This window comes from Panulirus ornatus, chromosome 32 (genome assembly GCF_036320965.1).
Source record: "Panulirus ornatus isolate Po-2019 chromosome 32, ASM3632096v1, whole genome shotgun sequence".
Classification (NCBI taxonomy): Eukaryota; Metazoa; Arthropoda; class Malacostraca; order Decapoda; family Palinuridae; genus Panulirus; species Panulirus ornatus.
In genome coordinates, this window is record NC_092255.1 from 26,016,509 (window position 1) to 26,134,192 (window position 117,684).

Below are 117,684 nucleotides of genomic sequence, written 5' to 3' on the forward strand. Positions count from 1 at the left end.
TGCGTAATTATATATATATGTATATGTCTGTGTATGTATACGTATGTATAAGTTTAAATGTATAGGTATGTATATGTACGTGTGTGGGCGTTTATGTATATACATATGTATGTGGGTGGGTTTGGCCATTCTTCAGCCTGTTTCCTTGCGCTACCTCGCTAACGCGGGAGACAGCGACAAATTATAATGAATAAATATATATATATATATATATATATATATATATATATATATATATATATATATATATTTATATTAAGGAGAATAAAAAGATGTTCTGGAAGGAGGTAAATAAAGTGCGTAAGACAAGGGAGGAAATGGGAACTTCAGTGAAGGGCGCAAATGGGCAGGTGATAACAAGTAGTGGTGATGTGAGAAGGAGATGGAGTGACTATTTTGAAGGTTTGTTGAATGTGTTTGATGATAGAGTGGCAGATATAGGGTGTTTTGGTCGAGGTGGTGTGCAAAGTGAGAGGGTTAGGGAAAATGATTTGGTAAACAGAGAAGAGGTAGTAAAAGCTTTGCGGAAGATGAAAGCCGGCAAGGCAGCAGGTTTGGATGGTATTGCAGTGGAATTTATTAAAAAAGGGGGTGACTGTATTATTGACTGGTTGGTGAGGTTATTTAGTGTGTGTATGACTCATGGTGAGGTGCCTGAGGATTGGCGGAATGCGTGCATAGTGCCATTGTACAAAGGCAAAGGGGATAAGAGTGAGTGCTCAAATTACAGAGGTATAAGTTTGTTGAGTATTCCTGGTAAATTATATGGGAGGGTATTGATTGAGAGGGTGAAGGCATGTACAGAGCATCAGATTGGGGAAGAGCAGTGTGGTTTCAGAAGTGGTAGAGAATGTGTGGATCAGGTGTTTGCTTTGAAGAATGTATGTGAGAAATACTTAGAAAAGCAAATGGATTTGTGTGTAGCATTTATCGATCTGGAGAAGGAATATGATTGAGTTGATAGAGATGCTCTGTGGAAGGTATTAAGAATATATGGTGTGGGAGGCAAGTTGTTAGAAGCAGTGAAAAGTTTTTATCGAGGATGTAAGGCATGTGTACGTGTAGGAAGAGAGGAAAGTGATTGGTTCTCAGTGAATGTAGGTTTGCGGCAGGGGTGTGTGATGTCTCCATGGTTGTTTAATTTGTTTATGGATGGGGTTGTTAGGGAGGTGAATGCAAGAGTTTTGGAAAGAGGGGCAAGTATGAAGTCTGTTGGGCATGAGAGAGCTTGGGAAGTGAGTCAGTTGTTGTTCGCTGATGATACAGCGCTGGTGGCTGATTCATGTGAGAAACTGCAGAAGCTGGTGACTGAGTTTGGTAAAGTGTGTGAAAGAAGAAAGTTAAGAGTAAATGTGAATAAGAGCAAGGTAATTAGGTACAGTAGGGTTGAGGGTCAAGTCAATTGGGAGGTAAGTTTGAATGGAGAAAAACTGGAGGAAGTAAAGTGTTTTAGATATCTGGGAGTGGATCTGGCAGCGGATGGAACCATGGAAGCGGAAGTGGATCATAGGGTGGGGGAGGGGGCGAAAATCCTAGGAGCCTTGAAGAATGTGTGGAAGTCGAGAACATTATCTCGGAAAGCAAAAATGGGTATGTTTGAAGGAATAGTGGTTCCAACAATGTTGTATGGTTGCGAGGCGTTGGCTATGGATAGAGTTGTGCGCAGGAGGATGGATGTACTGGAAATGAGATGTTTGAGGACAATGTGTGGTGCGAGGTGGTTTGATCGAGCAAGTAACGTAAGGGTAAGAGAGATGTGTGGAAATAAAAAGAGCGTGGTTGAGAGAGCAGAAGAGGGTGTTTTGAAATGGTTTGGGCACATGGAGAGAATGAGTGAGGAAAGATTGACCAAGAGGATGTATGTGTTGGAGGTGGAGGGAACGAGGAGAAGTGGGAGACCAAATTGGAGGTGGAAAGATGGAGTGAAAAAGATTTTGTGTGATCGGGGCCTGAACATGCAGGAGGGTGAAAGGAGGGCAAGGAATAGAGTGAACTGGATCGATGTGGTATACCGGGGTTGACGTGCTGTCAGTGGATTGAATCAGGGCATGTGAAGCGTCTGGGGTAAACCATGGAAAGCTGTGAAGATATGTATATTTGCGTGTGTGGACGTGTATGTATATACATGTGTATGGGGGTGGGTTGGGCCATTTCTTTCGTCTGTTTCCTTGCGCTACCTCGCAAACGCGGGAGACAGCGGCAAAAAAAAAAAAAAAAAAAATTATATATATATATATATATATATATATATATATATATATATATATATATATATATATATATATATATATATATATAATTATTTACTTTTTATACTTTGTCGGTCTTCCGCGTCAGCGAGGTAGCGCATGGAAACAGACGAAAGAATGGCCCAACCCACCCACATACACATGTATATACATACACGTCCACACATGCACATATACATACCTATACATTTCAACGTATACATATATACACATAGACATATACATACATACACATGTACAAAATTCATACTTGCTGCCTTCATTCATTCCCCTTACGTCATTTGCTCTCACCTTTTTCATTCTGCATTCAAGTCTCCTTTCAAAGCTCACTTACTCTCACCACTCTCTTCCCCCAACATTCTCTCTTCTTTTCTAAAAACCGTACAAACCTTCACCTTCGCCTCCACTAGATAATGATCAGACGTCCCTCCAGTTGCCCCTCTCTGCACATTAACATCCAAAAGTCTCTCTTTCACGTGCATATCAATCAACACATAATCCAATAACACTCTCTGGCCATCTCTCCTATTTACATATGTATACTTATGTATACCTCTCTTTTTAAACCAAATATTCCCAATCACAAGTCCTTTTTAGCACACAAATCTACAAGCTCTTCACCATTCACATTTACAACACTGAACACCCCATATACACCAATTATATCCTCAACTGCCACATTACTCATCTTTGCATTCAAATCACCCATCATTATAACCCAGACTCGAGCATCAAAGATGCTAACACACTCACTCAGCTGCTCCCAAAACACTTGCCTCTCATGATCTTTCTTCTCATGACTGGGTGCACAGGCACCAAAAATCACCCCTCTCTCTCCATCCACATTCAGTTTTACCCATATGAGTTTACTTTCTTATACTACCACATACTCCCACAACTCCTGCTTCAGGAGTAGTGCTACTCCTTCCTTTGCTCTTGTCCTTTCACCAACCCCTGACTTTACTCCCAAGACATTCCCAAACCATTCTTCACCTTTACCCTTGAGCTTCGTTTCACTCAGAGCCAAAACATCCAGGTTCCTTTCCTCAAATTTACTACACATCTCTCCCTTTTTCTCATCTTGGTTACATCCACACACATTTAGACACCCCAATCTGAGCCTTCGAGGAGGATGAGCACTCCCTGCATGACTCCTTTCCTCTGTTTCCCCTTTCAGAAAGTTAAAATACAAGGAGGGGAGGGTTTCTTACCCCCTGCTCCCATCCCCTTTAGTCGAAGATCTATAAATGTTTTATACATTTCTGTCCCTTCAGTTTTTCTCAAAGATATCTTCAGGGCAAACTACCACTCCTCCCCTGTCATACGTTCTGTACATACTGCCATCCTCTCAATCCCCACTCTCCGATACACCTAACCAGGAATGCTAAAGACAGAATTCTGCAATTCGAGCACTATCCATGCATTCTTCTAGTCCTCAAGCATCTCATCTTGAATCATACAAGTGACGATTATGTTGACTAATCAATGTACAATGCTCACCCATATTTCTGAGAAACTCTACAGCAATCCCATCTACATCTGTAACTTTGCCAAATCTTATTAGTACTAAAGTACCAGTGAATAAAATTCATGTACTGCACAGATCTATGACACTAAGATAACATGGAATGGTCTGTGGGTTAGGCTGTGTATGGAATCTTTGGGTTAGTACATTATACAAATCACAATGCGGCTGTCACCAATGAGGCCTTTCTTGGTCTGTTTTTGGCAACAGCTTGCTAGCATGAAAAGGTGAGAAAAAAAAAGGGTGGAAGCAATAATTCCACTGTAATAATGAGCTCTAAACACAATTCACTTTATTTTTCATTTATAATTATACTTGATCGCTGTTCCCATGCCAGCGAGGTAGCACCAGGAAACAGACAAAGGATGGCCCATCCACTCATATATAGGTATATATACATAAACACCCATACACGCACATATACACATCTATTCACCTATTCATTATACTTTGTTGCTGTCTCCCGCATTAACGAGGTAGTGCAAGGAAACAGATGAAAGAATGGCCCAACCCACCCACATACAAATGTATATACATACACGTCCACACACGCACATATACCTATACATTTCAACGTATACATATATATACATACAAAGACATATACATATATACACATGTACATAATTCATACTTGCCCTTATTCATTCCCGTCACCACCCCACCACACATGAAATGACAACCCCCTCCCCTCGTACGCACTCGAGGTAGCGCTAGGAAAAGACAACAAAGGCCACATTTGTTCACACTCGGTCTCTAGCTGTCATGTATAATGCACCGAAACCACAGCTCCCTTTCCACATCCAGACCCCACAAAACTTTCCATGATTTACCCCAGATGCTTCACATGCCCTGGTTCAATCCACTGACAGCATATTGATCCCAGTATGCCACATCATTCCAATTCACTGTATTCCTTGCAAGCCTTTCACCCTCCTGCATGTTCAGGCCCCAATTGCTCAAAATCTTTTCCACTCCATCCTTCCACCTCCAATTTCGTCTCCCACTTCTCCTCGTTCCCTCCACTTCTGACACATATATCCTCTTTGTCAATCTTTCCTTATGATACTCTCTCAACCCAACTCTCATTTGCCCTCTCTTTCACCTCTTGCACCTTTCTTTTGACCTCCTGCCTCTTTCTTTTATACATCTTCCACTCATTTGTATTATTTTCCCGCAAAAATTGTACAAATGCCTCTCTCTTCTCTTTCACTAATTATCTTACTTCTTCACCCCACCACTCACTACTTTTTAATCTGCCCACCTCCTACGCCTTCTCATGCCACAAGCATCTTTTGCACAATCCATCACTGCTTCCCTAAATACATCCCATTCCTCCCCCACTCCCCTTATATCCTTTGCTCTCACCTTTTTCCATTCTGCACTCAGTCTCTCCTGGTACTTCCTCACACAAGTCTCCTTCCCAAGCTCACTTACTCTCACCACTCTCTTCACCCTAACATTCTCTCTTCTTTTCTGAAAACTTCTACAAATCTTCACCTTCGCCTCCACAAGATAATGACCAGACATCCCTCCAGTTGCACCTATCAGCACATTAACATCCACGTCTCTTTCGCGCCTATCAATTAACAGGTAATCCAATAACGTTCTCTGGTCATCTCTCCTACTTACATATGTATACTTATGTACATCTCTCTTTTTAAACCAGGTATTCCCAATCACCAGTCCTTTTTCAGCACATAAATCTACAAGTTCTTCACCATTTCCATTCACAACACTGGAAACCCCATGTACACCAATTATTCCCTCAACTGCCACATTACTCACCTTTGCATTTAAATCACCTATCACTACAACCTGGTCTTGTGCATCAAAACTGCTAACACACCCACTCAACTGTTCCCAAAACACTTGCCTCTTGATGATCTTTCTTCTCATGCCCAGGTGCACAAGCACCAATAACCACCCATCTCTCTCCATCAACTTTCAGTTTTACCCATATCAATCTAGAGTTTACTTTCTTACAATCTATCACATACTCCCACCACTCCTGTTTCAGGAGTAGTGCTACTCCTTCCCTTGCTCTTGTCCTCTCACCAGCCCCTGACTTTACTCCCAAAACTTTCCCAAACCACTCTTCTCCTTTACCCTTGAGCTTCATTTCACTCTGAGCCAAAACATCCAGGTTCCTTTCCTCAAACATACTACCTATCTCCTTTTTTCGCATCTTGGTTACATCCACACACATTTAGACATCCCAATCTGAGCCTTCGAGGAGGATGAGCACTCCCCGCATGACTCCTTCTTCTGTTTCCTCTTTTATAAAGTTAAAATACAAGGAAGGGAGGGTTTCTTACCACCCGCTCCCATCCCCTTTAGTCGCCTTCTCAACACGTGGGGAAGGCGTGGGAAGTATTCTCTCTCCCCTATCCCCAGGGATAGAGAGATATACATGTTGATATACATATCACCATATACATACACATAAACAAACATGTACATATTCATACTTGCTTTGCCTTCATCCATTCCTGTCATTACCCTGACATACAGTTAATAGCATCAATACTCCCAGCTTCAGCAAGGGAGTGCTTGGAAAACAGACTAAAAAGGCCACATTCGTTCACACTCAGTCTCTAGCTGTCATGTGTAATGCACCAAAACCACAGTTCCCTAACCACATCCAGGCCCCTCTGACCTTTCCATGGTTTATCCCAGATACTTCACATGCCCTGGTTCAGTCCACTGACAGCACATCGACCCCGGTATACCACATCATTCTATTCACTCTATTCCTTGCACGCCTCTCAGCCTCCTGTATGTTCAGGCCCTGATCGCCCCAAACCTTTCTCACTTCATCCTCCCACCTCCAATTTGGTCTCCTGCTTCTCCTGGTGCCCTTCACCTCTGACACATATATCCTCTTGTCAATCTTTCCTGTTTCACTTTATGTCTGTACATAAGTAAATTATCAACCTGGAAAGTAAGAACTGAATAAAGAAAAAATATCATTTATTATGAATCAGTTGCATTCATACAGCAAGGGTACTTACAAAATAATAAATGAAGTTAATTCCACTAGTACTGTGGACATTTCACTTAGAAACTTTATGGTACTCTGGATGACCAGAAATATTTTCCTGAACGCCTATCAAAGTAAGAAACGGGAAATTTTGGCTAATGCTAAAGTGCACAATGAAGTCCTCACTTACCCTATCATTGCAAAGTGACAAGAGTCTTTACTAAGAGGATGCATCACAGGATAATTTTGGCTATAAAATTTACATTTTCCAAAGACTATGTGGTAGCAGAAGCTTATGAAAAGTATACAGTGAAAAACTATTTGTACGTGCAGAAAAATGACAAAAATGAAGATACTGTACATTAAAATCATATGATGTACATGAATGTGAAAATGCACCTATGTTATACCCAATGAAATTTATCATACACATTCCCAACATACACCTATATATAGACATATATACATATCTTTTAACAAAATATTGAGGAAACATACTTCTGGTCATACAGAAAAATATTCATCACAGATTTTTCATGCAGATTATGTTTAAAAATGTCATACGATAACATTTCTGCAAACGATTTTCACTCTCATCACACATATTAAATAAATACAGCCTACAATGTGCCTGGAATTTCAAAATACCTACGACATCACTGAGTCAATCACTTCCACCAAAGGACTTCATTTAAAGTCTATGCAACACGTGATGTGCATACAAAGCACTGATTTGCTCAACTTTTTTTCCATTATACCTCATCATTTGAGAGGAATATCACTGTCACCATTTAGCAGTCAACATATCTTATAAATTTCCCTCATTCACTACCATACATAATGTAGTAATTTATGCACATGGATATACAAAGTTTTAACAAAGAAAAAGGTTTGTACAGGAGGTTCAACTGCTTACACCATAGCCACAAAAGGATCATTATAAGCTTACGATGTTTGTCACACTCTTTCCTGAGAAATATTTTGGAGTTCCCTATCTGTTAATAGAAATTTAAACCATACACAAATCTGCCACACCAGTATCAACACTGGCTTATATATACATGGCTTAAAGGATCGGATCACTATGGATATGTTAATATATCACTGCTAATATAGCAGACTGTTCATATCCTCATGATTTCTACTTCCTATGTCTAACAGCAACAATGATTAAATAATACAGTAAGATTTCCTTTGCTCATTTTTCAATTCCCCATTTCAAACTAAGCTGAAATGGGTTAAGAAAACAAATGCCTTTTGTCCAATACACCATTCTCATTATGCTGACATATTTGTTCTCAAAGACAATGCTAACATCATGACTGCATTAATTAACAACCCTAATACTGTGCTGAAAAGGAAAAAAAAAACATGGAATGAAACTACCCTGTTAGATCATACTCTCAAAGAACACATTTTAAAGCTACCTAACTAGTAACAGTGCTCATAATATGCTAAAGTAAAATCATTTATGTCAATATTCTGAAATTCTAAGTATATCAATTTCTGAAAACAATGTCTCAAGAAGACCTAAGTACATGCATGGCTTGTCAGACATTGTATCATTTAGTAAACTAAAAGAACGGTTAATAAAAGTTGCAACCAGCATAGTTTTTGAGGGTGTAACTTCAATCCACAAATATTCTGATGAAAGGAATTCTTACTATACCAATTACAACATTCAATTGTACTTCCCTTTTCATAAATTAAAGTAAATATTCATAGATAAATCTTATTCTGTGATATACAATATTTTTACTTCAAGGTCTTTAGCACATTAAATACATCTTCACTGTCTACTTCTTTTCTAATACAACTCATTGCATCATACACATGAGGAATAATCTTTTGTTATCAATCTCAACTTACAAATATATAAACCCCTCCACAACTCTCACTTTTCAGCATACTATTCATTCCTTTAGACTCTACTTTAGGGCCTACCTAATAGTGCTGCGTGGTTTGCCCTGTGCGGATTTATCACGACGCTTCTTGGAAAAAACATCATCATTATCATCTAAGTAACGTTTGGGGGGAGCAATCGTTCTACCTGAGGATGTGACTCGCTCACTGAACCTAAATCCTGCTGGGGTAGCAGATCCTGTTTGTGTTGGGGAGGAAGACCCAGGTGGAAGAGGAGGAAGAGGAGGAGGAGGTAGAGGATGGGGGTTAACATATTCACTACCACCTCGCCGTCCTGGAGAACTGGGGTGGCTACCACGATCGTGTGTGGCAGTTGTTACTGGTCTGGTTAGTGGTGGTGAGGACACTGCCTTAATTGATTGTCTACCAGATGTTCCCACTAAAGTTTCATAGTTAGTATCTTCATCAATGAAAATGTTCTGCTGTGATGCAGATGAATTTCCAACTGATACTTTGCTGGACCTAGAGGTGTTTGTCGCAGAACCAGTTGGATTCATTATAAGTAAGACTTCAGCTGTGTCTCTGTCAATAATGGCTGTCTGCCTTGGTGATTCCACAGTCTTTACTGGATTCAGACTGTGTTCTTCATTTAAATTGCAAACACTCGAACTAAATGGAATTTTCATTGGTCCAGCTAACTTCCTTGTTTGAGTGGCACCAAATGAATGTGCATGAGATTTTGTGACTGATGTTGATGAAACTGATGAATTAGGACTGTTAAGATTCTGAACTGAGTTAGCTGTTAAAGATGCTGAAAACTTGGAAGGGGGTGAAACCATTCTAACCGTACTAGATGCCTGGGAATAAAGGTTCTTTGGCTTCTCACCCATTGCTGATGAAGAAGCATGCATAGTTTGTGTGTTTGGTAACCCTTGCATTAAATGATGACCTTTAATTATACTACTATCTACAGTTCCATTCAAAAGTTTTGTCTTACTTTCTGGTATCTTCACTTTTTCTTTCACTACGCTATTGTCATAAACAACCTGCATTCCATTAACATCCGAGCTTAAACTAGTCTTTCCTCCATATGAACCAGTTGTTACCTGCTTTACAAAAGAATTATTACCATTAAACTGAACTCCTGTCCTACTACTGTTTGTCTGTGTTCCTTCATTTGAACTATCATCACTATAAACAGACTGGAGTAGACTTAGTCCTGAATTATTATGAGCACTTACCTCATTCACTGTTCGTGTTTCCTTAATTTGTAAAGCATTATTTTCTTTCATAGGAACTTTTTTTTTATCACCTCTTACAGGAAAAATTGAATCATCACTTTCAAAAACAGCTTGTCTTTTCATATTACCCACTTGACTTTGTGTTTCTTGTGCAATATTAGTAGTACCAAACTTCTGAGAAAAAGTTCTGTCGTGGGTGGAGGATGCACTTGATAAATGCTTAGGGTTCAAGTGACCTTCTGGCAATGATGAAATTGCCTCACTCTTTGCAATACTAAAATTAACAGATTTTGCAGCAACACACTTATTTAGAATGGTTTTGGATGGCGAGGTTCTAGTACAGGCAGTAAGAGATTTAGTGACAATACTACCCTCCTTAGGATGATGAATCTTCATGTCTGACTGACTAGACTTTCCTTCTAAAAGTGAATTTGGAGGGAGATTGACCAACTTATTCAGTCTTTGTTCTTTTGAAAACCCTTCTACCTCTGAAGCTCTTCCCTCAGCACCAACCACACTTTCAGTCTTATTTTCCAAACCTAAGACTGGATTTTCAGAAGAGTTTTCAGCTAACTTTTTTGTTGAGCTATCGTCTGTAGAGGAATTATCCTGAGATTCTTGAGTAGCCCCAACAGTAGGTATGCATGCACCACCTTTGTCTTTCTTGTCATCAGATGAGAAATAAATATCTGGTAGAGTTATGGAGCTATGATTGGGGTTGTGCTGTTCCATTAGGTTTCCAATCAATTTAGCAATGGCTTCACGTTTTCCCCTCACTACATCTTGTGGAAACCACTCAGCAAGGGTGCGAATTGGGAATGTGTAGTCCTTTAGTGGATGCTGCAACAAATACACAGTCACTATGTCATACCTTAATAATGTAATATTAGTCTGAAAAATCTATACAGCCATACTCTAATCAACTTAAAAAAAAATAACTAATCTAAGACTTAATTCCATTTTATTCTAGTTCATGGCAAAATAGCTAGTAAAAGCTACAAAAGCACAAATAAGTTTATACAAAAAATCTCTAATGATATAAATATAAAATGGTGAATATAACTAAAAAACCCACAGTAACTGAACAAGATGTTAAAATAAAACAATAAAAAAGGAAAATCAGAAACATATGCCATCATATCAACAATACACTCCTAAAAAAATGATTAATCTTTGTGCTTCCTTTCAATTTTCTTAAGTGCTTCTTTAATGTTTCCTACATTAGCAGGGTAACAATGGGTGCAAATTAATGGGCCTTACAAGAAAACCTCACTTGGTTCTCTGTTGGGAAGTAAAAACACAGGAGAGGAGGATTTCCTACCTTCTGCTCCACATCTCCCATTATCTCATATTTTCACCTTCATGGCATTAAATACAACACATTTTTTTTCTTATATACTCTCCTTTTGAGCTACTTTTATCAGAAATTCAGGAAGACAGTGAAAAAGCTGAAATTGAAAGTAGAGTCACGAAAAAAGAAAAAACCAGGACGCATTGAAAGCTCTTGTCAATGGAAAAAGATCTTGAGTGTAGTGTATGCATGAATTTGGTACAAAGGAGTGCTCATCCAAACACTGTTGTATGGATGTGAAGGCAGAGTGTATACAAGTCAGAGAGGCTATCAGAATTAATGTATTTTCTTTCTATCTATTAATCTAAGTCAGAGAGGTTATCACATCTAACGCATTTTCTTTCTATCTATTCATCTAAGTCTTTGATGCCTGTTCCCTTTACAAACTCCCTCAAGGGAGTGGCCATGGCAAGAGCGTCCACAACTGGTACACTCCTCTTCTGCTCCACAGCCTTTAGTGCTTTATCCTTAACAGGCCACTGGCGGAGGGCAACTTTAGTGCAGTGATTTACTTCTGTACCTTCAATTTGCTGCCTTATGTATATTGTCATATATCATTCTCTTCCTTCTAGGCTATACAATTGCAGCTCTTTCAGCTTCTCATGGTAGTCCACACGTTCCATCCTCTCAATTCTACTTGTGAAGCGCTGCTGAATACTCTCATATCAAATATATATATTTTCATTTATTTATTTATTTTGCTTTGTCACTGTCTCCAACGTTAGCAAGGTAGCACAAGGAAATGGATGAAAGAATGGCCCAACCCACCCACATACACATGTATATACATACACATCCACACACGCACATATACATACCTATACATTTCAACGTATACATATATATATATATATATATATATATATATATATATATATATATTTTATCCCTGGGGATAGGGGATTAAGAATACTTCCCACGTATTCCCTGCGTGTCGTAGAAGGCGACTAAAAGGGGAGGGAGCGGGGGGCTGGAAATCCTCCCCTCTCGTTTTTTTTTTTTTTCAATTTTCCAAAAGAAGGAACAGAGAATTGGGCCAGGTGAGGGTATTCCCTCAAAGGCCCAGTCCTCTGTTCTTAACGCTACCTCGCTAATGCGGGAAATGGCGAATAGTTTGAAAGAAAGAAAGAAAATATATATATATATATATATATATATATATATATATATATATATATATATATATATATATATATATATATATATATATGAGTATGTTTGAAGGAATAGTGGTTCCAACAATGTTGTATGGTTGCGAGGTGTGGGCTATGGATAGAGTTGTGCGCAGGAGGATGGATGTGCTGGAAATGAGATGTTTGAGGACAATGTGTGGTGTGAGGTGGTTTGATCGAGTAAGTAACGTAAGGGTAGGAGAGATGTGTGGAAATAAAAAGAGCGTGGTTGAGAGAGCAGAAGAGGGTGTTTTGAAATGGTTCGGGCACATGGAGAGAATGAGTGAGGAAAGATTGACCAAGAGAATATATGTGTCGGAGGTGGAGGGAACAAGGAGAAGAGGGAGACCAAATTGGAGGTGGAAAGATGGAGTGAAAAAGATTTTGTGTGATCGGGGCCTGAACATGCAGGAGGGTGAAAGGAGGGCAAGGAATAGAGTGAATTGGAGCGATGCGGTATACCGGGGTTGATGTGCTGTCAGTGGATTGAATCAAGGCATGTGAAGCGTCTGGGGTAAACCATGGAAAGCTGTGTAGGTATGTATATTTGCGTGTGTGGACATATGTATATGCATGTGTATGGGGGTGGGTTGGGCCATTTCTTTCGTCTGTTTCCTTGCGCTACCTCGCAAACGCGGGAGACAGCGGCAAAAAAAAAAAATATATATATATATATATTATCCCTAGGGATAAGGGAGAAAGAATACTTCTCACGTATTCCCTGCATGTCGTAGAAGGCGACTAAAGGGGGGTGGGGGCCTAGTTATCCTCCCCTCTCTTTTTTTTTTTTTTAATTTTCCAAAGGAGGGAGCAGAGACGGGGGCTGGGTGAGGATGTTTCCTCAGAGGCCCAGTCCTCTGTTCTTAACGCTACCTCGCTGAGGCGGGAAATGGCAAATATTATGAAAGAAAAAAAAAAAAAAAAAATATATATATATATATATATATATATATATATATATATATATATATATATATATATATATATACATAGACATATACATATATACATCTGTACATAATTCATACTTGTTACCTTTATTCATTCCCGTCGCCACCCCGCCACACATGCAATGACAACCGCCTCCCCCCGCATGCACGTGAGGTAGCACTAGGAAAAGACAACAAAGGCCACATTCGTTTACACTCTGCCTCTAGCTGTCATGTATAATGCACCAAAACCACAGCTCCCTTTCTACATCCAGGCCCCACAAAACTTTCCTTGGCTTACCCCAGATGCTTCACATCCCCTGGAAGTGAAGTGTTTTAGATATCTGAGAATGGATTTGGCAGCAGATGGAACCATGGAAGCGGAAGTGAATCATAGGGTGGGGGAAGGGGCGAAGTTCTGGGAGCATTGAAGAACGTGTGGAAGTCGAGAACATGATCTCGGAAAGCAAAAATGGGTATGTTTGACGGAATAGTGGTTCCAACAATGTTATGTGGATGCAAGGCGTGGGCTATAGATATAGTTGTGCAGAGGGGGGGTGGATGTGCTGGAAATGAGATGTTTGAGGACAATATGTTGTGCAGAGGAGGGTGAATGTGCTGGAAATGAGATGTTTGAGGACAATATGTGGTGTGAGGTGGTTTGATCGAGTAAGTAATAATAGGGTAAGAGAGATGTGTGGTAATAAAAAGAGTGTGGTTGAGAGAGCAGAAGAGGGTGTTTTGAAATGGTTTGGTCACATGGAGAGACTGAGTGGGGAAAGATTGACCAAGAGGATATATGTGTCAGAGGTGGAGGGAACGAGGAGAAGTGGGAGACCTAATTGGAGGTGGAAAGATGGAGTGAAAAAGATTTTGAGTGATCGGGGCCTGAACATGCAGGAGGGTGAAAGGCATGCAAGGAATAGAGTGAATTGGAACGATGTGGTATACCGGGGTCGACGTGCTGTCAATGGATTGAACCAGGGCATGTGAAGCGTCTGGGGTAAACCATGGAAAAAGTGTGGGGCCTGGATGTGGAAAGGGAGCTGTGGTTTCGGTGCATTATCACATGACAGCTAGAGACTGAGTGTGAACGAATGAGGCTTTTGGTGTCTTTCCTAGCGCTACCTCGCACACATGAGGGGGGAGGGGGTTGTTATTGCATATGTGGCGAGGTGGCGATGGGAACAAATAAAGGCAGACAGTATGAATTATGTACATGTGTATATATGTATATGTCTGTGTGTGTATATATATGTGTACATTGAGATGTATAGGTATGTATATTTGCGTGTGTGGACGTGTATGTATATACATGTGTATGTGGGCGGGGTGGGCCATTCTTTCGTCTGTTTCCTTGCGCCACCTCGCTAACGCGGGAGACAGCGACAAAGCAAAATAAATAAAAATAAAAATAAAATATATACAGCACTCCATTGTTCAGTTTTGCCTCTTTTATATCATATTCATTTCACATACACTTGATCGCCGTTTTCCAGTCCTTTTTTCATACATATTCGCTATGTCCCGCATTAGCAAGGTAGCAGCAAAAACTGAGGAGTGAGCCTTAGAAAGAAAATCCTCACTCGGCGCCATTCTCTGTGCCCTCTTTTGGAAAACTAAAACAGGAGGGGAAGATTTCCAAACCCACCGCTTCCATCCTCTTTTAGTCGCCTTCTTCAACATGCAGGGAATAAGTGGAGAGCTTTATTTCTCCCCTCAACCTAGGGATATACCTGATCCACTTCAATGAACTGGGAAAGCAGTGATGAAGGCAGACCGACAGACAGACAGACAGGTTTCAAGACATATAATAAAAGAAAGTTCATGCACTCAGTGCAGAATTACTAAAGCACAAAGGAAACTCATTTTACAGTATGTCTTTTTTCATGTATTTTTGTGGAGAGCTACTTCAATAAAAGACATCATATCATGAATACAAACACAAAAATCGAAAAAAGTGTTTCACTTTACATGTATAAACAAAATAACAAAAAATGTCCTTACCTCAAAGAAACTTTCTGCAAACTGTAAGGTGTAAATGCCACAGTCAGAATAATTCATTTGTTGTGGGACTCTTGGGCATGCACCTTTCATAGTGTCACGGTTAAAAACTTTCTCTGCCCCTTTTCTCAACCTATGCTCCACTGTAAGGTAGTCTCTCAGTGTTGCCACAATCCGAGCACGATTTGCTCCAGTAAGAGAGTCAAAGATCACAATACATGGCCTGAAAATAAAATAGATGGAATTATGTAATGACAAAATTATTGCCCCAACAAAGCCTGAATCACAAAACTGTTCACAACATCCTTAATTACACATAAATGTGAACTTTCATTCTTTAGCACACCCTTATTTCAATACTACTTTAATTCTATCACTTCCCTGAAATGTCAATTTCATATTTACTTGAATTTACAGAAACTCTTCATATTACTTCTAGCTTGAGCACGAAGAAAAGTACGGTAACTATGACTAAATATCTGCCCATGTGCAAACTAAATCCCTTTGTCTCCTCAAACCAATGATTCAACCACTTTCTGCCTTCATTATACTTGATCTTTTGTTAACTCCTTGATTTAGCCACTCTAGTTTCCGTGCTATTTTCCTAAATTCTACAACTCTCACATCTTCAATGTTTCAAAAAAAAATTCTTCCTCTGCAGCAACATTAAAGCTATGCAGTTCTGGCATACCAAAATGTAATCAGCATCATTCACAAGGTCTCATGGTTTTATTTCATACCATCAATTTGGCTTGTACTGTAATGACGGCTACATTTTATTCCATTCCAATCCTATAGAGTCTTTTACTTTCCTTTTTACTTCATTTTTTCTCTTTCACTTTCCTTTTGAATTCTTTTTTTCTCTTTCTTCAACATATGTGTCTGCTATTTTCCACATGATTGAGGCAGCATTAGAACAGTTGAATGAACCTTAGAGGTAAAAAAATCCTCACTTGGTTCCTTCTTCTATTTCTTCTTTGGGATAATAATACAGGAGTTGAGGATTTCCTGTCTCCCCACTCCTACTATCTGTATGGCTATTTGTATATCAATGCACAAACTTCCTTGTTTTTCTCTAAAACACATCCATCAATCTTAATCAGTAAAATCATTTGGTATAGGCACCTTCTATACCTTAATCCATTATGGGATGGCTGCGAGAATTTGACAAAGAAATATGGAGTAACACAGTAACTGACTGCAAAAATATCCTACCTATATACAGCTGAATGGAGAAAACTGTTCATTGCTGTGGTCAGATCTGCTTATAGGTTACACGAGTAAGTAAAATAGGAGAAGAGCAAAGAATCTTAAGACATCACAAGCAAAAGAAAATGCAGTAAAATGAAGAAAAAGAAAGGCTAAGCAACTCACTGTTTGATAGGCGCTAATGATGCAGTTTCAGTCTTGGCAGTCTGAGCTTCTCCAGTGTCAGGCTCATCAACCTTAGTTTTCTTATTAGGAGGGCTTTCTTCCTCTTCATCTTCATCCTCATCCAATTCATCTTCATCTCCTTCAGCTTCATCTCGATCACTCCATTCACCATCATCAATAATTGGGATCTGATATAATGTTCATCAGATAATATATATGCTCTTTCACAAAATTAATATATCAGAAATGTTATTTCATGCATTAAATTACATTCATAATCTTATTACATATATCAAACATTCACTTGAAATATTCTAAGCAATGCTTTTGGGTTTCTATACAATTATGTAACAAGTTATACGTACAATAAACACAATGCCTTAGGTACATTCTGCAAGGGATATCCTGTGACAATTCTATACAATTATGTAACAAGGTATACCATAAACACAATGCCTTAGGTAGATTCTGCAAGGGACATCCTTGTGACAATCCCTTTTTTCCCCAGCAATAGGGGTTTCCTCCCACAGCAAGGAAGCATCAAAATAAATGAGCTTTGAGGAAATATTTTCTATTGGCTCCTCCCTCTGAAATAGTATGGGAGAATTTCTAGTCTTCTCCTCCTGCCCCTCATTAAAATCATTTACAGCATGCTGGAAATGCATGGGAACTGAAGAAAAAATTTTATTTCTGATTTACCGTGCAAATTCTTCTTTTCTTTTAATAATGAAATTTTCATTTTTTCAAGTCATAATGCATTTCATAATGCTATAATAGAAAATGTATTTTCCCACAAGCACTAACACTCTACATCCGTATTTATATCCTACCTACCAGCTGTGTGTGCCCAAAAATAAAAATCAAGTGTATGTATAGAATGGATAATGTTTTATTCTGGAAAAGAATGCCTGCCAAGAAATTCATTAGCAAAAAGGGAAAAACACTGCTTCCGGGTTTAATGCCACCAAAAAAGGCTTGACATTTCTCCTTGGAAGGAGTGGCAAGGAGATTTTAACACCCAAGCAACGACTTGCCAATAACACCCATGGATAGTTATGACTTTCTGGCACAAAAGAACCTGCTCCATAATCTTGTCTCTTCACACAAGCATTGATTAATTCTTTGCATATGAAAACAACTACATTCAAAAAAATTGGTTGTTCTTTCACGTAAGATAAGAAAAAAAGCAAATAAAGAACAAAGTAGAAATAAATATGATAATGTGAAGTGGTGATATCCAGTTTTCAACGCAATGAACTTGTGTTTTTGCCAACAAAAGACGGAGTAAGCACAGCAGGTATTATGAGTGACAAAGAGATATTGTGTGTTTGTGGATAAAATGCCAGCAAAAAATGTGTGGATGTGGAAGAAAGAAATGGCAGCTACCAGGGACAGAGAACAACTTGACAACCACTGAAGTGCTGGCTCACTATGCAACCATAACTAACCCTCCTGTTACCCAGGAAGCTAGAACCGGTGATATACGACCCCCAATCAGTGGCTGCCTACCAACTAACACCTACCATTTAATATAAATACATTTTGTGAAAGGAAACTTTACAGTAACTTTTTTTTTTTTTTTTTTTTTTTTTTTTTTATATACTTTGTCGCTGTCTCCCGCGTTTGCGAGGTAGCGCGAGGAAACAGACGAAAGAAATGGCCCAACCCCCATACACACGTACAAACACACGTCCACACACGCAAATATACATACCTACACAGCTTTCCATGGTTTACCCCAGACACTTCACATGCCTTGATTCAATCCACTGACAGCACGTCAACCCCTGTATACCACATCGCTCCAATTCACTCTATTCCTTGCCCTCCTTTCACCCTCCTGCATGTTCAGGCCCCGATCACACAAAATCTTTTTCACTCCATCTTTCCACCTCCAATTTGGTCTCCCTCTTCTCCTCGTTCCCTCCACCTCCGACACATATATCCTCTTGGTCAATCTTTCCTCACTCATTCTCTCCATGTGCCCAAACCATTTCAAAACACCCTCTTCTGCTCTCTCAACCACGCTCTTTTTATTTCCACACATCTCTCTTACCCTTACGTTACTTACTCGATCAAACCACCTCACACCACACATTGTCCTCAAACATCTCATTTCCAGCACATCCATCCTCCTGCGCACAACTCTATCCATAGCCCACGCCTCGCAACCATACAACATTGTTGGAACCACTATTCCTTCAAACATACCCATTTTTGCTTTCCGAGATAATGTTCTCGACTTCCACACATTTTTCAAGGCTCCCAAAATTTTCGCCCCCTCCCCCACCCTATGATCCACTTCCGCTTCCATGGTTCCATCCGCTGACAGATCCACTCCCAGATATCTAAAACACTTCACTTCCTCCAGTTTTTCTCCATTCAAACTCACCTCCCAATTGACTTGACCCTCAACCCTACTGTACCTAATAACCTTGCTCTTATTCACATTTACTCTTAACTTTCTTCTTCCACACACTTTACCAAACTCAGTCACCAGCTTCTGCAGTTTCTCACATGAATCAGCCACCAGCGCTGTATCATCAGCGAACAACAACTGACTCACTTCCCAAGCTCTCTCATCCCCAACAGACTTCATACTTGCCCCTCTTTCCAGGACTCTTGCATTTACCTCCCTAACAACCCCATCTATAAACAAATTAAACAACCATGGAGACATCACACACCCCTGCCGCAAACCTACATTCACTGAGAACCAATCACTTTCCTCTCTTCCTACACGTACACATGCCTTACATCCTCGATAAAAACTTTTCACTGCTTCTAACAACTTGCCTCCCACACCATATATTCTTAATACCTTCCACAGAGCATCTCTATCAACTCTATCATATGCCTTCTCCAGATCCATAAATGCTACATACAAATCCATTTGCTTTTCTAAGTATTTCTCACATACATTCTTCAAAGCAAACACCTGATCCACACATCCTCTACCACTTCTGAAACCGCACTGCTCTTCCCCAATCTGATGCTCTGTACATGCCTTCACCCTCTCAATCAATACCCTCCCATATAGTTTACCAGGAATACTCAACAAACTTATACCTCTGTAATTTGAGCACTCACTCTTATCCCCTTTGCCTTTGTACAATGGCACTATGCACGCATTCCGCCAATCCTCAGGCACCTCACCATGAGTCATACATACATTAAATAACCTTACCAACCAGTCAACAATACAGTCACCCCCTTTTTTAATAAATTCCACTGCAATACCATCCAAACCTGCTGCCTTGCCGGCTTTCATCTTCCGCAAAGCTTTTACTACCTCTTCTCTGTTTACCAAATCATTTTCCCTAACCCTCTCACTTTGCACACCACCACGACCAAAACACCCTATATCTGCCACTCTGTCATCAGACACATTCAACAAACCTTCAAAATACTCATTCCATCTCCTTCTCACATCACCACTACTTGTTATCACCTCCCCATTTACGCCCTTCACTGAAGTTCCCATTTGCTCCCTTGTCTTACGCACCCTATTTACCTCCTTCCAGAACATCTTTTTATTCTCCCTAAAATTTACTGATAGTCTCTCACCCCAACTCTCATTTGCCCTTTTTTTCACCTCTTGCACCTTTCTCTTGACCTCCTGTCTCTTTCTTTTATACTTCTCCCACTCAATTGCATTTTTTCCCTGCAAAAATCGTCCAAATGCCTCTCTCTTCTCTTTCACTAATACTCTTACTTCTTCATCCCACCACTCACTACCCTTTCTAAACAGCCCACCTCCCACTCTTCTCATGCCACAAGCATCTTTTGCGCAATCCATCACTGATTCCCTAAATACATCCCATTCCTCCCCCACTCCCCTTACTTCCATTGTTCTCACCTTTTTCCATTCTGTACACAGTCTCTCCTGGTACTTCCCCACACAGGTCTCCTTCCCAAGCTCACTTACTCTCACCACCTTCTTCACCCCAACATTCACTCCTCTTTTCTGAAAACCCTTACTAATCTTCACCTTAGCCTCCACAAGATAATGATCAGACATCCCTCCAGTTGCACCTCTCAGCACATTAACATCCAAAAGTCTCTCTTTCGCACGCCTGTCAATTAACACGTAATCCAATAACGCTCTCTGGCCATCTCTCCTGCTTACATAAGTATACTTATGTATATCTCGCTTTTTAAACCAGGTATTCCCAATCATCAGTCCTTTTTCAGCACATAAATCTACAAGCTCTTCACCATTTCCATTTACAACACTGAACACCCCATGCATACCAATTATTCCCTCAACTGCCACATTACTCACCTTTGCATTCAAATCACCCATCACTATAACCCGGTCTCGTGCATCAAAACCGCTAACACACTCATTCAGCTGCTCCCAAAACACTTGCCTCTCATGATCTTTCTTCTCATGCCCAGGTGCATATGCACCAATAATCACCCACCTCTCTCCATCAACTTTCAATTTTACCCATATTAATCGAGAATTTACTTTCTTACATTCTATCACATACTCCCACAACTCCTGTTTCAGGAGTATTGCTACTCCTTCCCTTGCTCTTGTCCTCTCACTAACCCCTGACTTCACTCCCCAGACATTTCCAAACCACTCTTCCCCTTTACCCTTGAGCTTCGTTTCACTCAGAGCCAAAACATCCAGGTTCCTTTCCTCAAACATACTACCTATCTCTCCTTTTTTCACATCTTGGTTACATCCACACACATTTAGGCACCCCACTCTGAGCCTTCGAGGAGGATGATCACTCCCCGCGTGACTCCTTCACTCCCCGCGTGACTCCTTTAGTTACACTTAAAAGGAAAAGGAAAAAATCATTAAAAAGCAGTCTAAATGCACAAGATCAGATTTCTTATCTTCAATGCCTCACCTCAATCCTGTTTTTTGGTCTAGTGGATCTACGTCTCTTAGGTTTGTCTGGAACAGGACGTGGCACAGGTTGACCATCAGACATTCGTACAGGACCATCCAAGCCAGGAAAGCATATAATTGCAAGAAACCAATGGGCACTGAAACGAAAAATATCAAAATATCATAACTTATCCCAAGAGCATAATAACATACAATGGGATACAGAGAAAAACTATCAAAGTAAAAAGAACCAAATAATTTCTACTAAAGGGCTAGGGTTGCCTGATGTTTTGGTAAATTTGAAGTCTGTATGTCAGACAGAGGCTTATCATTAAAACTTATCTTAATCCCCTTAATATACCACTAGGTCATCCTTTCCACTGTACACAGAAAAGACTATAAAACACCCTTCTTCTCTTATGGTTTGGGGCTGTTTCAACAACTTTGGTGTTGGTGGTTTGGTAATCTTACTCAAGAATATGAAAGGAATCAGTTAGTGTACTCAAATGTAACTACTATCTACCTCGTTCATTTAAGAGTGCAAAAATAATTAGGGGGATGAGGTTCCTTGCCACACTGCTTGTTCTGTTCTATTACATTCTATTACACAAGTGGCTGAATGATAGAGGTGAAATATTTCAATGGCTGAAAAGAAACAGCCCCGACATAAACCCAAGGGCCAAGAAACAGCCCTAACAAACCAAATTGAAAACCCTGTGGTCCATCGTGAAGCAATGATTAAGTGATGTGGACATGTCCCTATAACAAAGGTTGCTGTGGCAATTAAGCAGCTATGGGATAGTTTTCCCCAACCTATTCAAGAATTTTGCTGGCAACATTCCCTGCAAGCTACAGGATTGCTTCAATAGGATGGAGAATGAAACAAAATACTAATCGTGATAGTAAGAGTTAATCACACTTTTTAGACAACTTAACTATAATCTTTTTACGCAGTTCACGACTTAACTATTGGCACAGAATGTAGAAAACTAACAAGAACAAAGGCCCAAATATTACCTACAGAAAAGAGAGAGAGCAGCAACACTGTGGTATATGCAAAGGGAAGGTTGAAAAGAGGTGATGACAGAAGATTTAATGAGATGGGAGAAAATCATAAAACAATGAAAAAATAAATTCTGAGGTATTTTCATCCACTACTTTCAGTGTAGACTACTAAATGTTCCAGCATATACTTTCACTATAGTAACAGTACATGTTTCAGCACAATGTGCTAAAAAGTGAAAAAGTAAGGCCTGAATATGAAGTACACTGCCAGTGAGCATGTTCCATCATATATTTTACTTACACAAATATACTGATAATCAACCATTTGTATGTTTTACCTTATACCATAAATCTTTCCAGCTAAAATCAATGTCATTCACTGATAATTTTTCAGGAAAGCAAAACCATAGAATTTTGCAAAATTATTAGATGCAATGTTGTCAGTCAGACAGGTGTTGGTAACAGTGCCTCCACTTTTATGAGAAAACTTTCTTCTGCTTCATACTGGCCAACTTTCAATGCTGAAAGGGTTGGTGCCAATAAAACCACTCTCTACAAGAACTGAAGACAGACCATTCTGGTAAAATTAGTTACTGTTAGGATAGCGTTGCCTGACATTTTGATGTACTTAAATATAGTCCTTATGTCACACAAATGCTTATTAATAAAACCTGAATGTTAAAAAGAAAAAAAAAAAAAAAAAAAAAAAAAAAACGAGCAACAACATAAAAGTAAGCATCAACTTGCTTTGCTGATTATTTTCTATTACATAGCCTTTGGTGAACTAAACAGAAGGTAACTATAATCAGTTATACAACTTTTCAACTTCTATGATTTTCTCAACTGAAACAGCTTTATCCTTGGGTGAAAATGTGAAGATAAAGGTATATTTACTGACTGAACAACTTAAAAAGTTTCTCAAATTCTCACATCTTAAATTTCTTCAGTATAAAACCATTAAAAACAGGCAGTTTTCCTCTAGTGAAAAAAAAAATTCAAAAACTTAGTTTCCTTTCTCAAAAAATGTGAACAAAACAACGAGAGCTTTAATTGGCAAATAAAACAAATGTGTTCACTTATATTGCCTCATCTAAGAGGAAATGTAGAAAAAGTAAGGATTCAATAATTTGTTGCATGTAATGACAAAGCATTTTACTTTATTCTCAAATCTGAAACGTAGGAAAGTTAGCTGCATAGAAGACCCGTGCTCTAATGGCTGACTCAAGTTAGAAACTTCAGAAACTAGAGTCTAAGTTAGGGAGAGAGCATAAGAGGAAGATGAGAGTTCATGTGAATAAAAGTATGGTAATGGGGTTTAACAGAGGGGGTGGGGGGTTGTGGTAGAGAGGTTAAGAGTTTGAACAGAAGCCTACAGGAAATGGAGATGAAGTGCTTTAATATCTGGGAGTGGACACAGCAGTACAATGAACTTGGGGAATTGAAGTGAATCACAGGGTGAAAGAAGGATAAAGGTCCACAGTGCAATAATCAAATAAAGGCCATCAAGGGTGAAACAAAAAAGAATAGAATAAAAAATGTAGATTAAGGTAAAAGGTTACAGGAGGAAAAACACAAAATGAAGATGAAAATTCCTCTACTTGACTGTTACAGAAAAAGATAAGGTATCACAATAATCACTTGTGTTCAAATCTCTCTTTGATAAATTTCCATTAGGTTCTTGTTACCCATTTGTATATAATATCTAAATCTCTTTGTGGTTTTCTTGGATTTCTTTTTCCAGTTTTATTTATTCTCGAGTTATCTCCAATATGTCTGATTAAACTCTCTCTTACTTCCTCATTTGTGTCTTATATACATACAACAGCAAATCTTTACAAATATTCCCATTTGCAACTACTCTGAACCTGCTGTTGATCGGAAACTCTCAGAACTGTTTTCTCCATTTCTCTTTAAAGTCTATCTTCCCCTTTCTTTACTAATACTCCATACTTTAACAAATGTTTACGAGAAAAGTACCTATTTTTTCCCATCCAGCAGTGTTTCACATGTCACTTTTGTTTTCATCTTCATTTACCAGGTACAAGTCCATGCAGTCCTTCATTCATGAATCTTTATTTTGCTTTGTCGCTGTCTCCCGCATTAGTGATGTAGCGCAAGAAAACAGACGAAAGAATGGCCCAACCCACCCACACACACATGTATATACATACACGTCCACACACGCAAATATACATACCTATACATCTCAACGTATACATATATATACACACACAGACATATACATATATACACATGTACATAATTCGAACTGCCTGCCTTTATTCATTCCCATCGCCACCCCGCCACACATGAAATAACAACCGCCTCCCCCCCCATGTGTGCAAGGTAGCGCTAGGAAGACAACAAAGGCCCCATTTGTTCACACTCAGTCTCTAGCTGTAATGTAATAATGCACCGAAACCACAGCTCCCTTTCCACATCCAGGCCCCACAGAACTTTCCATGGTTTACCCCAGACGCTTCACAAGCCCTGGTTCAATCCATTGACAGCACGTCGACCCCGGTATACCACATCATTCCAATTCACTCTATTCCTTGCACGCCTTTCACTCTCCTGCATGTTAAGGCCCCGACCAATCAAAATCTTTTTCACTCAATCTTTCCACCTCCAATTAGGTCTCCCACTTCTCCTCGTTCCCTCCACCTCAGAAACATATATCCTCTTGGTCAATCTTTCCTCACTCATTCTCTCCATGTGACCAAACCATTTCAAAACACCCTCTTCTGCTCTCTCAACCACACTCTTTCAATTGCCATACATCTCTCTTACCCTATTATTACTTACTCGATCAAACCACCTCACACCACATATTGTCCTCAAACATCTCATTTCCAGCACATCCACCCTCCTCTGCACAACTCCGTCCATAGCCCACGCCTTGCAACCATACAACATTGTTGGAAACACTATTCCTTCAAACATACCCATTTTTGCTTTCCGAGATAATGTTCTTGACTTCCACACATTCTTCAAGGCTCCCAGAATTTTCGCCCCCTCCCCAACCAAATGATTCACTTCCGCTTCCATGCTTCCATCCGCTGCCAGATTCACTTCCGCTTCCATGGTTCCATCCGTTGCCAGATCCACTCCCAGATATCTAAAACACTTCACTTCCTCCAGTTTTTCTCCATTTAAACTTACCTCCCAATTGACTTGACCCTCAACCCTACTGTACCTAATAACCTTACTCTTATTCACATTTATTTTCAACTTTCTTCTTTCACACACTTTCCCAAACTCAGTCACCAGTGCTGTGTCATCAGCAAACAACAACAAGCTCTCTCATCCACAACAGACTGCATACTTGCCCCTCTTTCCAAAACTCTTGAATTCGCCTCCCTAACAACCCAATCCATAAACAAATTAAACAACCATGGAGACATCATACACCCCTGCCGCAAACCTACATTCACTGAGAACCAATCACTTTCCTCTCTTCCTACACGTACACATGCCTTACATCCTCGATAAAAACTTTTCATTGCTTCTAACAACTTGCCTCCCACACCATATATTCTTAGTACCTTCCACAGAGCATCTCTATCAACTCTATCATATGCCTTCTCCAGATCCATAAATGCTACATACAAATCCATTTGCTTCTCTAAGGATTTCTCACATACATTCTTCAAAGCAAACACCTGATCCACACATCCTCTACCACTTTTGAAACCACACTGCTCTTCCCCAATCTGATGCTCTGTACATGCCTTCACCCTCTCAATCAATACCCTCCCATATAATTTACCAGGAATACTCAACAAACTTATACCTCTGTAACTGAGCACTCACCTTTGTCCCCTTTGCCTCTGTACAATGGCACTATGCAAGCATTCCGCCAATCCTCAGGCACCTCGCCATGAATCATACATACATTAAATAACCTTACCAACCAGTCAACAATACAGTCACCCTCTTTTTTTATAAATTCCACTGTAATGCCATCCAAACCCGCTGCCTTGCCAGCTTTCATATTCCGCAAAGCTTTTACTACCTCTTCTGTTTACCAAATCATCCTCCCTAACCCTCTCACTTTGCACACCACCTCAACCAAAACAACCTATATCTGCCACTCTATCATCAAACACATTCAACAAACCTTCAAAATACTCACTCCATCTCCTCACATCACCACTACTTGTTATCACCTCCCCATTAGCCCCCTTCACTGAAGTTCCCATTTGTTCCCTTGTCTTACGTGCTTTATTTACCACCTTCCAAAACATCTTTTTATCCTCCCTAAAATTTAATGATACTCTCTCACCCCAACTCTCATTTGCCCTCTTTTTCACCTCTTACACCTTTCTTTTGACCTCCTGCTTCTTTCTTTTTTTTCATCTCCCACTCATTTGCATTATTTCCCTGCAAAAATTGTCCAAATTCCTCTCTCTTCTCTTTCACTAATAATCTTACTTCTTCATTCCACCACTCACTACCCTTTCTAATCTGCCCACCTCCCACGCTTCTCATGCCACAAGCATCTTTTGCGCAAGCCATCACTGCTTCGCTAAATACATCCCATTCATCCCCGACTCACCTTGAATGAATCTGTACTGAGATATTCCATTGTGTGTTAATCATTATCACTCTCAAATACATTTAATTATGAGCTATGTTGGGCCAACTGGTCTGTACCGTTTCAATGGTCATATGGTTCTTCCTTTGGGAGCTGGTGTTGTGCATGCCATTTCATGTACATCCTCTTTGCTAAACTGGTTTATTCTTTTTGTCTCAGGAGCACTGTTAGAAATTTGGCAATTGGATTGGATTGGATTGGACTGGATTGGGCATCCCGCACCCCCCTCAACTCATGCAGGGAAAGAATGACCTAGAGTTAAAAAAACAAAAAAAAAAGTACTCCAATGATAAAGTCGTGCTAAAGGTGACTATGTTTGCAATGTAACCGCAAGCAGATAAAGTCCACTAATGCCAATAGAGATGTATGGAAGTGGCAGAGGATGACAGAGCGCTGAAAATGAAGTGCTGATCTGGTTTGGACATATGAAAAGGATGAGTAAAGCAAGGCTCTTTAAGAAGTATATGTTAGTAGAAAGAGCAATGGGGAAGGGGAGACCTAGGAGGAGGAATGCCAAAGAAAAATAAGCTTTGAATTGAGGCCCTAACATGGGACAAAGAAAACTGGAGTACTGCAGTACACAAAGGCTGACATGCTGTCAATGGGCTGAACTAGGGCATATGTAGTGGTCAGAGAAAGCTGTGGTACAGTTTATGAGACCTGGATGTTGATGGATCTGGTTTCGATGTATAATGCATAACATCCTGAAAATGAATGTAAATGCATGTCTGTTCCTTCTCTAAACCTGCTAACACGGAAACAGTAAACAAGTATGACAAATATAAAACAAAAAAGCATATTCCAATCAGTGAACTTTTCTTTCTAAATTTACAATACAGAATACAGTAACCGTCAAAATAACACACCAAACCCTTCAAATTATGGAATGACTCATATTCCCATAATCACTCCAGTCACTGAGATTTTGGTATAATTGATCATGAGAAATACATCTATATTTCACCTCCAATTTCTAACTCATTCAATCTGCCATCAAATTTATGGGTGAATCTGGTACAAAACAGTGCCTCAAGTGACTCACCCACTTCCACTGAATAAGACAGTATGCCTCGTATTTTTCACTTTTCAAACAAATTTAAGAGAGATTGTTTCTATTCACATTTCTACATTAGATGTAAAGTGCTTTTCAAAAAGGAAAAAAAAAAAAAATGCAAATGACAGTTCACACATCTTCCTCTGCTTATAACCCTCCAACAATTACAAAAGACAAACCACTAAATAAATTATGAGCTTACTGTTCATTGATGGGAATTATGATGAAGTCCTTGGAAAAAATATCCACATTTTTTGTCCAGGATTTGACTCGTGCATGTCTCTTCTCTGCAGCAGTAAGCTTGGGGTCATCCTCAGGTGCATTAAGTCTTCGTTTCTTTGGCTTTGATGTGAGACGCTTGTAGAAGAAAGTGGAAAACACGTGCGTGTGCATCCGATGTATCTCTGATAACTTGCTCTGCAGTAACCACCTATATAAGAATAAATAAATTGTTAAAAGTTCTGACTTACAATAACAAGATAAAGTATTTCTCTTTTAATGGATGGAAAGAGAGAGTGAGTGGGATGGCCATTGGATGTGTTACCCTTCCATTGCCGCCTTTTCCCAAAGCTTTATCTACTCCAAACACTTGGATATCTAAAAGCATTTACTCCATTACTTCACCATCTTGTATATCCTCACTTTTGATTCTAAGATCCAGCAGAAGATTATGATGTAAGGATAAAAGTGACATCTGCATGTGGAAATGTCCTCGTATTTTTGGACTGTTTTCATGCAAATTCGCATCTCGCGTTAGCAAGGTAGCATGAAGAACAAGGAACTGAGCCTTAGAGGGAATATCCTCACTTGGCCCCCTTCTCTGCTCCTTTTGGAAAATCAAAAATGGGAAGGGAGGATTTCCAGCCCCCGCTCCCTCTCCTTTTAGTTGCCTTCTGCGACATGCATGGAATATTTGGGAAGTATTCTTTATCCCCTATCCCCAAGGATGAGTTCGGACATATCTATGACTTTTTTCATTATGCTTGATCACCATTTCCCGCATTAACAAGGTAGCGCAAGGAAACAGACGAAGAATGGCCAAATCACTCATATACACGTATATATACATAAACGCCCATATACATATCAACATATACATACACATGTACATATTCATACTTACTTGCATTCATCCATCCTGTTGCTACTTCACCCCACAGGAAACAGCATCACTGCCCCCCACTTCAGTGAGGCACCACCAGGAAAACAGACAAAAAAAGCAACATTTGTTCACACTTAGTCTCTAGGTGTCATGTGCAATGCACCAAAATCCACAGCTCCCTATTCACATCCAGACCCCACAAACCTTTCCATGGTTTACCCCAGACGCTTCACATGCCCTGGTTCAGTCCACTGACAGCACTTCGATCCTGGACATATATACATACATATACATATACATATACATATACATATCATATACATACATATACATATACATATACATATCCCTGGGGATAGGGGAGAAAGAATACTTCCCACGTATTCCCTGCGTGTCGTAGAAGGCGACTAAAAGGGAAGGGAGCGGGTGGCTGGAAATCCTCCCCTCTCGTTTTTTTTTTAATTTTCCAAAAGAAGGAACAGAGAAGGGGGCCAGGTGAGGATATTCCCTCTAAGGCCCAGTCCTCTGATGATAACGCTACCTCGCTAATGCGGGAAATGGCGAATAGTACGAAAGAAAAAGAAATACATAACATATATACATACACATAACACATATATATACATATACATACATACAGTGATTGGTTCTCAATGAATGTAGGTTTGCGGCAGGGGTGTGTGATGTCTCCATGGTTGTTTAATTTGTTTATGGGTGGGGTTGTTAGGTAGGTGAATGCACGAGTTTTGGAAAGAGGGGCAAGTATGAAGTCTGTTGGGGATGAGAGAGCTTGGGAAGTGAGTCAGTTGTTGTTCGCTGATGATACAGCGCTGGTGGCTGATTCATGTGAGAAACTGCAGAAGCTGGTGACCGAGTTTGGTAAAGTGTGTGAAAGAAGAAAGTTAAGAGTAAATGTGAATAAGAGCAAGGTTACTAGGTACAGGAGGGTTGAGGGTCAAGTCAACTGGGAGGTAAGTTTAAATGGAGAAAAACTGGAGGAAGTAAAGTGTTTTAGATATCTGGGAGTGGATCTGGCAGCGGATGGAACCATGGAAGCGGAAGTGGATCATAGGGTGGGGGAGGGGGCGAAAATTCTGGGAGCCTTGAAGAATGTGTGGAAGTCGAGAACATTATCTCGGAAAGCAAAAATGGGTATGTTTGAAGGAATAATGGTTCCAACAATGTTGTATGGTTGCGAGGCGTGGGCTATGGATAGAGTTGTGCGCAGGAGGATGAATGTGCTGGAAATGAGATGTTTGAGGACAATGTGTGGTGTGAGGTGGTTTGATCGAGTAAGTAACGTAAGGGTAAGAGAGATGTGTGGAAATAAAAAGAGCGTGGTTGAGAGAGCAGAAGAGGGTGTTTTGAAATGGTTTGGGCACATGGAGAGAATGAGTGAGGAAAGATTGACCAAGAGGATATATGTGTCGGAGGTGGCGGGAACGAGGAGAAGTGGGAGACCAAATTGGAGGTGGAAAGATGGAGTGAAAAAGATTTTGTGTGATCGGGGCCTGAACATGCAGGAGGGTGAAAGGAGGGCAAGGAATAGCGTGAATTGGATCAATGTGGTATACCGGGGTTGACGTGCTGTCAATGGATTGAATCAGGGCATGTGAAGCGTCTGGGGTAAACCATGGAAAGCTGTGTAGGTATGTATATTTGCGTGTGTGGACGTATGTATATACATGTGTATGGGGGTGGGTTGGGCCATTTCTTTCGTCTGTTTCCTTGCGCTACCTCGCAAACGCGGGAGAAAAAAAAAAAAAAAAACATACATACACATGTACATATTCATACTTGCTTGCCTTCATCCATTTCTGGTGCTACCTCGCCCCACAGAAAACAGCAATCGCTACCCCCTCCTTCAGCAAGGTAGCACGAAGAAAAATAGACAAAAAAGGAAACATTTGTTCACACTCAGTTCCTTATTGTCATGTGTAACGCACTGAAACCACAACTCCATATCCTTATCCAGGCCCCACAAAACTTTCCATGATTTAACCCAGATGTTTCACATGCCCTGGTTCAGTCCATTGACAGCATGCCAACCCCAGTATACCACATCGTTCCAATTCACTCTATTCCTTGCATGTCTCTCACCCTCCTGTATGTTCAGGCCCTGATCACTCAAAATCTTTTTCACTCCATCCTTCCACCTCCAATTTGGTCTCACGCTTCTTCTTCCCTCCACCTCTGACACATACATCCTCTTTGTCAATCTTTCGTCACTCATTCTTTCCATATGTCCAAACCATTTCAACACACACTCTTCTGCTCTCTCAACCACACTTTTTGTTTCCGAAAATCTCTCTTACCCTTTCATTACTTACTCGATCAAACCACCTCACACAACATATTGTCCTCAAACATTTCATTTCCAACACATCCTACCTCCTCTGCACAACCCTATCTATAACCCATGTCTCACAACCATATTGCATTGTTGGAACTACTATTCCTTCAAACATACCCATTTTTGCTCTCCAAAAATAACATTCTCTCCTTCCACACATTCTTCATCGCTCCCTGAACCTTCACCCCGTCCCCCACCCAATGACTCACTTCCTCTTCTAAGGTTCCATTTGCTGCAAAGTCCACTCCCAGATATCTAAAACACTTCACTTCCTCCAATTCTCCAATTTTTCTACATTCAAACTTATATCCCAATTAACTTGTCCCTCAACCCTACTCAACCTAATAACCTTGCTCTTATTCACATTTACTCTCAACTTTCTGCTTTCACACACTTTACCAAACTCATTCACAAACTTCTGCAGTTTCTCACTAGAATCAGCCACTAGAGCTGTATCATCGGCAAACAACAACTGACTCACTTCCAACAGGCTGCATATATGCCCCTCTCTCCAAACTGTTGTATTTACCTCCCTAACCATCCCATCCATAAACAAATTAAACAACAGGGGGTAGGGAAGAAAGAATACTTCCCACATATTCCCCGCATGTCATAGAAGGTGACTTATGCGAGCAGATGTGGGGGCTAGAAACCCTCCCCTTCTTGTATTTAAATTTCTAAAAGAGGAAGAGGAAGAAGAAGAAAGAAGAGTTGAGCAAAGAGTGCTCATCCTCCTCGAAGGCTCAGACCGGGGTGTCCCAATGTGTGTGGATGTAACCAAGATGAGAAGAAAGGAGAGATAGGTAGTATGTCTGAGGAAAGAAATCTAGATGTTCTGGCAATGGTGTAGAAGAATGGTTTGGAAATGTCTTGGAAGTAAAGTCGGGTTGGTGAGAGGAAAAGAGTTAAGGAAGGAGTAGCACTACTCCTGAACCAGAAGCTGAGGGCATGTGCGATAGAGTGTAAGAGAATGAATTCTTGATTGATATGGGTAAAAGTGAAAGTGGACTGACAGATGGGTGATTGATTATTGGTGCTTATGCCCCTGCTCATGAGAAGAAAGTGTTTTGGGAGTAGCTGAGCGTGTGTGCCAGCAGTTTTGGTGCATGAGACTGGGTATTAGTGATGAGTGATTTAAATGCCAAGGTGAGTAATGTGGCAGTTGAGGGTATAATTGGTGTATGTGGGGTATTCAGTGTTGTGAATGGAAATGGTAACGGGCTTTCGGATTTGTGCGCTGAAAAAAGACTTATGATTAGGAGAGATACACACAAGTATACATATGTGTGGGAGGTAAGTTGCAAGAAGCAATAAAAAGTTTTTATCAAAGATGTATGGCATGTGTATGAGTAGGAAGAGAGGAAAGTGATTGGTTCCCAGTGAACGTTGGTTTGCAGCAGGGGTACCTGATGTCTCCATGCTTATTTAATTTGTTTATGGATGGGATTGTTAGGGAGGTGAATGCAAGAGTTTTGGAAAGAGGGGCAAGTATGCTGTTTGCTGTGGATGAGAGGGTTTGGGAAGCAAGTCAGTTGTTGTTCGCTGATGATACAGCCTTGTAAATGTGAATAAGAGCATGTTATTAGGTTCAGTAGGGTTGAGGGACAAGTTAACTGGGAGGTAAGTTTGAATGGAGAAAAACTGGAGGAAGTGAAGTGTTTTAGATATCTGGGAGTGGATTTGGCAATGAATGGAAACATGGAAGTGGAAGTGAGTCACAGGGTAAGGTAGGGGGCCAAGGTTCTGAAAGCGTTGAAGAATGTGTGGAAGGTGAGAACGCTATCTCGGAGCAAAAATGGGTATGTATAAAGGAATAGTGGTTCCAACAATGTAATATGGTTCCACGGCATGGGATATAAATAGGGTTGTATACAGGAGGGTGGATGTGTTGGAAATGAGATGTTTGAGGACAATATGTGGTGTGAGGTGGGTTGATCGAGTAAGTAATAAAAGGGAAAGAGAGATGTGTGGTAATAAAAAGAGTGTGGTAAAGAGAGAAGGGGAGGGTGTATTGAAATGGTTTGGTCACATGGAGAGAATGAGTCAGAAAAGATTGACAAAAAGGATATATGTGTCAGAGGTGGAGGGAACAAGGAGAAGTGGGAGACCAAATTGGAGGTGGAAAGATGGAGTGAAAAAGATTTTGAGCAATCAGGGGCCTGAACATACAGGAGGGTGAAAGGAGAACAGGGAATAGAGTGAATTGGAAAGATGAGGTACACCAGGGTCAACGTGCTGTCAATGGATTGAACCAGGGCATGTGAGACAGCTGGGGTAAACCATGGAAAGTTTTGTGGGGCCTGGATGTGGAAAAGGGAGCTAAGGTTTCGGTGCATTACATATGACAGCAAGATACTGAGTGAGAATGAATGTGGCCTTTGTTGTCTTTTGCTAGCACTAACCTCATGCATGCGGGGGGAGGGGGTTATCACTTCATGTGTGGCAAGGTGGCGACAGGAATGGATGAAGGCAGCAAGTATGAATATGTATATGTATGTATACATTGAAATGTATAGCTATGCATATGTGCATGTGTAGGCGTTTATGTATATACAAGTGTATGTGGGTGTGCTGAGCCATTCTTTTGTCTGTTTCCTTGTGCTACCTCACTAATGCGGGAGACAGCGACTAAGTGTAATAAATAAATATAAATAAGTATGCGAGTAAGAAAGAGGTCAAAGGGCATTATTACATTACGTGTTACTTGATAGGCATGCAAAAGAGAGACCTTTGGATATTACTGAGCTGAGATGGGCAGCTGGGAGGATGTCTGATCACAATCTTGTGGAGTGAAGGTGAAGATTAGAAGAGATTTTCAGAAAAGAAGAATGTCAGGGAGAAGAGAGTGGTGAGAGTAAGAGAGTTTGGAAAGGAGACTTGTGGGAGGAAGTAACAGGTGAGATTGAGAGTACAATGGCAAAAGGTGAGAGCAAATGATGTGAGTGGAGTAGGTGAGGAATGGGATGTATTTAGGGAAGCAGTGACTGCATGTGCAAGAGACGCATGTGGCATGAGAAAGGTGAGAGGTGGGCAGATAAGAAAGGGTAGTGAGTGGGGGGATGAAGTAAACTTGTTATGTCCTAACGAATACTCTGATTCTAGCTTCATGTCGTACATATGATGTAAAGAAATGATCAATGAAATCTCTATGTCTGAATGAAAGACATCATTCATCATTATGTTCCATATAGACTGAATTAATAACATTCTTATGGATCTTACACTACAGACCATCAATGAAAAAATTACTCAACACTTGCTTACACTGGCATGGGGGAAAACTGGTATCTATCATTCCAAATACTCAAATGTTTATGGAGGCTACAATCAAAGTCAGTACTAACTTGAGGTAAAAGTCAATAATGACATCATTGAGAAACTGCTCCTCCTCCAGGCAGCAATAATCATCTGTTGTTATCGATATTCCTCCCTTCTGTGGTGGTGGTGGGTATATTAATAACCTGTAAAGATATATATAAGATGACTTATTATCCCTTAAAAAGTATTACAAACCAACATTTAAATCATCCGAGGCTTAAATAGGGATAATCTTACCTATGACTTTATAACATACAATACTGAATTAAATTAATATCACTACACATGGAAGAACCACCTACAGTTTTCTATAGAAACATAAACGGACAAGGATAATAACTTCCAGATTACGTTAAACTATTAACCCACAGCACATTTCATGAAGCAAAGATGCTGATTGGGATAGAAAATTAGTTTTCCTGTTCTACTCTTTTTAAATTCTATTCCCTCTTAAATGGGAGTTCACTAGTTACGAAGACGCTATTACCATGGCCACCCCCTTGAGAAAGTTCCAGTTGGGAATAGGCTTCAGATATAAAATAGATGGGGTGAATCAAGTTTATATAGCTTCTCTCCTCATCCACACACTTCAATTTATGCCATAAGTATAAAAAAGAACATAGGTCTCTACATTACCAATGTACTTCTTAATTGAATTTCTACACTTAGCTATAAAAAAAAGACTATGATGAGAAATATGTGTGAACCTGGTAACATAGGTCAGACTGATGAAGGTGACCAGTGAGGAGGATGCTAAAAACTGATGCATCCAGAAATCAACTTATATTCCTGGCACAGAATATACATATTAGAGAGGGAGAGAATTGGTATACTAGAAGAGACAATAATGAATAAAGTCCAAACTTGCATATGAAATACAAATGCCATTTTATGACTATGCTGATCTTACCATCAAGAAATAAGCAAAAGATCATCAAAGGTCTGAACCAGTACTATGAGGATCAACCGGAGGAAGCAAAACGGTGGATGAACGCAAGGAATGGTGTCTGCAAAGAAAGAGACCTTTGCCATGGCCATCCCCTTGATGAAAGTGAATGGGCATCAGAGATATAGAAAAGAAAAGAACAGAATATACAAAAAGATACAGAAGAAAGAGAGCAAGCATAACATCAGAAAGACAGATCTAAATATAACTTAAGAGCAACAAAAATAACACTTACGTTTTTGATTCACTCATAGAGGGTGCTGCTGCTGGTTTTTTTACTAAGCTCTGCACCTGTTGAAAAAACAAACATCAATTACTCATCATTCAATTATATCTTTTTTTATACAATTCTTTTTTAATTACAAAATGCAATGGTCATTTTGGTAACAAGTCAGCATTGGTCTTTTTTATTTCTACTATTGCCTGCATTTGCAAAGAAGCACCAGTAACACAAAGAAATCCAACTTTTGCTCACATCAATTCTCTCGCTTTTCATGCACAATGCACTGAAACCACAGTTTCTTATTCATAACCTGGCTCCACAGACCTTTCCTGGGATTCCCTCTGATGCTTCACATGTCCTGGTTCAGTCCACTGACAGCAAATTGCCCAATTCACCTTATTCCTTGCACTCCTTTCACTATCCTGCATGTTCAGGCCCTGAAGACTCAAAAATCTTTTGCACTCCATCCTTTCATCACAAATTTGGTCACCTCTTCTTTTTCCCTCCATTTCTGACACATATATCTTCTTTATCAACCTTTCCTCACTCAATCTCTCTGTCCAAACCATTTCAGCACACGCTTCAGCTCTCTCACCCACAATCTTCTTATTACCACACCTCTCTCACCCTTTCACTATCTACTCCAACAAACCACCTAACACCATGTTTCATCCTTAAACATTTCATTCCCAATACATCCACCCTCCTCTGCACATCCTCATTTACAGCCCATGCCTTGCATCTATACAACCTGGACTACTATACCTTCACACATACCCATTTTCGTGCTCCCACATAATAACCTCTCCACACATTCCTCAATGCTCCCAGAGCCTTCATACCCTTACCCACTCTGAATCATCTATGTTTCCATGGTTCCATTCACTGCCATGTCCACTTCCACGTATCTAAAACATCATACTTCCTACAAATTTTCTCCATTCAAACTCAGATCCCAACTAACCTGTTCCTCTGTCCTGCTAAACCTAATAACCTAATTTCTAATCTCATTTGCCCTCAACTTCCACCTTTCACACACTATCCCAAACTCAGTCCCCAACGTCTGTTCTTAACGCAGGTAATGGCCAATAGTATGAAAGAAAGATCTGCCACCAATGCTGTTTCATCAGCAAACAACTGATTTATTTCCCAGACCTCCTCATCCCTTACAGAGTGCATACTTGCCCCTCTCTCCAAGACCCTTACATTTACTTCCCTCAACATCTCATCCATACAGAAATTAAACAGCTAATTAACATCACACATCAGCCTTCACCTGGAACCACTCATCCTCCTCTCTTCCTACTAATATACATGCCTTACCCTCTTAATTTTTTAAATCCTCTCACTCCCTCTTGTGGCTTTCCTATGCCATAAATATATATACCATACCTTCCATAAGGCAACACTATCACCCATCTAGTAAGCTTTCTCCAGATCCATAAATGCCACATACAAATCCTTCTACTTCTCTCTCTATTTCTCACACACATTCTTTAAAGCCCCCAGTCTGATGTTCTGTACATGGCTTCACCCTCTAAATCATCACTCTCCCATATAACTTACCAAGCACACTCAATAAGCTTATACCTCTGTAGTTTGAACAGTCACCTTTAACCCCCTTACCTTTACACATTAGCACTATAAATGCATTCAAATCATACTTTGCAATCGATTTATTTTCAATATTCAATTTTAACTTGCACCGCCGCTAGAGCTGTGTTGGGGTAACGTAAATTTGGGGGTTAGGTAAGGTCGATTCATTTCATTGTTTTAAACCAACACCTTCGCAAGACTTATTATGGCGACAGGTATAAGTTCTCCCATGTTTTGGAAAGTTTAATAGAGAGAGAAGAACAAGAGAACAAATGGAGACATTGGTAAAAGGGGCAAATGAGGAACTGGTAGCAGGTAGAAATGAGGTACTAGAAAACAAGTGGGAACAACAGTGAAAGGGGCAAACAAGGACGTGGTAACAGGCAGAAACAAGGTGAATGGAAAATGAAGTACTTCTATCAAATGTTGAAAGTGTTTGAAGATAGGATGTGCAGGCACATGTGGGGTGTTTAGGATGGGGACATGTCGGAAGTGAGAAAGCCATGGCAAGTTATTAGCTGCTATATTCTTTGTCAATGACAACTGTGAACATGATGCTTTAAATATTATCATCATTATAGGTATTACCATCAGCACAAGCACAGGTCATATTCATAGCCACTCTCCACATCTCTAAAGGGAGAAGTTGGTTGTCAGGAGGGAGGCATGTCAACCCGGGTTCTGAGTACATGAATGAAGTGACCGAATCCTAACAAGACATTATACCAGGTCTCATGTATTTTTCTTTCCAATAATAAATCATTCATCTGGTTCAACTATGAAACGTTACACTCTGTACTCTTAACTTGGGAACTGAAGTGAGTCTTAGGGTAGGTGATGGGGGCAAAGGTCCTGAGCACATTCAGGAGTAAGAGGAAAGAGGTCACCGTCTTTAAGGGTGAACATGGTTACACATGATGGTATAGCATTCCCATCAGAGCTGTTTGGATGTGTGGAGTAGAACTTTGACTAAAATGTAAAGATGTGTGTAGATGTGTTGGAATGAAATGTTTCAAGACAATGCATGGTGTGATGAGGGTTGATCAAATAAGAAATGGTAAGGTAAGAGTGAGGTGCGGTAATAAAAGAGTACATATGAGAGAGAGCTGCAGAGGATGTCTTGAAGTGGCTTAGACATATGGGAAGGATTAGCGAGATGATGATTAACGGGGTATACACGTCAAAAGTGGAGGAAACAAAGTAAATAGGGAACTATGGAGAAGTTGAAAGGATGGAGCAAAAATTTTCTGAGGGTTCTGGGCCTGAATATGCTGGAAGGTGTAAGGCAATCACAGGGTGAACTGGAGCAATGCAGTATAGAAGGGATGATGCACTGTCAATGGGTTGAACCAGGGAATTTGAAAAGAAGGGGAAATCATAGAAAAGTCTGAAGGGCCTGGTTGAGGATAAAGATCAAACTTTTGATGTATTATAATAAATCAATACTAGAGGGCATGCGAGTGAATAAAGCCATTTCTTTATCTGTTCCTGACACTATTTCACTAACACAGGAAAAGGCAAACAGAAAAAAAAAAAAAAATCATGCTTATTAGCCATTTCCTGTGTTAGTGAGGCAGAAGCAGGAACTGACTTTGAAACACCACTTAACTGACAACATCCAATCTATAGCTGTCATGTATAAAACACTGAAACCAGTCCACAATTCAAAAGCCAAACCTCACAAACCTTTTCTTGGTCTCCTTGGTTCAGCCCACTGACAGCAGGTCACCCCTATACACCATGGTGTACCAAATCACTTTGTTGCAAGCATGCCTATCACCCTCTTATATGTTCAGGCCCTGATAACTCAAAGCATCTATCACTCCATCCTTTCTCACTGCCCTCAGTCAGCCCCTCCTCAATTCTCTCTACTTGACACATATACCCCCTTTGTCAGTCTCTCCTCAGCCTCTCTATACATCCAAGCATTTCAGTACACTCTGCTCAGCTTTCTCATGCATAGTTTACAATTCTTTTTCACAATGTCATTGAAATGCTTGAGGTCAATATATGCCACAAGGAGGGTTGATCAAATAAGAAATAACGAGGTAAGAGTGTGGTGTGAAAGTAAGAAAATTCTAGGTGAAAGAAATGAAGCTGATGTGCTGAAATGGTTTGGAAATAAGAAGAGGGTTAGTGAGGGGAGACTGATCTACAGGATAAATGTGTCAGAAGTGGAAAGAAGTGGATGGGAAGGGAGAATCAAGGACAAGACAGAAGGATGAAGTGAATGGTACTTTAAGTTATCAGGGTATGAACATGCAGAAGGGTGAGAAGCATGCATAGGATAGAACAAACTAGAGATATGTTGTATGGATGAGGGAGATGTTCTAAATGGGCTGAACTGGGGCAAAGGAAATGTGTCAGGGAACACCATAAAAAGGGAAATAGGGCTCTGCTGTGGGGAAAGGCCTCCAAGGTTTAAGTACATTATATATGATAACCAAAAGTGGATTTATGCAAATGAGATTGTTCTTATCTGTTCCTGGTGCTACCTAACTGATGGATGACACAGCAAATAAGCATGAAAAATCATACACTCATAAAAATAAAAGTATCTTATCTTAAAAACAGTGACCTGAACACAAAGAAAGTGACCTGAACACAATCTTCATGTTTTCAAAAGAGATGAAAGACAAAAACTGTAAACTGTTCTTTGAAAGGTGTAGGAATATAGAAGAACCTGAGGACATGACATGAAATAAAGTAAGAATTTTGTTAGAAAGATTTGAAGAAATACTTTTGCAGTATAAGAAGATTGGCAAGTGGAATAAATTGACTGAGAGCAAGTTTAATGCATACAGCGATTTAAGAAATTGTATAATAAAAAATACTCAAGAAATAGAGCCCCTTGCTTTAAAAACTACCTCCCCATACAATCCAAATCATTAATTACACATTCACTTTGTAAAAAAAAAACTACAAGTAAAAGTAGAAGGCATGTCGACAGCATGTAATCCTATAAAACTCAGTTTCTAAAGGCTGGAACTGGATGGGGTAATGCTGTCCTCACTGTAGCAGTCTCTAATCAGCCAAGGGCTGGCCCAAAATGAACACTGTTTCCTCATAAAAAATACTGAGGGATGGAAGTCCTAATCCAAATTTTCCCAAGTATATCCTACAGGATTTCTCTCAAGTTTGTGAGACATACTACAGAGGAAGAAAAGATTCTTAGAAGCCTAAAAAAGGCACATAAAATATCTTCATCTTTTCAAAAAATCTTTCATAAAATATCAAAAATATCTAACAATACAAACTCATCTCATGACAGACCTCTACTGGTGAGGATCGCACAAGAATTTCATTGGCTTCTTTCAGATCCAGTTCTTCCATTAGACTCCAGTTATCACTTAATGATACTGAGTTGCTGGTTGCAGGAGTACTATGGGATGCACCAATACTTGCTTGCAGAGAAGTGTGACTTAATATTTCTTTAACCAAGTTCTTGTTTTCTTCAGTCATTCTATCTGGAAGGATAGTGATACGCTTCTGGGATTCATCTGCAAAAATAAAAGTCATGGATAAGCGTCTTTCCTTTCCCCTTACAGCTCCAATTATGATTCCATTCTCACCCTATCTATATGGAAACAAACTGAAAAGTGAACTTCTGATGTGTAAAAATACGATATATCCAGCATACTTTTACTTTTGTAACCCACTCTCCATAGATCCCCATTCTCATCATAGCTGCTCACCACAAAGCTGCCTGTATATACGCATATGAAAGAAAGTTAACAAATGAGAAACCAAGAGTACAATAAAGCAGTCACATGTGCAACTACCATATATACAAAAATACACATCAAAATACACAGCCTTCTCCTTTTCTCATTTTTTTATACCTTCTTGTTGTTTCCCTTGTTTGTGAGATGGTGACTGGGACACGCAACGAAAAGGCCTCATTTGCTCGCATACATTCTCTATGTCATGCATAACGGCTGCTTTGTATGCCCTGGTTCAGTCCACCGACAGCACACTGCCCCCTGCATACAATTTCACCCTCTCACATGTTCAGCCTCCTATCATGCAAAATCTTTTTCACTTCAGCCTTCTCTCTCTAATTTGGTTTCCCCTATCTCCTTGTTCCCTCCTTTTCTGAGACCTTTTTCTTTTTCATACTATTCACCATTTCCCGCGTTAGCGAGGTAGCGTTAAGAACAAAGAACTGGGCCTTTGAGGGAATATCTTCACCTGGTCCCCTTCTCTGTTCCTTCTCTTGGAAGATTAAAAAAAAAAAAAGGAGAGGGGAGGATTTCCAGCCACTTGCTCCCTCCCTTTTTAGTTGCTTTCTACGACACACAGGGAATAAGTGGGAAGTAGTCTTTCTCCCCTATCCCCAGGGATAAGGGAGAAAACATTTCAGGACACCCTCTTCAGCTCCGTAAACCATACTCTTCTTACCATCAAACCTCTCTCTTACCTTAGCATAAATTTTTCAAGCAACCCTCCTCACATCACAAACTGTCTTCAAAGATTTAATGTCCAACAAATCTGTACACTGTGATTTATAGCCCATGCTTCATATACATAAAACATTGGCTTGACTAACAGACCTTCAAACATACCCATGTTGTAACCTCTCTTTCTAAACATTCCTCAATGCTCATAAAAACTACATCCCCTCACTCACCCGATGACTCACCTCAGCTTTCATGCTTCCTTATGCTGCCATGTCCACTCCTAGGTATCTAAACTCAACTCTCCATTCAAACTTAACACCCCAAATGACTGGTCATTTTGCACTACTAAACCTAATAACCTTACTTTCACTTACATTTACACTCAACTTACTTCTTTCAAACACTCTCCCAAACCTTATTTCTTTTAGACACTCCCCCAAATTCTACTTCTTTCAAACACTCTCCCAAATTCTACTTCTTTCAAACACTCTCCCAAACTCAGTCAACAATTTCTGCAATATCTTATTCGAATCTGCCACCAGCACCATGTCATCAACAAACAATATCAAATATATCTCCCAGGCCCCACAACAAACAGACTGCATACCTACAGTAATTCAAAGTCTATCTTCACTAAAGTTTAACATTCAGGTGTACCTATTTGTGCACTGTATCGAAGTCTCTCTGCATCTCTTTTTGGTCATTATCTGATCCTATCACTTTGCTCACCAAAGTGTCATCAGCGTAACAGCTGAGTTTACTTCTTTTTTACTCCTTTATCAATGTCTGACATCATTATCATTAAAAGAAATGAAAGAGAGAGATATGATCAGGAGGAACAACAGAAACATACTTATGAACTATTCTTACATATCTGGAACTTACCATAACTACAGGGGTCAAAATAGAAGCCACTTTTGTCATTCATCCTAAGCAGTCTTCTTATATTAGCAGCTGTGGAAGGTTTTACATAAATAAAGAAAACAGGCAGTGACCTTCCCAAATGAACAAGAACCTTCACAATACTCTTGATTGGGACATCAATTGTCACCGCATCACTGGCATCTGTAAGTATAAATTCTTAATTTGGCTACAAATGAAACAGTTATTTACTTCCGTGTATGCTTTAATAGGCACTACAATCTAGTACATATGAGATGTGTGGATTTCATAGATAAAAACACTAAATTATATCCAATACAAAACTTCATACCAAGCTTACTTTCAGGCAAACGAGGAATACCCCAACTAAGACCATTTGTTAAAACTAGCACTTTTCTTTAAGAATAAAATTTTGGAGACCACTCAGATGATGCTGCATTTGAACACCTCGATATATACACTATAGGGTTAAATCAACTTAGCTCAAATAAAAGTCACATTAAGCCCTACTTATCACTTAAAAATGGAAACAATTATCATGTGTATTGAAAAGCTACCTTCTGTGATGGGAGGAATCTTTATCCTGAGACCCTGAGGAACGATAAGCACTCTGTCCTTGGGCATAACTTTATAAGAACCCACTCTTACACTTCGACACTGAATAGACGTGTATGGCCCTTTCAAGGTCCCATCAAGTAAACTCTGAAGATCAGGTAGGCCCCCACCTGTAGCATAAAGGAGAGTTACATTCTATTAATAGCAAGTCTTAATATAATGACTTCTGGGACTTACAGGTTTAAGAAGACACATCAAAAGACAGATGGAACTGAAAAACAGCAAATTTAGCAGCTAATGCAATATCTATAAAAACCTCACTCTATAAAAACCAGATACAGAAAAGCCTGTGGCACCTGTTGTAGGAATGGAAGCTAAGGTTTCTGTGCATTAAACATCATAGCTAGAGAAAGACTGAGAAAATGAAGCCAGTTCTTCATATTCTTGGTGCTACCTCACTTATGTGGAGAATGGCAAACAAGATTTAAACACACAAATTCATAAACATATATATATATAAATGTGTGCAGGGAGCAGCTGAATGAGTGTGTTAGTGGTTTTGATGCACGAGACCGGGTTATAGTGATGGGTGATTTGAATGCAAAGGTGAGTAATGTGGCAGTTGAGGGAATAATTGGTATATATATATATATATATATATATATATATATATATATATATATATATATATATATATATATGGGTATGTTTGAAGGAATAGTGGTTCCAACAATGTTGTATGGTTGCGAGGCATGGGCTATGGATAGAGTTGTGTGCAGGAGGATGGATGTGCTGGAAATGAGATGTTTGAGGACAATGTGTGGTGTGAGGTGGTTTGATCGAGTGAGTAACGTAAGGGTAAGAGAGATGTGTGGAAATAAAAAGAGCGTGGTTAAGAGAGCCGAAGAGGGTGTTTTGAAGTGGTTTGGGCACATGGAGAGGATGAGTGAGGAAAGATTGACCAAGAGGATATATGTGTCGGAGGTGGAGGGAACAAGGAGTAGAGGGAGACCAAATTGGAGGTGGAAAGATGGAGTGAAAAAGATTTTGTGTGATCGGGGCCTGAACATGCAGGAGGGTGAAAGGAGGGCAAGGAATAGAGTGAATTGGAGCGATGTGGTATACCGGGGCTGACGTGCTGTCAGTGGATTGAATCAAGGCATGTGAAGCGTCTGGGGTAAACCATGGAAAGCTGTGTAGGTATGTATATTTGCGTGTGTGGACGTATGTATATACATGTGTATGGGGGGGGGGCCATTTCTTTCGTCTGTTTCCTTGCGCTACCTCGCAAACGCGGGAGACAGCGACAAAGTATAAAAAAAAAAAAAAAAATATATATATATATATATATATATATATATATTCTTTTTTCTTTCTTTTAAACTATTCGCCATTTCCCGCGTTAGCGAGGTAGCATTAAGAACAGAGGACTGGGCCTTTGAGGGAATACCCTCACCTGGCCCAATTCTCTGTTCCTTCTTTTGGGAAAAAAAAAAAAAAAAAAGGCATTTGGACGATTTTTGCAGGGAAAAAATGAAATTGAGTGGGAGATGTATAAAAGAAAGAGACAGGAGGTCAAGAGAAAGGTGCAAGAGGTGAAAAAAAGGGCAAATGAGAGTTGGGGTGAGAGAGTATCATTAAATTTTAGAGAGAATAAAAAGATGTTCTGGAAGGAGGTAAATAAAGGGCGTAAGACAAGGGAGCAAATGGGAACTTCAGTGAAGGGCGCAAATGGGGAGGTGATAACAAGTAGTGGTGATGTGAGGAGATGGAGTGAGTATTTTGAAGGTTTGTTGAATGTGTTTGATGATAGAGTGGCAGATATAGGGTGTTTTGGTCGAGGTGGTGTGCAAAGTGAGAGGGTTAGGGAAAATTATTTGGTAAACAGAGAAGAGGTAGTGAAAGCTTTGCGGAAGATGAAAGCCGGCAAGGCAGCAGGTTTGGATGGTATTGCAGTGGAATTTATTAAAAAAGGGGGTGACTGTATTGTGGACTGGTTGGTAAGGTTATTTAATGTATGTATGACTCATGGTGAGGTGCCTGAGGATTGGCGGAATGCGTGCATAGTGCCATTGTACAAAGGCAAAGGGGATAAGAGTGAGTGCTCAAATTATAGAGGTATAAGTTTGTTGAGTATTCCTGGTAAATTATATGGGAGGGCATTGATTGAGAGGGTGAAGGCATGTACAGAGCATCAGATCGGGGAAGAGCAGTGTGGTTTCAGAAGTGGTAGAGGATGTGTGGATCAGGTGTTTGCTTTGAAGAATGTATGTGAGAAATACTTAGAAAAGCAAATGGATTTGTATGTAGCATTTATGGATCTGGAGAAGGCATATGATAGAGTTGACAGAGATGCTCTGTGGAAGGTATTAAGAATATATGGTGTGGGAGGAAAGTTGTTAGAAGCAGTGAAAAGTTTTTATCGAGGATGTAAGGCATGTGTACGTGTAGGAAAAGAGGAAAGTGATTGGTTCTCAGTGAATGTAGGTTTGCGGCAGGGGTGTGTGATGTCTCCATGGTTGTTTAATTTGTTTATGGATGGGGTTGTTAGGGAGGTAAAAGCAAGAGTTTTGGAAAGAGGGGCAAGTATGAAGTCTGTTGGGGATGAGAGAGCTTGGGAAGTGAGTCAGTTGTTGTTCGCTGATGATACAGCGCTGGTGGCTGATTCATGTGAGAAACTGCAGAAGCTGGTGACTGAGTTTGGTAAAGTGTGTGGAAGAAGAAAGTTAAGAGTAAATGTGAATAAGAGCAAGGTTATTAGGTACAGTAGGGTTGAGGGTCAAGTCAATTGGGAGGTGAGTTTGAATGGAGAAAAACTGGAGGAAGTGAAGTGTTTTAGATATCTGGGAGTGGATCTGGCAGCGGATGGAACCATGGAAGCGGAAGTGGATCATAGGGTGGGGGAGGGGGCGAAAATCCTGGGGGCCTTGAAGAATGTGTGGAAGCCGAGAACATTATCTCGGAAAGCAAAAATGGGTATGTTTGAAGGAATAGTGGTTCCAACAATGTTGTATGGTTGCGAGGCGTGGGCTATGGATAGAGTTGTGCGCAGGAGGATGGATGTGCTGGAAATGAGATGTTTGAGGACAATGTGTGGTGTGAGGTGGTTTGATCGAGTGAGTAACGTAAGGGTAAGAGAGATGTGTGGAAATAAAAAGAGCGTGGTTGAGAGAGCAGAAGAGGGTGTTTTGAAGTGGTTTGGGCACATGGAGAGAATGAGTGAGGAAAGATTGACCAAGAGGATATATGTGTCGGAGGTGGAGGGAACGAGGAGAAGAGGGAGACCAAATTGGAGGTGGAAAGATGGAGTGAAAAAGATTTTGTGTGATCGGGGCCTGAACATGCAGGAGGGTGAAAGGAGGGCAAGGAATAGAGTGAATTGGAGCGATGTGGTATACCGGGGTTGACGTGCTGTCAGTGGATTGAATCAAGGCATGTGAAGTGACTGGGGTAAACCATGGAAAGCTGTGTAGGTATGTATATTTGCGTGTGTGGACGTATGTATATACATGTGTATGGGGGGGGGGGGGGGTTGGGGCCATTTCTTTCGTCTGTTTCCTTGCGCTACCTCGCAAACGCGGGAGACAGCGACAAAGTATAATAATAAAAAAAAAAAAAAAACATATACATATTCATATTTGGTAGCCTTCATCCATTCCCAGCACCAACCCGCCTCACAGGAAACAATATCATCACCCCCTGCATCAGCGAGGTTGTGCCAGGAAACACGAAGAAAGAACACATTCGCTCACATCCATACATGAGCAGCCATGATTCCCACGTTAGTTATGTACTGCTATAAAAGAGAAAAAGAAAGGCAAATCAGCTCATATACACACATATGTACATATACACACACATGTACATATACATATGAAAGCCGGAAAGGCGTCAGATTTGGATGGTACTGCAGAAGAATTTATTAAAATAAAGGGGTGACTGTGTTGTTGACTGGTTGGTGATAATATTCAATGTATGTATGGTTAATGGTGAAGTGCCTGAGGATTGGCAGAATGCATGCATAGTGCCATTGTACAAAGGCAAAGGGGATAAAGGTTAGAGTTCAAACTAAAGAGGTATAATTTTATATAGTATTCCAAGGAAATTATAGGGCAGGGTATTGACTGAGAGGGTGAAGGCATGTATAGAGCATCAGATTGGGGAAGAGCAGTGTGGTTTAAGAAGTGGTAGAGGATGTGTGGATCAGGTGCACGCTTTGAAGAATGTGTGTGAGAAATACTTAGAAAAACAAATGGATTTGTATGTAGCATTTATGGATATGGAGAAGGCATATGATAGAGATGCTCCGTGGAGGGTATTAAGAGTAAATGGTGTGGAAGGTAAGTTGCTAAAAACAGTGTACGGGTAGGAAGAGAGGCAAGTGATTGGTTCCCAGTGAATGTTGGTTTGTGGCAGGGGTGTGTGATGTCTCCATGCTTGTTTAATTTGTTTATGGATGGGGTTGTTAGGGAGGTGAATGCAAGAGTTCTGGAGAGAGGGGCAAGTATGCAGTCTGTTGTGGATGAGAGGGTTTGGGAAGTGAGTCTGTTGTTGTTCGCTGATGATACAGTGCTGGTGGTGGATGCAGGTGAGAAACTGCAGAAGTTGGTGACTGAGTTTGGTAAAGTGTGTGAAAGAAGAAAGCTGAGAGTAAATGTGGATAAGAGCAAGGTTATCAGGTTCAGTAGGGTTGAGGGACAAGTCAACTGGGAGGTAAGTTTGAATGGAGAAAAACCGGAGGAGGTGAAGTGTTTTAGATGTCTGGGAGTGGATTTAGAAGCAGATGGAACCATGGAAGGTTCTGTGAGGGTTGAAGAATGTTTGGAAGGCCAAGAACATTATCTCGGAGCAAAAATGGATATGTTTGAAAGAATAGCGGTTCCAACAATGTTATATGATTGTGAGGCATGAGCTATAGATAGGGTTGTGCAGAGGAGGTGGGATGTGTTGGAAATGAGACGTTTGAAGACAATATGAGGTGTGAGGTGGTTTGATCAAATAAGTAATGAAAGGGTAAGAAAGGTGTCTGGTAATAAAAAAAGAGAGTGGTTGAGAGAGCAGAAGAGGGTGTACTGAAATGGTTTGGTCACATGGAGAGAATGAAGAAGTGGGAGACGAAATTGGAGGTGGAAGGATGGAGCGAAAAGATTTTGAGCAATCAGGGCCTGAACATACAGGAGGGTGAAAGGTGTGCAAGGAATAGAGTGAATTGGAACGATGTGGTATACCGAGGTCGACGTGCTGTCAATGGATTGAACCAGGGCATGTGGAGCATCTGGGGTAAACCTGGATGTGGAGAGGGAGCTGTGGTTTTGGTGCACTACACTTGACAACTAGAGACTGAGTGTGAACAAATGTGGCCTTTGTTGTCTTTTCCTGGCACTATATCACACGCAAGCAGGGGGAAGGGGGTGCCATTTTATGTGTGGCACGGTGGCGAAGAGAATGGTTGAAGGCAGCAAGTATGAATATGTACATGTGTATATGTATATGTCTGTGTATGTATATGTATATGCGCGTGTGTGGGCGTTTATGTATATACATGCGTATGTGGGTGGGTTGGGCCATTCTTTTGTCTGTTTCCTTGAGCAACCTCGCTAATGTGAAGGACATCGACAAAGTATAATAAATATACATACATACTTATACACACGGATATACATAAACATATATACACATTCATACTTACTCACCATCGTCCATTCCCAATGCATGATAGAAAAGAAAAAATTAAGTACATGTTCTTTTATTCCTCCCCACACCTGTTAACTGTCCCGTGTCAGTGATACAGAGAAGGAAAGGCCATGTCTGCTCATATCCATTCTCGAGCTGTCATGTGTAATGCACCAGAAACACAGGTCCCTATCCACATCCAGGCCCCACAGAACTTTCCATGGTTTACCCCGGATATTTAACATGCCCTAGCTCAGTCCATTGAGAGCGCGTTGACCCCAGTTATCCACATTGCTCTAATTCACTCTATCCCTTGCACGCCTTTCATCCTACTATATGTTCAGGCCCTGATTGCTCAAACTCTTATTACACTCCATCCTTCCAACTCTAATTTGGTCTCCCTGTTCTTATTCCCTCCACTTCTGACACATCTATCTTTTTTTACTTTAAGTTGAAGGCTCCTGTTCAGACAAAAGTCCACATCAAGGCCAGGCCTAAATCAAAATAAAGAGAGCATTATACAATGGAAGAAGAAAAGACAAAGGAAAGCATTTATGAATTTGTGAGAAAGTGAAAAACCTGTCTTTTTAAATGTGCTACATCATAGTTATTGTTCCCCACTCATGCCCTGAATTTTTTCTTTTCATACCTCTCCCACCTACTATGGCTGGAAAAACTCACCTTACAAGTAATGAGTAGCTTCAGTTGCACTTTAAAATGAAATACGCCACTTAAGGAAATTTCTAATATTACTAGTGTGAGTTTGAGATCATTACAAAAATGGGTGAAACATGTATCATGTAGGTAGTGGTTAGTAAGCAGCCAATGACCAGGCAGGCACATTACCAGTACTACCTGTTGGAGTATCAGGAGGTTAGTGACATCTGCTTAGTGAGCCAGCACTTTAGTGGTTGTCAAGATGCACTCTTCTGACCCAGGTAGCTGTCTTTTCTTTCTGCCTTACCAAAATGTGGACTACTGGCATTCTGTCCATAAACATATATGTTCTACTTATTAGATGTAACAAAGATGTAACACTTGACAACACTTAACTCACATAGTTCATTCTTCATAACTTTAGATTTTCCTGCAGTGAGCACCATATGCTATCCCTGTCTTTTGGCAAAATGGTAGGAGCAGTAGAGAGAAGTAAGAAGGAACATTTAGGCAGGATTATTAGGTGGAAACATTAGACGGAAGTAGTGGGTATGAGCATTAGATAGTAGTAGTTATCAAGAACATTACGTAGGAGCCTCCGCAAACAATGCGTTAGACTTGCCCTCTGCTAGTGGCCTGTTAAGGGTGAGGCACTAAAGGCTAAGAAGCGGCACTGGAGTTCTTTAGTTATGGAGATTGTTGCCGTGGCCACCCCTTTGAGAGCGTTCTAATTGGAACAGGCATCAGAGATATAGATAGATAGATTGATAGAAATGAGAGGATAGAGAGTTCCAGAGCTTCGACATAGGAAAAAAAAGCAGGTATCTAAATGACCCACCCTTGAGTTGCTGATGGCCACACAATAATCATGTGATACAGCAGCTGGCTGAGTATTGTGTGGCCTAGCTCCCAGGAGCAAAAACTAAAGGAATACCTCACTCATTCTCTCCATATGTCCAAACCATTTCAGCACACCCACTTCTGCTCCCTCAAGCACATTCTTTTTATCAACACACATCTCTCTTAGCCATTCATTACTCACTCGAAAACACCTCACACCACATATTCTCCTCAAACATTTCATTTCCAACATATCCACCCTCCTCAGCACAGCCTTTTCTATATCCCATGCATCACATCCATATCATATTGTTCGGACTACTAATCCTTCATACATACCCATTTTTGCCCTCCCAGATAATGTTCTTTCTTTTCACACACTCTTCAGCACTCCCAGAACATGTTTTTACATATATTGAGGTTATTCACACAGTAATTTATTTTTTTGGAAAAATATGAATAAATAATTTAATCCCTGAAAAATATCAACAATCATATCCATTTTTTTTTTCACTTTTTAACAACAGTCAGCAATGGCATTTGGCTTCTCACCCAGTTGAATATAAAGAACGCAATTTGGACATCCTGTGGATGACTGAGATGCAAGAAATGCTAGTATCCTCTTTGGACAGCTAGTGGTAAAAAATATAAACTGATTTTTAAACATAGGCGGAAAGCTTAAATTCATCACTCAATGATGGGAGCACAGCTACAAAGTTTGTCATACAACAAAGAAAACAGTTTAAAGTTTAAGAAATCTATGTGTTTATCTCCAAGAAAACAATCACTTTCACAGAAAGCCACTATACAAGATACACAAGTTTACCAACCAAGCAAAAGCCTATGCCAATCAAGGTAAACAGTAATATCAAAACCTATGGTGAACATATGGTCCTTGCTATTGTTTACTTTTGAGCCACTTGACAAGCAATTTAGTGGTCATCATTTTACTTATCTTAACCTCTAGTTAACCAAACTGAACTCTGTAAATGAAACTTTTAAGCAATTCACCAGGTTAATGGCCACTGGGGAAACAAAACAAAACAAAAAAAAAAAGCACCCACCAGTAACTGCACCACCACTATCTGTCTCCTCACTATCATCATAGTTCTCCATATCCGCAGTTATGATAGGTTCCTTGTGACTGATGGGTTCTCGTGGGGCTAATGGCTGACCCCCAGCATGGGAAGAACCAGATGAACCTTCTGCAAGTACTGTTCCAGCAATAGCACCAGACTTTTTGTTATCTTCCTCATCATCAGAAGAAAGGGTCAGGATCACTGAAGCATAAAATGGAAATATAGCAATAATGAGAAGCGCCTGAAAGTTCTGAAATGCAGATAATAAAAAAGGCAATATCCTACTTGGAAAGCACTCTGAAAAAAAATCATTAGAAAAGTACTAATGTGAAAGTGTTTCAAAATGGTGAGATTATGTGAACAAATGGCACATGACATGTTGGTCAAGAAGATAATTGTAAAACAGTTAAAGGTACAAGAAAGAAATGATCGTAGAAGAAAAAGGGGCACAGGGACATAATCTTATTAGGATAGAGGTTATTTCACGTAAGGATGCCTAACAACTGAACTGCAATGAAATGCAAGAGAACATTTTGTATACTATGGTGGCATAAATGGATATATTGGTCTAAGTTGAATCAACTGGTGTGCAAAGTGAAAGAATAAGAAGCACTCATGTAAGTGTGGAAGTTCTTGTTTCCTTATCCACCACATGGAATTGGTAACAGATTCATTGATGATAACATGGAGAAAAAAAACTTACTTGCATAAGAGATCAATAAATGGAATCTATGTGGGTGGTGTGTATATATGTATATATATACACCAGCCACACATGAAATGCCAACCCCCTCCCTGACAAATGCACACGAGGTAGCACTAGGAAAAGACAAAAAAGGCCACATTCTTTTACACTCAGTCTCTAGCTCTCATGTATAATGCATCGAAACCACAGCTCCTTTTCCACATCCAAGCCCCACAAAACTTTCCATGATTTACCCCAGACGCTTCACATCCCCTGGTTCAATCCACTGACAGCACGTCGACCCCAGTATACCACATCGTTCCAATTCACTCTATTCCTTGCACACGTATCACCCTCCTATATGTTCAAGCCCCGATTGCTCCAATTCTTTTTCACTCCATCCTTCCACCCCCAATTTGGCCTCCCACTTCTCCTCGTTCCCTCCACCTCTGACACATATATCCTCTTTGCCAATCTTTCCGCACTCATTCTCTCCATGAGACCAAACCATTTCAATACACCCTCTTCTGCTCTCTCAACCAAAATCTTTTCATTACCACACATCTCTCTTACCCTTTCATTACTTAATCAAACCACCTCACACCACTTATTGTCCTCAAACATCTCATTTCCAACATATCCCCCCTCCTCCGCACAACCCTATATATATCCCATGCCTTGCATCCTTTATAACATTGTTGGAACCATTATTCCTTCAAACATACCCATTTCTCAATGCTCCCACAACTTTCGCCCCCTCCCCAACCCTGTGATTCACTTCTGCTTCCATGGTTCCATCCGCTGCTAAATCCACTCCCAGATATCTAAAACACTTCACTTCATACAGTTTTTCTCCATTCAAACTTTCCTCCCAGTTGACTTGTCCTTCAACCCTACTGTACCTAATAACCTGCTCTTATTAACATTTACTCTCAGCTTTCTTCTTTCACACACTTTGCCAAACTTAGTCACCAGCTTCTGCAGTTTCTCACCTGAGTCACCGATCAACAACCAACTCACTTCCTAAGCCCTCTCATCCACAACGGACTGCATACTTGCCCCTCTTTCCAAAACTCTTGCAGTCACCTCCCTAACAACCCAACCATAAACAAATTAAACAACCATGGAGCCATCATGCACCCCTGCCGCAAACTGACATTCACTGGGAACTAGTCACTTTCCTCTCTTCCTACTCGTACACATGCCTTACATCCTCGTTAAATACTTTTCAATGCTTCTAGCAACTTGCCTCCCACACCATATACTCTTAATACCTTCCACAGAGCATCTCTAACAACTCTATCATATGCTTTCTCCAGATCCATAAATGCTACATACAAATCCATTTGTTTTTCTAAGGTTTTCTCACATACATTCTTCAAACACCTTCAAAATACTCACTCCATCTCCTTCTCACTTCACCACTACTTGTTATTACCTCCCCATTTGCCCCTTTCACTGATGTTTCTATTTGTTCTCTTGTCTTACGCACTTTATTTACCTCCTTCCAAAACATCTTATTATTCTCCCTAAAATTTAATGATACTCTCTCACCTCAACTCTCATCTCCCCTCTTTTTCACCTCTTGCACCTTTCTCTTGGCCTCTTGCCTCTTTCTTTTATACATCTCCCAGTCATTTGCACTATTTCCCTGCAACAATCATCCAAATGCCTCTCTCGTCTCTTTCACTGACAATCTTGCAAAAATCATCCATATGCCTCTCTCTTCTCTTTCATTGACAATCTTAAATCTTCATCCCACCACTCACTACCCTTTCTAATCTGCCCACCTCCCATGCAGCTCATGTCACAGGAATCTTTTGCACAAGCCACACTGCTTCCCTAAATACATACCATTCCTCCCCCATTCCCCTTACATCATTTGCCATTCTGCACTCAATCTCTCCTGGTACTTCCTCACACAAGTCTCCATTCCAAGCTCACTTACTCTCACCACTCTCTTCACCCCAACATTCTCTCTTCTTTTCTGAAAACCTCTCCATATCTTCACCTTTGCCTCCACAAGATAATGATCAGACATCCCTCCAGTTGCCCCTCTCAGCATATTAACATCCAGAAGTCTCTCTTTCATGTGCCTGTCAATAATGCTCACTGGCCATCTATCCTACTTACATACGTATACTTATGTATACCTCTCTTTTTAAACCAGGTATTCCCAATCACCAGTCCTTTTTCAGCACATAAATCTACAAGCTCTTCACCATTTCCATTTACAACACTGGACACCCCATGTACACCTGTTATGCCACATTGCTCACCTTTGCATTCAAATCACCCATCACTATAACCTGGTCTCATGCATCAAAGCTGCTAACACACTCACTCAGCTGCTCCCAAAACACCTGCCTCTCATGATCTTTCTTCTCATGACCAGGTGCATAGGCACCAAAAATCACCCATCTCTCTCCATCCACTTTTGTTTTACCCATATCAATCTAGAGTTTACTTTCTTACACTCTATCACATATTCCCACAACTCATGCTTCAGGAGTAGTGCTACTCCTTCCTTTGCTTTTGTTTTCTCACCAACCCCTGACTTTACTCCCAAGACATTCCCAAACCACTCTTCTCCTTTACCCTTGAGCTTCATTTAACTCAGTGCCAAAACATCCACGTTCCTTTCCTCAAACATACTGCCTATCTCTCTTTTTTCCTCATCTTGGTTACATCCAAACACATTTAGACACCCTAATCGGAGCCTTTGAGGAAGATGAGCACTCACTGCATGACTCCTCCTTCTGTTTCCCCTTTTAGAAAGTTAAAATACAATATTTCTCTTTCCCCTTTTAGAAAGTTAAAATACAATATATATGGCTCACTCAAGTTGAATTTGCTGATACTTTCCTCTCACACAGACTAAAGTTGCTATATTTCACTATCATCAAAATTCATAGCTTGTTTTTTTCTTACCTAGTTCGCACGTCTTTTTTTCATAATTTCAAACCTTTTTTCATCTAGAACACCTGGTATACATTAAGAATGTGAAAAAAAAACTAAAAGGCTGCTTACATTTTATTCCCCAAACGTAATAAGGAAAGCTGGGAAGGAAAACAAAAACAATCATGTATGACTTACCAGGTTCCTCATAATTCTTCCCTCTCCCTCGTCCTCTTCCTTTAGACTTCTGGACACTTTGAGCAGATTTTTTGTCAACTCCTTTTCTGGCCCCACCTCCTGCCTTGCCATAAAACTCCTATTCAGAAACCATAATAGAATTACTTAAAAAAAAAAATCCTTTATCACACCACTAAGTAAACAACAATACATTCATTTTAAGACTAAAGTGATGAGCTAAGAGGAACAGTGCAAATAACTTTAGAACCATTGCGTGTTATGAGGAGCAGCAAATATATCTTATATATGATGAGATGAGATATAAAGGCCCTATGGTACCGAAAGATTTGGAGAATGACAGGGTACCATGTATAAAACAGTCAAGAATAGTGCTGTCGGCAAATTATACTGGCTAATATCAAAATTCTATTTTTTATACATGGACTAAGAAATTCTAAGAACATCACTTGCAGCATTTATTACAGCTAAAGTAGAATATACATCTCAAGTTTTGTCAACCTAATTAAGAAACAAGTTTTGTTGCTTTATACATGACAGATAGAGATCTGATGTGCACAAATGATGCTACTCTCTGTCCTGTACAGTCTAATCTGCCTAAGTATATGTAGGTGTTACTGAAGTCAACCTACGAGGTTACACTGCAAATGTAATGTCACCTTCAGCATGGATGTATCAGTATCAATGAACAAAATGGAATAAAATCTCACAGAGAAGCTTGTCATTCCAAAGGAGTCCATAATTCCCCTGCTACTGCTCATAGCACATCTTTGATGTGACATAAGGCCATAAAGGGTACTGGGCTCATAAATTTCTATTTCATTACCCATCTTTACTATATGGAGAAAAAGTTTACACATATGGGTCCCTATCTCTTTAACACTCTCTACAATCATATTTCTTAAATTTATGTATGCTGTATGCATTAATCAATTAATCATGTCAGTCATTCTATTCCATTTATTCTCCATTAATACTATAAAACTACTTCTTTATCTCTCTTTTAGGAAATCTCTCTCTTCTTAAGGAGGATTCCTAAGATTTTACAAATTGACTTAGATTTACTTAAAAACTATGCCCCATCATAAAACTTTTATTCGATTTTGACATGCTCTGGTTCAATCCACTAACAGCACGTCCATCTCGGTATACCATATCGTTCCAATTCACTCTATTCCTTGCACGCCTTTCACCCTCCTGTATGTTCAGGCCCCAATCGCTCAAAATCTTTTACACTCCATCCTTCCACCTCCAATTTGGTCTCCCACTTCTTCTTTCCTCCACCTCTGACACATTATCCTCCTTGTCAATCTTTTCTCACTCATTCTCTCCATGTGACCAATTCATTTCAACACACCCTCTTCTGCTCTCTCAATCACACTCTTTTTATTACCACACACATCTCTCACCCTTTCATTACTTACTCGATCAAACCATCTCACACCACATATTTTCCTCAAACATTTCACTTTCAACACATCCACCCTCCTCCGCACAACCCTATCTATAGCTCATGCCTCACAACCATATAACATTGGTGGAACCACCATTCCTTCAAACATACCCATTTTTGCTCTTCGGGATAATGTTCTCGCCTTCCACACATTCTTCAAAGCTCCCAGGACCTTTGCCCCCTTCCACACCCTGTGACTCACTTCCACTTCCATGGTTCCATCCGCTCTCTGATTTCTAAAACACTCACTTCCTCCAGTTTTTCTCCATTCAAACTTATCTCCCAATTAACTAGTCCCTTAACCCTACTGAACCTAATAACCTTGCTCTTATTCACATTTACTCTCAACTTTCCTCTTCCACACACTTTACCAAACTCAGTCACCAGCTTCTGCAGTTTCTCACCTGAATCAGCCACCAGTGCTGTATCATCAGTGAACAACTGACTCACTTCCCAAACCCTCTCATCCACAACAGACTGCATAATTGCCCCTCTCTCCAAAGCTCTTGCATTCACCAACCTAACAACCCCATTCATAAACAAATTAAAAAGCCATGGAGACATCACGCACCCCTGCCGCAAACCGACTTTCACTGGGAACCAACCACTTTCCTCTCTTCCTACTTGTACACATGCCTTACATCCTTGATAAAAACTTTTCATTTCTGTTTCCCCTTTTAGAAAGTTAAAATATAAGGAGGGGAAGCTTTCTAGCCCCCTAACTCCTGTCCCCTTTAAACGCCTTCTACGACACGCAGGGAATGCGTGGGAAGTATTCTTTCTCCCCTATTCCCAGGGATAGTGATCAATACGCAATCTTCTATGATCATCCATGCATATATGAGATGACTGACTAATGCCATATAAAGAAGACATATTTCTATGAACAATCAAGGCTAACTTTGACTTATACATGCACCTACTAAGAAAAATTCTCACTCAAAAGTACAGGTAAATTTAGCTAATCACCTGTTTTGACATCTGAGGCCCAAGTGCAATTCCCCTACTAGAAACTGCCACTGAATCACTGGTGGATGTCTTGGAAGCAGTGGAGGAAGGTGCTGAGAAAATTGCACGGACTTGGTTGGGCATCTTATGATTACACCTCTGGCAGCGATTTAAGTCCTCACTCAAAATACCACAGTTTGAGCACAGAGCTATACGCCCAGGAACATACCTAGGCTTATCAGTCTGCAAAATAATATGTTAGTAAAAACTAAGAGGCATATCTGAAGTTGGCTCTGGAAAAATACATAAATTGGCTTCATTTCATCAGATCAAAATAATAATAATAATAATAACAATAATAATAATAATAATAGATATCTGGGAGTGGATTTGGCAGCGGATGGAACCATGAAAGTGGAAGTGAATCATAAGGTGGGGGAGGGGGTGAAAATTCTGGGAGCCTTGAAGAATGTGTGGACGTTGAGAACATTATCTCGGAAAGCAAAAATGGGTATGTTTGAAGGAATAGTGGTTCCAACAATGTTGTATGGTTGCAAGGCGTGGGCTATGGATAGACTTGTGCGCAGGAGGGTGGATGTGCTGGAAATGAGATGCTTGAGGACAATATGTGGTGTAAGGTGGTTTGATCCAGTAAGTAATAATAGGGCAAGAGAGATGTGTGGTAATAAAAAGAGTGTGGTTGAAAGAGCAGAAGAGGGTGTTTTGAAAAGGTATGATCACATGGAGAGAATGAGTGAGGAAAGATTGACCAAGAAGATATATGCGTCAGAGGTGGAGGGAACGAGGAGAAGTGGGAGACCAAATTGGAGGTGGAAAGATGGAGTGAAAAAGATTTTGAGTGATCGGGGCCTGAACATGCAGGAGGGTGAAAGGCGTGCAAGGAATAGAGTGAATTGGAACGATGTGTTATACCGGGGTCGACGTGCTGTCAATGGATTGAACCAGGGCATGTGAAGCGTCTGGGGTAAACCATGGAAAGTTCTGTGGGGCCTGGATGTGGAAAGGGAGCTGTGGTTTTGGTGCATTATTACATAACAGCTAGAGACTGAGTGTGAACGAATGGGGCCTTTGTTGTCTTTTCCTAGCGCTACCTCGCACACATGAGGGGGGAGGGGGATGGTATTCCATGTGTGGCGAGGTGGCGATGGGAGTGAATAGGGGCAGACAGTGTGAATTGTGTGCATGGGTATATATGTATGTGTCTGTGTATGTATGTATATGTGTACATTGAGATGTATAGGTATGTATATTTGCGTGTGTGGACGTGTGTGTGTGTGTATACATTGTGTATGAGGGTGGGTTGGGCCATTTCTTTCGTCTGTTTCCTTGCGCTACCTCACAAACGCGGGAGACAGCAACAAAGCAAAATAAATAATAAATAAATCTGTGTGTGTGTATATATATGTATACGTTGAGATGTATAGGTATGTATATTTGCGTGTGTGGACGTGTATGTACATACATGTGTATGTGGGTGGGCTGGGCCATTCTTTCATCTGTTTCCTTGTGCTACCTCGCTAATGTGGGAGACAGTGACAAAGTAAAATAAATAAATAAATAAATAATAATATATTTTTTTTTTTTTTTATTTCCAAAAGAAGGAACAGAGAAGGGGGCCAGGTGAGGATATTCCCTCAAAGGCCCAGTCCTCTATTCTTACTTCTCACGCATTCCCTGCATGTCGTAGAAGAAGACTAAAAGGGGAGGGAGCAGGGGGTTGGAAATCCTCCGCTCTCATTTTCAATATTCCAAAAGAAGGAACAGAGAAGGGGGCCAAGTAAGGATATTTCCTCTAAGGCTCAGTCCTCTGTTCTTAATGTTACCTCGCTAATGCAGGAAATAGCAAATATGTATGAAAGAAAATATACATGTGTGACACCTGTTCCTTTGTGGAACTCCCTGAAAAAGGTGGCCATGGCAATAGCCTCCACAGCTAGTGAACTTCAGTGCCGCTTCTTAAGCTTTAGCGTCTCACCCTTAACAGGCCACTGGCTGAGGGCAAGTCTACAGCAGTGTTTGCAAAGGCTCCTACCTAACTACTTCCACCTAATGTTTCTTCTAATGCTCCTACATAAATGTTCCCAACACTACTTCTATCTACTGCCCCCATCATTTTGCATAAAGGCAGGGCTAGCACATAGCACTCACCACAGAAAAATCTAGAGTTATAAGAAAGAGATAAGCGAGTTAAGAGTCGCCAAATGTTAAGTGTGATGAGAGATTCTATATTTGTGGAAAGAATATCAATAATCCAAGTGTGGGTGAGGGAGAAAGAAAAGACTGCTACCTGGGTCAGAGGAGTGCAACTTGACAGCTATATTTCTCACTCATACATTTCATGCAGTCTAGAGGTGCAGAGACACTGGAGAGACATCACTTATTCATATGCTCTACTTCAATCTGTTGACAGCATGTTACCCCACTATATACCATATTGTTCCAATTCCTCTGCAAAGGTTTCATCCTCCTAAAAGTTCAGTGTTATATTTGCCAGGGGTTGTGGGATCTGTGAAATGAGGTTACTTAAGTGTAAGGCATGGGTTAGCTTTTTGTTTCTACTTAGGAGTTGGTGGTTAGTTACAAAGTGGTTTGGGTGGGATGGGTCTAGTGCTGTTGTACAGGATTTGGAATTCGGTGGTGAGCATGTCGAGGTTGGTGTGTACCGGATTGATCTTTGTTTCGTTGTGGGAGTCATTTACGGAAGCAGTCCTAACATGTGCAAGAGAACAGTGTGGCATGCAGAAGATGAAAGGTGTGCAGGTAAGAGAGGATGAAAAAATCTGATCTAAAACACTCTCTTTAAATCCTCACCTTCTTCCTTAGCCTCAAGGTGTTCACGAATCCTTTTAACCTGATTAACCACTATCCCACTAAACATCATGCCTATTATACTCAGTGGAAATATTGCTCTTTATTCTTACACTTACCTCTATTACCCCTCCCTCAATACAGCAGAATGATTACCGACTTTGTTCCATCCTTAGGCACCTGAGCACCTTTCCATGCTTACAGACTTCCCAGGGCCAATCCACACAGTTTTATCTAACTCTTCACCATCTCACTCATCAATGTTCATCTTACTTCCTCCTTTGTAAGGGTAATTTCAAATATCTGTACCTAAATTCAGCAAATTCCTTTTATTATATAAGAGCCTGTTTCTCCCCCCCCAAAAAAATTAATTGCTTGCACAATAGGGGATATACAATCAGACACGTAAGTGTGGATACTTTTGTTTACCTTACATCAGTAACTAAAAAACTTTAAAACACAACTTTAAATTCGAGCTCACCGGATCCTTTTCTGTTTGTTCATTAGGCACTGTTGAGTGAACAGTTTGTTCCTGAAGTGGAGGAGAAGTGGAAGAAGAGTTTATGGATTCAGAACCAGTGGATGAAACACCTTTGGAATGAGGTGATACAGTAGGTGAGACTGATGATGGAGGACTCTGTAAATCTGTTCCAGGCACACCTCGCAATACTACTCCATCTTCACGTTTCATGTTGAAAATTGGGTTGCTGACAGCTGTTGAAACACTTAGATGTGGTGTCCTGCAAGAGTAAAAATTTTATAGCGACACTTGGTGAGCTGTCTTGCATGAGTAAAAAATTTTTAGTCACACACAGACACTTCCCTAACCTGCTACCAGAGTCCCACAAAGAGAACAGTTAAGGAGAAAACTATCTAAAGGCAATTACTGGAACAGCTTTCATGTATAAGCAAATATCTAGAAAGCTGCTCATTTCCGACATATGGCCAAAATTAGAATTATCCTTCTCATGTTTGGTCACCACACCTCAAGAAGCACAAAAAGCTCATAGAAAAGGTAGAGAGAAGGATAACAATGATGATATCAGATATAAGAGCTAAGAAGCAAGAAGAGACTAAAGACTTTACATTTGCCCAACATGGGAGAGAGAAAAAATTAAGGGTGATCTAATTACACCCTTTCATATCTTAAAATGGACTCATACTTTAAAACAGATTCATGATATAGACAGTGAACTGTTCTTCAAGACACTTAGGGGAAGAACTACCAGACGGGATAATATGAAATTTGGTAAGACATTAAAAAGGAAGGACTTTATACTATGAGTGGTGGCTGAATGGAATAAGATAACTAAGGAAATGTTCCATAGAGAAAGCATAATTAAATCTATCAAGTTGCATGATAGCAGAGAATTTTCAAGAGATGGGACCCTATGAGCATATATCTCACTCCAGATACAAGGGATAAAATAAGTAATTACAATTACATTATTACCCTGAACATGCTGAATGAAAAGTTCAAAAGAGTTTTCACACTGGAAGACACTATATCCTCAAAAACTGAAATGGAATGGGGTGGTCTCAGAAAGCATCAGGCTTAATAGGATTACATACTAAATGACAGTAATGACAAAAAGAGGCTTGGATGAGAACATGCTCAGAGCGGCAGCTGAAGGTCCGATTATTACTTGGTGGAGGCAAGAGTGAAGATCTGTTGAAGCTTACCAATAAGAGGAAATGAAGTAGGTGAAAAGGGGGTGGTAAAAGTAAGTGAGCTTGGAAAACTGGCTTGTGTGAAGAGATACTCTCTCGAGTAAGTCCCGAAAGACAAAATGTGAGAGTAAATGAAGCTAAGAGAGTGGATGAGGAATGAGATGATTTAGAATGTACATTGTTGGCCTGTGCAAGAAACGTTTGTCATGTGCAGAAAGCACAAGGAGGGGAGGTGAAAGAGGGTAATAAGTGATGGTTAGACAAAGTTGCTGGTGAAAGAGAAAAGGAAGATAGTTAAAGAGAAAGGATGCAAATGATTAAATGTAAAAAAGAAAGCAGCAGGAAGTAGAATGGAAAGTTCAGGAGGTGAAAGAGAGAGCAAGTAAATGTTAGGATGAGCAAATACATGTTAGGGTGATTAAATACCAATAAATCTTGGGGAGAATATGTTCAAGAAGGAGTTTAATAGTATAAGGAAAATCGAGAGAACAAATGGGAAGTATGCAAAGTGAAAAAATTATGACAAGTGGTGTGGTGAAACAAGAAGAGGTGGTGAAAGACTGGTGTAAGATGAAATGTTGCAAGCGGAGCAGACGGTATTTTAGTCAATTTTCTTAAAGAAAGGCGGTGACCGTGTTGTTGACAGGTTAATTAGGATTTTCAGTGTGTGCACAGATCATGATGAGGTGCCTGAGGACTGGCTGAATGCACAATGCATCTATACAAGCTAGGCGGACAGAGACGAGTGTTCAAATTAACCACTCCCCAGAAAAACATGAGTAAATCACTCATGTCTAGCCTGGTCATCACCCATAATTATAATACTACAAGCAGTCTCAATATATCCCAAGACCCTTCACTCCCGAAATGCAGCTACTGAATAGCAGACAAAGAGCACTTACTTTTCAATTACCTCTACTCTCTGCACACAGACCCACACACAATATAATAACAATGAACAACAGTCATGAGCAGTGGACATAGAGAGCATCTTGAGTGTTGCAGGAGCCTTATACAGGCTGAACAGACTCATGCAACAGAAAGCAAAATATGCAAGAAAAGCGGTGATTGAAAGGGCAACGGCATGCAATGAGTATTAGCCCGAAGATAAACATCATGGTTTCAGGGGTGCTAAAGAATGTACAGATCAGGTTTTTGCTTTCAAGAATGTGTGTGTGAGAAATACTTTGAGACACAGATGGATTTCTATATGGATTTATGATTCAGGAAGCAGTTAACAGAGATGTTTTGTAGACAGTGCTACATATCCATATGTACATATGTTGAGGAAGAAAAGTTGTTAGAAGGCACAAAGGTATACGATGTCACCATGGTTGTTAAATCTGTTTATGAATGGGGCGGTGAAGGAAGTGAATCCAAGGGTCATGGAAAGAAGAGCAGGTACACATTCTGTTGGGGTGGAGAGTTCAAAAGGATGAGTCAGTTGTTTTTTGCTGATGATATGGTGCTAGTAGCAAATTCATCAAGTGAGAAATAACAGACATGCGTTAGATGATGAGGAAGTTGTGAGTAAATGTGAATAAAAGCAGTTATTCTGTTTAGCATTGAAAAGAGACAGGTAGTTTAAGCTTAAATGGTGAGAACTTGAGGTAGTGGAGTGTTTTTGGTGGAAAGAGAGGTCACTCTCTATAAGGGTAAACTTGGGTATGTCTGATAGTATGGAAATCTCCTCAGTGCTATATCGAAGCAATGTGTGGGATTTAGACAGGTATATAAAAGACCAGGTGAATGAGTTCGAAATGAGATTCAGTTTGAGAACAACATGTGGTGTAAGGAGGGAACATTGAAGAGGAAATACTCATGTAAGAAAGAGGAGTGACAGTAAGAGGAATATGTATGAGAGAGCTGTTAAAGAAGTCTTGAAATGGTTTCAACAAATGGAGAAGATGAGTGAGGAATGAATGAATAAAAGTGTACATACATCAGAAGTGGTCAGAAAAGGAAAACACCATGGGGGTGGAGGGATAAGGAGAAAGATGCTTTCAGGGATAAGGGCCTGAACATGCAGGAGGGTGTGAGACATACTAGGGACACAACAAACAGCAGAGTTGTGATTTACAAGGGACAACATGCTATCAACTGGGTGGATCAGGGCATATAATGCAGTCAGAGGAACCAAGGAAAGGTCTGATAGACCTCGTTGTGGATAAGAGGCTCCAGTTTCAGGCCATTACACATAATGGCTAATGAGTTCCTGGTGCAACCTTGCTGATGTAGGAAACAGCAAACATGTAAAATATAATGTATTAAAAAAGGCTTTCTCTTTTCTAAAATTTGTTTTAAATATGTTCTAAGGCTGAAAATTTCTCTGTAAAAACATATCTCCAATCATATAATTGGAGTCTATGGGAAAATAATTTTCACCTACCAGAGTTTTGCTTAAAAATCAACTTTTCTAGAACATAGTTACTTAGTGGGGGATGGGTGCACTTCCCACATATCTCCTGCCTGATGCAGAAGACTCAAAAGAGCAAGAAAGGAAGGGGGCTGGAGATGCTCCCTTCTTCCTATATGCTACTTTCTGAAAGTAGGACCACAGGAGAGAGATAAAAGGGAAGTTTTCTTCAAATGCAAATTCATCTGCTCCAGGCACAGCATCACTAAGGCAAGGCACAGCAAAAAGTGCAAGAAAAAATATAAGGAGGAAAGGAATTATTCTTTCTTAATGTTGCAGTTCCTGATGCAACCTTGACAAAGCAGGAAAAGCAATCTCATACAAAAATAACCTTTCTGAAGTCCATAAAAAGACACTTATAATTAAAGTGATGTGAATTTTCTTGATGCTGCAAGACTGTCACTTTTGTAATACCAAAAAGAAAGTAGAACAACCGTTTGTTAACTTTCAAGTGCACACGTGGGAATTTTTTTTTTTCTTTTTTTTGCTTCGTCACTGTCTCCCGCGTTTGCGAGGTAGCACAAGGAAACAGACGAAAGAAATGGCCCGACCCACCCCATACACATGTATATACATACGTCCACACATGCAAAATATACATACCTACACAGCTTTCCATGGTTTACCCCAGACGTTTCATATGCCCTGATTCAATCCACTGACAGCACATCAACCCTGGTATACCATATCGATCCAATTCACTCTATTCCTTGCCCTCCTTTCACCCTCCTGCATGTTCAGGCCCCGATCACACAAAATCTTTTTCACTCCATCTTTCCACCTCCAATTTGGTCTCCCACTTCTCCTCATTCCCTCCATCTCCGACACATATATCCTCTTGGCCAATCTTTCCTCACTCATTCTCTCCATGTGCCCAAACCATTTCAAAACACCCTCTTCTGCTCTCTCAACCACGCTCTTTTTATTTCCACACATCTCTCTTACCCTTACGTTACTTACTCGATCAAACCACCTCACACCACACATTGTCCTCAAACATCTGATTTCCAGCACATCCATCCTCCTATGCACAACTCTATCCATAGCCCACGCCTCGCAACCATACAACATTGTTGGAACCACTATTCCTTCAAACATACCCATTTTTGCTTTCCGAGATAATGTTCTCGACTTCCACACATTCTTCAAGGCTCCCAGAATTTTCGCCCCCTCCCCCACCCTATGATCCACTTACGCTTCCATGGTTCCATCCGCTGCCAGATCCACTCCCACATATCTAAAACACTTTACTTCCTCCAGTTTTTCTCCATTTAAACTTACCTCCCAATTGACTTGACCCTCAACCCTACTGTACCTAATAACCTTGCTCTTATTCACATTTACTCTTAACTTTCTTCTTTCACACACTTTACCAAACTCAGTCACCAGCTTCTGCGGTTTCTAACATAAATCAGCCCCCAGCGCTGTATCATCAGCGAACAACAACTGACTCACTTCCCAAGCTCTCTCATCCCCAACAGACTTCATACTTGCCCCTCTTTCCAAAACTCTTGCATTCACCTCCCTAACAACCTCATCCATAAACAAATTAAACAACCATGGAGACATCACACACCCCTGCCGCAAACCTACATTCACTGAGAACAAATCACTTTCCTCTCTTCCTACACGTACACATGCCTTACATCCTCGATAAAAACTTTTCACTGCTTCTAACAACTTTCCTCCCACACCATATATTCTTAATACCTTCCACAGAGCATCTCTATCAACTCTATCATATGCCTTCTCCAGATCCATAAATGCTACATACAAATCCATTTGCTTTTCTAAGTATTTCTCACATACCTTCTTCAAAGCAAACACCTGATCCACACATCCTCTACCACTTCTGAAACCACACTGCTCTTCCCCAATCTGATGCTCTGTACATGCCTTCACCCTCTCAATCAATACCCTCCCATATAATTTCCCAGGAATACTCAACAAACTTACACCTCTGTAATTTGAGCACTCACTCTTATCCCCTTTGCCTTTGTACAATGGCACTATGCACGCATTCCGCCAATCCTCAGGCACCTCACCATGAGTCATACATACATTAAATAACCTTACCAACCAGTCAATAATACAGTCACCCCCTTTTTTAATAAATTCCACTGCAATACCATCCAAACCTGCTGCCTTGCCGGCTTTCATCTTCTGCAAAGCTTTTACTACCTCTTCTCTGTTTACCAAATCATTTTCCCTAACCCTCTCACTTTGCACACCACCTCGACCAAAACACCCTATATCTGCCACTCTATCATCAAACACATTCAACAAACCTTCAAAATACTCACTCCATTTCCTTCTCACATCACCACTACTTTTTATCACCTCCCCATTTGCACCCTTCACTGAAGTTGCCATTTGCTCCCTTGTCTTACGCACTTTATTTACCTCCTTCCAGAACATCTTTTTATTCTCCTTAAAATTTAATGATACTCTCTCACCCCAACTCTCATTTGCCCTCTTTTTCACCTCTTGCACCTTTCTCTTCACCTCCTGTCTCTTTCTTTTATACATCTCCCACTCAATTGCATTTTTTCCGTGCAAAAATTGTCCAAATGCCTCTCTCTTCTCTTTCACTAATAATCTTACTTCTTCATCCCACCACTCACTACCTTTTCTAATCAACCCACCTCCCACTCTTCTCATGCCACAAGCATCTTTTGCGCAATCCATCACTGATTCCCTAAATACATCCCAATCCTCCCCCACTCCCCTTACTTCCATTGTTCTCACCTTTTTCCATTCTGTACTCAGTCTCTCCTGGTACTTCCTCAAACAAGTCTCCTTCCCAAGCTCACTTACTCTCACCAACCTCTTCACCCCCACATTCACTCTTCTTTTCTGAAAACCCATACAAATCTTCACCTTAGCCTCCACAAGATAATGATCAGACATCCCTCTAGTTGCACCTCTCAGCACATTAACATCCAAAAAAACATATAAAAACATACAAATAGCAACAATCTATAGCTCTAATGGCTGTTCCCTGCTGGAACTCCCTCAAGGGTGTAGCCACAGCAATAGTCTCCCTATAACTATAGAACTCCAGAGCTGCTTCTTAGCCTTTAGTGCTTCACCCATAATAGGCCACTGGCAAAGGCAAAGTCTCATGCAATGTTTGCAGGGGCTCCTCCCTAACACTCCTACCAACTAATTCTACCTAATGCTCCTGCCTAATGTTCCTACCAACTACTTCTAACTAATGTTTCTTCCTAATGCTACGACCATTTTGCCAAAAGGCACGGATAGCACATAGTGCTCACCACATGAAAATAAAGTAAAGAATGAGCCGAGTTAAGTGTTGTCAAGTGTAATGCATGAGAAAGAGAAATTATATGTTTGAGGACAAAATGTCAGTAGTCCTGGTGTGGGTAAGGAAGAAAGAGAAAACAGCTACCTTGGTCAAAAGGGTGTAACTTGACAACCTCTGAAGTGCTGGCTCACGAAGCAGCCATCGCTAACCCTCATGATAACAGAAAGTACCGATACTATACCTCCAAGGTAGTTGGCTGCTTATCAACAACTACCAACAAATAGTATTACACTACAAAAGCTTGACTTACACTGAGGTAGTGATAGTTGACATTGTTGTGCTAGAAGCCTGCTGGGCCACAGTTGTATCAACAGTCTCATCCAATGGCACCACTGCTAATACCTTCTTTCCATCAGGATGCTGCACATAGTAGTACTGCTGCTTCAAAGTATTGTTTACTGAAACAGGTCTAAAAAAAAAAAATCTTGCATTATATATATGCATATATCTAATATTTATTCATATATCTATCATACTTTGTCGCTGTCTCCTGCATTAGCGAGGTAGCGCAGGGAAACAGATGAAAGAATGGCCCAACCCACCCACATACACATGTATATACATAAATGCCAACACATGTACAAATACATACCTATACAAACATACATACCCCTAGGGATTGGGGAGAAAGAATACTTCCCATGCATTCCCACGCGTCGTAGAAGGTGGCTAAAGGGAACGGGAGCGGGGGGCTAGAAACGCTCCCTTCCTTGTATCTTAATTTTCTAAAAGGGGAAACAGATTTGTCAATGGTATGAAACAAGGCATGTGAAGCGTCTGGGGTAAACCATGGACAGTTTCATGGGCCCTGGATGTGGAAAGGGAGCTGTGGTTTCAGGGCATTACACAACAGCTAGTGACTGAGTGTGAAAGAATGTGGCCTTTGTTGTCTTTTCCTAGCACTACCTCACACGAACGCGGGGGAGGGGGGTGCCATTTCATGTGTGGCGGGGTGGTGGCAGGAATGGATGAAGGCAGCATGTATGAATATGTACATGTGTATATATGTATATGTTTGTGTATGTACATGTATGTATATGTGCGTGTATGGGGCTTTATGTATATACATGTTTATGTGGGTAGGATAGGCCATTCTTACTTCTGTTTCCTTGTGCTACCTCCCTAATGCGGGAGACAGCGACAAAGTATATAAAATACAATATATAAATAAATTTTAGTAAATTTTAGGGAGAATAAAAAGATGTTCTGGAAGGAGGTAAATAGGGTGCGTAAGACAAGGGAGCAAATGGGAACTTCAGTGAAGGGCGTAAATGGGGAGGTGATAACAAGTAGTGGTGATGTGAGAAGGAGATGGAATGAGTATTTTGAAGGTTTGTTGAATGTGTCTGATGACAGAGTGGCAGATATAGGGTGTTTTGGTCGAGGTGGTGTGCAAAGTGAGAGGGTTAGGGAAAATGATTTGGTAAACAGAGAAGAGGTACTAAAAGCTTTGCGGAAGATGAAAGCCGGCAAGGCAGCAGGTTTGGATGGTATTGCAGTGGAATTTATAAAAAAAGGGGGTGACTGTATTGTTGACTGGTTGGTAAGGTTATTTAATGTATGTATGACTCATGGTGAGGTGCCTGAGGATTGGCGGAATGCGTGCATAGTGCCATTGTACAAAGGCAAAGGGGATAAGAGTGAGTGCTCAAATTACAGAGGTATAAGTTTGTTGAGTATTCCTGGTAAATTATATGGGAGGGTATTGATTGAGAGGGTGAAGGCATGTACAGAGCATCAGATTGGGGAAGAGCAGTGTGGTTTCAGAAGTGGTAGAGGATGTGTGGATCAGGTGTTTGCTTTGAAGAATGTATGTGAGAAATACTTAGAAAAGCAAATGGATTTGTATGTAGCATTTATGGATCTGGAGAAGGCATATGATAGAGTTGATAGAGATGCTCTGTGGAAGGTATTAAGAATATATGGTGTGGGAGGCAAGTTGTTAGAAGCAGTGAAAAGTTTTTATCGAGGATGTAAGGCATGTGTACGTGTAGGAAGAGAGGAAAGTGATTGGTTCTCAGTGAATGTAGGTTTGCGGCAGGGGTGTGTGATGTCTCCATGGTTGTTTAATTTGTTTATGGATGGGGTTGTTAGGGAGGTAAATGCAAGAGTCTTGGAAAGAGGGGCAAGTATGAAGTCTGTTGGGGATGAGAGAGCTTGGGAAGTGAGTCAGTTGTTGTTCGCTGATGATACAGCGCTGGTGGCGGATTCATGTGAGAAACTGCAGAAGCTGGTGACGGAGTTTGGTAAAGTGTGTGGAAGAAGAAAGTTAAGAGTAAATGTGAATAAGAGCAAGGTTATTAGGTACAGTAGGGTTGAGGGTCAAGTCAATTGGGAGGTGAGTTTGAATGGAGAAAAACTGGAGGAAGTGAAGTGTTTTAGATATCTGGGAGTGGATCTGTCAGCGGATGGAACCATGGAAGCGGAAGTGGATCATAGGGTGGGGGAGGGGGCAAAAATTTTGGGAGCCTTGAAAAATGTGTGGAAGTCGAGAACATTATCCCGGAAAGCAAAAATGGGTATGTTTGAAGGAATAGTGGTTCCAACAATGTTGTATGGTTGCGAGGCGTGGGCTATGGATAGAGTTGTGCGCAGGAGGATGGATGTGCTGGAAATGAGATGTTTGAGGACAATGTGTGGTGTGAGGTGGTTTGATCGAGTAAGTAACGTAAGGGTAAGAGAGATGTGTGGAAATAAAAAGAGCGTGGTTGAGAGAGCAGAAGAGGGTGTTTTGAAGTGGTTTGGGCACATGGAGAGAATGAGTGAGGAAAGATTGACCAAGAGGATATATGTGTCGGAGGTGGAGGGAACGAGGAGAAGAGGGAGACCAAATTGGAGGTGGAAAGATGGAGTGAAAAGGATTTTGTGTGATCGGGGCCTGAACATGCAGGAGGGTGAAAGGAGGGCAAGGAATAGAGTGAATTGGAGCGATGTGGTATACAGGGGTTGACGTGCTGTCAGTGGATTGAATCAAGGCATGTGAAGCGTCCGGGGTAAACCATGGAAAGCTGTGTAGGTATGTATATTTGCGTGTGTGGACGTATGTATGTACATGTGTATGGGGGGGGGTTGGGCCATTTCTTTCGTCTGTTTCCTTGCGCTACCTCGCAAACGCGGGAGACAGCGACGAGGTATAAAAAAAAAAAAAAAAATAAATAAACGTACATACACAGACATATACATATATACACATGTACATATTCATGCTTGCTGCCTTCATCCATCTCAAGTCGCCATCCCACCACAAATGAAACGGCAACTCCCTCCCCCTGTGCACGTGCGAGGCAGTGCTAGGATAAGACAACAAAGGCTACATCCGTTCATACTCAGTCTATAGCTGTCATGTGTAATGCACCGAAACCACAGTTCCCTTTCAACATCCAGGCCCCATAAAACTTTCCATGGTTTACCCCAGACCCTTAACATCCCCTGGTTCAATCCACTGACAGCACGTCGACCTCCATATACCACATTGTTCCAATTCACTCTATTCCTTGCATGCCTTTCACCCTCCTGCATGTTCAGGCCCCGATTGCTCAAAACCTTTTTCACTCCATCCTTCCACCCCTAATTTGGTCTCCCACTTCTCCTCATTCCCTCCACCTCTGAAACATATATCCTCTTAGTCAATCTTTCTTCACTCATTATCTCCATGTGACCAAACCATTTCAACACACCCTCTTCTGATCTCTCAACCACACTGTTTTTATTACCACACATCTCTCTTACCTTTTCATTACTTACTCGATCAAACCACCTCACACCACATATTGTCCTCAAACATCACATTTCCAACACATCCACCCTCCTCCGTACAACCCTATCTATAGCCCATGCCTCACAACTATATAACATTGTTGGAACCACTATTCCTTCAAACATACCCATTTTTGCTCTCCAAGATAATGTTCTCACCTTCCATACATTCTTCAATGCTCCCACAACTTTCACCCCCTCCCCCACCCTGTAACTCATTTCCGCTTCCATTGTTCCATCCGTTGCTAAATTCACTCCCAGGTATCTAAAATGCTTCATACAGTTTTTTCCATTCAAACATACCTCCCAATTGACTTGTCCCTCAACCCTAACAACCCTAACAACCCTAACAACCTTGCTCATTCACATTTACTCTCAGCTTTCTCCTTTCACACACTTTACCAAACTCAGTCACCAGCTTCTGCAGTTTCTCACCCGAATCAGCCACCAGCGTTGTATCATCAGCAAAAACAAGTGACTCGCTTCCCATGCCCTCTCATCCACAATAGACTGCATACTTGCCCCTCTCCAAAACTCTTGCATTCACCTCCCTAACAATCCCATCCATAAACAAATTAAATTAGACAACCATTGAGACATCACACACCCCTGCCGCAAACCAACATTCACTGGGAACCAATCACTTTCTTCTCTTCCTACTCTTACACATGCCTTACATCCTCAATAAAAACTTATCACTGCTTCTAACAACTTACCTCCCACACCATATATGCTTAACAGCTTCCACTGATCATCTCTATCAACTCTATCATATGCCTTCTCCATATCCATAAATGCTACATAGAAATCCATCTGTTTCTCTAAGTACTTCTCACATACATTCTTCAAAGCAAACCCCTGATTCACACATCCTCTACCACTTCTGAAACCACACTGCTCTTCCCCAACCTATTAATATATACTATTATACTTAACCTTTCCACATCCAGGCCCCACAGTCCTTTCCATGGTTTACCCTAGACACTTCACATGCCCTAGTTCAATCCATTGACAGCATGTCGACCCTGGTATACTACATCGTTCCAATTCACTCTATTCCTTGCACACCTTTCACCCTCCTGTAAGTTCAGGCTCACTCAAAATCTTATTCACTCCATCCTTCCACCTCCAATTTGGTCTCCCGCTTCTCCTTCTTCCCTCCACCTCTGACACATATATTCTTTGTCAATCTTTCCTCACTCATTCTCTCCATGAGTCCAAACCATTTCAACACACCCTCTTCTGCTCTCTCAACCACACTCTTTTTGTTACCACACATCTCTCTTACCCTTTCATTACTTGCTCGATCAAACCACCTCACACCACATACTGTCCTCAAACATTTCATTTCCAACAGATCCACCCTCCTCCGCACAACCCTATCTATAGCCGATGCCTCGCAACCATATGACACTGTTGGAACCACTATTCCTTCAAACATACCCATTCTTGCTCTCCAAGATAATACTCTTGCCACATATTTTTCAATGCTCCCAGAACCTTCGCCCCCTCCTACATCCTGTGACTTGCTTCCGCTTCTATGGTTCCATCTACCGCTAAGTCCACTCCCAGATATTTAAAACACTTCACTTCCTCCAGTTTTTCTCCATTCAAACTTACCTCCCAATTAACTTGTCCCTCAACCCTACTGAACCTAATAACCTTGCTCTTATTCACATTTACTCTCGACTTTCTCCTTTAACACACTTTTCCAAACTCAGTATACCCTCAATTTAACGGGCCCCAATATAACCGATCTTGGATTTAACGGACAAATAATATTACAGAATATCAATTAATAATAATCTAAAAAATAAGAAAATAAAGAACAAAAAATCTCATGTGCATTTCATATCCCACTTGTTTTTGGTAGCATGGGGTAGACAGAGGACCTTAGCCCCCCTCTTTCTCCCTGTGATTCAATTCACCTCCCTGGATTATATTCACTGCATGTCCACTTCCAAGTACCTTTATGAAGCCTCCCCCCACCGAACAGGTCCTCCTCATTCAAACTCATGCTCAAACTTTCCTCTCCCATCCCCTTACTTCAAACCATTACCTACTCTTATTCAGAATCCATACCATATCATGATATCCATGAGTACAAGATCACAGATTTTGTACAGGATCATGAACAACAAAGACAGTTATAACATGAACTTACATTCTGACTTCTTCACCTGGAGGTGTTGCCAACTGGGTCTTTGTAACCAATTTCTGTGCCTGCTGCTGCTGCTGATTTTTCAGCTCGTGCGACATCCTCTGGCGATACTGGGTTAAGGATAACTTCTTGCTTGGTGGTGTACTCTGCTGAATGGAAAAGTATAATAAGCATTAAATTATTTTGCTGCTACAAAAATTATATGTTTGAAGGGGCTTTATCATTCTCTCAATCCAACCATTTCATACTAGATTTTCAAATTCTGTGACTACATCCTATACTTTCTCATTGCATCACCAGCTGAGAGAGAGAGAGAGAGAGAGAGAGAGAGAGAGAGAGACTCTAACAAGATCATACAATGGATTTCAATTCATTTGAGTGTGAGACCCAAAATAAGAGACACATTTTTTCTTTATACATGACTGCCATTTCCTGCATAAGTGAGGTAACACCTGGAAAAGACAAAGAAAGGTCGCATCCGGTAACTTCTGTTCTCTAGCTGTCATGTATATTGTACCAGAAGCATTGCTCCCTATCCACAACCAAGCCCTACAAACATTTCCATGATTTACCACAAACTCTTCACATGGCCAGGTTCAGTTTATTGACAGATGGCTCAATATATCCCATCATTCCAATTTACCACTTTCATGCATTTCACCCTCATGCATGTTCAGGTTCTGATCACTCAAAATCTTTTTTATTTCGTCTTTTCATCTCCAATTTGGTGCCCCCTTCTCCTTGTTCCCTCCACTTATGACACATATATTCTATTTGCCAACCTTACCATGCCCATTTTTTCCATCTGTTCTCCTGGTTTCCTCCAATTCTGACACACGTATCCTGTTTGTCAACCTTTCTACCCATCATGATCCAGATAATAATTCCTTTTCTTTAACTCCTTCTAAAGTTATGCAACTTCCTGGTCTTACTTTTCATTGATGACCAATAATACCTCTAATCATTTGTACTCTAAACAGAAAAAAGTGTTGCTGTAATTTTCTGAGATAGATCTTCTGAAAACACTGCAGCCAACATAAACAATAAAGGAAAATAACTGAAATATGTAGCAATTCTAAAAAAAAAAAAAAGTACATGAAAACCAAACAAATGGGAAGTTTACAGGGTTTAGAAATGCTTAGTTATCTTGAACTAAATATTCTAATGACAACCGAGAGCAAAAAAGGGAAAACTGTCAGGTTTAATGGGTATTTACTCTGGCTGCCTCACACATTAAAAAAAATAAAAAAATAAATATAACAATCATACCTGTACAGAAGTCTGCTTTAGCTGCTGTTCTTGTTCTAGCTGTTGTGGCTGTACAGAAACTCCTGAGGTTGGGGCACCTGATGTACCTGACATTATGGGTTGACTTACTTGGACTCCTGCCACCTGGAAGTTTAAATTTAGCAAATATATCTATTGTTCTAACCACAACATATGCATTAGTCATGCAAGTAGGCTCAATCCACCTGCAGAGGACTTGACTGACAATTATTCTTAAGTCTATCATGAAATTTAGTCACATAATAAGTTATAAACTACCTTAGCCACTGTGATGTAAGTATGCTGGTACAAGACATACCTCTGTAGTAAAATCAATTCAGGATAAAAAAGTTCAGGCTAGTTCAGGATCAACCAAATTAGTTGCTATGAGATATAAAGCAATAGTCAATCAGCATTCTACTCAAGAATATTGGGTACACTCCCACTATACCACCTATTAAGGTTGGCATTGGGAACCCCAGCCAATGCTAGATATCAATACCTACAAAATGTGCTGTTCCATACTTAATCCCTCTAATAAATATGTAGACACATCAAGAACAGTGAATGCAAGAGAAATAAAATTTCTTACTTTGCACATAATGTAATAAAAAATGAGGCCAAGACCATATATTAGCATACAAAATAAAATATATATCATTGTATACACTGGGGTTGGGGTAAAGAATTTTATCTCCAAATTCCCTGCTGGCATTCTGTCCACAAACATACAAACTCTCCTTGTGACACACAACACTTGACAAACACTTAACTCACAGAAATAATTCTTCCCAACTCTGAAATTTTTCTGCAGAGTGCTATATACTAGCCTTGCCTTTTAGCAAAATGGTAGGAGCAACAAATAGCAGTATCAGGTGGGAAAATTAGATAGGAGCATTAGGTAGAAACTTTAGGCAGAAGTACTAGGTAGGAACATTTAGCTTAAAGTATTAGGTACAAGTAGTAGGCTGTAACATTAGGCAGATACATTATGTAATAGTAGTTGGTGGGAAAATTATGTAATAGCCTCTGAAAACTGTGCTAGAGTTGCCTCCTGCTAGTGACACACTTAGGATGAGTCATAAAAGGCTCAGACATGGCAATGGAGTTCACCAGTTATGGAAACTCATGCTACAGCCATCCACTAAAGGAGTTCCCAAAGGGAACAGGTGCCAGATATATGGATAGATACAAAGACATTCTATAAGTGTCACAGAAGGTGACTAAAGGAGGTGGGAGCAAGGGGCTGGAGCCCTCCTCTTGTACTTAAATTTTTCAATGTCTAAAAGATGGAAGAGATGAAGGAGCTCAGTGGGGAGTGCTCATCTTCCTGTAAATCAAGCTGGGGAGTCTAAATGTGTGTGGATGTAACCAAGATGAGAAGAAACATGAGATAGTAGTTTGTTTTAGGAGGGAAAACTGAATGTTCTAGCCCTGAATGAAACAAAGCTAGAGAGCAAAGGAAAAGAAAAGTTTGGATACAACCTAAAAGTAAAGTTCAGGGCTTGGTGAGAGGGCAGAAGATAGGTAAGGAAGGAGTACCAATACTGCTTATGCAGGTGTTGTGAGAGTGTGTGACAAATTGTAAGGAAGTAAGCCCTAGACTAATGTGAGCAAAAATGAAAAAAAATATTTGTGCTTAAGCACCTGGCTATAAGATGGTAGATCATGTGAGTCAAGTGTTACAGGAGTAGCTGAGAGAATGTGCCAGTTTTGATTTAAGAGACCGGGTATGTGAGATGAGCAATGTAAATGAAGTGAGTAATGTCGCAGTTGAGAGTATAATTGGGGGCATGAGGTATTCAGTATCATAAATGGAAATGGTGAACAGCTTGTGGAGTTGTTTGCAAATGGTTAGATGTATAAAAGAGGAGCATGGGGTAAAGATGATGATGTGTGGAGGAGAGTGATATTGGAAATGAAATATTTGAGGGGATAATATGTGGCATGAGGTGGTTTGATGGAATAAGTAATACAAGGGTAAGAGAGAGGTGTGGTAATGTGACTGGTTTTGAGACTTGAGGATGGTGTCCCAAAATGGTTTGGACAAATAAAGAGAATGAGTAAGGTAGAGGTTGACAAGAATACAAGTGTCGTAATAGGAGGGAAAAAGAAGAAGGGCAAGACCGAATTGGAGATGAAAGGAAGGAATGAAAAGATTTTGAGTGATCGCAGCCTGAACACGGAGGAAGGAGAAAGGCATGAAAAGGATGAAATGCACTGGAATGATGTGGTATACAGGGGTTGACATGCTGTCATTTGACTGAAGCAGGGCATGTGAAGTGACCAGAGGAAACCATGTAACGGTTTGTAGGACCAAGTTGTGAATAGGAAGCTGTGGTTTCAGTGCAATATACATGACAAGCTAGGAAAATGATGTGAAACAATGGAGCATTACTTTGTTCTTGGCACTATCTCACAAATGCAAGAAACAGTGAACAAACATGTAAAAGTTAAATATATTCTGTTCCTGGCACTAACCCACTAATACAGGTTAAGGCAAACAAGTATCTAAAAAATACTACAAATCAAAACAACCAAAAATACAATAATGCAACATAAAGTATTACAATAATGTAATACAGAAATACTAGAGTGAACTTTTAAAGCATGAATGAACTTAGTTTTCTTCTTCAGACAGGAGTAGTGAGCTGAATACACTGCTGTCAATTACTGACAATAAACATGTAATCTTTTTGTACTTTTTAGCAAACCTCATACTGATTCTCCTGATATAACTCCATCTACAGTATACATAGCAGTAAGGTTTGTCTCCCACTTTCTTTCATATTACTAATAAATCAGCTAGAAACCTCTCTCTAACCCACCTATGTAAAAAAAAGAGCATCATTATCACCATGAAATACAAGTTCTCCTCTTACCACTGCAAGCTGTAATTTACACCTTCTTATCTTTACATAATATAAATAGAGCTCCACCTTTTACCACTATATTCTTTCTGAACTATCTAATGCCACACAGCTAGCCAAAAACTCTCTAAACATCCCTTCTGTATTCAAATGAAAAAAACCATGATATCAGTGCATCCTTAACTTACTAACCAGCAAGTCCAATACAATTTAATGGGAATTCCTGTAACATATCAGGTGGATGGCAGAGATGAATCCCACATGAGCTGCGAGTCTTATTTTTCTAGCCAAATCTGGAAGGATCCCATTTTTCCTTTTCTGACTAGGGGAATGTACAGATGCAGTATGTCACTCCTAAATCCAACAAGAATACAAAAATATCATAAATGCTCAAACAACCTAGATATAGCAGATAAAAGAGACATTCTCTCCTACTCAGGCCTACACCTTAATACATAGTGTAAGCATAGTAGATCATATTTGATTCCAATAACAAAAACAATCAACCATCTTATTTATATAGGTAAAAAGACCAAGAAGAGTAATTCTGAATATATTATTACAGGAAGACTCAATCTCCAAGCAAGGAGAATTAAGTTAGAGAGTGGATCACGCTGGAGTTGCCAAGTACACAGCTAAATTAAATTGCTGCAGGCTGGCAAAGATCAGTGCAGTGCACCAAGGTTTAAATATCTATACAGAACTCAGTTTACCTTAAATAGCAGGATTCTTCACATGATGACTTGTATAACTAGCGGCAGAATCACCGTAGCAGATCTAAGTTCCCGGTGTTTTTAAAATCCCTCATTACTACTAGTATCACATTTATATGACAGTTAAGTGTCTTAGTCACTACAGGTGCATATTTCAAAGACTACCACTCTGAAAGCAATTACCAAGGCTGAATATATATGTAAATGCATCACTAGATTCTGTCTGCCTATGGTTAAGCAAAAAGAGTAAAGTCACCTTCAGCAAGGTTGTCCCATCTAAGTACAATCTCAATGAAGAACTTCTTACTCCAAAGGAGTCTATCAATTCCCTGCTGATAATTGTTATGCAGCCTTAAAGCTGCAGGAATCTCTGGAGGAGTCTTAGGGTTATATTCCACTGAGTCTCCAACTTATCAAAAGATTCTATTCCTGGACCCTGTCTTCAATTGCATTGTCTGTAAGTCTGAAAATATACAGAAATACTGCATTGAAAATTTGCAGACAATCAAAGTATATTCCTGAATGGAAAAAAAAAAAAAAAAAACTCGTCACCAAACTTAGCCCTTAAGTCTGTTACAGACTTTAATTTTCTCTTTAACAAGCTTAAGGATAACAGGAATATGGCATTAGCGCTGGTCACACAGTCATATATCGCTTTATCCCAGTAATGACAATGCTTCTCTTCAGCAATTATGGTGGACTGCACAGGTGAAAATCCCCTTCCATGTTCAAGAATTCATACCTTATCCTTGAGGGTCATCCCTATCATAAAAGTTAATGCCTAACAAACACCCAATCTGCGATGGAGTCTTTGCCCTTATTACATCTACATCTCACTAACCCTCATGGTTTGGCTTTAGTACTTCCCAAAGTGCACCAGCAACGGCTGCATCTCTTATGAAATTCTTGGGCGTAATGAGGGTTACTAGTAGGGTCAAAATTAAGAAAATAAATCAGTCAGCACAGAGAAACAACAGGCCTAAAGCTAGGTAGTTAGCAGTGATCCTTCTTTGAGGGAAAAAAGTTCTTTAGCAGGAAGTGAAGGTGAAACACATCACATCCCAGACAGCCATTGTGTGTGTGATGAACGATAATGCATGAGTTATGGGGTGAGTGAACATGTACCATAATGTATGAGTAATATGGTGAGTAAACATGTTCCATCCACCTATAATGAATAAGTGATGTGGTGAAAGAAGTGGTTATGATAGTGATGACAAAAGACAGCCTACGTATCTTCAAAAGCTTACCAATAATTTTACTGTTATGTTACTGAAACAATGCATATTTAATTTATCAACAAAGAAATGTACCTAAGGAAAACAACAGGCCTGTGGCTGAGGAGGAAGCAGTGTTTCTATAGATGAAGCAGTAGTTCTTGGGAGGAAGCAAAGGTGAAACACACTGCTCCACAGACAGTAAGTTCTGCCTCAGTACTTCTGTATTTCAGCTCCTGTTCAATGCCTGTATCATGTTTCTCTAACAAGTCACACTGTGATGAAATTGGAACCCTTAAGTATCTGTGATAAAAATTTTGAGGTTCTGGTTGATGACCTGGCACCAGTGGAACCACCAGCTGACAATGTAACAATTTGTTTACCAACAACACTTTCCCATACAGTTCAGGATATTGTTACATTTCAACTATATGCAGTTAATATATGGTCGCTATTTCATTCATATCAGTAACACAAATAAGCATTTTATCTATTATTACATCATGCATTAAGTTCCGCTGAATGACGCTTGTCAACTCCTATGATAATTCCAGGATATGGGTCATGACATCCTGTAGGTAAATGTATCAACAGCTATAATTTGCTTACAATTGTAATTTCTTTATTCTTGCAGTGCATGAGTTCTAACATTTAATCAGCAAGTCTCTCTCTCTCAGTCACTTCAGCATTCTTGGGCCTCAAAAAACTGAGGTTTACTATTATGAGAGATATGATAATTAAGTGAAGGATATTTTCACCAAAATTATTGGGTCGATGGCTACTTGAGATTGCTGGTTACTAGAGTATACATGGTAGTTCCATGGATAATAAATATAACATATCGCTTGTTCATATGATGGATGGGGAAATTATGCATTAATTCTCAAGGCTCATTCATGAGTATAGATGTTTGTATGTTAGACATTTGTAACTCAGGGAATTCTGGTAACAATAATAGATAAAACCATGGAAAGGTCTATGAGGCCTATCTGTGGATAGAGAGCTGTGGTTTTGGTGCATTACACATGACAGTTATATATGAGTGTGTATACGAGTGGATGGGCCCTTTCTTCGTCTGTTTCCTGGTGCTACCTCGCTGACGCGGGAAACAGCGATTAAGTATGATAACAAAAATAATAATAATAGCTTTAATGGTTAGGACATATGGAGTCTGTGAGTGAGGAAAGGTTGACAAAAAGGAATATATATTTGTAAGTTTATCCCTGGGGACAGGGGAGAAAGAATACTTCCCAAGTAATCCCTGCATGTCATAAAAGGCGACTAAAAGGGTAGGGAGCAGGGGGCAGGAAATCCTCCAAGGCAATTTTTTACTTTTCCAAAAGAACGAGCAGAGAAGGGAGCAAGGCGAGCCTTTTCTTTCCTAGGCTCAGTCCTCTGTTCTTAAATCTACCTCGCTAGTATGGGAAATGGCGAATATACATGAAGAAAAAAAAAGGGGGGGACAAGGAGAATAGGGTGACAAATTGAAGATGTATGGCTGGAGTGAAAAAGATTTTGAGCGATTGGGGTCTGAACATAATGGGGGTGAAAGGCATGCATGGGATAGAGTGAACTGAAACAATGTGGTATACAGTGGTCGACTTACTGTCAATTGTGTGAACCAGGGCCTGTGAAGCATCCTGGGCAAACCATGGAAAGGTGTATGGGGCCTGGTTGAGTACTGTGAGCTGTGGTTTTGGTGCATTGATCACGACAAAGAGAATGGGTATGAGCGTATGTGGCCCTTCTTCGTCTTATCCTGGCACTACTTCACTAACACAGGAAATGGGAATGAAGTAAGAAAAAATATAATATAAAAATTAATAATAAAAATTAATGAAATAGAAGGCAAATGAGGGTTTGGGTCCACAAGTATGAGTAAAAATCAATAGTAATAATGAATGATGAAAAAAAAGGGCAAATGAGAGTTGGGGTGACCAAGTATCAGTACACCTCAGAAAGAATAAGATGTTTTGAAAGGAAGTTAACAAACGGGAACAATGATGAAGGGACAAGAGGATTTTATACATCCTCTCTGTTTCTTTCAACTTTTCTTCTTTTCAACTCATTCCACCCTTGCACCATGTTGCCTTGCACCTTACCCCTTATACTAAGAAAACATATTAATCCCATTTCAGTTGACGTATAAGAAATTTCATAAATACCAAGTCACCTGTTGTTTCTGTTGTTGGTGCTGGTTGCCAAGTTGCTGTGAGAGCATCCTACGCTGTTGTGCAGTATTGGGTTTGTTTACCTTGCCACGGCCACTACCCTTTTGTTGGGTATGTAGTCTATTTTCAAGCTGCTTTAGATACTGGTCTTGATACGATGGCTGCTGTTCATCCTGCTGCTGCTGCTGCTGCTGCTGTTGTTGCTGTTGCAGCTGCTGCTGCTGCTGAAGTGCAGGAGTGGCAAATCTTTGCACAAGATTGTTACGCTGTAGTCTTGGTCCTTGAGTTCTAGGTGAGGCTACAGATGTTGTAGTTTGTGGGTTAGATGCACGCAATGGTGCTCCAGTCAACACAGGAGGTACATGGGGAGCAGTGTGTGATGGTAATAATGGTGTAGACTGAGTGAGTGCTGGCTGTCCACCCACCTGTGCTGGAGAGCGGGTACGTACACTGCTAACATTGACTGGTGTTCGTACTATGTGTGTATAACCCTTTTCATCCTCTACTCTCTGAAAAAAGAAAAGGAAAAATCTAATGCAATTATGCACAAGAAATTCTAATCAAGCATATACTACATAAAAAGAAGTTATGTGGAGTCTCCATATATATTCATTTATTTACTTATCATACTTTGTCGCTGTCTCCTGCATTAGCGGGGAAGCGCTAGGAAACAGATGAAAGAATGGCCCAACCCACCCACAAACACATGTGTATGCATACACGTCCACACACGCACATATACATACCTATACATCTCAACATATACATATATATACAAACACAGACTTATACATATATACACATGTACATAATTCATACTGTCTGCCCTTATTCATTCCCGTCACCATCCCGCCACACATGAAATGAAAACCCCCTCCTCCCGCATGTGCGCGAGGTAGCACTAGGAAAAGATAAGGGCCACATTAGTTCACACTCAGTCTCTAGCTGTCATGTATAATGCACCGAAACCACAGCTCCCTTTCTACATCCAGGCCCCACAAAACTTTCCATGGTTGGTAAGGTTATTCAATTTATGTATGACTCATGGTGAGGTGCCTGAGGATTGGCGGAATGCTTGCATAGTGCCACTGTACAAAGGCAAAGGGGATAAGAGTGAGTGCTCAAATTACAGAGGTATAAGTTTGTTGAGTATTCCTGGGAAATTATATGGGAGGGTATTGATTGAGAGGGTGAAGGCATGTTCAGAGCATCAGATTGGGGAAGAGCAGTGTGGTTTCAGATTGGTAGAGGATGTGTGGATCAGGTGTTTGCTATGAAGAATGTATGCGAGAAAAACTTAGAAAAGCAAATGGATTTGTATGTAGCATTTAGGGATCTGGAGAAGGCATATGATAGAGTTGATAGAGATGCTCTGTGGAAGGTATTAAGAGTACATGGTGTGGGAGGCAAGTTGTTAGAAGCAGTGAAAAGTTTTTATCGAGGGCGTAAGGCATGTGTACACGTAGGAAGAGAGGAAAGTGACTGGCTCTCAGTAAATGTAGGTTTGCGCCAGGGGTGTGTGATGTCTCTATGGTTGTTTAATTTGTTTATGGATGGGGTTGTTTGGGAGGTGAATGCAAGAGTTTTGGAAAGAGGGGCAAGTATGGAGTCTGTTGTGGATGAGAGAGCTTGGGAAGGGAGTCAGTTGTTGTTCGCTGATGATACAGCGCTGATGGCTGATTCGTGTGAGAAACTGCAGAAGCTGGTGACTGAGTTTGGTAAAGTGTGTGAAAGAAGAAAGCTGAGAGTAAATGTGAATAAGAGCATTTCCTGCATTAGCAAGGTAGCATTAAGAGCAGAGGTTTGACCCTAAGAGGGAAAATCCTCGCTTAGCCCCCCTTCTCTGCTCCTTTTGGAAAAGTAAAAACTGGAGGGGAGGATTTCCAGCCCCCCACTCCCTCCCCTTCTAGTCGCCTTTCACGACACACATGGAATACGTAGGAGGTAGTCTTCCTTCCTATCCCCAGGGATACACATTCATATTCTTTTATTATACTTAGTTGCTGTCTCCTGCATAATGAATTGGAATAATGTGGTATACTGGGGCCAACGTGCTGTCAATGGATTGAACCAGGGCTTGTGAAGAGTCTGGGGTAAATCATGGAAAGTTTTGTGTCGCCTGGATGTGGATAGGGAGCTGTGGTTTCAGTGTATTACATATTACAGCTAGAGAATGAGTGTGAACGAATGTGGCCTTTGTTGCCTTTCCCTAGCGCTACCTCACACACGCAGTGTGTGTGTGTGTGTGTGTGTGTGTGTGTGTGTGTGTGGTGTGGACGTTTATGTACATGCATGTGTATATGGGTGGGTTGGGCCATTCTTTTGTCTGTTTCCTTCCGCTACCTTACTAACACAGGAGACAGCGACTAAGTATAATAAACAATATCAATTATATTATTTCATTATATTTTTTTCCACAAAATTAAATTCATCTATCTGACAAATATTCTCCTCAGCCTTCTTAAGGCATGCAAAGAAAACTAAGCACAAGACCACTGTTAAGGACTTAGATTTAAAAAAAAAAACTGTGAAAGACACTATGCAATGTATGCTCAACACTATTGCTATAAAGCACATGCAAGAAATCAAGAGAAAAAAGTACATTTACTCTAATGAGTAAAAACCAAAGTTAACAAAATAATGATCAATTAAGATGGTGAAAGGCCCTGACTCCTCCTCCGGCAGGGCTATAAATTTATGTCTATGGATTGCTTCCAGAATCATATCAACCACCTCATTATATTCAAAGGTAAAATGCATAGGCTGTACAGGTTCAACAACCTTAAGTAAAGTTCTGTGAGCATGTAAGAGAGTATCTGCTTAGAAGGGGATCAAAATCCCACTAAATTTCCAAGAATGAAGGATTTTTTTTTGGAAGCTTTGGTCACAGACAAAAGTTGATATAAAGGCTAGACCTTAAGTGAAATATAGAAAGGATATAAAAGGGGAAAAAAAGAGACAATGAAAGTATTTAAGAATTTTGGAGGAAGTGAAAAACTTCCATCTTTTAAAATGTGCCAGGTCACAGTTATAAGGAAAGACATGAGAAGGTAGAGTTCCAAATCTTAGAGGTGTAGGGGAAGATAGATTTAATAAAGTGGCCCACCCTTGGACACAGGCAAACACCTCTCAGGAGCAAAAACCAAAGTAACACCTATAGAAGAGGGAAAGTGAACCAACATTACGGTGTGAGGCTTGCAGGTCAAGCTTCGAAGTTAGCTTGGGAGAGTTTATAAGTCAGATTGCTTTCAACTCAACTATGTTAAGTAAGAAAGCAGAGATAGAACCATCCAAGATGTAAGAGCAGTACTCCATACAAGGACGAATCAATCCTTCGTATAAACGGAGCAACTGTTCAGAAGTATAGAAATTTCGACGTCAAAACAGGACTCACAGTTTCTTAGAGACAGACTTAGCTATTTCCATAATGTGGGGTTTCTAAGAAAGAATGGATGTTACAACAATACCAAAGATGTTCAGCAAGGCAAGAGGTGGAATTACTGAACTGTCAAGGGAGACAAAAATTGTGAGGAGTTTTCAAAAATGATATGGGCAGAAACTAGGTCTTGGAGGCATTAAACATAACTAGATTTTATCTATCCCACTGATATATCTTGTCCAATTCTCAGTTTATTGAGGAGTAATGATGCAGATCAAGTGAGAGAAGAAGGATCAGAATTGAAGGTCATGGATAAATGCAGTCTTGAGTCATCAGTGTATGAGGGCACTTAGTTATCTATGGAAGAGATGATATCACTGATAAAAAGGAGATAAAAATGAGAAAGAGTGAAGTGGGGCAGAAAAGAACCTTGATGAACATCATTGTGAGTGGAGAAAGGAGGGGGAGGCTGGTCCACCAACAACCACAGAGACAGATCAGCAAAAGAGAAAGCTAAATATGAGGGAGCACAGTAAGGGAGGGAAGCCAAAAGAGGGGAGCTCAGAGGCAAAACCCTGTTGCTACACCCTGTCTAAAGCCTTGGATATGTCAAGGGCAACTACAAAAGACACCAAAATCTTTCAGGTAAGATGATCAGACATTAGTAAGATAGGAAAGAAAATCAATGGATCTTGTCTTACAGAAGCCATTCTGGTGACCCAAGAGAAGACTGGGAGATTCAAGGTGTCTATGGATACTGGAGTTGAGTAAGGACTCAAAGCCTTTGGAAATGGTAGATGGTAAAGCAATATGACAATAGCTGGAGAGGTCAGAACAGTCTCCCTTCTTAGTAATGATTGTGTCATAGCATGCTTCCAGGAAGAAAAGTTCTAGATTTTAATGAGGAATGGAACAGATGAGCAAGCACTAGTGCAAGTTCAGAAGCACACTCCTTCAGTACATGGGTATGGATGCCACCAAAACCATAAGCCTTGCTTATGTCCTAAGAGAGAGGCACTTTTCAGACAATGTGAAAAGACATCACAGGAAGAGGCATAGGATTAGTACGAAGTACATCAGGGGGTGAAGGAATGTTAAGAGTCATCCCAGGTGGAGTTAGAGGAGAAAAAGGAACAAAAGAGTTACTTTTGTCAATAGGAGAGACAGCTATAATACTGTCAGAACAGAGAGTGAAGGAAAGGTAGCGCCAGGAAAGACGAAGAAAGGCCACATCCACTCACATCTATAGAGACGCGCAGTCATGAGTAATGCACCAAAATCTAAGCTCCCTATCCACATCCAGGTCCCACAGACCTTTCCATGGTTTACCTTGGATGTTTCACATATACCCTGGTTCAGTCCACTGAACGGCACATCAACCTCAGTATACCACATCATTCCAATTCATACTACTCCATGCATGCCTTTCACCCTCCTGCATTTCCAATTTGATCTCCCCATTCTCCATGTTCCCTCCACTTCTGACACATATATCATCTTTGTCAACCTTCCTCGCTCATTCTCTCCATGTGTCAAAACCGTTTAAGCACACCCTCTTCAGCTCTCCCTACCACATCTTATTACCACACTTCTCTTACATCCTTTCATTGCTTACCTGATTAAGTCACATACTAAATAGTCCTTAAAACATTCAATCTCCAATACATCCACCCTCTTCTGCACAGCCTTATCTATAGCCCATATCTTGCATTCTTGTAGTATTGTTGGGACTGCTATACATTCAAACAAAACTATTTTTGCCCTCCCAGGTATTGTTCTCTCTACACATTCTTCAGCGCTTCCAGAACCTTTACCCTCTCACCTACCCTATGACTCGCTTCCACTTCAATGGTTACATTCACTGCCATGTCCATTCTCAGGTATCTAAAACACTTCACTTCTTCCAAGTTTTCTCCATTCAAACTCACACCCTAAATAACATAATATAAAAATAAGTATTTATTTATCTATTTATTTTGCTTTGTCGCTGTCTCCCACGTTAGCGAGGTAGCGCAAGGAAACAGACGAAAGAATGGCACTCCTTGTCATCGAGGCTCGGAGGGTCTGCAATGCCCTTACACTTGGAGGGTCTGCAATGCCCTTACACTTGGAGGGTCTGCATGCCCATACACTTGGAGGGTCTGCATACCCACATACACATGTATATACATAGACGTCCACACACGCAAATATACATACCTATACATCTTAACGTATACATGTATATACACACACAGACATATACATATATACTTTTCTTTCTTTCATACTATTCGCCATTTCCCGCATTAGCGAGGTTGCGTTAAGAACAAAGGACTGGACCTTTGAGGGAATATCCTCAAATGGCCCCCTTCTCTGTCCTTTCTTTTGGAAAATTAAAAAAAAAACGAGAGGGGAGGATTTCCAGCCCCCCGCTCCCTTCCCTTTTAGTCGCCTTCTACGACACGCAGGGAATACGTGGGAAGTATTCTTTCTCCCCTATCCCCAGGGATATACACATGTACATAATTCATACTGTCTGCCTTTATTCATTCCCATCGCCACCCAGCCACACATGTAATAACAACCCCCTTCCCCCTCATGTGTGCGAGGTAGTGCTAGGAAAAGACAACAAAGGCCCCATTCGTTCACACTCAGTCTCTAGTTGTCATGTAATAAGTATAAGCAAAAAAAATATGCATATGATACATGAGGGAAGTGTGATATCATACATGCAAAAAACCATAAAGGGTGTCATGTGATTAGGTATATGTAGAATGAAATCACACCTAGAAAAACCTGAACTATCATATACTTACACAAATAAGGAACATCCATGCTGCCAGCCCTGGCCCTTCCCCATCCATTTAACACCCTCTAACTCCAAACATACTACTTTTTGGGGTATTTTCTTGAACAATTCAAGGCACTTCATACTGGGGTGGAGTATTCTGTAAGGAATTATGATCCCTTACTTGGGGAAAAGAATGTGGCTGAGAGAGCTGAAGAGGGTGTGCTGAAATGGTTTGGACATGCAAAAAGAATTAGTGAGGAGCAGTTGACATAGAGGATTTATTTATCAGAAGTAGGGGGAACAAGAAGTGGAAGATCAAAATGGAGAATGAAAGATGAAATGAAAAAGATTTTGATATCAGGGCCTGAACATGGAGAAAGGTGAATATAGAGGGGTCAAAGTGTTGTCAATGGACTGAACAAGGGCATAAAAAGCAGCCACAGGAAACCATGGAAAGGTCTGTGGAGCCTAGTTGTGAACAGGGAGTTGTGGTTTTGGTGCATTACACATGACAGCTAGAAAATGGATGTGCGTGAATGTGGCCTTTCTTTGTCTGTTCCTGGAACTACCTTAAAAATGCAAGAAACGGCAATCACGTATGAAAAAAGGAAAACTTCAATTCATTATCTAACCCCCTCACATTCAACTCACTTAAACTAATGTGAGGTTACAAGTTGCAGGGGGCACACCATTTTCATTTGAGGCCATAGGCAAACTTTGTATGGAATATTCAAATAGCTAGGCTTCCCAGCCCCAGTCTGACAAGAGGATAGACTTGCTACCATGCTAACCAACCTGACTCATCTCATGAAAACTTGGAAAAATAGAATTAATGGTGAAAGATATGAATGAGAGATAGATAGAATGAAGAGAGATAATAGAGAAGCTTTGAGAAAGTATTATATTTGCCAAATATCTAAGACTCTAATGCAATGTCTCATGCACTAACTAAATTACAAGAAAAAAAATCACTACAGGAGGCTAAACCGAAAAAAAGAAATAAATTAAAAAAAGACCATCAGGAAAGTATGAGTGAAAATTTTCCCTTGGTTACTAGTAAACACCAATAATCGACAAATGCACAAAAAGAGTAGCCATTATACATGCTCTATGTATGTAATCTGTTGAGGGGATGATTGTTGCCCAGCTTGAAGTATCTGCTGTTGTTGAAGCTGAGGCTGTTGCTGCACAAGCTGTTGCTGCTGTAGCACAAGCTGTTGCCGAAGCGGTGCTGCTCCTTGTTGAACTAGCTGTTGTTGCTGCAAGGGCAACTGCTGTACCTGTTGTTGGGTCTGTTGCTGCTGCAGCTGAAGATGATAAGACTTTTGCTGTACCTGCTGCTGTTGTTGTTGCTGTTGCTGCTGTTGTCTCAACTGTTCTTGTGTTAGCTGAGTCCTGAAAAAGAATTATATAACATAATCTATAATACACTTAAGCAAAATTCGTTTACTGACAGATTTGACAAACTTTTAGTTTCAAGTCCATGACTGGTGTTATCAAAGCCTTTGCAGTCATAATGTAGTCAAATTTTGCAATCTCTCTTCAAGCTAGGCTTTGTTTTTCTGATTTCTTCTAAGACCACAAACAGGCTGTTTACTGACTTTCATGAAATCAGTAATCTAACAAGCTGTAAAAACACAAACCATCTGTTGCATGTACTGTCGAGGATGCATGTACTTTCAAGATTAGAGTGCAAATGACTAAGGGATGTACAAGAGAAAGAGGTCAAGAGGAAGGTGCAGGAGTCTAAAAAGCAAATAGGATTATAAGGTAAATAATTATCAGTAAACTTCAAGGTGAACAAAATGTTCAGAAAAAAGGTTAATAGTTTGAGAAAAACAAGAGAACAAGTGGGAACATTTGAAGGGGGGAGAAATCGGGTAACAGTAGTAATGAAGTGAGGAGATGACAGAATGAGAATTTCAAATGATTGTGGAATGTGTTTGATGATCGGGCGTCGGATACGTTGTGTTCAGGTTGGGGGGTATGCAAATTGAGAGTCGTGGAAAGAGGTTTGGTGAAGAAGGCAGTAAAAGCCTTCCAAGAAATGAAATGTGGCAGGCAAGCTGACTGGGACGGATGATACTTCAGTTGAATTTCTTAAGAAAGGAGGGTAACTATGTTGAGATTTCTTAGTTTTTTCAATGTAAGTATGGATCATGGTAAGGTTCCACAGGACTAATGGAATGCATGCACAGTGCCACAACCTAAAGGTAGAGCAAACTTGGTGCATTGTGTAGGACAGAGGTGACTGAGTGTGAAGGTATGTACAGAGCATCAGATTAGGGAGGAACATTGCGATTTCAGAAGGGGTAGACGATGTGTGGATTAGGTGTTTGATTTGGAGAGTGCACATGAGAAATACTTCAAGAAACAGAATGATCTGTATGTAGCATTTATGGATCTAGAGAAAGCATATGACATGGTTGAAAGAGATGCCTTGTGGAAGATTTTATGAATATTCAGTGTGGGAGAAAAACGTAGTGAGGAGTTTTTATCATGACAGGAAAATGTGTGTGCAAGTAGACAAAGAGGCAAGCGAATGGTTTCAAGTGAGGGTGGGTCTGTGATGTCACCATGACTTCTTATAATTAGTTTAAGGATGAGGTGGTGGCAGAGGTAAATGACAAGGGTCTTGGAGGGAGGAATATGCAATCTGCAGAGGCTGAGGTGACCTGGGAAGCAAGTCAGTTATTGCTTGCTGGTGGGAGATTTAAGTGTGAAACTGCAGAAGCTGGTGTCTGAGGCTCAGAGAGTAAGTAAAGGGATGAGGTTATAAGTAAATGCACATGAAAGCAAGGTTCAGCAGGGTATAGGGAAAAGTTTTTGAGGTGTGACTTTGAATGGTGATGACCACAAAAATGTAATCGCTAAATACTCTCAAGGAAATGATCAACCCATAGATCTTGAAAATCCTATCATTCTATACCCCTCTACTGATTATGCCAAATGCAACATCATTGAATCTGTCTTAATTACTAATACTAAGAACTTTAATGTGTCCCCAGGCAACTATAAAGCCTACCTAAGCATGAACCAAATCATCATGAGAGAACTGACAAAAAATGAAAACATAAAAAAGTTGTTCAAGACACACTCAGCTACACAGGTTAACCCCCACAACATGACCCCCTTAATCACGCTCCCTTTCAATGGTTACTTCCAAACAAAGCAGACAGTGATTGGTCTGTACCAAGTGGTGCTGGATGGCAGTACTCGAGTGTGATGTTGGGATTTAAAGAACTTTGTTAAGTACTGGCACCTGATGAAGTGGACTGTCTCCACAAAGCATGTTGGGATTTAAAGAACTTTGTTAAGTACTGGCACCTGATGAGGTGGACTGTCTCCACGAAACATGTCATGCCATGTGTATAAAAAAAAATTACATGTTAAATACAATTCATGAACTACTGAATGGTGATTTCACCTTCAAATTAGGTTCAGTGGGATTGAGGGACAAGTTAACTGGGATTTAAGTTTGAATGGAGAAAAATTGGAGGACGTGAGGTGATATCTAAATCAGGGAGTAGACTTAGCAACGAGTGGAACCACAGACATGGAAGCAAGTCACAGGGTTGGGGGAGGGGTCAAAGGTTCTGAGAGCTATGAGTAATGTGTGGAAAGAGAAAGTTATCTTGGAGAGCAAAAATGGGCATGTCTGAAGGAATAGTAGTTCCAATAATATTATAAGGTTGCGAGGCACAGGTTATAGATAAGGTTGTGCAGAGGAGGGAGGATGTGTTGAAAATGAAATGTTTGAGAACAATATGTGGTGTGAGGTGGCTTGATCGAGTAAGTAATGAAAGGGTAAGAGAGATGTGTGGTAATAAAAAGGGTGTGGTTGAGAGAGCAGAAGAGGGTGACTGAAATGGTTTGGTCACATGGAGAGAATGAGTGAGGAAAGACTGACAAAGAGAATATATGTGCCAGAGGTGGAGGAAACGAGAAATGGGAGACCAAATTGGAGGCGGAAGGATGGAGTGAAGAAGATTATGAGCGATTAGGGCCTGAACGTTCATAGAAGAGGGTAAAAGGTGTGACGGTTGTGTGGAGGAGGGAGGGAGGATGTGTTGGAAATGAAATGTATGAGGACAATATGTGTGAGGTGGTTTGATCAAGTGAGTAATGAAAGGGTAAGAGAGATGTGTGGTAATAAAAAGAGTGTGGCTGAGAGAGCAGAAGAGGGGGTATTGAAATGGTTTGGTCACAGGGAGAGAATGAGTGAGGAAAGACTGACAAAGAGAATATATGAGCCAGAGGTGGAGGGAATGAGGAGAAGTGGGAGACCAAATTGGAGGTGAAAGGATGGAGTGAAAAAGATTATGAGCGACTAGGGGCCTGAACATACAGGAGGGTGAAAGGCGTGCCAGGAATAGAGTGAATTGGAACGATGTGGTATACCAGGGTCAACATGCTGTCAATGGATTGAACCAGGGAATGTGAAGCATCTGGGGTAAACCAAGGAAAGTTTTGTGGGGCCTGGATGTGGAAAGGGAGCTGTGGTTTCAGTGCATTACGCATGACAGCTAGAGACTGAGTGTGAGCGAATGTGACCTTTGTTGTTTTTCCTAGCGGTACCTCAAGCACATGCGGGGGGGGGGGTGTGTGTGTGTGTGTGTGTGTGTGTGTGTGTGTGTGTGTGTGTGTGTGTGTGTGTGTGTGTGTGTGTGCTGCTGCTGCTGTTTCATGTGTGGTGGGGTAACGATAGGAATGGATGAAAGCAGCAAGTATGAATATGTATAGGTGTATCTATATCACATGTATAATAATGTTCTTTTTCTTTCATACTATTCGCCATTTCCCACGATAGCGAGGTAGCATTAAGAACAGAGGACTGGGCCTTTGAAGGAATATCCTCACCTGGCCCCCTTCTCTGTTCCTTTTTTTTTGGGGGGGGGTTAAAAAAAAAAAAAAACGAGAAGGGAGGATTTCCAGCCCCCCGCTCCCTTCCCTTTTAGTCGCCTTCTACAATACGCAGGGAATACGTATATGTATATACATGAGTATGTGGGTGGGTTGGGCCATTCTTTTGTCTGTTTCCTTGCACTACCTCGCTAATGCAGAAGACAGCGACAAAGTAAAACAAATAAATAAAAATAAATAAATACATTTCTCATACTTGATCACCATTTCCCATGTCAGCGAGATAGCCCCAGGAAACAGACAAAGAATGGCTCATCCACTCATATACATATATATATTACACAAGTTTTCCTTGCTTTGGTAAACATCAAATCAGAAGAAAAAAGTCAACATGGCAAACGAATATCCTACAATGTTCCATAAATCTATCATGCACAAACTCAGTTGAAGACCAAATCATCAAAGTGGATGACTCACAGGGTGAAGATGCTGAAACCACAGAGGAAATAAGTGTGTACTCACAGTGAAGAACATCCTGCCATTTACTACTTACATCGTGTGATGAAGGGAGGCTACAAAAAGCACAAAGACAGAAAAGATATACATATGGCCCACCTATTAACCCTCTGATTTTGCATTGAAACAAACTGTTGTTGTTGCAGTAATTGCTGATGAGTTATCTGCTGTTGCTGTAAGAGGATTTGTTGTGGGTGCTGTGCCTGTGGCTGCTGCTGCTTAACTGGTGTACTCCCAGCAAACACAACCTAGAAAGAAAAAAATTTCAACATCCAATTCAACTTAAATACAGATGAACTCATTATTTTTGGACATATCATCATTTAACACATTCATATCAAATTACAACTTACACTTTCACCATGATAAACCTGATGAATCAACATCCTCAGTCTTTTCATACAATCTTAAAAGCAACACAAGACACACCTGGTTACCTTATCTTTTATCAATAAAACAAAATGTTCCAGCAAACACCTTCAGCACTACTGCCCCACCTCTCTCTCTCTCTGGTAAGCACTTCTCACTTGCCCTGCCATTGTGGCTAAATCTTGTCATATATACTCTCTCTCTCTGGCCCTACAATTTTGGTAAGATTTTATTATAGCTACTTGTAGTTCCTCTCTCTCATAATGATTAAGAGTTGTTAAGTCTTCAAGACTACCATGGAACATACTGAAAATAAATCAGACAAATATATATGTCTGCCTAGACAGGAAACTTAAAAAGATTATTCAATGTACTTCTGCGAGCAATAAGAAGCGTGTATGAAACAACTACAGAAACATTTAAAAGAAAACCTGTCATATAGTTTAAATAAGTCCCAGATGAACCAAGAATCAATAAATATGTAATACAGGTGGCAGATGAGATGAAGTCTTGTACATCAAGCAAGACGTAAGGCAAACACTTCATGCAAGCCCTGCCACTGTGGCTCAATCTCATTAATAGGTATTTGTAGATAAGCAGGTAATCTCTCTCTCTCTTGTATGATTGCCAATGAAACAACTATAATCCAACATACCAGAGAGAATTCAGAAGCATTTGAGTGGATGGAATGCATTGACAACTGAGAAAGGATGAAGGAACTGCAACTTTATGGCCTAGAGAGAAGAAAAAGTTAAATGATAATCTACATATGACAGCAAATTGAAGGTACTACCTATCCCCAACATACTTCCAAATTCTGTTCAGACCAACCGGTTGGATCTAAAAATGGATGATAGTCGGTCGTAAGTCAGCATGGCAAGTAGAATTCATGTACCTGTACAGCATTCGTTTATCCTACTCAATTTATATCATGATCTTATTTTTTTATTAACCAGCTTCTGTAGGTTCTTTTTACCTTTTCTTTAAGATTCTTTAGTTCATATTTCATCATTTTCATTTTACATTTTTGCAAGCTTTATCACGATTATCTCATTTTTGTCTAACCAGTTTTATGAAGACATTTTTTTTAGATCACTCTGTGGTTTATTACAAAAATCTCTGATTTACTTTTTAACTTTTCTGCAACTCCTTCGGCAGCACTTGTTGCTTCACCTGTGACTCAAATGTTGTGGAAGCTATATTTTCTTTTAATTCATTTCAACCAATCATGACTCACTGTAGCGTTCTCAATGTAATCCTTGCGCACTCGCTCCTTCTCTCAAAAAGACTTCTAGCCTTCGCCTGATTTGTTAGGAAGCTTAGTGGTACACATTTTTTAATTTGATCTTCCATCCACAGAATCAACAACTTTTCCATTTCGTGGATAGGCCCTTGTCGTTGCTCGTTATTATTGTAGACTTCATACTTGCCTAACCTTTCACTGCTTCACGTACTTTTTTCTGTCCTTTAAAATTGTAGAGACCATCACATGTAGAACACGTGCAATCACATTAACTTTTTCCTCCTTCATATCGGGTGATTACCTTCAATCTTAATTCCAAATCAAGCATCTTCCTTGGCTTCTTGCCATTTCTATCAACATGTGATGGGTTTTTTCTCTTGCTCGTCATCTTCTTTGGGGTCTAATACAAAATTGGTTTAATGCAGCATGAAAATTCATTATATTCACTTGAATAATGCACACTTACTGAATGGCAACTGAGATCAAGATCTGAGTGATGCTGTGATGTACAAAATATCAGGTTATTGTCTGACAGTCACTATCATACACGTGCAGCCATGGAGCACTGGTGGATGTAAGACCAAGCTTTAATTTCTTTATTTAAGTATATTTTCAAATTTATATTTTTTTCCCAGTCATATGTACAGATGGCTGTACATCACATAGGTCATAAGTAGGGGATAAACAGTATACAAGAAAATGTGTTACACCTGAAAGCTTTCCAAAACAGGGAAGATACAGAGGTGTTTAGTCTTTAAGAATATCATGGTACATACCAAAAATGAATAAGAAAAAATAATGAAATCCCAAACAGAAAGCTAAAATGATTATACAATGTAATCCCAGGAGAAGCAAGAAACACATATGGAACAACTATAGAAATATCTATGAGAAAACTCAACATATAGTTGAAATCTCTCCAAGATGATCTAAAAGAAACAATAATTAAGTAATGCAGTTGACAGATGCGAAGAATAGTCTTGTACACCAAGCAAAACGTGTGCAGTGAGAACTTCACACCAGCCATGCCATTTTGGCAGAAATCAGTTCCACATGAACAAGTACTGATAATCATGTAATCCCAAAGACAGCTAAGAAAAATAGCCTAGTACCTCAAACAAACACAGTGGCGAGCACTTTCTGCTAGCACTGCCATTTTGGGTACATCTCATCATGGGTGGGTATTCTCTCTCTCTCTCCGAATAATGCTTAAAAAAATGGCCAGCACTCACGATGTTTGACAAATATCAAAAATGTAGCATCTTAAGAAGAAAGTGGGGAAATGTACATACAATACAGTAATGCGCTGAATAAATTTCAGATTCACAAATTTCTCAGGCCAAAATGGTGACACCATCAAAAATTTTGACCAATCATTCTGCCTCTTTGTTTGTTGGTATCCATTTCAAAATGAACCTGACACACAAAATACTTTGCTTCATGAACCCATCTTGTGATCCTTATTCTATATCAATTACATTCCTCTGTCATAATATAACCAAGGAGGCAGGATAAACATTCACCTGTTGAGGGTGAGGTGGACCAACTTGATACACCTGTTGCTGCTGTGGTTGTTGCTGTTGTTGTTGTGGCTGTTGTGGTTGTTGTGGCTGTTGTTGCTGTGGTGGTGGTGGTTGTTGTTGTTGTTGTTGTTGTTGCTGCTGCTGTGGAGAGTACACAACCCTTTGTTGCACTGGCTGTGATGTTGCATATACAGTCTGTAAACAAAAGATTTATATCTTATTAACAATTAAGAGATTCATCAATGAAAGATCTAGGTCACTTTAACTTGTATTCAATAGAATATATCTTCTCAAACTCATATTCAATAAACTCTGGACTACATAAACAAAATTCCCTAAGGAACATAGATTGGAATGATGCTAATTCAACTCTGTCAAATTGAGCTGGATAATAATGGATATTTAAGCATACAATGGGAGGTTAGGTTATACATATATACACATGTACATGCTTGCCTTCATCCGTTCCTGTTACTACCCCACCCCATAAGAAATAGCATCGCTGCCCCCTTCTTCAGAAAGGTAGCACCAAGGAAACAGACAAAAAAGGCCACATTCCTTCACACTCAGTCTCTAGCTGACATGTGTAATGCAACAAAACCACAGCTCCCTATCCACATCCAGGCCCTAAAGACCTTTCCATGGTTCACCCCAGACATTTCACATGCCCTGGTCCAGTTCACTGACAGCGTATCAACCCCAGTATAACACATCGTTCCAATTCACTCTATTCTTTGCACGTCTCTCACCCTCCTGTATGTTCAGGACACAATTGCTCAAAATCTCTTTCATTCCATCCTTCCACCTCCAATTTGGTTCTCCCACTTCTCCTCGTTCCTTTCCCCTCTGACATGTACATCCTCTGTTAACCTTTCCACACTCATTTTCTCCATATGTCCAAACCATTTCAACACACCCTCTTCTGCTCTCTCTACCACACTTTTTGTTTCCACACATCTCACTTACCCTTTCATTACTTACTCAATCACACCACATAATGTCCTCAAACATTTAATTTCCAACACATCCATCCTCCTCCATACAACCAAATAATATTGATGGAACTCCTATTCCTTCAAATATACCCATTTTTGCTCTCTGAGATAATGTTCTCTCCTTCCACACATTCTTCATTACTCACAGAACCTTCACTCCTTCCCCCACCCTACAACTCACTTCCACGGTTCCATTCGCTGCTAAGCCCACTCCCTGATATCTAAAACACTTTACTTCCTCCAATCTTTCTCCATTCAAACTTAAATCCCAATTAACGTGTCCCTCAACCCTACTGAACCTAATAACCTTGCTCTTTTTCACATTTAATCTTAACTCTCTCCTTTCACACACATTTCCAAATTTAGTCACATACTTCTGCAGTTTCTAACTCAAATCAGCCACCAGTGCTGTATCATCAGCGAACAACTGACTCTCTTCCCACGCCCTCTCATTCCCAAAGACTGCATAACTGCCTCTCTCTCCAAAACTCTTGCATTTACCTCCCCATCCACCTTATCCATAAACAAATTAAACAACCATGAGGACATCACACAATCCTGCTGCAAACTGACATTCACTGGGAACCAATAACTCTCCTCTTCCTACTTGCACACATGCCTTACATCCTTGGTAAAAACTTTTCATTGCTTCCATCAACCTACCTCCAACAGCATATGCTCTTAAGGCCTTCCGTAAAGCATCTCTATCAACCTTATCATACATGCCTTCTCCAGATCCATAAAAGTTACATACAAATCCATCTGCTTTTCTAGGTATTTCTCACACACATACTTCAAAGCAAATACCTGATCTATACATCCTCTACCACTTCTGAAACCACACTGCTCTTCCCCAATCTGATGCTCTGTACATGCCTTCACCCTCACAAACAATACCCTCCCACATAATTTCCCAGGAATACTCAATAAACTTATGCTTCTGCAGTCCGAACACTCACCTTTATCCACTATGCCTTTGTACAATGGCACTATACAAGCATTCTGCCAATCCTCAGGCACTTCACCATGAACCACACATACATTCAATATCCTTACCATCCAATCAACAACACAAGTTACCCCCTTTCTTAATAAATTCTACTGCAATACCATCCAAACCCACCGCCTTGCTGAATTTCTCCTGCAAACATTTCACTACTTCTACTATCTTAACCAAACCATTCTCCCAGACCCTCTCACTTTGCACACCACTCCGACCAAAACACCCTATATCCGCCACTCTATCATCAAACACATTCAACAAACCTTCAAAATACTCACTCAATCTCCTTCAAATTTTATCACTACCTGTTATTACTTCCCCACTTGCCCCCTTCACCGATGTTTCGATTTGTTCTCTTGTCTTTGCATATTATTTACCTCCTTCCAAGACATCTTTTTATGCTCCCTAAAGTTTAATGATGCTCTCTCACCTAAACTCTCAATTGCCCTCTTCTTCAACCCTTGCACCTTTCTCTTGACCTCCTGCCACTTTCTTTTATAAATCTCCCAGTCATCTGTACTCCTTCCCTGGGGATAAGGGGAGAAAGAATACTTCCCACGTACTCCCTGCGTGTTGTAGAAGGTGACTAAAAGGGGAGGGAGTGGGGGCTGGAAATCCTCGTCTTCCATTTTTTAATTTTCCAAAAGAGGAAATAGAGACAGGGCCAAGAGAGGATATTCCCTTTAAGGCTCAGTCCTCGTTCTTAATGCTACCTCACTAACATGGGAAATAGGGAATATGTATGAAAAAAAAATTTAGAGGGAGTATCCTCATATGGCCCCCCCTTCTCTGTTCCTCTCTTGGAGAATTAAAAACAGGAGGGGAGGATTTCCAGCCAACCCCCCACTCCCTATATTTATATATATATAACCTGAGTATGTAAAGTGGAGGATGAGCAGTTCTAGGAAAACCTTATCTTTGCTTGGCTGCTTCTACATCTCCGACATTATCCTGATTATCGAAAGTTAGGATTCACTCTAATGAGACAGTCATAGGTTGAAACTTATATATACAGCACTTGTAGCTGATTCAAGTGAGAAATTGCAGTAGTTCGTGAATGAGATTGGAAAAGTGTGTGAAAGAAGAAAGTTGAGAGTAGATATGAATAAGAGCATTGTTATTAGGTTGAACAGGGTTGAGGGACAAGTTAGTTGGGATGCAAGTCTGAAGAGAGAAAAATTATAGGATGTGAAGCATTCTAGATATTTAGGAGAGGACATGGCAATGAATAGAATCGTGGAAGCACACATGAGTTACATGGAAGATGAGGGGGAAAGGTTCGAGACACTGAAGATGTGAAAAGAGAGATCGTTAAGTGGGAGAGCAAAAATGGGTATGTTTGAAGGCATAGTAGTCCCAACATTACTGTATGGATGCAAGGAATGGGCTTAGAATAAGACTGTGTGAATGATGGTGGGTGTGCTGGAAAAGAAATGTTCAAGGACAGTATGTTGTGAGAGATCATTTGATCAAGTAAGAAATGAAAGGGCAAGAGAGGTGTGATAAAAACAGTACGGTTCAGAGACCTGAAGAGGGTGTGATGAAATGGTCTGGACATATGGAGGGAATGAGTGAGGAAAGGTTGACAAAGTGGATATATATGTCAGAAGGGAAGGGAACAAGGAGAATGAGGAGACCAGATTGGAGATGCAAGGATGAATGGGAGAGAGTAAACTGGAACCCTGTGGCATACATAGGTCGATGTGCTGTCAATGAACTGAACTAGGGCATGTGAAGTGTCTGGGGTAAACCATGGAAATGTCTGAGGGGCTAGGTTCCGGAAAGGAGCTGTGGCTTTGGTGCATTACTCATGACAGTTATAGAGTGGATGTGAGGTGCGGCCTTTCGTGGTTTGTTCCTGGCACTAACTCACTAAAGAAGAGGGTAACAATGCTATTTCCTGTGTGGCGGGTTAGAGACAGGAATGGAAGAAGGCAAGCAGGTATGAATATGTACATGTGTATATGTACATGTACATGTCTGAGTGTGAACAAATGTGGCCTTTGTTGTCTTTTCCTAGCGCCGCCTCGTGCACATGCGGGGGGAGGGGGTTGTATTTTCATGTGTGGCGGGGTAGCGACAGGAAAGAATAAGGGCAGACAGTATGAATTATGTATATGTGTACATATGCCTGTGTGTGTATATATATGTATATGTTGAGATGTACAAGTATGTATATGAGTGGGTTGGGCCATTTTTTCGTCTGTTTCCTTGTGCAACCTTGCTAACGCAGGAGACAGTGACAAAGTATAATAAAAAATAAATATATATGTGTATGTGTGTGTGTGTGTGTGTGTGTGTATGAGTGGATGGGCCATTCTTCCGTCTGTTTCCCGGCACTACCTCACTGATGCAGGAAACAGTAATTAAGTATAATAAATAAAATAAAATAAATAATCATAACAAAAACAATAATAATAGCCAAGGGCTATCATCATCAAGGCTGCATGGACAAAAAATAGGGAAAAAAATCCAAGACAACTTTTCTTAAAAACCATACTAACCTGTTGAGGTGCATATATGACCTGCTGTTGACTCTGCTGTGGCTGTTGTCCTCCTGAAGGGATTGTAATGGAATATGTTCCTTGTTCCACCAAGATTCCACCCCTGAAAACAACATAAGGCACTGAACCCACTTTCCTTGCTACCATAATTCCTAGATTGTAAACCATTTCTTCACTAATTTCTGGTTCTTTCAACCTGAAATATAAGGCCTAGTGTGCATAGGAACAAACTTTAAATGAGTTAGTTGGATGATTCTGTGAAATTTGTAAAACACTAATACCTAATGCTTATTCAGCAAATTTTTGCAGACAAAAAAGGTATCTAATAATTTCAATTAACTGCATCTACAAAGAATTATATACTCTGGCCCTTTTCAAAACATATAAAAAAACTGCATCTAGAAACTTATAATTATCCATATGTTATATATTCTGACTTCCTTTAAAAAAAAAGATTTGTAGATTTGTTAACCTACGTACATGATCATTGTTAATGTTTTCCCAATATTTTCATTCCTTCCATCAGAAGTCAGTTGGATCAAAAAAGTGAATTTTGAAGAATGAAAAACCATTCTCCTCTAGGGTTATGTCCTTATAAGATGAGAGATCTCATGATACCCAGAGGTTAGAATCTTATGTCACTTAGCCTTCTCTCAAGGCTAATAGCTCTTCACCTTTAGCCAACCATCCATTCAGAAATGGTGGTGCTACTCCCTGCAAGTCTGTCCTCAACCAGAAATAACATCATCATACTGCTGGCTGAACACGACTTTTATTTTTAGAGGCTGCAGTCACAAACAAAAGTCAACATCAAAGACATGCCTTAATTGAAATAATGAAAGCAGGGAAAAAAAGGACAAGGAAAAGTAATAATTTTAGATGTGATTAATTTCAGTAAGGGAAAGATCTACACAAAAAAGGGAAGGAGAGATGGGAGACACAACTGGAAAATTTGCTCAAAGAACACTTTTCCTGGGAGACAGGTTTTCATTCTTCATACTCACTTTCCTTTCCAGAATCAGTCTGTTCTGCAGTTGGAGAACATACCAACATGAAGGTGGAAAGGTAAAGAAAAACTTAACAGGATGCCTCGAAAAATACAAAACATACCTCACAGGTTACCCAGTTACCCACAAGTAATTATCTCCCGCACAGATGGCAGGCCCATTGGCACAGAATAGATCCTTTATATCTAAAGTACGAAAATGCTTCACAAAGGTATCAGAGAAATGCCAAAGACCTCTCATGTTAATCGCATCATGAGTTCTGAAATATGGACCAGGTTGGAACAACACATCCAGCCTTCTAATCCTTAAAAGAAGACAAAACAAAATCTTGCAGAAAGAGGTTTCAAAGAGCCTGGGGAAAAAAAAAAGTGTACCCTCAATAATCTCTGGTAATCTAATGAAAGTCTTAACCAGTTTTAACCAGTCATAATATATGATGGTCTTCAGTATCAATATTTCATGAAGCAAACATAATTGGGGTACTTTGAAACTCTCATTTTATTCTTTGACAGAAACCCAGGATAGAATTGATCTTAACCCATGCCATGTTATCAAAAACGAGATAAACTCATTCTTAATATGGTACGTACCTCTCTAACTCTTCCCTAGGCACCATGGGGTATTACAAACAAATGTCTTCATGAACAGCCATTGAGATGCTGGACTGTCATAAAAATCCTCTGATTGTAACAAATTCAAGACCTTTGCCAACTCCCAGGGAAGGAGTACAGCAGGTCTCTTCAATAAGATGGACCTGAGAAACTTAATCTAAATAGGTTGTTGAGTTCACTCCATTCCCCACAGATGGCAGTACAACCCACTTTGGTTCCATCTTATGAAGAAGCCTGACTCAGAGGAATGCCAAGCTTCTATGGAGAAACAGGTGGAAATCTGAAGGTAATGTTAAGATTTAGCAAACACCAGAACCTAAACAATAAAACCAAATAATTCATAATGCCACAAAAGATGTACTTCTTTACCAGAGAAGATAAAAATCCTAGAAAAACTCCTCCTTCCTCTATGTATGAAACCTCCATGAGAATGCCAAGGCTTAAAAATCTATAAAGCACTCCTTTTTAATGGGACATAAACACAAAGACACTGGGCAACAAGCATATCTCTAGTGGTGTGCTGCTTTGCCATATTTGCATTTAAGAATATGGAAGATTTGACAAGTGAGGCACAGTTAAGAGTGGAGCAGATGAAGTATTTGTAGTGGATGGTACACTGGTAGCCAGTAGCTGTTCTGAGGGCATCTAGTTTTATGATGCTTTTATGCTGATATGTTTGGTGTGAAGTGAGCGTCATGTGTGTGTTATATGGGAAGCCTAGAATAACTGGTGTTTTGTTCAGTGAATGTTTGTTCAAGATGACAAGGGGATGTGAGCTGAATTCCAATCTGTTTGGGTTTAAAAGAGTAATTGGAGAATTCTGAGGAGATGAATTCACTCTGTTCTGGTTGAGCCACTGCTCCAATTATGTATGTAGATGTTGCATGTTTGTTGTTGCTAATGAAGTGTCTGGTTGTTGTGATGTTATTCTGGGGTTGTCTGCTAATGATAGGACCGTCTTTCTGCCTCACCCACATGTAGACTACTGGCACCATGTCCACAAACATATAATCTCTCCTTGTCAAACCTAACATTTGACAAAACTTAACTCATAAACTCATACAACTCATTCTTTATAACTCTAGATTTTCCTATTGTAAGCACTATGCGCTAGCCATGCCTTTTGGTTAGATGTTCCTGCTGTAAATGCTATGCGCTAGCCCTGTCTTTTGGCAAAACATATGAAATAGACAGTATTAGTAAGCAGGAACATTTTACAGTGCCATTAGTTAGAAAAATTAGAAAGTAGTAGGTTGGAATATCAGGTGGGAACATTTGGAAGAAGTAAATTGGTACATTATGCATGAGCATCAGGTAGACATACTAGCTAGAAATAGTTGGCTAGAACATTAGGTAAGAGTCTCTAAAAACACAGCGCAAGAGATGCCTTTGCCAGTGGCTTGTTAAGGGTAGGCACTAAAGGCTGAAAAGTGGCACTGGAGTTTAACCAATTATGGAGACTCTTTTGCCATAGCCACCACCTTGAGGGAGTTCCCAAAGAAAACAGGCATCAGAGATACAGACAGAGAGACAGATTAATGTTATGGTTTGCTGTGGGTAATGGTAGATCATGTGAGAAGAGACTAAAGAGTGTTAAAGAAAGTATCACTCCTAGGGGAACTCTAATGCAATGCAAAGTTCAAGGGTTTCAGACGCACAGCTGGCAATGAAATTGTCCAACCACCATTTGCCAATGCTCCACTAGCATTATGCAGGACACCAAGACAGAGGTTGTAGTTGGTCAAAGCCATCTAAGGACATGATGTGTGAAGTAAAGTGTGGAGTGTGGTGGTGGAGGACTTGGGTATGAAGCCATGTTCCATAAGTGAGAATGGTATCACATATCAAATTTGATTCCATTGTGGATCAATTATACAGAGTATGGATAAGAATGATGGAAGTGCTATTAGACAGAGGGAAGAAGGGAGCTAGGTGGTTTGAAAGATTTTATGATTGTTATGTTGGCAAGTTTCCAGATGTCTGGGGTTCTCTTGTGTAGCCAAGTATAGTTGAAGGTTTGTTTTACTGCTTGGAGTGCAACTAGACCAAAGTATTTCATGTGAAAGTTTTATATGTTTTCAGCACCTGCTGCTAAGTTGTTTAAGGTTTTAACTGTACTGCTTGCACTGGTGGGAGTGGAGGGTGGTGGACAATAAGCTCAGAGGAAAAGAAAAATTCCTTACTCAGTATCCATAAGAGTGAGTTCCTCGCCATCTGGAGAAATTACAATGAGCTGCTGTTCCTCCATGACATCCACTTCCTGGCTCCCAGCTCAGGACACTGAAACATGAAAATGAAGGTATTAAACCAAAGACCAATCAAATAATCATAAGGTAATGCACTAAAATGAGTCACATGAAATAGCAAACTATCATACATACTGTTCTATGAGACAAACAAACAAGAGTAAACTATATGTCTGTATCACACTTGACAACTCTCATCGATTTTTGACACAGATTCCCATCTCCACAGTACTGCCCAGATGAAAACTACTATAACGACTGCTCCTCTGATAAGCATAGTTCTCTGAGACTGTGAACCACAAGAAAACACCCAATCCAAGCATCTAAAATTTTAAGTGGGAAACTGAACATAAGTCTGACTTGTCTGTTTATTTACAGAACTTTCTCCTTTTGAAATATTGATATCCATTTACAGTGGCACTATAAAGGCATTCTGCCATGCAACAGCAAAAGGAATTATGCCATATGAAGGAGATACACCAAGCAATGGCATTAGCTTCTGTTCCTTTTTTGGTGATATCAGACATGTACAGAAAAGTAAATGGAAGAAGTTATGTACTTTGCTGATGACACTAAGTAAGCAAAATTATAGAATGCAAAAAGTCAGGGGTAGAATATACAAAGGGGCAGAAATTAACCTTGCAAAATTTAATAGGGATAAATCTAAATGAAGGGTAAATAACTAAGTAGTAGTTGGTAGAGAACCAATGGTGAGAGAGGTATGGTACCAGTACTACCCGCCTCGATATTAGGAGAATTGGTGCCAGTTGTGCTGTGAGCCAGCACTTAGTGGTTGTAAAGTTGCACTCCTCTGACCTAGGTAGCTGTCTTTCCTTTCTACTTCACCCACACGCGGACTAATGGCTTCCTGTCCACAAACAAACAATCTCCTTGTTACACATAACACTCAACAACACTTAACTCACGCAATTCATTTTCCATAACTCTAGATTTTCCTGGGGTGAGCAATATGCAGTTGCCCTGCCATCTGGTGAAATGGAGGGAGCAGAAGATAGCAGTAGTAGGTAGGAACATTTAGGCAGGAGCATTAGGTAGAAACACAATAGGCAGACACATTAGGTGGTGGTAAGTAGGAAAATTAGGTAGGAGTCTCTGCAAACACTTCACGAGAGTTGCCTTCTGCCATTTGCCAGTCAATAGTGAGGCACTAAAGGCTAAGAAGCAGCACTGGAGTCCACCAATTATGGAGACTCTACTGCCATGGCCATCCCCTTGAGGGATTTCCAGTTGGAACAGGCAGCAAAGATATAAACAAATAGTAAATAAGTCAGGCAAAGGCATAGATTTACGTGCGACCATTCATAAGATGAGTGCATGAACCACTAACTCCTGACACTGAGACAAATTATTGCAGAGAAAATCACAGTCCATTATACTGACACAGAATCCAGATCTGTCCTGTGATATGTTTTTCTTCTTGAATAAAGATTTTACATTTCTGGCATTCCAAAGGCACTAGTAGATATGGACCCAAGGGGCTTGAATCTGCTAGCATACTATAATTGTACAATGCTTTAAATTGCTCAGTTGTCTTCATCAAACTCCACATGGGTCACTTCTGCCAGTTTGCAGATTCTACCAAAGTCTTTCTGCAATTTTTTTTTAATCACGATTATATCATTTTGCTTCACTGCACTTTCATGCCTGATATAATTACCAAAATGAGAACTGAGGCTAACATAATTCCTCTTAGTATCTCCAGCAGAGCATCATCAGACATTGTTCCATTTGTTACAGTATGCTTTGAATTTTCTCTTGGTTAAAAACTTCATAAATTTCTGTGGTTTACTTTGTCAAGTGCCTTAACAAAACCATGGAACACAATGTCCATTTCCTTCCGTTGCATCAAATTTAGTTTTGTTAATGTTACTGTTATGAATTGATAATCAGGTTATATATCTTTTACCAGTAAAATTCCCTATTGGCCTTAACTTGCACAGCTGTTGCTAAAACACTCACTTTGCAATCTTCTACAAATGTCTACATTCCAAACACCCAACATCAACCACCCTGTCATCTGAAAAATTCAACAATCCTTCAAAACATTCACTTCATTTCCTCTTTACCTCTTCTTCCCTTATCACCAGTTTCCCATCTGCTAACTTCACAGATACTTCCACTTACTCTCTTATTCAACACTATTCACTTCCTTTCTAAACATTGTATATTTTACATGCAGCTGAAAGAGGGCAAATGATAGTAGGGGTAAGAGAGATTTGGAAACATCAGGTTTATACTCATTTCAAATTTGATCGGCACTTCCTGTGTTAGCAAGGTAGTGCCAAGAACAAAAGAAAGGCTGGATCCACTCACTTCCACTCTCTCGCTGTCAAGGAGCTGTGACTTCAGAGCATTAAACACGACACCTAGAGAATGGATGTGGCCTTTCTGCATCTTTTTCTGGCACTACCTCACTAACATGGGAAACAGCAATAACATATGAGACAAGTATGAACTTGAAGCTACCAATGCTCTCTTGCCCTAATTATCATTTACCCTCTTTTCCAGCCCCTTTCCCTTCCCCTTAAACATCTCCCAAGCATTTCCACTCCTTTCATGCAGGTGTTAGTAACACCTATGTGTATAGCTTTCATTTTCAACAACTTCCTTATCCCGCTACCTTCACTCACATGCTCACATCCCACTTTTCATGCCATACTCTTCTCATACGAGCCTCTTTTCCAAGCTCACTCATTTTCACCACCCCATTTCCACCGACATCATTACCTCTTCTCAATGCCTCAACAAATTTTCAACTTCAACAAGAAAAGACATATATTCATCCTAACAGATACTACTACTCTATGCAGTTACATCCAAGTCTTTTTTTGCATGCCTATAAATTACTACATAATCCAGTAATGGCCACTTACCATCAACCCTATATTCACATACGTCTCTTTTCTAAAAGTTATTCCGAATAACCAGTCCTTTCTCAGAACACAGCTGTTCACCAAGTCCATTCAAAATGGGTACCCCATGTCCCTCAATTATACTCTCAACTGCCACATCAACGCTTGAATTCAAATTACCCATCACTATATTCAATCTCTCACATAAAATTTGCCGACATAATCACTTAGTTCCTCACACAACACATGTCTGTCTTCCTCACTGCTCTAACTAACTACTAGCTGCCCTCTTCCAATGCATACTAACCTTAGATTTACAAACCCTAAGAGATTTGCATTCCTCCAGAATCAATTTGAAAAGTTGCTGTGTAGACAACTGGTTCATATATTCAATAACCTCCTTTAAAACATACAGTCAGTCTGTCTGTGAGATTCTGAAAGCCTTCATATCACGAGCATTTAGGTAATGATTATTTTAGCTTTTTCAGGAACTGAGCTATATCTCTAATTTTGAACATAAACAATACACACCTCAATACAGATCCCAGGGTATTCCATAATACACTGCTTTCCTCTCTGAGGATTAAACATTCACTATCACTCTGCTTCCAATCTTTATGGAAATCTTTAATCTAAATGACACACAAATCTCTAACCTCGCCCATAAGTAGCTATTTTCCAAACCTAGTTTTCTTGCAACACTAAAACATTTTTACCCAATCACCAAAGCAACAAGCCAATCATTATTTCTATACTGCATTTTAACAATCATTTATTATGCTCCAAATAAGCAAACATAAAACATCTCTTGCAGATATGGTACAACATTTTAGTGGTTTTAATTGACACCAAATCAAATAACCGAGACAAATATTGGAATACAATTCCTAAATACCAAGGACAAGTTATTTTCCTTCACTTAGGCACACTAACCATGGATATGTCTATTTTCTATTTTCGATTGTTTAAACACAGGGAAATTAACACTGAAAATAATTGTATATCTAGTTTTCCTACATCTATGCCCAAAGCTATTCACATTTACCATGGACATATGTACACGGAAAATTTTCAACGCCTACACACTATTTCATTGACAGCAACGCCTGAGACTGTGTTAACCTACGTTAAATATCACAAAAAGAATGTTTAATATGAAACCATAATTATCCGTCAACGATAATATACACTAACCACAATTTACAGAAGTAAATACTACTGACCTTGTGTAAGATATACTATTTTATAACAGTGAATCCAACTGATTAAGTGTTACTTGTGTATGTTGAATATAGGTGGGCGAATAAAATCACATGATACTAATCATAATTTAACTTAAATTTCATAAAAATGACAAATGTTCTGGACAAGGAGTACAAGACTAATTTTCGAGTGATGCAAGGAAAGAAAAAATTACCTTAGCCTATTGTTTTCACGTTTATAAAAACATTATCATGGGAAAATAGAGATAGTCGGACCAAACTTGCAATAATTCATATACACAGAGGACGTATCAATATATAAAAACTCACATTTGCTATCATCATGTACCTCTTCATAACTAAATACACACGGCAATCTGGGGACATTAACCCCAAACGAAGTTTCCAGGAACATACGTTTTCCTCATATCACATTCTCTATACATCTATGAATAATTCATGATAAGAAATCGTCATTCCGTGGACTCAACTTCCACTAGGTGATGGCATATCAACAGTTAAGGACGAAAGTTTTGCTGCCAAACAATGTCTTCCGCATCCACACCTGTCATTCGGTCTTTCAGTATGCGCTTAACATGTCTCTTATGTCATCCTACTCTGAGAAGGTATAAAGAAAAATATGAATTAATTTTTCATTTCGTTAGTTTTAATGTATTTTCAAGACATGACGTAAAGATCTTAATGAATAAGGAAACGAAAAAATATTAGTAACCCGATTTAAGGATTTTTTTTTTTTTTGCACTCAAACAGCAGTATTCACCACAAATAATGGATGATTAATCTAATGATATACATATATAGCTGTAAGCATAGCAGATGCATGCACGCTGTTCCAGCAAAGAATTCATTTTAGTAACCCATGTGATGATTCTCCTCCACACCGTACACTAGTCCGGCTGTCCCCGCAACACACGTCAATTCAAAGACAACAAAAATGCTAATATTTAACCTCGATTTCCAAATACAGTAAAATAAAAACGTACTTACGATACTATCAAATCCATGCCATGTTGGAAAGGTATACGAAGAACTTCATATTCTAAGCTTTCTCACTGTATATACGGAATTTGCAAGGGAAATCCGAGAAGGCGAGACTGGGTTGTTACAAGCACAGTCCTGCCATAAACAATAGTCATCAATATCGATGAAAATGATTCAAGCTAGAAAACGTTCACTTCTCAAACAATCTATGTAACTCATGCGAAAATTCTGTAGCCATTTCTCACCGAAACAATCCTGATAAAGTAACCAAATCACATTCCTAATAGACGGAGTGAAACTAGAGAATCACCGTCCGCCATGTTGGGATGTTGGGTACTGAAAGGCCGCAAAATGAATGTCGTAAACCCAGGCCGGCACAAAGCGCGCCAAAGATTATTACTTTTTTCTGATAAATCATCTTCCTAATATTAATATACCTTATTAATCGTGATACTAATTCATATTGTATAGTTTGAATTCAAACTTTTTGGGTTCGATATGAAAAGATAGATCACGAGTGAAAATCATGAAAAGCACATTTTGCGGGCTTTGCAACATCTGAAAATGGAAGACGCTCAGTATGCGCAATGATAATTGCTGGTCTGAGGTAGCCGCTCCCGCAACACACTTCAAAAGCTCAACCACTTGCCTATTGATTGTGACGTCACCAAAACAGCACGTTTCTTGCATTTTCGTCCAATTATTAATATTTCTTCAATTAATTTCCATAATTATCTATTACATACTAATTAACAGATGATATAAATGCGTAAAGATATCAATTAAAAGTCTTATAAGAATTTTTTCGAGAATTTTCATCACGCCAAAATTTGTTTTTTATTTGTTGTCAGTGAACAAAATGATGTGAAATTGTGAGCAACTGACTTATGATCAAAACAGGACAACACGTGGTGACCTGTTTGAGAAAAATTGGTGAACACTTTTAGAGGTTAACGTTAAGATATTACTAACGTACAAAAAAAACATCTTGGTTTAGTTGAGAACAATCACTGAACTTGATTCGTAAACTATAATCTAAGTACAACTCTTCACCAAAACGCAAGATTATTAAAATCAAACATAATGGTGTCGAACATGCATGTTACCCATTTGTACCAAGATACAGTGATCACAAGGCACATAACGGTATTTCACATATGGTTGGAATTTGACATGTTGGACATAGGCAGAATGAGCATTATATTTCATGCAATTTATAAGCCCGGAATTGGTGAATCCTCATCTGTGATGTTGTCTATGTTATTCTGTCCCTATGGACAAACACGTCCCATTATGTCTCATTCTACCATATTTCATCTCAGTAACAATCAGCCGTCCAGGTCTTTAGGATTCCAATGTACAGCAACGAGTAAATAAATGTATGATAAAGGTATAAAATCTGTGTTTACCAAGGTGTATTGACGCTGAGGCAATGTTTGCTGGTATTACATTGTGCATTCACGATCCTCTTCTTCCATCTGAACAACCTTTACCAGATATTCTATTCCGTCTTCCCCCTCACATGGCCCTCCAATCTGAGCCTCCATCACCCGGCTCTCCCATCACTTTCTCACTTCTCGCACCACACTTGCACCTACTACACCCCAACTCCTTCCATCACATCCCCACGACTTCACACCTACTGTCACATCCCTACTTCCATCACGTTTCCACCCTTCCCTTCAAGTCCCCACCCATCCCATAACCTCTCCGCCCTTCCCTTCACATCACGATCCCCATCACATCCCTGGTCCTCCATTACTCAATCCTCATTTCGCAGTCTCTTTCTTACCTCCCCATCTCTTTCTTTATCTCCCCATTTAACACGATATCCCCATCCTCCCGTTTCTCCCCTCGCTCCCCTGCTTTTTCATCACTTCCCACTTCTCCCTTTTCCTTCCCACCTCTCCACTTTGTGAGTGGCACAGTAAGGGCGAGATAGTGAGATGGAGGGCGAAAATGGGAAGGACAGTGAAGATGCACTTCATCATCCTCCTTCCCATCTTCGCCTTCCATTTCACTACCCCACGTCCTCGTGGGCGCCATCACCTCTCCCATATTTTTCTTTCTGTGCCCACACACCCGTCCACCTGCCCAGGTTTTCCTTCATGATCCAACTCCCAATCGAAGAAATTCTGTAGATCTTGGTTTCACTTAAAAGAACAGCGACTTAACAAGCAAACATAGAGATATAACTTTCTGTAAGTACTTCGAGTGTTTATAATTGAAAATAGACCGCAAGCTTAAAACATATTACTTCCTATGCACCAAAAACGAAAAACTGAGCGTCAAATTAAGATACTGGACGTCACCATGAACTTCGCAGGAAAAAATATATCGGAATAAGTTCGTTGGTCGTGACGATATTTAGTCAAGAATACAGGTAGAAGGCGGGGTAGCGTCAGACGGCGAGCAGCTCGGTCATGCAGAAAAGATAGCAATGTTCTTCGAACTACCGTCATATCAACCTTACTTCGGTTCTGAAAAAAAAACAAAAACATAATCGTCATGTTCTTCGAATATAATACTGTAATGTGATTACCGATCATGAACATGAATTTTACAATATAAGATCATGTCAGACACTTTCGCAAAGTTTGTTTTCACAAAATACCACATAAAAGATTTTACAGGGAAGGAGGAAAGTTAAGACTACAAGAAGGAATACAGGCAAAGGGCATAAGAAGGCAAAAAGGCAAAGGGCATAAGAAGGCCCAGGCCTTTGAGGGAATATCCTCACCTGGCCCCCTTCTCTGTTCATTCTTTTGGAAAATTAAAAAAAAAAAAAAAACGATGGAAGGATTTCCAGCCACCCACTCCCTCCCTTTTAGTCGCCTAATGTGTGTGCACTGTAAAATGTATCGTGTATAGATTCATTGCATGCTTACTTCTGCGTATTTGTACTATTACTTATGCCCTTTGCCTTTTTTGCCTTCTTATGCCTTTTGTCTTTTTTGCCTTCTTATGCCCTTTGCCTTTTTGCCTTCTTATGCCCTTTGCCTGTTTTCCTTCTTGTAGTCTTAACTTTCCTCCTTCCCTGTAAAATCTTTTATGTGGTATTTTGTGAAAAAAAAAAAACTTTGCGAAAGTCTCTGACATGATCTTATATTGTATAATTCATGTTCATGATCGGTAATCACATTACAGTATTAACGCTACCTCGCTAACGCGGGAAATGGCGAATAGTATGAAAAAAAGAATATATATATATATATATATATATATATATATATATATATATATATATATATATATATTATTTATTTCTTTATTTGCTTTGTCGCTATCTCCCGCGTTAGCGAGGCAGCGCAAGGAAATAGACAAAATAATGGCCTAACCCACCCACATACACATGTATACACATACACGTCCACACACGCAAATATACATATCTATACATCTCAACGTATACATATATATATATACACACACAGACATATACATATATACTATTAGTATTATCATTTTGCTTTGTCGCTGTCTCCCGCGTTAGCGAGGTAGGCAAGGAAACAGACGAAAGAATGACCCAACCCACCCACATACACATGTATATACATACACGTCCACACACGCACATATACATCTCAACGTATACATATATATACACACACAGACATATGCATATGTACACATGTACATAATTCATACTGTCTGCCTTTATTCATTCCCATCGCCACCTCGCCACACATGAAATAACAACCCCTTCCCCCCTCATGTGTGCGAGGTAGCGCTAGGAAAAGAAAACAGAGGCCCCATTCGTTCACACTCAGTCTCTAGCTGTCATGTAATAATGCACCGAAACCACAGCTCCCTTTCCACATCCAGGTACCACTGAACTTTCCATGGTTTACCCCAGACGCTTCACATGCCCTGGTTCAATCTATTGACAGCACGTCGACCCCGGTATACCACATAGTTCCAATTCACTCTATTCCTTGCATGCCTTTCACCCTCCTGCATGTTCAGGCCCCGATCACTCAAAATCTTTTTCACTCCATCTTTCCACCTCCAATTTGGTCTCCCACTTCTCGTTCCCTCCACCTCTGACACATATATCCTCTTGGACAATCTTTCCTCACTCATTCTCTCCATGTGACCAAACCATTTCAAAACACCCTCTCCTGCTCTCTCAACCACACTCTTTTTATTACAACACATCTCTCTTGCCCTATTATTACTTACTCGATCAAACCACTTCACACCACATATTGTCCTTAAACATGTCATTTCCAGCACATCCACCCTCCTCCGCACAACTTTATCCATAGCCCACGCCTCGCAACCATACAACATTGTTGGAACCACTCTTCCTTCAAACATACCAATTTTTGCTTTCCGGGATAATGTTCTCGACTTCCACACATTCTTCAAGGCTCCCAGAATTTTCGCCCCCTCCCCCACCCTATGATTCACTTCGCTTCCATGGTTCCATCCGCTGCCGAATCCACTCCCAGATATCTAAAACACTTCACTTCCTCCAGTTTTTCTTCATTCAAACTTACCTCCCAATTGACTTGATCGTCAATCCTACTGTACATAATAACCTTGCTCTTATTCACATTTACTCTCAACTTTCTTCTTTCACACACTTTACCAAACTCAGTCACCAGCTTCTGCAGTTTCTCACATGATTCAGCCACCGGTGCTGTATCATCAGCGAACAACAACTGACTCACTTCCCAAGCTCTCTCATCCACAACAGACTGCATACTTGCCCCTCTTTCCAAAACTCTTGCATTCACCTCCCATCCATAAAGAAGAATGTGTGAAAGTCGAGATCATTATCTCGGAAAGCAAAAATGGGTATGTTTGAAGGAATAGTGGTTCCAACAATGTTGTATGGTTGCGAGGCGTGGACTATGGATAGAGTTATGCGCAGGAGGGTGGATGTGCTGGAAATGAGATGTTTGAGGACAATATGTGGTGTGAGGTGGTTTGATCGAGTAAGTAATAATACGGTAAGAGAGATGTGTGGTAATAAAAAGTGTGGGGTTAAGAGAGCAGAAGAGGGTGTTTTGAAATGGTTTGGTCACATGATGAGAATGAGTGAGGAAAGATTGACTAAGAGGATATATGTGTCAGAGGTGGAGGGAACGAGGAGAAGTGGGAGACCAAATTGGAGGTGGAAAGATGTAGTGAAAAAGATTTTGAGTGATCGGGGCCTGAACATTCAGGAGGGTGAAAGGCGTGCAAGGAATAGAGTGAATTGGAACGATGTGGTATACCGGGGTCGACGTGCTGTCAATGGATTGAACCAGGGCATGTGAAGCGTCTGGGGTAAACCATAGAAAGTTCTGTGGGCCCTGGATGTGGAAAGGGAGCTGTGGTTTTGGTGCATTATTACATGACAGCTAGAGACTGAGTGTGAACGAATGGGGCCTTTGTTTTCTTTTCCTAGCGCTACCTCGCACACATGAGGGGGGAGGGGGTTGTTGTTTCATGTGTGGCGAGGTGGCGATGGGAATGAATAAAGGCAGACAATATGAATTATGTACATGTGTATATATGTATATGTCTGTGTGTATATATATGTATACGTTGAGATGTATAGGTATGTATATTTGCGTGTGTGGACGTGTATGTATATACATGTGTATCTGGGTGGGTTGGGCCATTCTTTCGTGTTTCCTTGCGCTACCTCGCTAACGCGAGAGACAGCGACAAAGCAAAAAAAAGTATATATATATATATATATATATATATATATATATATATATATATATATATATATATATATATATATATATATATGTATACATTATTGCATTAACACCGTCCCCGAATATGTGTAAGGTAGTGAAGTTTACACATTTGATTTCAATAAGAGGACTGGGAAATTTTGCGAAAGGGTATAATTAATAAGATAACAATGGCCAAAAACTCAAAACTCCATCCAAAAATTATGGAGTAACGGTAATAAGCGGGACTCACTTATGTAATAGAAAGTACTACATGGGAAATGGTAACCGTGATTCTAAGGTGATCTATTAAAAGGACGACTTGTGGATCATCAGCAGACGGAAGGTTCAATTTCGAAAACCATGTGTTGGTAAAGAATAAAAAATTAGTTCAATGTAGGTATAATCAGAGAAGAATGCCCTCCTGGATGAGAACAGGTTTGTATCTTTACAGCTTTAATGAGACCACACTTGAAGTCTGTTCACCTGGTCTAGGCACCACACATGGAAAAACGAAATTTTAAAAAGAAAAAAAAAAGTCCAGGGAAGTGGTACCAAACTTATAACATGTTTAAAGATTTGAGCAATGAGAACCGGAAGGGTGACGTGAGTGAAATTCTTGAGACTATGATTTGGATTTATGATACAAATATGGCATAATAATATCTACATACAAAAGAATGATCCAAGCGGTTACCAGCATAAGATATTCAAACTGCCAACTAAATTTATTGTGAGGCAATTCTCCTTATTGTGCACACTGTTAACCTATGGAAAATCCCACATTAGGGTCAATGTGAAGTTCTCCTTTGTACGCGGAAGTGTAAACCTCTGAAACAATCTACCCATAACCACAATCAGTGCTTTAAGTATATCAGTCTCCGAAATTCGGCTGAACAAATACCGATCAGATAAACCTACAAAATACAACTGTGATACCAATAATATCATCACCGGACATGGAATACGCAGGCCAGTAGCAGTGTGGTGAGTGACATTTCTTGTTTGAGGCCAAATGACCTGTTATGAGAAGAGAACCTGAAAATATCTATAATCATCAAACTACAATCACGCTGATGACTGGCTCACAGACATGAAATAATGACTGGTCCTCAATATAGAAAAATGTAATATTGGCTTCATAAATCGGTCGTTCACCACAATACTTTTCATTATCTTTATGGTTATGTGAAAGATCCGGACAAAGGACTCACAAACAGAATTTCAGAATTTACCAATGACACGAAATAAAGTTATATAACAGAAAAATAAAGGCTACTCAAAGATTTATGACTGTTAAAAGAAATTGATGAAGCAGTCAGAAGGACAAGACAAATAGATATATGTGTAGACAAGTGCAAATTTATGCATTTTGCGCTGAAAACATTGATCGCAAATATAGAATGCTTGGTAAAGTATTGTTTGTCGTAACAATAACTTGGACTATTTTCTGAAATGGTGTAAAATACGAAAAACAATGACTAGAAGCATACAATAAAG

General features: G+C 40.1%; 1 protein-coding gene across 8 annotated transcripts; it reads right to left on the reverse strand.

Moving 5' to 3' along the window:
• Positions 1-6,730: 6,730 nt before the first annotated feature.
• LOC139759207 (uncharacterized) lies at positions 6,731-110,852 on the reverse strand. Of its 8 annotated transcripts, none has more exons than XM_071681284.1 (25): positions 110,752-110,848; positions 110,513-110,641; positions 105,367-105,463; positions 101,566-101,668; positions 97,064-97,258; positions 94,028-94,176; positions 89,653-89,944; positions 82,481-82,906; positions 75,430-75,552; positions 74,164-74,306; positions 68,494-68,652; positions 61,310-61,568; positions 58,021-58,242; positions 55,602-55,719; positions 51,806-52,021; positions 43,574-43,741; positions 43,020-43,199; positions 41,008-41,234; positions 36,151-36,206; positions 34,996-35,112; positions 28,399-28,626; positions 21,560-21,698; positions 16,692-16,879; positions 15,321-15,540; positions 6,731-10,701 (listed from the first exon to the last, which is right to left on the reverse strand). In XM_071681284.1, the coding sequence occupies exons 3-25, from the start codon at positions 105,429-105,431 to the stop codon at positions 8,698-8,700; spliced, it is 5,997 nt and encodes a 1,998-aa protein (XP_071537385.1). In that variant the 5' UTR covers positions 105,432-105,463; positions 110,513-110,641; positions 110,752-110,848; the 3' UTR covers positions 6,731-8,697. The 8 variants fall into 8 exon arrangements, with proteins under 8 accessions (XP_071537385.1, XP_071537378.1, XP_071537384.1 ...); XM_071681277.1 differs by having other exon boundaries at positions 74,164-74,309; positions 82,400-82,906; XM_071681283.1 differs by having other exon boundaries at positions 74,164-74,309; positions 110,513-110,852.
• Positions 110,853-117,684: the final 6,832 nt, after the last annotated feature.

Bases quoted from the DNA above. Each gene is read 5' to 3' on its own strand.
- LOC139759207 (XM_071681277.1), bottom strand. From the start codon at position 105,431: ATGGAGGAACAGCAGCTCATTGTAATTTCTCCAGATGGCGAGGAACTC. The intron at 101,669-105,366 runs GTAAGGAATTTT...TGTTGTTTTCAG, and splicing joins CTCACTCTTATGGATACTGA to GGGTGGAATCTTGGTGGAAC. The intron at 68,653-74,163 runs GTAAGTTCATGT...TTTTTTTTTTAG, and splicing joins CCAGGTGAAGAAGTCAGAAT to ACCTGTTTCAGTAAACAATA.